This window comes from Lontra canadensis, unplaced genomic scaffold, assembly GCF_010015895.1.
Source record: "Lontra canadensis isolate GAN:19392208 unplaced genomic scaffold, GSC_riverotter_1.0 scaffold96, whole genome shotgun sequence".
In the NCBI taxonomy this organism is placed as follows: domain Eukaryota; kingdom Metazoa; phylum Chordata; class Mammalia; order Carnivora; family Mustelidae; genus Lontra; species Lontra canadensis.
This window is the reverse complement of record NW_022631090.1, coordinates 7,474,280-7,618,458: the sequence shown is the minus strand read 5'-3', so window position 1 is coordinate 7,618,458 and position 144,179 is coordinate 7,474,280. Positions and strand designations below refer to the sequence as shown.

The window sequence follows — 144,179 nt, the reverse complement described above, 5'->3', positions numbered from 1 at the left end:
GCGGAGCAGACTCCCTGCTGAGCAGAAAGCCCGATGTGGGCCTCAATCCCCGGACCCTGGGATCATGACCTGAGCCGAAAACAGAGGCTTAACCCACTGAGCCACCCAGGTGCCCTGATGCCCTTTTTAACACTAGATGATAACTCCTTGAACAGAGTGTAATTTATTGTCTGGTAGGTAATTAGTTGATCCTTGAGTAACTGAATGTATGTTCCAGAAATATTTAAGGCAAACTTAATTTTCTTCTTTTTAAAAAAATGAAGTTTAAAAATTATTCATTTAGGGGCTTCTGGCTGGCTTGTTTGGTAGAACATGAGACTCTTGATCTCAGCGTTGTGAGTTCAAGCCCCATGTTAGGTGTAGAGATTACTTAAAAATGTAAAATCTTTGGGGGTACCTGGGTGGCTCAGTGGGTTGAGGCCTCTGCCTTCAGCTCAGGTCTTGATCCCAGGGTTCTAGGATCAAGCCCCCCATCGGGCTCTCTGCTCAGCAGGGAGCCTTCTTCCTCCTCTCTTTCTGCCTACTTCTCTGCCTACTTGTGATCTTCATCTGTCAAATAAATAAATACAAATCTTTAAAAAAATAAAATCTTTTTAAAATTTATTCATTTAAATTAGCAGTTTCTTTCATATATTTGTACACAATTTAGAAAACACAAAAAGGAAAGAAAAAGGAAATCAAAGAAAATAACCAAATGTTCAAAAATCAATCTAAACATTTTGTATATTTCCTTTGAGCTGTATTTTCTGCATAATAATTTTTATGTAGTTAGAAGTTACATGGTTAAAAATATACATACATAATACATACATACATATGTGGGGTGTATGTGTGTGTGTGTGTATGTGTAGTGTAGGCCTCCCAAAATGGGCTACTTTGGCATGAAGATTATTTTGAATTATAAAAGCAATCAAAACCCAGCAGATTCAGGAAAAGCTCCTTGCAACCCCCTCAACTACCTAAATTTCCATTGAAAAGGAGAGCCTGAACCAGGAAGAGAACTATTAAAAGATAGTCCTTTTTACCCAAGACACTTATTTGCATAAAAGAGTACCCTTTGTTTTCCAAACATCTTTTGTCACTTTCCTACTAAAGTCTTCTTCCTCTTTGTATCTCCAGACTCCTAACCCTCATCTCAGCTCCAGATGTCATATAAATCTCATATTACCTGACTGTCTTTGGAACTTCATGTTTGTATGGATTCCCTGTACATACAAAACAAAATTTGATTTTCTCCTGTTAATCTGTCTCAAGTCAATTTAATTCTTACTCCAGCTACAAGCATCTCAAAGGGCAGAGAAACATTTTTCCCCCTGAAAATAGTTATATCTCTCTCTATTATATATATATATAGCATATGATTATTATATATAGCTATATATAATTATATACAAGTTTGTTATATATAGCTATATGTAAAATTATTATACATATATTTATTATATTTTATCATGTATATATATTTCAAATGAAAGATTTCTGAGAAGACCTTCTTTTTAAAAATTATTGTTTGTTTATTTATTTATTTATTTATTTATTTATTTTAAGTCAGCTCTATGCCCAGCGTGGGGCTTGAACTCACAATCCTGATATCAAAAATTGCGTGCTCTACCAACTGAGCAAGCCAGGTGCTCCTCTGAGAATTTTGTTAAAGATTAATATTTCTTTTTTTTTTTTAATATTTTATTTATTTATTTATTTGTCACAAAGCGAGTTCCTGCACAAGCAGGCAGAGTGGCAGGCAGAGGCAGAGAAAGAAGCAGGCTCCCCACTGAGCAAGGGGCCAGATGTGGGACTCAGTCCCAGGACCACAGGATCATGACCTGAGCCAAAGGCAGCGGCTTAACCCACTGAGCCACTCAGGCATCCCAAAGGTTAATATTTCTAACATGATTACTAATTATATTGTTAGAATATTTTAAAAACACTTTCTTTAAAGTACTCTTTTTCTGTGTATTAGGTAGCCAAATACATTTCCAGATATTTAGCGGTATGAGTATACAATCATATAAAGAGTGGATTAATTAACTTTCAAAGAAAATAAAAAAAATTTTCCAGTAATCTCTGAACTTTTTATTGAAGCTTGTGTTCACATTTTTCAAAATTGCTCCATGAGTATTTTCCTAGAAAGTAAATAATCTATTATTTCCTGCTATGTTGCGATGCTAGGTTACAAACCAGGTTAATAGGAGATAGCAAATAGAATAGAAATAATTGAGGAAAACATTTAGTACCTCATAATTTGTTTGTTTTTCTACCAGTTTCTTGCTTTCTTCTAACATCCTACTAAGGGCATTAATGCTGTGGAAATTTAAATTCTAAAATATAAGAAAGAGGGGCTCCTGGGTGGCTCAGTCCTTAAGTGTCTGCCTTTGGCTCAGGTCATGATCCCAGGGTCCTAGGATGGAGCTCCGCATCGGGCTCCCTGCTTGGCAGGAAGCCTGCTTCTCCCTCTCCCACTCCCCTGGCTTGTGTTCCCTCTCTCGCTGTGTGGCTTTCTGTCAAATAAATAAATAAACTCTTAAAAAAATATATACAAGAAAGAGACACCTGGTAGCTCAGTCAGTTAAGCAACTGCCTTTGACTCAGGTCATGCATGATCCCAGAGTCCGGGATCCAGTCCTAAATCTGACTCCCTGCTCAGCAGGAAACGTGCTTCTCCCTCTGCCTGCTGCTCAGTCCTGCTTGTGCTCTTTCTCTCTTTCTCTGATAAATAAATAAATAAAATCGGGACTCCTGGGTGGCTCAGTGGGTTAAGCCTTTGCCTTCAGCTCAGGTCATGATCCCAGGGTCCTGGCTGGGATCGAGCCCCACATTAGGATCTCTGCTCAGCAGGGAGTCTGCTTCCCCCTCTCTCTCTGCCTGCCACTCTGCCTACTTGTGCTCTCTGTCTGTCAAATAAATAAATAAAATATTCAAATAAATAAATAAAATCTTTTTAAAAATAAAAATAATGAATTAATAAAATAATATACAAAAGAAAGGAAATAATTTATATAAAAGTGTTGTAAGGGGGCACCTGGATGGCTCAGTGGGCTAAAGCCTCTGCCTTCAGCTCAGGTCATGATCCCAGGGTTCTGGCATCGAGCCCCACATCGGGCTCTCTGCTCAGCAGGGAGCCCTGCTTTGCCCTCTCTCTCTCTGCCTACTTGTGATCTCTGTCTGTCAAATAAATAAATAAAATCTTTTAAAAAAATAAATAAAAGTGTAAGTATATACAAGTAAAATTTACAAAGGTACTGAACTCAACCTTTGCATCTATCCTAATTTTCTCACAATTAACTTGAATATAATATATACTGAAATTTACAAAGGAAATTGGGAAGGGGAATTTTACCCAAATTCGGCTTGACATTTTCAAACATCGCCTTTGAGAATATTGTGTATCACTCTCTCGAACTCAAAATATAAAGCATGGCAGGAAGCTCTTTGAGGCTAATTATAACGCAAGGGATTCATTCATTCATTTATTTAACATTTACTGACTACTATTGTGTCCCTGTACTTGATTTGATTCTATAATGCAAAGATTACTGAGATACAGTAGGGAGAGAGACAGGTACAAATATAAAAATAACAGTGAATTGTGAAAAACTATAGAACAGCCTAATAAACAATGAGCTGTGTAGTCACAGAGGATAGAATAATTCTCTCTTATGGTATGAAAGTATAAAGAAACAATTAGAAACACATATGCATGTAACAACAGAGTCCCCAAATATGTGAAACAAAACCTGACAAAACTGAAGTGAGAAATAGACTATTCAACAATAATAGTTGGAGACCAATACCACACTTTCAATTATCAATATAATGTGCACTTTATTTTTTTTTATTTTTTTAAGATTTTATTTATTTATTTGACAGGCAGAGATCACAAGTAGGCAGAGAGGCAGGCAGAGGCAGAGAGAGAGAAGCAGGCTCCCCGCTGAGAAAGGAACCCAATTCGGGACTCGATCCCAGGGCCCTGAGATCATGACCTGAGCCAAAGGCAGCTGCTTAACCAACTGAACCACCCAAGCGTCCCTAATGTGCACTTTAAATGAATGAATTGTATAGTATATGAATTAGATCTTCACGTATCTGTTTTATTTTTTTAAGATATAGAAGGACTTTGGTAATAAAGACTTCATAGGGCAAATGGACATCTAAAAATAACTCAGTTTTTCTGATTTCCTAAAGGAATATTACCACACACATTTTTTTTAAGATTTTATTTATTTATTTGACAGACAGAGATCTCAAGTAGGCAGAGAGGCAGGCAGAGAGAGAGAGAGGGCGAAGCAGGCTCCCTGCTGAGCAGAAAGCCCGATTCGGGGCTCGATCCCAGGACCCTGAGATCATGACCTGAGCCAAAGGCAGAGGCTTAACCTACTGAGCCACCCAGGCGCCCCATCACACACATTTTAACAATTACAAAGTTAGTATATATTTATATGAGGGAAGTGTATTACAGTTTTTAAAAACCATCCTTTCCACCACCCGATGATACCAAATATTTTTAGCATTTGCTAACATTTAACATTCTTTTTTTTTTCAATGGACATATTATATTTTTGTTTTAAAATATATAATGCTGGGGTGCCTGGGTGGCTCTGTCAGTTAAGTGTCTGCCTTCAATTCATGTCATGATCTCAGGGTTCTGGGGTTGAACTAAGCATCAGGCTCTATACTCAGTGGGGAACCTCCTTCTTCCTCTCCTTCTGCCCCTCCCCCTACTTCTGGTCCTGCTCTCTCTGTCAAATAAATAAATAAAGGGGTGCTAGGGTCCGAGGGTCAGGCTTGAGCCCCGTGTTGGGCTTCCTTCTCGCTGGGGAGCCTGCTTCTCCCTCTCCCTCTGCTGGTCCCCCTACTTGTGCTCTCTCTTTCGCTCTCAAATAAAGTCTTTTAAAACATAAATTAATTTAAAAAATAATGTTTTAAAGTAGCATTAAATATATAATTCACATCCTTTCTAAATCTTTTTTTTTTAAGATTTTATTTATTTATTTGACACAGAGAGAGAGACCCTGAGACCATGACCTGAGCGAAAGGCAGAGGCTCACCCACTGAGCCACCCAGGTGCCCCACATCCTTTCTAAATCTAAACATCTTGATAATTTCTTAAGCTATTAAATATTCTTTTAAAGCTGTATAGCATTTCATTGTATATCATAACTTATTTAGTAATTCCTTTTTTATGGGTCATTTAGGTTCATTCCAATTTTATTTTACACGAGATGTAATGCTGTGATGAATACAGGTATGCCAAAAATTTTTTGCACTTCTAAATATTGGGACAACTAGCTCAAAAGGTATACAATATTGTCCAGGTCTTTGGAATACTTTTACCAAGATATATTTAGTGTAAGAATAAAAAATAATATTTATTTTAGAGAGATTATAAGAGTGAACATGAGTAGGGGGAGGGGCAGAGGGAGAGGGAGAAAGAATCTGAAGCAGACACCCCTCTTCCCTCCAAGCTAAGCAAGAGCATGGGCTAAACGTGGGACTCACTCTCACAATCCTGAGATCATGACCTGAGCTGAAATCGAGTCAGCCACTTAACTGAGCCACGCAGGCATCCCAAGAGTAAGAATTTTACAACAAATTTCTGTCAACAAGACAGATAAGCTGAAATAATATTTGCAAGATAATATTTTATTTTGGGGGCACCTGGCTTGCTCATTCAGTAATGCATGGGACTCGATCTGAGGGCTGTAAGTTTGAGCCTCACATTGGGTGTGGGGTCTACTTATAAAAAAGAGGAAAAAAATCATTTAATTTTTAAATTGCTATTGAGGCTGATTTTCTAGTTCATGTCTACTGGTTATTTGCTACTTCTCCTTTGCAAAGTACACTTCGTGTGCCATGCTTGTTTTTCAATGAGGTTATTTGTAACATTTGACTGAGGAGCTCTCTAAATTTATGGATATTGACATTTGGTCTATCATGTTACTGGAGTCCTTTTACATTCATGTAATTGTCTCTAAAACGCTGGAAACTAATATATTATGTTTGCTATTGTTTGTCCACTTCTTTTAGTATCCCCATCTTACATAGACACCAGTTATCTGTAAAGTAGTAAAAAGATGAATAATCTGTGATTTTTCTGATACACATTAGAAATTATTTGAGTTTGAACTAATCTTTATCCTTATTGCATAGACTTTATATAATACCCAAATTGAATATCACAAACATTCTCCTACCAGATCATCAGATCTTTATCAATTTCACCTTGTTTACCTTCTATTTTTTTTTAAAGATTTTATTTATTTGACACAGAGAGAGAGAGATCACAAGTAGGCAGAGAGGCAGGCAGAGAGAGAGGGGGAAGCAGGTTCCCTGCTGAGCAGAGAGCTCAGTGCAGGGCTCCATCCCAGGACCCTGAGATCATGACCTGAGCCAAAGGCAGAGGCTTAAACCACTGAGTCTCCCAGGAGCCCCTCTTTTTTTTTTTTTTTTTTTTTAAAGATTTTATTTATTTCATAGAGAGAGCACAAGCTGGGGGAGTGGCATGCAGAAGGAGAGGGAGAAGCAGGCCCCCCACAGAGCATGGGAAGCCCCATGTGGGACTCAATCCCAGAACCCTGGGATCATGACCTGAACTGAAAACAGTTGCTTAACCAACTGAGCCACCTAGGTGCACTCTTTACCTTCTAAAAAGGCAACATTATTGTGTTTATATGTTTTCAGGGAAATATACTCATCAATTTAAATGTGTGATGCTTTTCTTTGTCGGTAGAATAATTGTTTAAAGATTTACATAATGGCATATTCTTTACACGGAAAAACAATAATGTTTTAGAGATCACCTTCTATTTCATTTTTTTAATAAGAGAAGTTGTAAAAACATTAATTGACTTAGAAATGTAAACGATCTACCTAGTAAAAACGTTTAACATAAAATTTACCATCTTGATCATTTTTTTAAATGATTTTTAAATTTATTTTCAGCATAACAGTATTCATTGTTTTTGCACCACACCCAGTGCTCCATGCAATCAGTGCCCTTTCTAATACCCACCACCTGGTTCCCCCAACCTCCCACCCCCCGCCCCTTCAAACCCCTCAGATTGTTTTTCAGAGTCCATAGTCTCTCATGGTTCACCTCCCCTTCCAATTTCCCCCAATCTTGATCATTTTTAAGTACACAGTTCAGTAGTGGTAAATATATTCAGATTGTTGTGCAAAAAATCCTCCATATTTGTGAGTTTTTCATCTTGGAAATCTGAAACACTATGGGTGGCTCAGTGGGTTAAAGCCTCTGCCTTTGGCTCAGGTCATGATCCCGGGGTCCTGGGATTGAGCCCTGCATCAGGCTCCTTGCTCAGCAGGTAGCCTGTTTCTCCTTCTCCCACTCCCTCTGCTTGTGTTCCCTCTCTTACTGTCTCTCTACCTGTCATATAAATAAATAAAATCTTTCAAAAAAAAAAATCTTTTTAAAAAGGTACAGCATAGAAAATGTAATTAATAATATTGTATTAATGTTGTATAGTGACAGTGACTATACTTATGGTAAGCACTGAGTAATGTATAGGGTTGTATAATGAATATGTTGTACACCTGAGACTAATATAACATCATATGTCAATTATACTTCAATAAAAAAATTGAAATATACATGTTCACATAGACAAATACACAGATATTTCAGGAACTTTAAAGAAACCTTTGTTTTGTTTTTGTTTTTTTTGGTTGCATGGTAGGGAAACTGTAAACAAGTAAAACATTTGTTAACCGGCAAGTGCTTAAAGAAATATATGATACAGGGGCGCCTGGGTGGCTCAGTGGGTTAAGCCTCTCTGCCTTTGGTTCAGGTCATGATCTCAGGGTCCTGGGATTGAGCCCTGCATCGGGCTTTCTGCTCGTCAGGCAGTCTGCTTCTCTCTCTCTCTCTTTCTCTGCCTGCTTCTCTGCCTACTTGTGATCTCTGTCTGTCAAATAAATAAATTAAATCTTAAAAAAAAAAATAAGGACTCCTCTTAAAAAAAAAATAAATAAAGACTCCTCTTTTCCCTCTCCCCCTCCATGTTTATCACCATTCCACTTTCTATCTCTATGAATTTGACTCATATAAGTGGAATCATATGTATTTGTCTTTTTGTGATTGGTTTATTTCTCTTAGTATAATGTCCTTAGGTTTCATCCATGTTGTAGCATGTGGTTGGATTTCCTTTCTATTTAAGACAATGATATTCCATTGCATGTACATACTACATTTTTAAAATCCATTTATCCATTGACTGAGATTTGGGTTGCTTTCACCTCTTGGCTCTTATTGCTGCTAGGAACATGGTTGTGCAAATATTTCTTCATTTTTAAAAAAAAATTTTTTTAAAGATTTTATTTATTTATTTGACAGACGGAGATCACAGAGAAGCAGGCAGAGAGAGAGGAGGAAGCAGGCTCCCTGCTGAGCAGAGAGCCCGATGCAGGGCTCTATCCCAGGACCCTGGGATCATGACCTGAGCCGAAGGCAGAGGCTTTAACCCACTGAGCCACCCAGGCGCCCCTATTTCTTCATTTTTAATTCTTTTGGATATATACCCAGAAGTAGGATCGCTAGATCATACGGTCATTCTATTTTTAATTTTGGGGGGAAACTCGATATTGTTTTCCACAGCTTTGCACCATATTTCCTGCCAATGGTGCATAAAGTTTCTAATTTCTCCACAACCTTACCAGCACCTGTCATTTTTTTTTTTAATATTAGCAATCCTAATGGGTATGAGATAATATCTCATTGTGGTTTTGCTTTGCGTTTCTATGAGGATTAGTGATGTTGGGTATCTCCTGTGCTTCTTGGCCATTTGTTAATCTGTCCCTTTATTATTTTTTTAAGATTTTATTTATTTATGTATTTGTTAGAGAGAGAGAGAGAGAGCGCACAAGCAGGGGAAGTGGCAGAAGGAGAAGCAGGGGAAGTGGCAGAAGGAGAAGCAGGCTCCCCGTTGAGCAAGAAACCAGATGCAGGACTCCATCCCAGAACGCTGAGATCATGACCTGAGCCAGAAGGTAGAAGTTTAACCAGACCGAGCCACCTAGGCATCCCTATTTTTTTATTTTATTTTATTTTTCTTAAAGATTTTATTTATTTATTTGACAGAGAGAGATCACAAGTAGGCAGAGAGGCAGGCAGAGAGAGGAAGGGAAGCAGGCTCCCTTCGGAGCAGAGAGCCCAATGCAGGGCTCGATTCCAGGACCCCGGGATCATGACCTGAGCCAAAGGCAGAGGCTTTAACCCACTGAGCCACCCAGGCGCCCCTTTTTTAATTTTTTTTTTAAGATTTTATTTATTTATTTGACAGACAGAGATCACAAGTAGGTAGAGAGAGAGGAGGAAGCAGGCTCCCCGCCGAGCAGAGAGCCCGATGCGGGGCTCGATCCGAGGATCCTGGGATCATGACCCGAGCCGAAGGCAGAGGCCCCAACCCACTGAGCCACCCAGGCGCCCCGCTTTTTAAATTTTTTTTAAAAAAGATTTTATTCATGGGGCGCCTGGGTGGTTCAGTGGTTAAAGCCTCTGCCTTCGGCTCGGGTCATGATCTCGGGGTCCTGGAATCGAGTCCCGCATCGGGATCTCTGCTTGGCGGGGAGCCTGCCTCCTCTTCCTCTCTCTCTCTGCCTACTTGTGATCTGTCTGTCAAATAAATAAAAAAAAATCTTAAAAAAAAAAAAGATTTTATTCATTTATCTGAGAGAGAGAGAGAGAGCACGCGCAAGCAGGTGTGGGGTGGGGGAGGGGCAGAAGGATAGAGGGAAAAGGGAGAGGGACAAGCAAACTCCCAATGGTCACTGATTTGGCAACCCAAGGGGGATTTGATTCCAGGACTCTGGGATCATGACCTGAGCCGAAGTCAGACACTTAACTAACGGCGCCACCCAGGTGCTCCTCAGCCCCTTTATTTTTAACTCACCATTTTCCAATCCTATAGAATTATTTATATTTTTTTAAGATTTTATTTATTTATTTGACAAAGAGAAAGAGCACAAACAGGGGAGTAGCAGTCAATGGAAGAAGGAAAAGCAGGCTCCCCACTGAGCAGGGAGCCAAATGCGGGACTCAATCCAGCACCCCAGGACGAAGGCAGATGCCCAACCAACTGAGCCACCTAGGCACCATAAAATTATTTTAAATTAATGTCTTTGGCAAAACAACTATTAATGACATTTTTTTTTTACACTGGTATGCAATGGAACTGCAAGTTTCTTTAGTGGTATACAGCTTTCAGTAGTTCATTTAAAGATGGAATATGTTTTGCATATCTAGTTTTAAAATTTATTTTGTTTAACTGTAAAAATTGTATTATCGGATATAAACCCTTTATAAGTAAACCATGTTTCACACTAGAAAATACATATAAAATATATGGCACACTCTCTAGCATATAAAAGAAATGCAATAAAAATTATTTCCTGGGGTGCCTGGGTGGTTCAGTCAGTTGAGCGTCTGCCTTCAGCTCTGGTCGTGATCCTAGGATCCTGGGATGGAGCCCCATATTGGGTTCCCTGCTCAGCAGAGAGTCCGCTTCTCCCTCTCCCTCTGCCCCCACCTCACCCCACCCTGCTGTGGCCCCTGCTTGTGCTCTCTCAAGCTCTCTAACTCAAATAAATAAATTAAAATTATTTCCTAATAATTAGTATTTAAACATTTCTATTATTCTTAGAGGGATATTTTTTACAAGGTTGTATTTGTTTATTTGAGAGAGAGAAAAAGCATGAGCTGGGGAGTGGGAGAGGATCTCTGCTGAGCAGGGAGCCTGATGTGGGCTCCATCCCAGGACTCTGGGATCATGACCTGAGCCGAAGGCAGACGCTTAACCGACTGAGCCACCCAGGTGCCCCTTAAAGGATGCTTAAAAATACACTTTGCCAATGACTATTTTCCGTGGCTGAAAACTTAAAAGTTAGAAAAAGAGTCTTTTTTTCCCCCATATTCACCACAGCTTTACTGACTAAAGGAGGCGTTCAGCACCTACTCTGTGTCAGGCATTCTCCACTCATGATATTTAAACACTGAGAATCTCTAGAAAGAACACAGCCTCACTTTTTTTTTTAAATCTTTTTGAAATTTGCCTCTGGAGATTTTTTTTTGAAGATTTTATTTATTTGACAGACAGTTCACAAGCAGGCAGAGCAACAGGCAGATGGAGAGGGAGAAACACCTTCCCTGCTGAGCAAGGAGCCCGATATGGGGCTCAATCCCAGGACGCTGGGATTATGACCTGAGCCGAAGGCAGAGGCCCAACCCACTGAGCAACCCAGGTGCCCCACTTTCTTTTCTTTATAAAGACTTATTTATTTATTTGAGCGAGAGAGAGAGAAAGAGAGAGAGAGAGGCAGCACAGGCATGCATACATGCACACATATGTGGGGGAGGGGCAGAGGGAACAGCAGAGAATCTTAAGCAGACTGCTCTGAGCTTGGAGCCTGACTCAGGGCTGGATCTCATGACCCTGAGATCAGGACCTGGGCCAAAATCAAGAGTCTGACGCTTAACCCACTGCACCACCCAGGTGCCCCAAGAATATGAAACTTTCTTAGCATGTGACTTAAAAAATCCCCCTTTGCTAGTGTAACTGTACTAATGTTGACTTCCCTCCTTGAGTCACACATACAGAAATTATACCAGGTGGGTTGTAGCACAAAGGAGACTTTACTTGCAGCAAATAAGGAGATCACAGGGAATGACTGCCAAAGCTGTCACTTCCTAAGCAAGGGTGGATAGGTTCTTTTTATTTAGGGTTAGGATGAAATTTTTTTAAGATTTTGTTTCTTTGAGACAAAGAGAAAGAGAGAAAATGAGCAGGAGGAAGAGGCAGAGACAGAGGGAGAAGGTGACTACTCATGGAAGAGGGACCCCGACGTGGGGCTCAATCCCAGGATCCTGAGATCATGACCTGAGCCAAAGGCAGATGTTTAACTGACTGAGCCACCCCAGGTGCCCCAGAATGAATATTTTTAAAAAGGGATCCTTGGGGAGCACCTGGCTAGCTCAGTTGGTAGAGCATGCAACTCTTTTTTTTTTTTTTTTTAAAGATTTTATTTATTCATTAGACACAGAGAGAGAGCAACGACAAGTAGGCAGAGAGGCGGAGGGCCAGGGTTTGGGTGGGAAGCAGGCTCCCTGCTGAGCAGAGCGCCCAATGCGGGCCTTGATCCCAGGATCCTGAGATCATGACCTGAGCAGAAGGCAGAGGCTTAACCCAATGAGCCACCCAGGTGCCCGAGCATGCAACTCTTGATCTTGGGGTCCTAAATTCAAGCCCCACATTGGGTGTAGAGATTATCTGACAAAAAGGGACCCTCATCATCACAGGTAGAGGTGGGTATAAGGTCATGCATGTACCTTAAGGAAACATGGCTACACATACATTGTATGTTATGTAAATGAAGCTTGTGCTCCTCCTTGGATGGAGATTTTAGTATTATAATGATGTAAAGGTAATTGTCAGTCATTCTGGAAGTCACTCCATGGTCCACCTGTACAGGTGCAAGTCATGGTGGTTGGGGGTTTTATGTTCCTACTGGACCGGACAGGGTGGAGTTCTTATCGGGGCAGTTGCTATGTTTGAGGTGGGGTTTCAATTTTCATTTGTCTGAGTTAAGAGATAAGCTGCTAGAAAGAACTTAAGGAAAAAATGTGGGACAAATGTCAGTGAATCTAAGCAGGTAGGCAGTAAAGTTTAGGTCTTGGGATCTAGCTGGTGAGACCGGGAACATGGAAAAACAATTGTGCCTCAAATGTTGCTTCTGATAACCATCACATTTGCCATCTAAGTGTTTGTTTGTTTTTTTTTTTTTTTTTAACAGTATTTCGTGCTTATAAAATAAGTGCCCTTTTGGTAGAAAAAAATTCATCTTCCTCAAAACGGAGGCATTCTGAATTTTATTAATTCCATTACGAAATAATATAGTCATACGCTACAAAATGAAGGGAAGTTCAAGAAATTATGTCTTTTGTGTGTATTTGATAATACAAGTCTAAATATTTTTTTTCTGGCCTGAACTGTTTATTTTAACTTCTTTTCTTCTAGATCTCTCTTTTGTTCTATACTAAGCAGGCCCAGCTCAAAAATAGAAATAGTAATTCTTAAAAGGAACAGAATTTTACAATGGAACAAGAACCCTTAATATGGTTCAGTCCAAACCTGTTATTTACAGATAAAGACACCTAGCTCCAGTGAGTTTAGCTTTTTGTCTCACAACACATAGCTAGGAGTTGGCAGAGGAAAAGAAGAGAATTAGTTTTCTGAGTCACGTTACATCGTCTATCAGGGAAACGATGGCAGAAGAAGGTGGTGGGGTATTAATATTTTTATTTTTTAATTGTCAAGACACACCTAGACCATCTTAAAATTTAGAAACAGAGTTAAGAAGTTTAAATTGCAGATAATTCTGCTACCATTTTGAAGTACCTACCCTCAAATAAATGGGAGGTGAAAAGAAATGTATCCAAAAAATGAAATTGGGCAAACAATCAGCTAAGCTTGTTGTTTTTCTTATCCCTTGTATTTTATTCTGTGACATTGAAAATAGACTTCTCATAATTATATTTGCTAGATCAACTCACAAATTCCTGATAAGGTTTTCCACAAGCAACATGCTTCGCATGTTCTCATCTATTTAAAGCCCTTATTGTCTTTTCTTCTTTTCTCTTTCCACTACGTTGGACACATTGCCTCTCCTCCCCCACCCCCAGTCTTTTTTTCTCATTAGGATTGCAGGTTCGTGAGTTCCATTATTTAAGCTCAGATAGAGAGAAGAGATGTATGTAATTGAGGTCCTTCCTAGAGTAGAGTCCATAGAAATATGCGAATATGCGTTTCCTTTTATTTTTTGGACCCTCATCTTTCCCATACAATGAATAGGAATAGTTTGTTGCAGACCCCCTTGTGCTCACACACTCTGATACACAGCTGGTGAATTGTTTAGGGGTCCACATGTAGCCTGACCTGCACCAACAACTAGAGCTTCATAGCTTCTGTCAGAGGGGCATGCAGAAAATGCACAAAGCTGAGTTTGGAAAGTGAGAAAAAGGATAAAAATGTTAAAGTATGAAATATTCTAACTCTTTTAGGTCAATCCACTTTATATGTGGAAAATCTGACATTCTCTTTATCTACTTAAGGACAGCTTCCAGTGAAATAATCAGGGTATTTTGTTGTCTTCCACTTGGAATAAAAAAATGAAACATCGCAATAAACCTGTTAGCAAAGATTTTTTTTTAAAAATTATTTATTTATTTGACAGAGAGGGAGAGAACACAAGTAGGCAGAGAGAGAGGGGGAAGCAGGCTCCCTGCTGAGCAGAGACCCCGATGTAGGCCTTGATCCCAGGACCCTGAGATCATGACCTGAGCTGAAGGCAGAGGTTAACCCACTGAGCCACCGAGGTGCCCCAAGATTTTTTTATTTCTATTTGTTAACAATGCAGGTAAAGGGGCCCCTGGGTGGCTCAGTGGTTAAGCCTCTGTCTTCGACTCAGGTCATGATCTCAGGGTCCTGGGATCTAGCCCTGCATGTGGCTTTCTTCTCAGCAGGGATCCTGCTTCTCTCTCTCTCTCTCTCTTCCTGCCTCTCTGCCTACTTGTGATCTCTGTCTGTCAAATAAATAAATACATAATCTTTAAAAAGAAAACAACAATGCAGGTAAACACACAAATTCATCTTCTAGACCTAGACTGTTGGGGAGCCATCGTTGTTCAAAATGATGATCCAAAAATGTACCGCATGTTCAAGCATGGAAAAAGCACTGTTTGTTTTTGATTAATCTAATTCAACTGAATTTGGTTTTACTAATTCAACAAAAAGGAGCAATTTTTTTTCTTTTTTTTTTTAATTTTATTTATTTATTTGACAGACAGAGATCACAAGTAAGCAGAGAAGCAGGCAGAGAGAGAGGGGGAAGCAGGAGAGAGAAAGGGAAGCATGCTCCATGCTGAGCAGAGAGCCCTATGCAGGACTTGATCCCAGGATCCTGGGATCATGACCAGAGCCCAGTGCAGAGGCTTTAACCCACTGAGTCACCCAGGCGCCCCAGGAGCAATGTTCTTCAGGATATTTTTATTCAGCGGAAACTTGAACAAAAATAAATTTAGCTGCATTTTTATCAGAAAATTGACTTGGTCTAGACATGATATTTCCTGAGCATTTTGGTTCAGGCTTCATAATTTAGTATCCCTGAAGCTACCTTTGAGACATGGTATTTCAAAAATTTCTTTCCCCCCAAATTCAAAGAAACAAATTTTTTTTTAAAGATTTTATTTATTTATTTGACAGACAGGGATCACAAGTAGGCAGAGAAGCAGGCAGAGAGAGAGGAAGGGAAGCAGGCTCCCCGCCGAGCAGAGAGCCCGATGTGGGGCTCCATCCTAGGATCCCGGGATCATGACCTGAGCCAAAGGAAGAGGCTTTAACCCACTGAGCCACCCAGGTGCCCCTGAAACCAATTTTTTTAAATAGGGAAAACATTTTTCAATTCTGCCATGTTTCGGACTGTGATATCAAATACCTTATGTTTTTTGGGTAAAATAATGCATTCTGTAAGATATCTACACCCCTCATTAATGACTGCTTCATTTTCTGGCCTAAATCCTGTTCGTTGCTCCCCTGCATTCAGATATTCAGATAAATTACCTACTTTCACTGAAGCATTACCAGCTATATACTTAGGCATAATTAAAACTCTGAAATTTTCTTAGGAATACACGTGCTCTTTGTTTGTTAAGAACCTTCTGCAAATGAATAGAAGGGAACATTTTGTATTCTCTCTACTATTATACAAAATACCACAGAATAATAATCCACAATTATCTTCTTTCTCTCATTAAACATTCCACTGAAAAATCTATTCATGTTCAAGTACTTTTGTTAAGTAACATTCACCATTTGTCCTCATTTTTAATACAAACAGGGTTTGCCATAATTGCAGCCTTGGGTCCCAAACTCGTGTTTTTATTTATTTATTTATTTTTCAAACTTCTGTTTTTTAAAAAGATGCAGCATCTTCTGGTTTTCATATGTCAGAACACAGAAACAAGCAAAACACAAAGGAACCGCAGTGCCTTTAAAAAATATCAAATGAGGGGCGCCTGAGTGGCTCCGTGGGTTGGGCCTCTGCCTTTGGCTCAGGTCATGGTCTCAGGGTCCTGGGATAGAGCCCCGCATCCGGCTCTCTGCTCAGCGGGGAGTCTGCTTCCCCCTCCCCCTCTGCCTGCCTCTCTGCCTCCTTGTGATCTCTCTCTCTGTCAAATAAATAAACAAAAGCTTTAAATAAATAAATAAATTAATTAATTAATTAAAAATAAAAAATAAAAAATATCAAATGAACACCCTCACCTCCAGGTTTGAACTTAGCTTTAAGGTCCTTTGGACTTATTCTTTGGTTTTGATAATAGCCAATGCTTGCTTTTCAGATGTAGCTATTGCTTAACTTTCATGACTCATTGTTCTGCGGGCACATGTTTAGTGCTATTTGTGCACGTACTCTGATAACAGTACTTCCTAGCTGGTAAATGAGGATATTGTCATTAGAACATGGCAAAATATTAGCAACTCATCTCACCTGCTAAGACTTCCAAAAGGCTTCACCTTTTCCCTAAAAACTGGTGGATTATTTACAACTACTGTAGGGAGAGGAAGAATAATTTTCCCTTCACCCTTCTAGGTTCTTGGTAGAAATCTCCTATAATAAAATAAATAATAAATAATGAAATAAAAACAGAACTTTATCAACATGGGTGCTTCGTGCAGACACAGAGATACCAAGAAAAACTGAATAACTCCTTAAAATGGCTCAAGTCACCACCTTAAATACCCTTGTCAGCTAAAGACAAAAGAAAGATGTCTGGGTGGGAGGGAGACCAGTTATGAGAGGTTACTCCAGAAAAAAATCCCAGTAAACAAAGGATTATGCAGATTTAAGTGAGAGCCTTCTCCAGGACTAGATTCTCTTGTGATTTAGTAATTCTTTACTTCCTGGTATAGAGAAGAAGACACCTTTGCAAATGGAGATTTTCTGTATAAATGTAAATTTCTCTTACAAAAGGGTAATCTCTACTCTGTTTTTAGAGCTTCTGCAGTCTGCTCTTTCTCCAAATAATCAGGTCAAAATAATTGCCATGTCAAAAAGAGGCATATTTTGGGGTGGTACATATATTCTGCTAGGTGTCACTACCCTAGTTCATTCCGTTTGTGTGGGAGAATGTGGAATGGTAAGTGGGAGATTGTGTATGGATGTGAAGGAGGCATCATAAAATTTTTGTTTTGTTTATGTGACTAAGATGGGAAACGAGTTGTAGAGTTTTGAGTAGAAGAGTAAGGTGGGGATTTCACTCTGGCTGCTGTGTTGAGAAAAGATTGTAGGGGGGAAGAATGGAGGCAGAAAATAGGGAGATCAGTGGCGTGCTTTTGCTATAATCCAGGTGAGAGATGGTGATAATTTGGGACAAGATAGTGCAAAGTGGTTGGATTTGTAATAATTGAAGCAGACCCTGAACTGAGCATGGAGCCTGACACGGTGCTCACTTCCAGGACCTTAAGATCATGACCTGAGCCAAAAACCAAGAGCTGGACGCTCAGCTGACTGAGCCACCCAGGTGTCCCTCATTTCCTTTGGATAGTAACCCAGATGAAGGATTGCTGGATCATATGGTCATTCTATTTTTTTAGTTTTTGAGGAACTTCCTTACTGCCTTCATAATGGCTCTACCTGTATAGGGTACTTGTAATTTCTTCAGTGCTTTTTGAAAATAAGGAATTTTTTTTCTTTTCTTAAGATTCTATTTATTTATTTGACAGAGATCACAAGTAGGCAGAGAGGCAGGCGGAGAGAGAGAGGGGAAGCAGGCTCACCACGGAGTAGAGAGCCCGAAGGGGGGCTCGATCCCAGAACCCTGGGATCATGACCTGAGACTTAGGCAGAGGCTTTAACCCACTGAGCCACCCAGGCGCCCCAGGAATATTTTTCTCGAGTGGGGTTAACATAAGTCTATTCTCAGCAGCAGAGCATCAATTCAAGCGTATCCATGTTTTACGTAAGATGACACAGCAAAAGTCTAGCTGGCTGCTTAGGCTGTGTCTTACCAATGTGGGGATCGAGCACAGCATCGGGCTTTCTGCTCAGCAGGGAGCCTGCTTCCCCCTCTCTCTCTGCCTGCCTCTGCCTACTTGTGATCTCTCTCTCTGTCAAATAAATAAATAAAATCTAATAAAAATTTAAAAACAAAACAAAACACAACAACAACAAAAAAGATTTTATTTATTCGTTTGACAGAGACACAGTGAGAGAGGGAACACAAACAGGGGGAGTGGAAGAAAGAGAAGCCAGCTTCCCGCCGAGTGAGCGGGGAGCCCAATGCAAGGCTCAATCTCAGGACCCTGGGATCATGACCTGAGCCTAAGGTGCCCCTAGTTTTGATTCTTTTAATTTTTCTATTCAAACCATAACATTCCTGACCTCATCTAAAAATTCTGGAGGTATATTGTATCTGGAGCCTATAGTTTTGTTGACTGAGTACAATTCACATGAAGAGCTTTATTTAGAAAACAAACAAATATATATATATATATATATATATATATATATATATATAATATATTTCAAACCACTAAAAGGTTAACATTTTTACATTCTTAATTTCAGCTGAACACATCCCACGTTTCTGCCAAGTCTTTCACCCACACTAAGGTACAGTAAAAAGCTGTTCCTCTGGGATTAGTCACATCTCACTGACTTCACTCACTGATTAACAGACCGAGTAAAGTTCAGTTGCTTTCAAGCAGGCCAATGAAGTATTTACACATATTTAACCAATTTCTCAAATTGTAATATGAAACCTGTCAAGGAAGGATTATAGCAGGAACCAAGACAGATTTCTTTAGTTACCATGCACTACATTATTATTATTATTATTATTTTTTAAAGATTTATCCATTACTTGAGAGAGAGAGAGAGAGAACACAAGCAGGAAGGGGAGGAAGGGTTGAGGGAGAGGGAGAAGCAGCCCCCACACTGAGCAGGCAGCCTGATGCATGGCTGGACCCAAGGACCCTGTGATCCTGACCTGAGCCCAAGGCAGACACTTCACCAACTGAGCCACTCAGGTGCCCCTCAACCCACTACATTAAATTTTGCCTTACCTCAATTTGGTTAGCTTCTTAATGCTGAGAGGATAACCAAAAATGTTAGAAATTTCCAAGTCAAAAATACAGTCACTTTAGGGGTGACTGGCTGTTTCAGTTGGTAGAGCATACGACTGTTGATCTCCGGGTGATGAGTTCAAGCCCAACCTTGGGTGTAGAAATCACTTTATTTATTTATTTATTTATTTATTTATTTATAACAGTTTATTTATTCATTTGACAGAGGGAGACACAGTGAGAGAGGGAACACAAGCAGAGGGAGTGGGAGAGGGGGAAGCAGGCTTCCCATTTAGCAAGGACCCCAACGCAGGATTCGATCCAGGGACTCTGGGATCATGACCTGAGCCAAAGGCCGATGCTTAAGGACTGAGCCACCCAGATGCCCAGATCACTTTAAAAAAATAAAAAATTTTAGGGGCGCCTGTGTGGCTCCGTGGGTTAAAGCATCTGCCTTCGGCTCAGGTTATGATCTCAGGGTCCTGGGACAAAGCCCCGCATTGGGCTCTCTGCTCAGCAGGGAGCCTGCTTCCCTTCCTCTGTCTCTGCCAGCCTCTCTGCCTACTTGTGATCTCTGTCAAATGAATAAATAAAATCTTAGAAATAAATAAATGAATAAAAAATTTTCAAAGAATACAGCCAATTTATATTCCTCTAAGATAAAGAACACAAAAGAGAAAAGACAATTGAGGACATCAATAGAAGTTCTTGTATGCATTTATTAACATTTCTATGATTACAACTTATATATACTACTTATATTTTGTAAGACTACTTTAGATTTTCAAATACTCTCATGTTTTTACCCTTTCTATACTATAACCACAAGCTATATACTTTGTAATACTTGAAAAATCACACGGCTGTGGATCACAAAAATTGGCTAGTTTTTATAAGTGATTTCTCTGGTAATATATTCCTAAAGCTATAGAAGCGTTTAAACAGGTTTTGAAGTCGGACACTGAACATTGCCTAGGTACTGTTGCTGACCCATTATCTTTTAATGGACAAGCGTTTTAATGATGAATTTCCAAACCACTCTGTGGGAGTTACCATGGACACTAAGAGGCACTCCACTGCCAAATCAGACGGATAGGAAAACGGTTTTTTTAAATACATTTCAGGTATCTGTAGATTTCCAGAACTGGTTCTGTCACAAACAAATGGGCCTTTGCCTTAATTTATCAGAGATTTTCTGACAGCATCTCAGCTATACATTTTTGTTTCATTCTCTTCTGCCCTCTGTCTCAGTCTGTATTTTATCTTTATGAAAGGCCTTACAGTGAAGACACAAGATAATTTCCTAAATGTTATTTAGCTTTGACAATAAGGCCCATGTTCAGGGTTGGACCGGCAGATAAGAAAAGGAGAGATTTGCTTAGTGTTTCTCCTCTACAGGGACAACTACCAAATCGTGAGAAGACTTATTCCTGCCTATAACCTTTCATTTGGTAAGTGTAATTCTCCATGCATTTCTTGTTGTTGTAATTTTGTGATTGTTGCTATACATGCCCTAAAACAATAAATTTAAAATCCATTTACCTTCTTTGGAGGATATTCTTTGATAGGGATTTATTATGTAATCTAGCTGATAGACTTATGAAGCCTGTTCTACTAAGAAAGGTTTTGCTATATTGAGTGAATATCATTATGCTATTATTTTTACCATAACATGTGTTTTGCTTTCTAAAATCTCTTTTAATTAAATGTTGTAGAATGAGTTTGAGACAAAATAGGGTTGGCTCTCTCCTTCTTACACAATCATTAGACATTTTTATGTATCATCAAATATTTCTCAAATATTTAAATAAATTTATATTCATGTATTTTGTCTTCACTTCTCAATGAGTGTTCTAACACTCATCTGTGATGTTGAGCTAAGCAAGGTGCTGTGAAAACTTTATGTATTTTCCTCATTCTGGCCATTTAATTAAATTTAATTTAATTAAATAAATAAATAATTTAATTAAATAAATAAATTTAATTCAGACTAAATTTTTTTTCCAAATTTTTATTACTATTAGGCCTACACAAATTCAAATCCATTTCTGAAAACTGCTCTATGTCTCTTTTTAGAGATTAAGTCATTAAATATACATAATTCAGCAGAGTGTTATACAACATTATTCTTTGTCTTACCATGACAATTACCTTTATTTAGGCCACTTGTTCAGAATCTCACCTATATTGGCAAGGCTTTTGTTTTCATCTCTGCAGCAAATGCCCAACAGATACATTAGGAAAATAGGCAGACAGCTGGTAAACAGACCCATTCCCTGCCTCAGGGTTGACGAAGCAATTTGCCAAATCCATCTTCCCCTAGTTTGTTTCACATCATCACTATTTCCAAATTTTCTGCTTTTTGTTCTATAAGGATTTGAGCACTGTCTAGTATATACAAAGTAGCTGAAATCAAACTTGTACATCTCCAGTTCTGATAATAGGTGACAGGGTTTTTTTGTTTTGTTTTGTTTTACTAAATTCTGTAGTGTGCACTCTTGTTTTTGGTTGGTTTATCTTCCTTAAAATTTCTTTAATTATTTTAAATTTTATTTATTTATTTGAGACAGAGTGAGAGAGCCCAAGTGGGGAGAAGGCTCAGAGGGAGAGGGAGAAGCAGACAATCCTCCGAGCAGGGAAGCTGGAGTCAGGGCTCGATTCCAGGACCCCAGGCCCATGACCAGAGTGGAAGGCAGATGTTCAACTGACTGAGCAACCCAGGCGACCCAGTAAATAAATCTTTTAAAATTATGAAGATTATAAACAATGTATTTCCTAATGTGCTCCATCTTAAATTTTCAGCATTAATCTTAATACAATATTAGAATTTTTAAAATAAAAACTTTACTAATGTTTTTGGTTCAGAGGAAATCAATCACGGTTATGGGAATACAGAGAATGTTGAATTCCTTACCAAATGTTGAGGCTACTGGCAATCTCATGCAAAGGAGGAGAAAAGCTAGGGTCAGTGTTGTCCAGCCATGACCGTAGATTATATTAGACTAGGATGATAAGGTGATGATGCATAGTCAAGAACAACAAGGCATCGTGATAATAATGACAGCCACTATTCCTAGACTCTCGGTATGTTTCAGGCTTTATGCTTGTAACACAGTTATTCTTTTTAATACTAACAACAGTGGGGTAAGTATATGCCAAAATCCACATCTTATGGATTTGTTATTCAATCAACAAATACTGAGTATTTATAATGTCCTGGGCCCTAGGGATATCAAAGTAAACAAGACTCTGGTCCTCATGGAGTTTATGACCTAGTGGTCATAAGCTAGTTAACTGAGTCTTAGGTTGTATTAGTAGCTCAAGATCCGTCTGTGGGGCTCCACATCCACCTGCTTACCTTCTACTTCATGTTAATGATGGCTGTGAGATAGTAATCAGAAAGCAGGTAATAGTCACAGGAAACACTGTGCCAGAGAGCAAAGCCAGTTGGACACTAGGGAAGCAAGTAGGGTTCCAGAACATCGTTGATGAAAGTAGGAGCAAGAGACTGTTCTGTGTATTAAGGAAATGATCAGAAAACCAAGTAGTCAAATGGAACAGTGAATGCATTTTAATGTATACTATACCATAATTAGAGTTTGGTGGTTCACGATAGGATATATAAAACAGTAGAAAACCATGAATAAGAAACTCTGGACATTGTCAGTGTTCTTTGTAGGCTCTTCTTTCTCATCCCGTAGCATAATTGTTAGTTTTCCCAGGGATTTCTCTTAGATCTTCCTCTCACTTGATATACTCTCCCTGGGCGACCCTGTTACTTATGTAGTTACAAAAGCTGATGACTTTCAAACCCCATCTCTAGCTCAGCTCCTTCTCTTGCTACAACATATCCAACTGCCTATTATCTATCTTTATGTGGATAGCTCACAGGCTGCTAAAATTCACCATGTTCCAAGTTGACCTCACCATGTCCATCTTCTCTGCATAAAGCCCACAGTTCCTGTTTCCTTGTCTCCAGTCATAAACCTAAGAATTTTCCTTGATTCCTGCCCCTGCTTCACTCTCATCCCATTTATCACCAACTCCTATCAATGATAAATTATAATTATTTCTCAAGAAATTTATTTCTCTTCATCTTTAATACCCTTTCACTGGTCTAAGCAATGTTGTCTTTCTTCTGAACAACTGAAGCAAGCCTTTTGTAATTGGTCTCCAGGTCTTTAGTCCTGTCTCCTTTCTAATATTTTTCGTGCACCAAAAAATGTTTTTTTTGTGTACTGAAAATTTGACCATCCTATTTTCCTTCTTAAAACCCTTCAATGGTTCCACATTGCCTTCCAGATAAAATCCAAAGTCTTTATTACGATCTATGGCCCAGAGGGATTTGGACCCCATACACCCATTTCAGTATCACTTTGTGTCTCTTGGCACTTTTGTTCTAGCCATTTCCTTGAATGGGTATGCTATCTCTTGCCACCTGTCCTTTGCACAAGTGCCTCTCTGTCTCTTTGCTTTGTTAACTCCAGCCAATCATTGAGTTCTCAACTTAGATATTGTCGCCTCCAAAAAGCATTCCCTGACTCCCAAATACAGTTAGGTGCCCCTTTTTTATGTTCCCTTTACACCTTATCTTTCCTTCACTACAGTGCTTAGCATTCTATAACCACAGCTCTATCCTTTTCTCTCACCACACTATACATTCCATGAAGACAGGAACATTTTTGCCTATTGGCCGTTGTATCTCTACAAACTAACCCAGTATTCAGTACATACTAGTTGCTCACAAACAAATGTTAAATAAAGGAAAGAGCAAAGAAATCAGAATGACCAACTTTGGAGGCCATAGCATCATCTTACTAGTTTGAAGCTTTTTGCATAAACTTATCAAATGTATGAGCTAGAAGGGATTCAAGAAATCACTTTGTTCAACTTCCCACTCAGTGTAATAGCTCTACTCCATCATGCTTTAAAGACAGCCCTGTATCCTCTCTATATGAACACTTCCAGAGGTGGGGAATATGCTGATGTGTAAGAGAGTCACTCAGTGATGGGTATGTCTAATTGTTATTGTTGTAAGATTTTGTTTATTTATGTATTTTAGAGAGAGATAGAGAGCATGAGCTGGGGGGGGGGCAGCAGGAGAGGGACAGGACAGAGAGAATCCCAAACTGATGGCCCACCAAGCAAGGAGCCCAACTTGGGGTTGGATACCACAACCCCGAGATCATGATTTGAGCTGAAACCAAGAGTCAGATGCTTAAATGACTGAGACACCCAGGCGTCCCCATGTCTGATTGTTTTCTTAAAATCTTCCTCAGTCCTCATTTTGAACACTTTCCTATTATAGCTTTCACTCATAGTTTAATGCCTGCCTTCTTGAGCAGCACAAAACTAATCTTTACCTTTCTTGAGCAACTCAAAATTAATCTTTCCCTTTTTCCAAATGAGAACCCTTCCAGATAGCTGAAGGTCATTATTATGTGCTTTCTAAACCATTAGTTCTCAAGGTTTAATGTATAACAGAATGGCCTAGGGAGCATGTTAAAAATATAGATTTCCTTGTCCTATCCCCAGAGACTCTGATTCAATAAGTCTGGGACTGATCTCAGGAATCTAAAATTTTAACAAGCATCCCAGATAATTCTGATGTGGATAGTACATAGACTACATGTCAAGAAACACTGCCTAGGGAAATACAGGTTTTTTTTTAAAACATTTTTTTAAAGATTTTTATTTATTTATTTGACAGAGAGAGATCACAAGCAGGCAGAGAGAGAGGAAGGGAAACAGGCTCCCTGCTGAGCAGAGAGCCCCACGCGGGGCTCGATCCCAGGACCCCGGGATCATGACCTGAGCCGAAGGCAGAGGCTTAAACCACTGAGCCATCCAGGTGCCCCGGGAAATACAGTTTTAAAATTTCCCAAAAAATGATGTTTATAAGACTTGATCTTCAAAGTCACTAGATATTTGTGTCTATTCTCTTCAAGTATAACCCCAATGCTGGAACCAAATATTTGGGTATATTTGACTAATAAAAAGTAGAGTGAAGGGGGCACCTGGTTGGCTCAGTTGGTTAAGCATCTGCCTTTGTGGCAGGTCATGACCGAGGATCCTGGGATCAAGCCCCACACCATGCTCCCTGCTCAGCAGGGAGCCTGCTTCTCCCTCTCCCTCTGCTGCTTCCCCCTGCTTATGCTCGTTCTCTCTCTCTCTGTCGAGTAAATAAATAAAATCTTAAAAAAAAAAAAGTAGAGGACACCTGGTTGGCTCAGTTGGAGTTGGTCAAGCGGCTGCCTTCACCTCAGGTCATGATCCTAGGGTCCTGGGATCGAGCCCCACATCGGGCTCTCTGCTCAGCAGGGAGCCTGCTTCCCTTCTCTGTCTCTGCCTGCCTCTCTGCCTACTTGTGATCTCTCTCTGTCAAATAAACAAATAAAATCTTTTTAAAAAATAACATAAAAATAAATTTAAAAATGTAGAAGGAAGATATTTTTTCCTTTTTTAAAAAAATGATATCATTTATTTATTCATGAGAGACAGAGAGAGAGAGAGAGACCTAGAGGGAGAAGCAGGCTCCCTTGAAGCAGAGAGCCCGAAGCCAGGCTCAATCCCAGGGCCCTGGGATCATGTCCCGAGCTGAAGGCAGATGTCCACTGACTGAACCACCCAGGCACCCCGATATTATTTCCTTTAACCCGATTTACGTCCTTCTATTGAAACTGTACACAACTGTGTCACCAATTTTAGGAGATGTGTCACATTATTGACTGTGATTTTGTTTTTAACTAAAACCTGTTAGGGTAGGAATGACTTACAGGGAATGGATGACCCAAAGGTCAGATAAGAAGGAAAGAAGGAATAGGATGAGATGACAGTAGATAAAGGCATATCCCGAAGAGGGGTAGCGATATATATTGCTAGTATTTCCACTAAAGGTGGCACATGGACTTCTCAGTAACTCCAGTTCCCCTCTCTCATAGCCCCTAAGATTTTCCACTGCCAGCCATTTGCAAGAACTGTGGCTCCCTGTCACCTCCTGATCCTCTCTCTGGAGTCAGCAGATTAAAATCTGCTTTGCCTTTTATTAGAAAGGTGGTGGACCTGCTGTCCATCCTCTTAACCCACAATAAGAAAAAGCGTCTGTAATCAGTCCTGCCACATCAGAAGGAGTTGGAACCTTGGCACACTTCTTTGGAAACATTTTTGATCTCTAACAGACTACTGAGGGTACCTTGGCATATTTGTAAAAGATGATCTAAAACTCTGAAAATAGCTGTGAGCACCATTCTCCCACATGCGTACAATTTGAATAGGTCTGGCAAGATGCTTTTAAGCTCATAAAAGTGTCACAGAATGTTATGAATTGGCTTTGCATGCTTCAATACACCCGGTGTACAGATTAGCACTTTCTGTTATGACACCCAGGCTCTGTGCCCTCTACTCCAAACAGCAGGAAAAATTTATGAGCCAGAAAACCTTTCTTGGATTTGGCCTTAGGGGCAGTAAGCAGTGGAATTTAGTTGCTCACAAGGCCGCAGTCTGAGGCTCCCAGAAATCAGGGAGGAACAGTCACATTGAGTGAAATTAGTTGTTAGTATCTTCAGATGGGATGGTAAATCTGAAAGGGACTTAGGGTTGCAAGTAACAAAACTTTGAAACATAGCCACTTTGTGTTGAATGCAAAGATAGAGAGATGATCCCAGCTGTGATGTGGAGAGAGGCAAGTTTAGAATGTGAGTCTGGGGGAAAAAAAAAAAGGATCATTCTACAATCCTCACAGGCCTATATGTATACCACAAAAAGGGTTGGGATCAGACTCTTTTAAGTGGTATCCGAGAGCCCAGTGTAAGGTGTTGATCATGAAGTTTCTGTGATGGTCAACTTTGCATTCCTCTATTCATACAAAAAATACTTTTGAACATCAACTACGTGCCAGAACAGAAATATGGATTTGACATGGTCCCTGCCTTTTAGGAGTTCACATCTGAGGGGAAGGTAACAAGACAAAAAAATGATGATATATTGTAACAACTAATGTAATAGAAATAAGCCCAGAATGTTCTGAGAACCAAGTGAACTGGAAGGAAGCCAGGTGATGAGAAGTTAAAGAAAGGCTTTGATGAGAAGTTAAAGAAAAGCGATGCCTAAACTGAATCCTGAAAGATGAGTAGTAGGAAAGAGTTTGGGGAGTTCATTTCGGTCATGAGGAATAGCACGGTATGTGGCGGGAAATGTAAGTAATTTAGTATGACTAGACTAGAGCATAAAGAAAAACAAGTGAGGGATGAGAGATGAAACTGGAGAAATAGGCAGGAGCCAAATCAGGAAAGGCCCTGTATGCTATGCTAAGGCCACCGAACTTTCTTCTGTCAGCAATAGGGCTTCCCCTATTAAGTCTAAGAGTAAGTGACCATTTTGTTAAGTCACTCTGGCAACAATGTGGAGAATAGAAAGGACCAGAGAGAGGCAAGACCAGAAGGAGTGAGACTAGTTAGGAGGCTGCTGTAATAAGTCCAGGTGATGGGGGCGGGGTACCTGGGTGGCTCAGTCAGGTAGGCGCCTGCCTTTGGCTCAGGTCCGTGATCTCAGGGTCCTGTGATCCAGCCCCACGTGGGGATCCCTGCGCAGCTGGGAGCCTGTTCTCCCTCTCCTTTGCCTGCCACTCCCCTGCTTGTGCGCTCCCTCGCGCACTCTCTCTCTGTCTCTCTCTGTCAAAGAAATAAATAAAATCTTAAAGGAAAGCCCCAGGGGTGCCTGGGTGGCTCAGTGAGTTGAGCCTCTGCCTTCAGCTCAGGTCATGGTCTCAGGGTCCTGGGATCGAGGCCCACATTGAGCTCTCTGTTCAGTGGGGAATATGCTTCCCACTGCCCCCACCCCGTCTGCCTCTCTGCCTACTTGTGATTTCTCTCTCTGTCAAATAAATAAATAAAATTAAAAAAAAAATTTTTTGTCTATCCCTACCCAAAAAGTTAAAAAAAAAAAAAGAAAGAAAGAAAAGAAAAACCCCGCTAGATATCAATCAAATATCAAGGAAACAAAAGAATAGAACTAATAATGTGATAGAAATAAGTGTCTAATCTGTCTCCAAGTCTTGAGGAATCCTCTTATAAAATCTCTCGAATTTGTTTCCTAAACATTTCTAATACCACTGACCGTCTTCCATAACAGTGAATCTCCTCCACTCTAGTTTTTCCCTGCTTAAACTCATCAAGTATAACGATATATCCTCTTTGAGAGATCTGTCTCATGAATCCAATCAGACCTTTTATAATCCAGTTCCATCCTACCTGTGCAAGCTTGTCTTTCATTCCTTCCAACATGCCCCCTGTGCTCTGGTCGGGCCATGCTCCATACTGTCCCTAAAACACTACAAGTTCATTTCTGTCTCTGTCCCTTCCTGAGGTGTCATATTCTATCTCCTCTGTTGGCCCCATTGTCCTTCGAGGCTCAAATCAAATTGCAACCCTGCCATGAAGATTTCTCTAACTTTCTTAGTTCTTTGATTTCCCACTACAATTATAAATAGAAACATAGACCCTATAGATGATTTAACTGTGTATTACATGCAAGTCTTACTTCTTCAACTACCTTTTTAACTCTTCAAGGGGCTAGAATTCATTATTACCTCAATGATCCTAATTGGGTCTAGGCCATTTTTATTCTAACATTGTGACCCATTTTGATACAACATATATTTGAACTCTAAGAGCATGTTGATTTCTTTCTTTCTTTCTTTTTTTTTAAAGTAGGCTCCTTGCCCAACATGGGGCTTCAGCTCATGAACCTGAGATCAAGAGTTGCATGCTCCACTGAATGAGCCAGCCAGGTGCTCTGAAAATGTTGATTTCTTGCTTATGTGTGCAAACATACAATTCAGAATTACATTTCACTGACTCTTTTTGTTGAGAAAGCATATTAAGAGTGAGTTCAACTAACCCAATTTAATTCTTGGATCAATTTCCTATTCAATATTTTTTGTATTTTTATTTTATTCAACTTTTAATTTTAAACAATCTTTTCCATGTTCATTTTACAATGAATATTTACCAATTTTAACCTTTTGATAGAGGTATTATTGACATACAATGAACTACACATGTTGAAAGCATGTTTGGTAAGTTTGGACATATGGTATATACCCCATGCAACCTTCACCATGATTAGCATAGTGAATATAACAATCTCTTCTTCTGTGGTTTGCCTTTTCATTCCCTTAACAAGAATCGTTGTCTTTCGGGGCAAGTGGGTGGCTCAGTCGTTAGGTGTCTGCCTTCAGCTCTGGTCATGATCCCAGGGTCCTGGGATAGAGCACCGCATGGAGTCCCACATGGAGCCCTACATCAGGCTCCCTGATTGGTGGGAAGCCTGCTTCTCCCTCTCCCACTCCCCCTGCTTGTGTTCCCTCTCTCACTGTGTCTCTCTCTCTCTCTCTGTCAAATAAATAAATAAATTTTTTTTTAAAAAAAGAAACTTTGTCTTTCAAAGAGCAGAGATTTATAATTTTGATAAAGTCAAATCTGCCAGTTTTTTACAGATTGTGTTATTGGTGTCATATTTAAGAAATCTTTGCCTAAAACCAAGGCCACAAATATTTCCTCCTATGTTTTATTTTAGGTCTTAGGTTTTACATTTAAGTCTATGACGCATGGTTGGTTTGTGTTTGCATGTGATGTGAGGTATGGATCTATGTTTGCATTTTTGCATAGGAATATTTAATTGTGCTAGCAGCATTTGTTGAAACTATCTTTTTTCCACTTATTTGCCTTTATTTTTACTTTTTAAAAAAGATTTATTTATTTATTTTACACAGAGACATAGTGCGTGTGCGAGTGTGAGCAGGTAGGGCAGAGGAAGAGGGAGAGAGAAAGAATCTTGAGCAGACTCCCTGTTGAGTGTGGAGCCGGACGTGGGGCTCAGTCTCATGACCCTGATATCATGACCTGAGCTGAAATAGAGTCAGATGCTTAAACGACGGAGCAACGCAGGTGCCCCTATTGCTGTCTTTTTAAACCAGTACCTCACTGTTTTGAATAGTGTATCTTTGTCTTGAATTTTGGTATTCTTAGTCCTCCAACTTTGTCCTTCTTTTTCCAAATTGTGTTCACTATTCTAGATCCTTTGCATTTTTATGTGAATTTGGGAATTAGCTTGCCATTTTCTAAAAAATGAGGCTTTGGGGGGAACTGACATCATACAAATATTGTCTTCTTACCCTTGAAGATGATATCTATCACCTATCTCCATTTATGACTTATTTAATCTTTTTTAGCAGTGGTTTGTAGTTTTTAGTGTCTTTCTATTCTGCAACTGTGTCAAACTCATTTTATCTGTTCTTATAGCTCTTTTGTAGAGTCCATTGGATTTTCTGCATAGATGATCATATCATCCGTGAATGAAGACTCCTTTCCAATCTGGATGCTTGCCTGCCTCAAACTCTTCCTCTTACCCTTTGCCTCCCTTTCTCCCTCCTTTCTTCCCTCTCCCCATGTCCCTTACCCTCTTACCTTCATGCCCCCTTTTATCCCTCCCTCTCTCTCTCTCTTTCTTTCTCTCTCCCTTTCTTTCTTCTTCTTTCTTTCTTTCTTTCTTTCTTTCTTTCTTTCTTTCTTTCTTTCTTTCTTTCCTTCTTTCCTTCTTTTTTTCTCTTCTAACTCTGCCTGGAAACTTCAGTACAATGTTCAATGAGTTGGTGGGAGTGAACCTCCTTGTCTTCTTCCTGATCTTAGAGAGAAAGCAGTCTTTCACCATCAAGTTTATTAGTTGTAGGTGTTTCATAGATCTTCTTTATTCCAGTTGAGGAAGTTTCTGGAAATTCTCTCAGAGCAATAAAATTGAACATTTGCAGGTCTCACTTCATTTGTGTCTCATACCTCATGGATTACTGTTTTTGTTGACTGATATTAAATGTCTTGAAAACCATAGTTTCATATACTTTTTCCAAATTTTTGGTTATTTCAGGTAGGACAATAAGTCTGGTCCCTTTAGGCTTTGTTGGCCTAAAGTAGAACTACACACTCTCTCTGTCTCTTTTTGCCATATATATTAAAGATATTTAAAAACTGAACATTCCCAGTACTGGGGAAATACTCTTACTTATGTTGCTATTGACAATTTAAATAGGTTTAAACATTTGGGAAACAAATTAGCAATATTTATTTCTTTATTATTTATTTGATAGACAGGGATCACAAGCAGGCAGAGAGGCAGGCAGAGAGAGGAAGGGAAGCAGGCTCCTCGCTGAGCAGAGAGCCCGATGTGGGGCTTGATCCCAGGACCCTGGGATCATGACCTGAGCCGAAGGCAGAGGCTTTAACCCACTGAGCCACCCAGGCGCCCCACAAATTGGCAATATTTATTAAGAGACTGAAAATATTTCTACCCTACGATTAAGCAGCTGAGTTTCTTGAAATTTAGTGTCAGGAAACAATAAATAAGAGAAGTGCTTTATTAATAATAATCTTAAATGCAAGGTTATATATAATACGGGATTATTGGTAAGAACCTAAATATGCAATAATAGTTGTAAAGATCAAGTGATATATGGTTATATAATATAGAAGAATATATAATATGCAGTATATAGTTATAATATCTGTAAAGAGGATCAGTCTCTGGCTGGATTAGTCAGAAGAGCAAGGAGCTCTTGATCTCAGGGTTGTGAGTTTGAGCCCCACACTGGGTGTAGAAATTGCTTAAATAAATAAATAAGGAAATTTTAAAAATAATAAATGTAATAATAAAGAAAAATGCTTATATGAATATATAAAATAAAGTATTATAGATATTGGTATATATAATAACTAATAAAAAAAATTATGCCACAGGAAAACCTGGAAACACATATATAAAAATCTTATTACCAAATATACACCTTCGATTATCTTTGTGAACTATACTATGGGTAAATTTTCACAATAAAAAAAATAATAAAACCTTTAAAAAGGTCAACGTGATAATTTGGTGTTTATATTTCAAAAAAGAAAAAGTCAATATAAGTCCACATAAGAAAGTAGATTGATTTTAAACACGATAGAAGTTATTAATGTATAAACTTAATGATTTAATGTAAGTTAACCAGGCGGTACTTAGCAACTAGTAATCACAGTTATATGGTGATAACTTGGAAGGAGTTAAGCAGCCAAGATATTTTTAGATTGAGAAAGGAAGGACACTAATGCGCATATATTACCTGACAGAAGTTACAGTGACTAAAAGCCTGGGGTTAGGGGTCAACCACGCTTCTGTTCAAATTTTTACTTTGCCACTTTTCAGCTGAGACCTTGGACAAGTTCCTGAATTTCTCTGAACCAGTTTCCTCTGGCACTCTATGTATGTGTCCTGGAGAAAAAGACTTTAATCTAGGTAGAGGTATTGAAGGTGAAGATTTTATTAAGGAGTGTATAAGAAGTACAAAATGGAAGAAGTCGATTAAGTCATCAAGGAAAACCTGGTTGTTTAGTAATTAGTACCTTAGAATTATCTACTCCATTAATGAATAACTATGTTTAGCTATTTCAGTAAAGAGACTTCTAAAACCACAAAAGAATGGGAAAGCATGTTAGTTTCCTACATTAACTGCACGTGTTAAAGCCAGGAAGTGTAAAACATGAGGTCATCGCAAGTAATATATTTTCTCTTACTTTGTGGAATCATATCATAATTGTAGACAAAGTACTTAAGCAGAAATAAATAGGTCTTAAGGGCTAGCATGGCCCAACCTAAACCTATAAGATAAGTGAAAAGTGAAATTTCTGACCCCCTCACCAAAACAAAACACATCTAAAATATCCTGGAATATTTGATCACACAGTCCTTGTTTATGGAACACAGCTTTGACCCTTCTTTCTGACAACCTACACATAGGCTAACTGGGGTCATGATTCTGACTGTAGTCAAGAAGAAATTGTTTTGTTGCCACATGGAGAGGAAAAACTAGATTTTAGGGTCATGTGTGACCCAGTTATCACCTTAGAGCTTTAGGTTTATAAGACTTCTATTTTTCTTCAAGTAATCTGTATACTCAATGTGGGGTCGAACTCACAGTCCTGTCAAGTGTCACATGCTCTGCCAACCAAACCAGCAAGGGACCCCTGGAGCTTTAGGTTTATAAATACCGACTTTAAAAGGACTTTCATCATCAAACCAAAACCAAACAAACAAACAAAAAAACCCCAAAACAAAACAAAACAAAATGCTCATAATTTGGGTATACTGCCACCAGGTGAAACCTCAGTCACACTCCCAGGAGATTTTTGTCATACATTTATTTTATTGGGAGAAGCAAAAAACATAAACCTGTAAACCAGGCATACTTCACATGAAATAAATGCTACATATAATAACGATGATTTGAACCAAATTTTAAGGTGAATACATGTAATTAAACCTTGGTGGATGTCCAAATTGATTCTTCATCATTTCGTTGCAACCTTCCATTTTTTTTTAAGTAATCTCCATGCCCAATGTGAGGCTTGAACTCATGACCCTAAGATCAAGAGTCACGTGCTAGAATGATAGAGCGAGCCAGGCACCCCATAACCTTCATTTTATACACAGATTTGGGGCCACACATTTCTATATCATTCTATTTAATTAAATAAAGAATCTAAACCTTTTTGGAATTTATATTTTCTCCTGAGGTTTTAATCTAGCCTGATATCATAATTCTTTTTTTTTTTTAAGATTTTATTTTTATTTATTTGACAGACAGAGATCACAAGTAGACAGAGAGGCAGGCAGAGAGAGAGGGGGGAAACAGGTTCCCTGCTGAGCAGAGAGCCTGATGTGGGGCTCGATCCCAGGACCCCGGGATCATAATCTGAGCCAAAGGCAGAGGCTTTAACCCAGTGAGCCACCCAGGTGCCCCATGATATCATAATTCTTGTAATATGTTTTACTGAAATGTCACTAATGTCTGTTTTTCTCTATTACAGGCATAGCCTGCTTCTGGGAAGTATGATTGTTACCTAGGCTTTCCTATTAGGAATTTGGATTTGGCTTAAAAAGGCCCAACTTCATCATTCTCTCTCACATACTGCAAGAAGAGGAAAATAATTTTACAAGACAAGATTGCCTAAAAGGCATTTGGCATGTTTCCATGTTTATATATAAAAAGGAGACTATCTAATGTAATGTTAAAGAAGAATAAAAAAAAAACCCCTTCAATTTTATGTTTTCTAATTGGACAATACAGTTTTAATAACCTTTTTTAAAAAAGATCTTATTTATTTATTTGAGAGAGAGACAGAGATAGTGAGAGAGAGCAGGAGTAAGGAGGAGAGGGAGAAGCAGGCTCCCCACTGAACAGAGAGCTCAATACGGGCTCAATCTCAGGACCCTGGGATCATGACCTGAGCCAAAGGCAGACACTTAATTGACTGAGCCACCCGATGCCCCTACAGTTCTAATAATCTAATGTGATGTTTTATTTACTTTCTTTTGGCCAAGCTAAACTAGCAAAATTCTATGTTCTGTATCTTTTACGTGCTTCTCTAATAAGAAAGTTCTTCAGGATGTTTAGCAGACTTATGTCACTTACATGAAACAAAATATTTAATACACACACACACACACACACGCTTATTTTTTGTTTTGTTTTTAAGTAAACTCTATTCCCAATGTGGGGCTTAAACTCAGGACCCCAAGATCAAGATCAAGAGTCACATGCTCTACTCACTGAGCCAGCCCGGTGTCCCATTTTGAGATACATTTTTATGGAGGATTTGGATCAGATTTTTTTTTATATTTAATTTTTTTAAGGTTTTTTATTTATTTCACACACAGAGAGCGATCATAAGTAGGCAGAGAGGCAGGCAGAGAGAGAGAGAGGAGGAAGCATGCTCCCCGCTGAGCAGAGAGCCCGGTTCGGGACTCAATCCCAGGATCCTGGGATCCTGACCTGAGCGGAAGGCAGAGGCTTCAACCCACTGAGCCACCCAGGCGCCCCCTGGATCACATATTTAAATAGATTTCATGATATCAGGTTAATATACTAGAAACACAGAGGTCAAAATCTGGAATTGCATTAGAGACATTAAACAGGAATTGGAATCAGGTTATGGGATCATAGTGATAACACCAAAGTTAGGAGAGGTGGAAGTTTAGGGTGAATGAACAAGGTTGTAACCTCCACAGCAGCACAAAGGAAAATGTTTGTTAGCGCTGGTGGCACAATAGTACAAAAGAATTTAAGAAGTACCATGCTGGGGTGGCTGGGTGGCTCAGTGGGTTAAAGCCTCTGCCTTGGGCTCAGGTCATGATCCCAGGGTCTTGGGATCGAGCCCCGCATTGGGCTCTCTGCTCAGCAGGGAGCCTGCTTCCCCCTCTCTTTCTTCCAGGCATTTTGCCTACTTGTGATCTCTGTCTGTCAAATAAATAAATAAAATCTTAAAAAAAAAAAAAAAAAGAAGTGCCATGCTGATAATTCATGGTTCACTAGGTCAGTGTTCTAGTGACAAAGTGAACCTAGAAAAAAGATAATAATAACCTCTATAATATGGTAGGTGTTTAAGTAATTATCTCATGTAATCCTCATATAATCCTATGCAATAGCTAATAGTGTTATGATTTCTGGTCTATAGATGAGGAATCGAAACTTTGAGAGGTAAGACTTGTCTACCTCACATCTTGTAAGTGTCATAGCAGGGATTCTTAACAAGATAGAATATAATAGTGCTTGCTGATGTCAGCACTGAAAACTAGGTACGTAATAGCTCCTTTTAAGTAATAGTGATCGTTGATACATTTGCCCAAATCTCTTTCGAGTTAATAAATATTATCTTTGGGATTAATGAGTTTGTTAAGACTCGTTAAAGCAGTGCAAAGGGTTTATCTGTATGGGTAGAAACAAAGACAGACAGGCAAAGGAGGATCAGGGATGTTGTAAATAGTGTGCTATAAATTATGTTAAAATAAGTTAATCTATAGTCGTCTGAAGGTCCCCTACCAGAAGAGGGATTTGGGAAGGGACTGAAGATCAAGTTACTAGAGAGAGGAGGGCCAAGTGAGTTTCCCCGTTTCCCATTTCTCTAATCATTTTAGGTGTACTTCTCAGGGCTTTCTCTAATTCAGGAGTTGTACTAAGATTGGAGTGAGCAGAACTGCATATCTCATTCTAGCTGCAGCTGTGAAATGGTTTAGCATGGGGTATATTAATAGCTTTTGCAGGGACGCCTGGCTGGCTTAGTCAGTAAAACACATGACTCTTCATCTTGGGGCTATAAGTTCAAGCCTCATCTTGGGTGTAGAGATTACTTAAAATCTTTAAAAATATATATATATATCCTTGTTGATTTAAAAAAAATAGTTTTTTGGGGCACCTGGGTGGCTCAGTGGGTTAAGCCTCTGCCTTCAGCTCAGATCATGATCTCAGGGTCCTGGGATTGAGCCCCACGTGGGCTTTCTGCTCAGTGGGGAGCCTGCTTCCTCCCACACTCTGCCTGCCTCTCTGCCTACTTGTGATCTCTGTCTGTCAAATAAATAAATACAATCTTTAAAAAAATATTTTTTAGGGTTTCTGATATATATCTTGATGATACTCACCATTTCTTATTTTTCCCCCTGAATTAAAAAAAAAAAAAGATTTTATTTATCCATTTGAGTGAGAGAGAGCACAAGCCGAGGGGGGAGAGATGCAGAGGGAGAAGCAGACTCTCCACTGAGCAGGAAGCCTGATGCGGGGCTCGATCCCAGGACCCTGGGATCATGATCTAAGCTGAAAGTAGACACCCAACCGACTGAGCTATCTAGGCACTCCCTGCCCCCACCTGAATTTATTTATTTATTTTAAGTAAGCTCTATGTCCAACATGGCCTTGAACTAATGACCCTGAGATCAAGAGTATCATGCTCTACCGACTAAACCAGCGAGCCATCCACCCCCCTCTCTGAATTTAGTATTTAACTGAGCTGATAGTTTCAGGGAAAAAACTGCAGAGACTCCCATGGCTCTCTCCTGGATCCTAACCAGGATGGAAAACAAAAATTCATACTATAATTTGATCTATTTAATCCCAGGATCATTAACTTGCTCTAGAGCATGAGGTGAAACATATCTCACTTTTGATTTACAGACTGGTAAGAACATCCTACAGTCTATCCCAATAATCTTGCTCTCTAACAGAAGAATTTGGAAATTTGGACTGTGCTTTTCCTCCTCTATATTATTTAGAGATGTTGGGTACCTAACCGTTTGCTTGGAATAGCAGTAACTATAAACTGGCCTGGAATTTCAGAAGTCCCCTTTAGAGTTCTTTTGAGTAAAAGTCACCTGTGTCATTTGCCAGCACTTTATTTAATAGAGGCGGCATGTTTTGTTCAAAACCCCTTGTTTTCCTTCTGTAATCTTTGATATATATCATTTAGTCCTGTTGATTTATCAACATTTGTTTTCTAAGTTTGGCTTGGATAATGCTGAGTATTGACTGTAATTTAACCAATTACCAACATCCAGATCAAAAATAACATTGAAGTGGTAACCACTGTAAAATATTCTGCGCTATAGACTTGAAGCAAAAAAATTTATGCAATATGTCAAATATCCTTTTGTGCACAATTATCAAGAAATTAACTGATTTTCCTCTTGACTTCTTCTATTTGTATGTTTCTTATTATTTAGTTTTCTTTTAAGAAAGCATCAAGGGTATAAAAAGAGATTAATATTTATTGAGTACCTAATGCTATACTATTCCTTGCAGAGAATAGTTTCTTGGCATAGAGTAGTAACTCATAGGTGATCTTATTTATTCTTAGAACAGTCTTATGTGAACTATATAGTATTTTCCTCATCTGTAAAATGGAAGAATAATAATACTTATTTTACAGGGTTGTTATGAAGATTGAATTGAATTGAATTTTATAGGGTTGTTATGAAGATTGAATGACAGTATATGCAAAGCAATTTTGGCAAACAGTAAGCATTATTTTATTTTTTATTAAGTACTATTTTAAATGTTCTTCTTCGTGTTATTTTCTAGTGTTACTTACAAGGAAACTGACATATAGAGATTTTTAAGATACTTTTCTGAGTATTACACGGTCAGTTAGGTGGCTGGAACAAATTTCCAAATTTCATACTTTTCTAAACCTGTTAACGAAACAAGGGGGAACATTAGACTGAGGTGGTTCTATTGCTAAGGTGACTTACTTAAGCATACCAAAATCTAAACCTATAAATGCCTCAAGGTTATGAAATCAAAATGCTAAGGACAACCAATCTCAAACACCCAACTAGCTTTAAGTTATAGCCAATCAGACAATTTCCTTTCTTCGCTTTCCCATTTTTGTACATGTTTTTCCCTTGGTTCCTGTTGGCAGAGTACTCCTAGCCACTTCTGGTTTGGCATTGTCTAAACTTAAATTGATAAATGCTCAAACCAACTTTTAAATTTTTAAAATATGTCTCAGTTTATATTTTAATACTCCTTATGGCCTTGGTGTTTTTGTGAAAGAGCTCTAGAATGTGTTATTTTGTCTGATTTTCATGTATACCTAACCTACTTTGCAGGCTTCCTGCTTTTTACTTAGACTATCTTTTAATTTTATGAAAGATTACTTTACTTCTTAAATTTGTTTTTTACACTGGTTTTACACCTTTTACACTTGACAGGTATAAGGGGATATTTTTCCTGGAGTCCAATACATCCTTTTAAATAATGTCACAATTCTAATTGGCTAATTATTATTAAAATCATTCCTTTTCTAGTCTTTTCTCTAAGTAATAAATTTAGTTTCTCCCCTCCGCTTCTAGATTCTGGAAGTTCTCAATCAATACTTGATTTGATTTGTGATATAAAGATGAGATATAAGGTACAACATTTCTTTCTGACGCCAGTGGGTTTAAATAGCTAGCTAATTCATTGTAGAGTCTGATTCTCAGTTCTGTTCCTTCTGTGGGTCATGCATATGGTAAATGTAATTTCTTGCAACATACTCATTTTAAGTAACCTGTATGGATGGCCACAAATTTTTTTCTTGCATTTCTCCCCAAAGTAGAGCCAATGGCAGATAAACTTTTGTGATTTCTAAGAAAAGAAGATTGTTGGCAGATTGCTCAAATTGAAATGGTTCTAAGAGATGCATTGGATATTCAAATTGATGATGATTGAATATGCCCAAATATTCGGATAGTTTTCTTGGGGGGAGGGGTCTCTTTACTATCATTGAAAAAGTTTTGAGTAATCTGAGTGGGTAGAGAAGGGTTAACAGTGGCCTGAATTGTTGGGTTCAGGTTCTAAAAATGACCTCCTAAAATCGAAGATTGATTGGCTTATTATTCCCAGTGTTAAACCTACAGAATTCCATTTAAAACCAAAACTTTAATTTCGAAAGTAAACTTTAAGGTTGCTTAATGATCGAAGAGTTTTCCATGAGCCATACTGACATGATGAGAAGAAACCTGAGATATTTTGGAGATCTTGGCACAACTTCAAAGAGTGATAGAACAGAATGCAGAGAACTTTTCCAAGTTTTGGAAGGCAGCACTTTGGCTGAGACCCACATATACTGAAACGAGAGGCTTCCTTGAAAACATTTAAAAAGTCTTTTCCTATTTTGGAATTCTAAATTATGGTAAAATTCGTATATGCTTAAAACTCGGTTCTCCACCGGTTTCCCTCCCCAAATGACCCTCCACCGTTTCTCTCCCTGTCAACACTGGTAAACAATTCCTGAGGCATTTGCGATAAACGTTTCAATAAGATGGCTTATAGTCCTTCTAAAAGCGGTTTCAATATATTCTGAAACGGATCCCTTTCACCCCTATCTATTTGCCTTTGTTTTGCAGAGCGAGAAAGGTGAAGCAATTTAGAGATCTGGGGACAGACCGCTAAATGACCTGTGGTTAAGCTGGTGTCGCTTCGCAAGATCTTGGTACCCAAAGCAGCGGAACCGAGATTTAGCATCCTTCCTCTGATCACACATTTCTTAAAGCGAGCGTTCTGCACGTTGGAACACCGTCTCTTCTCTACCCAACACCTCCTCCCAGTCCGCCCCCTGGTTCCTTCCCACCCTCTACCTCTCCCCCCGTCTGCCCCCCCCAGTCTGCGCATGCGTCCTAAGAAGCCCCTACACTCGCGGCACAAGCTGAGAGTATTGTCGGGGGCTATTCTCTCTCCCAGGAACATGGCGGCGAGTCAGGGAGGTGGTGTTAACAGTGGGGGCGGCGGTTGTGGTGGAGGTGGAAGTAGCGGTGGCGGTAGCGCAGCCGGAGGGGGAGGTGGCGGAGCTGGAGGGGGAGGCGGCGGCGGCGGCGGGACCCTGGTGGTGCCCATCCCGGTACCGACTCTTTTCGGTCAGCCGTTCCCCAACGGGCCGCAGTGGAACCCGGGGAGCCTGCAGCCTCAACACACCGTGAGGAGCCTGGACCGGGCCCTGGAGGAGGCGGGCAACTCCGGCATCCTGAGCCTCAGTGGTAGGAAACTCCGAGACTTCCCGGGCAGCGGCTACGACCTGACGGACACCACCCAAGCAGGTGACAGGACGGGGTGCGGGGGAGGGGAAGCTGGGCTCCGAAGGAGGAGGTGGGGGGTGTGGGTGGCTGCGTGGCTGCGTTGTTGGACTCTGCTGGTCTGGGCGGGTTCGCGGGGGCGGCGAGACTGACAAAGTCGGAGCAGCCTGTTCTCGTGAATGTGAGGGAGAGAGAAGGGAATGGTGGTGGTCGTGGAGGGGGAGGGGGTTGGCGACTGAAGGATGTATGGAAATCCGGCGCGTTGTGAGGGGTGAAAGAGCATTATTGTTAAAGCGAGTTTCCCCAGTAAGGAGTAGGGAGGGAGGTATTGACACCTTCCTTAATGCACTTCTTTCAACTCTCTCGGATCTTCTTTCTCATCTTTCTGGGGCGGGGGGACAATACAAAAAATCACAAGCTACACATATTCTTTAAAGGCATATGTGTCTGGAAGAATGGCATATTCCTTTTCTTCGTACAGCAGAAGCATTGCCACGGGTTTTACGTGATATTTTGTGTGTGTATTTTAATCATTTTAGTATATTCTTGCCTTCTGGTCACGTATGCCTTTCATTTTCCTGGTGTTGAGAAGGTAGTGGTGGTTAAATTAGTATTTGTTGCAATGGCAAATGAAATAATCAATCACTAACATGTCTGGTTACTAGGGGAAAGGATCCTTGTTTTGAGTTATGTTAGAGTCTTAATTTTTATAGCAGAAATAGCCAAAAAATTTGAGGGCATTTCTGAGAAACAAAATTAACTCTATTCTTTAGGGAGTTGTGGGCTAATGGCCTATCGTTTTGGTTGAGAAATTGGCTATTGTAGCGTTCTTCATATACTCTCTGGTACTCTTTGTTGTGGATGGCAATTTTTGTTATGAACATACTCTTTCCTCTCTGCCTTATAAACCAATGCTGATTATTTTAAATACGTTTTGGTTTGATGAAAGGGTTTCTTGCTTTTTATAATCTTTGCATTTGTTATCTTTTATATTTGCTTTGCTCAAAGAAATCATGGACAAAATTATTTTGATAGGTGTAGTAATTTTGAAACAGTACAGTAAGTAAATTCACCTATAATGATTAGTAATAAAAGGCCTCTTATTTTCAGAATAACACTATTTCAGTGTATTCAGTTTCTGGATATGAAATTTAGGTATGTGTTTGGAGGAGGTTCGGGAGAGGAGCAAAGCCTAAAATGAAGCTTTCTACCCAATTACTCTTTTAGGAATTACTAAGAACTGTGAATGCGTAATCGATCACTGATTTTGTATTTTGGAAAACATGTTTGAGTATTTACTCCTTCACTCTGAACAGATTTCCTAAACAATATGTTCACATATTTATGAATATATTGGCAAAATATTATATGACTTGGTATGTTCTTAAAAGGCTTCAGGAAAAATGGTTTCAGACTGCATCATTAAGGAGATATATTGTTTTGCTTATCGTGCTTTATAACCTGTAAAGGATGTGTCTGTAGGACTAAGTTTGAGTTTGGCTTGGCATTCAGGGCTTTCACTGTCCAGCTCCAATTTATTATTGCAACCTTGTTGCCCCAAACACTCCTACACAGAACCCTCTGTTCCAACGAGGTCAGCTCCCTGTCCCTCAAATATATTTAATGAATTTCTGTCTCATCTTTGTAGAAGGTCACCCACAGGCTTGGGATTTTTGTCTTTACTCCATCTATTTAATTTTGTTCAAGCCCCCAGCTTTTCCAGGAAGCTGTCTCTAACTGCCTTAGTCCACAGCAGTCTCCGGTTTTTGAGTTCTTACGGTACTTAACCATCTTTGCCACTTACTTGCTAGGGCTGGCTTTATTTTCTTTTTTATGTTTGTGTCATGCTGTCCCTGAGAAGCTGGAGAGCTCCTTAAGGGCAGGGAGTAAGTCATAAACTTGTTTAGTCTTCTCGTTATTTATTGCTTAGATTGTACTTGAAAATATTTTTCATAAACTTGAATATCATCTTCTGTGGATATGACCTTTGGCTTTTAAGCCTTCAGTTGGTTTTCTGAGGCAAGCGTTAACACAAAGCAGAGCCATATTTGTTCTTGGTAAGGATTCATTCGTCATAAACTTTATCAGTGTCTACGGTAACATTGGATTTTTGAGACGATTCCACCTCATTTTATTTATTTTTTTCAGTTGAATGTGTGTTCCTTGTGGGAACACTTCAAATTTTAAATGAGAAATTTGTGAGTGATTCATTTGCCATTCATTTTTTTTTTTATAATTTTATTTTTTTATAAACATATATATATATATATATATTTTTTCCCCCCCAGGGGTACAGGTCTGTGAATCTCCACGTTTACAAACTTCACAGCACTCACCATAGCACATACCCTACCCAATGTCCATAACCCCCCCCCCTCCCAACCCCCCTCTGCCCAGCAACCCTCAGTTTGTTTTGTGAGATTCAGAGTCACTTATGGTTTGTCTCCCTCCCAATCCCAACTTGTTTCATTTACTCTTCTCCGACCACATTAACCCCCCATGTTGCATCTCCTCTCCCTCATATCAGGGAGATCATATGATAGTTGTCTTTCTCTGATTGACTTATTTCGCTAAGCATGATACCCTCTAGTTCCATCCACGTCGTTGCAAATGGCAAGACTTCATTTCTTTTGATGGCTGCATAGTATTCCATTGTATATATATACCACATCTTCTTTATCCATTCGTCTGTTGATGGACATCTAGGTTCTTTCCATAGTTTGGCTATTGTTGACATTGCTGCTATAAACATTCGGGTGCACGTGCCCCTTCGGATCACTACGTTTGTATCTTTAGGGTAAATACCCAGCAGTGCAATTGCTGGGTCATAGGGTAGTTCTATTTTCAACATTTTGAGGAACCTCCATGCTGTTTTCCAGAGTGGTTGCACCAGCTTGCATTCCCACCAACAGTGTAGGAGGGTTCCCCTTTCTCCGCATCCTCGCCAGCATCTGTCATTTCCGGACTTGTTCATTTTAGCCATTCTGACTGGTGTGAGGTGGTATCTCATTGTGGTTTTGATTTGTATTTCCCTGATGCCGAGTGATATGGAGCACTTTTTCATGTGTCTGTTGGCCATCTGGATGTCTTCTTTGCAGAAATGTCTGTTCATGTCTTCTGCCCATTTCTTGATTGGATTATTAGTTCTTTGGGTGTTGAGTTTGCTAAGTTCTTTATAGATTTTGGACACTAGCCCTTTATCTGATATGTCGTTTGCAAATATCTTCTCCCATTCTGTCAGTTGTCTTTTGGTTTTGTTAACTGTTTCCTTTGCTGTGCAAAAGCTTTTGATCTTGATAAAATCCCAATAGTTCATTTTTGCCCTTGCTTCCCTTGCCTTTGGCGATGTTCCTAGGAAGATGTTGCTGCGGCTGAGGTCAAAGAGGTTGCTGCCTGTGTTCTCAAGGATGTTGATGGATTCCTTTCTCACATTGAGGTCCTTCATTTGCCATTCATTTTTGACAAAATTCAGTCATGAACTATTTAGGGGCAATATTTTTGTATGTGAAGAGACTAGTAGTATTCATTATGTATAAATGAAAGTGGGTACACTGGAACTGAAGAAAAATAGAGCATGTTTGAGATCATATATACATGTACACACGCATACATACACATCTGTATACATACAGTATCCTCTGATGAAAACAGTTTTCTTTGTTGGTATTGTTATACTTAAAAATGACTCTCAGTGGGATAATGTTTCAGAACCAAACTGATTAGTTAGGCAAGCATATAATGGTTTACTGGGTTGGGAGGAGACTGGTGGAAGGGAAAATAGGAAGGTATTCTGTTAATCTAGGTGTGAGGTGGTAAGAATCTGGGGTAAAACTAAATTGGATAAGAAGGGAAAATTGATAAATTTGAAAGGAAGCAGGAGGGTTTTTTGCATTATTTTGCTGTTCCTCACATATACATAAGACAAAATAGACCTGGGCTGCAGGTTAAAATCCCAAGGGAGTGTTTTTTAAAAACCTATGCCTGGGCCCTACCTCAGACCAATTAAATCATAATCTCAGGGGCCAAGAGAATCTTTTTAAAAAAAAAGTCTTCCCAGGTGATTCTAGTGTGCAGGCAGTGCTGAGAAACTCTAAAATAACTCATTTTTTAGGTACTCAAGTAGTACTGTTTAGGTGAATGCAAATATTGATAAACATTTAGTGACTAAAGTCACGTGTCAAGAGGGTCAAAGCCAAAACTAGGAACTATGTATTCAGGATCTAATTCAGTATTCTTTTTAATAGGCTAGATGAAGCAGAGACTCTTTTTTTTCTTTTTTTTCATTATATCATGTCTATAGTGAACAGAAAATTGCCAGGAAGCTTTAGTTTCTTCAGTTATCATTCATAACCCTGGTTTACGTTGAATACTGTTGGATAACTTGGCATTAAGAAAATAGTGCCTCCAAAACATGTAGCAGCAAAATCTTGTTTATTAATAGGCTTGCCCTGAGGGAAGATGGATAATTGGTAGCTGTTGGTGAAGTTTAGTTTGTCTTTGGTGTCTTTTTACCTTTTTTTGCATTTCTGGTGTGTGATCTTCAGCTGCCTGTGCCCTCCTGCTCTCCTCGTTTCTTTTCGCCTCTTCGGCTCACTCCCCTTCTCTTGCTGGGATGTAGCTTGAAGTTTATTATGGCAGCCTTTTAAGGAATTAATATTTAAAAGGGAGAGTTTGCTTATTTATTTGAATCTTCAGTTGGTGGTTTGTGCTCATGACCTTTTTGGATCTGCCTTCTAGGTCCTTGATTAAAGTCCTCGTCTATATTAAGACATAACAACAGATGAGAAAGTTTGTAATCCATTTCAGGAAAGTGACTCTTGTAATGTCTTGTCTTAGATGGTCTATAGGTAAACTTGGCAGGGCAAAGGGAAATTGCCTAGAACATTTTAATCTGTCTGGATGCCGTGATAATTTGTTGACCTTAAGAAGAGAGCTTGAAAATGATTCTGATAGCTACTCAAACAAATCCTGAAACTTTCATATTTGACTTTGTCACCAATGCTACAAGTAAGTCTCAGCCTACTTGCAGCTTCTCCTTCTGCTTCTTCATACCTCTTTATAAACAATAGGTCTGCGAAACAGATTTAGGAATTCTTACATGCATCAGATGGTGTTGTGTCCTGGGTTAATCACATGTTTTCCTGTAAACCTGGAGTCAACTCTAGTATTTCCTACATGTGCTGGTTCACCCCTTCAACTGTGGGGCATGGTGCATTGTATCAGGTTGTAAAATGGAGCCAGATAAACTTAGCAGCATCTGATTATGTCGTGAGGTGAAGGCCCTCTTAGAGCATTCAGTGAAATGAACTTGTGGTTTTGTGGACTGATTCAATATCTACTTTGCTTTGTGTAATAAATGTCTCCCTAAAAAATTGAATGTGAAGCACATTTTTGACAGTTGACTCATATTTTAATTGCTCTAGATTGAATTTGAGTTGCTGGCCCTTGCAGTGATTTATTTTATTTAGTGATGAATTCTTCTACAGCATAAATAGTTGTCCCTTAATTTCTTTCTTTTATAAGTTCATATTTTAAAATAAAATGTTATCTTAAATTGGAGGGTATGTTCATCATTAAAAGATTACCATTTATATAGCTCCTTATAAATTTCTAAGCACTTTCATGTATATTATGCTACTGTATCCTAATAAAACCTGTGAGTTTGGCACAGTACATAGTAATTACTCATTGTTGTGAGAGGTTAAATGATTTGTCCAAAGTTAAATGGATAGCGTATGGCAGAGTGTGGGTCAGTGCTTGGGTTTTCTGACTCAAGCCCTCACTATTCCAGTGTTATTTCCATTGTAACACATTCTTTCTATATAATAAAACTATTATTAAACTGCACACTATGCTAATTTAATTTCATACGTTAATATAGTTAATATACTTTTTGCTTTGTGTGCACTGTTTTTTATGGTGTGTATGGCAGTTGCATAGCTTGTCTTTGTGCCTCTTTCTGATGGTTTTAGAATAGATTTATTAAGCAAGGGTTTATTGAACTCCAACTTTGGAAACATGATTATAGCCAATAGAAAAGAAAGAGACATGGTTATTGTCCTTGAACAGTTTATAAAATAATTGAATATGTACAGGAATATGTGTAACAATTAGAAAAGAATTATAGGGGTAACTGGCAGGCTCATCTGGAAAGAACATGTGATTTTTTTTTTTTTAAAGCTTTTATTTATTTGACAGAGATCACAAGTAGGCAGAGAGGCAGGTAGAGAGAGAGAGGAGGAAGCAGGTTCCCTTCTGAGCAGAGAGCCTGATGCAGGGCTCATTCCCAGGACCCTGGGATCATGACCTGAGCCAAGGCAGAGGCTTTAACCCACTGAGCCACCCAGGCGCCCCAGAACATGTGATTTAAAAAAAAAAAAGATTTATTTATTTATGTATTTTTAAAAGATTTTATTAATTTATTTGACAGAGAGAGAGAGACCATAGGAGAGGGAACACAAGCATGGGGAGTGGGAGAGGGAGAAGCAGGCTTCCCGCTGAGCAGGGAGCCTGATGTGGGGCTCAATCCCAGGACTCCAGGATCATGACCTGAACCGAAGGCAGATGCTTAATGACTGAGCCACCCAGGATCCCCTATTTATTTATTTTAGAGATAGAGAGTGAGAGGGAGAAAGCGAGAGCATGATTGAGTGAGTGGTGGGAGGGGGCAGAGGGAGAGGGAGAGAGAGAATCTCAAGCAGACTCCTCCCAGAGCATGGAGCCTGATGGAAGGCTAGATCCCACCATCCTGAGATCATGACCTGTGCCAAATCAAGAGTCGGATGCTTAATGGACTGAGTCACCCAGGTACCCCAAGAGCATGTGACTCTTGATCTCAAGGTCATGAGTTTGAGCCCCACATTGGGTGTAAATAAATACACTTTAAAAAATTAATAAAACAATTCATAAAAAAAATAATTATGTAATACTATTCAAAATTGTGTAAGTGATGTGAAACTATGGCATAAGGCTTAATTTTATTGGGGGTTAAGTTTGAGAAAGTCCTTTAAAGTTAGGTATTTGCTGAATCTTGAGGTAAACGATCAGTATGATTAGGCAGGAGGGACAGTTGCAGAATTTCAGGAGAGAAATTGTGTGAATAAGAGTTAGGAATGATATTGTGTGTTAAGGACAGATGTTAACTGGTTTACTCTATATTTTCACAAAAATCCTGAGAGGCTGAGAGGAGGGAACAGGTGGAGAGCTCAGAGTTCAAATGTAAGAGGAGTAGAGAGGACCTTCATTTGAAGGCAAGGGAAGCAAGAACAGGGTGGGGAGCTGTTAGCCATGGAAGGGAGAAGTAACCTGACTTTTACTAAGGTAAAAGTGAAGGTAGATGTTTGGGGACATTAATGTCTTAATTTTTTTTTCCTTTTTTTTTTTTTAAATAAACATATAATGTATTTTTTTAAAAAGATTTTATTTATTTATTTGACAGAGAGAGTGATCACAAATAGGCAGAGAGGCAGGCAGAGAGAGAGGGGGAAGCAGGCTCCCCGCCAAGCAGAGAGCCCGATTCGGGGCTTGATCTCAGGACCCTGAGATCATGACCTGAGCCGAAGGCAGAGGCTTAACCCACTGAGCCACCCAGGAGCCCCCATATAATGTATTTTTATCCCCAGGGGTACAGGTCTGTGAATCGCCAGATTTACATATTTCACAGTACTCATCATAGCACATACCCTCCCCAATGTCCATATCCCCACCACCCTCTCCCGTCCCCACTCCCCGCAGCAACCCTCAGTCTGTTTTTTGAGATTGAGTCTTTTATGGTTTGTCTCCTTCCCGATCCCATCTTCTTTCATTTTTTCTTTTCCTACCCTGCAAACCCCCCACATTGCATCTCCACTTCCTCATATCATATGGGAGATCATATGATAGTTGTCTTTCTCTGATTGACTTATTTCGCTAAGCATAATACCCTCTAGTTCCATCCACGTCGTCGCAAATGGCAAGATTTCATTTCTTTTGATGGCTGCATAGTAATCCATTGTATATATATACCACATCTTCTTTATCCATTCATCTGCTGATGGACATCTAGGTTCTTTCCATAGTTTGGCTATTGTGGACATTGCTGCTATAAACATTCGGGTGCGCGTGCCCCTTTGGAGCACCACGTTTGTATCTTTAGGATATATACCCAGTAGTGCAATCGCTGGGTCATAGGGTAGCTCTATTTTCAGGTTTTTGAGGAACCTCCACACTGTTTTCCAGAGTGGTTGCACCAGCTTGCATTCCCACCAACAGTGTAGGAGGGTTCCCCTCTCTCCACATCCTCACCAGCATCTGTCATTACTTGTAATGTCTTAAATTTTAATCTTAAAGAAATGAAGCAGTGTCATCAGGGAAAAGGTTGATGAGAGTAGAAAAGGTACTCAATAGAGCATAATGCTTTAAGGAATCAATTTGGGGAATAAGCCACAGTTCAGAATTAGGACTGTGTGGTAAGCAGTTAAATTAGTAACTTTTGGAAAACATGAGCATATCATCTTTTATGAAAATAATTATATATATGACATGACAGGTAAAAGAACAGAAGTGGCTGATTAGGATATTTTAGAATTGGGCTTATAGGGACACTTTGCTTGAAGTTTAAAATTTGATATCTTGATTTAGATTATTTGTAATACAAACTCTGAAGCACTTATTTGTCATCAAAAGCATGAAGTTGGACAAGATCCAGAACGTTGTTGACAAAATAAGAGATGATGCTAGGAACCCTTTCCACAAATAAAAATATTTTTCATGAATATAAATAATTGAAGACTTAAACAGCTTATTGATTCCTTGGAAGTGGGTATTTGTTTAAAATTTCCAAGGCACTCTGTGAAACTTTGCAAAAGGGCATGCCATTCTCTTGACCCACCCCAGCAGCCCACTCTAAGGCATGCTTAAACTCTGTGATGCCCACCCTCATTCTACAGAGCTTTGCATAATGACCTAGAGGGGAAATCTTGGTTTTCTCTTTTTTGTTGTTGTACTTTGGGTTTATCGAGGGTACCTCTTCTTCTTTTTTTTTTTTTTTAAACGGATTCTTTTTTTTTTTCTTTTTTAAGATTTTATTTATTTGACAACAGAGATCACAAGTAGGCAGAGAAGCAGGCAGAGAGAGAGGAAGAAGCAGGCTCCCTGCTGAGCAGAGAGCCCAATGCGGGGCTCGAGCCCAGGACCCTGAGATCATGACCTGAGCCAAAGGCAGAGGCTTTAACCCACTGAGCCACCGAGGTGCCGCTTGAGGGTACTTCTTGAAGCACTGTAATACTCTGAAAAGTTTTGGAAAGTTTTGTCTGGGATGCCTGGGTGGCTCACTTGGTTAAGTGTCTGCCTTTGGTTTAGGTCATGATCTCAGGGGTCCTGGGATCAGGTTCTCCATCGGGCTCCTTGTTTAGTGGGGAGCTTGCTTCTCCCTCTGCCTGCCATTCTCCTTGTTGATGGGCACTCTCTTCTCTCTCCCTTTGACAAACAAATAAACAAATCTTTTTAAAAAAAGTTTTCTCTACTTCCCTTCTATAGAAGGGAACACCTTCCACTCCAGGAACCCGTTTCAGTGTAATAAGAGGAAACTGGACAGGTCAGGTTTTTGTTTTGTTTTGTTTTGTTTTTTTGAAGATTTTATTTATTCATTTGACAGACAGAGATCACAAGTAGGCAGAGAGGCAGGCAGAGAGAGAAGGGGAAGGAGGCTCCCCGCAAGCAGAAAACAGCCATTGTTTAATCATCCATTACAGTACATTGACTGATATTCTGTAAGTAAAATGCTATCAATTTATAATTTATTTGAAACAGGAGAAATATAAAGATTAAAATTTAAAACATGACCTTTAGTAGACTTGAGTGCAATAGTTTTAAGTGAGACTAAACATAAACTTAAATTATTGTTATAAAACTGACCTGTCGAGGGGCACCTGGGTGGCTCAGTGGGTTAAAGCTTCTGCCTTCGGCTAGGGTCATGATCCCAGGGTCCTGGGATCGAGCCCCATATCGGGCTCTCTGCTCAGCGGGGAGCCTGCTTCCTCCTCTCTCTCTACCTACTTGTGATCTCTGTCAAATAAATAAATAAAATCTTTAAAAAAAAAACAAAAACTGACCTGTCGAGGGGCACCCGGGTGGCTCAGTTGGTTAACCCTCTGCCTTCGGCTCAGATCATGGTCTTGGGGTCCTGGGATCGAGCCCCGCATCGGGCTATCTGCTCAGCAGGGAGCCTGCTTCTTCCTCTCTCTCTGCCTGCCTCTCTGCCTACTTGTGATCTCTGTCCGTAAAATAAATAAATAAAATCTTAAAAAAAAAAGTAATTACGATATGTAAATCCTTAATACTCTGAGGTAATTGGTTGGGGATGTCTGTCAGTGGGAAATCAAGTACTTTTAGAAAGATATATATAGGGGCACCTGGGTGGCTCAGTGGTTAAGCCTCTGCCTTCAGCTCAGGTCATGATCTCAGGGTTCTGGGATCGAGTCCCACATTGGGCTCTCTGCTCTGCAGGGAGCCTGCTTCCTCCTCTCTCTCTCTGCCTACCTGCGATCTTGCTCTGTCAAATAAATAAATAAAATCTTAAAAAAAAAATAAGTACTCATTTATCTGTACCCACTTATCTGTTATATAGGCTAGGTCAGTTGTTCTCAATGAGGGAAGATTTGCCCCAGGGGTATTTGGTAATGTTTGGAGATGTTTTGATTATGACATCTAGTGGGTAAGAGGGGCCTGGGATGCTGCAAAGCATCCCACAGTGCAGAGCAAGGACTGCCACACACAACAAAGACTTATCTGTTCCAAAATGTCAGGAGTGCTAAGACTGAGAATCACTGGTCTAGAGTAAGATAAATGTCATAAGTGAAAACAAAGTACATTGCAGGTTCAAAGAGGGAGAGATGACTTCTGACTGCCTTGGTAGTGTTGGGTCCATGGTCAAAGGAATGAGACGGATACAAAGCGAAGGTCAAGCAAAACTTTATTTTGCGCCAAGCATCGAGAATCAAACCGACGGGTCGGGGTCGCCTCTTACAGAGAGGGCGACCCCTTCCTGCCTTGCCGACTAACTTTTGTAGAGCAAAGGCCATGTGGTTGAGCCTGGCCACACATAGGTGGCCAATGAGATTGTAACACAGAGAGAAAGCTGCACAGTCATGCTAGGTCACACATGGGTGGCCAGTTGAATTACAATTCACCCCATAGTAGCTATTTGAACTAGCCTATACCTTGGTCAGGATTGGCGCCCAAAAGGCGGGGCCCACACTCCTTGGTAGCTAGGGAGATAGTATGTGCGCCCCACTGATTGGATGTCTCCACCTGGCCCGACTCATCCCTGCATTCGGGCTCTCTTACCTCCATCTGACCTGACCCGCCCTTTTATTTGGGCTCTGTTATCAGGGACCGGTAGACCATATTCTACTGGTTTCCCGGACTTGCTTTTAAGTAAGTTCTCCTGGCGCGGGAGGGCAGGGTCAGTTTAAGTTTTACTGCATGAACAACAAAATCACTGTTTAACCGGATGGAATCGCTCTGGCTAAATAGGCCCTTACACTAGGACAGCAGAGAGGGCTTTGTAAAGGAGAGTGGAGGTAAGGGAAAGGATCGGATTTTATAGTTACTCACGAAGGGAGGAAACCATATGCATATTGACATCGGAGAGTCTCTTCAAATTCAGAATAGATTAAAAAAATCAGCCTTTATTTTGATCCTAGACCCCCTGGTCACTCAGATCAGAAACTTAGGAAAGATTTTCCACTCTTCCCCTCCCTTTCCTTTTAGAACTAGTTAGAAACTAAGGCCTGTTGGTCATAACTCTTTGAATAGCTTTCGGATCTCTTTCCCTCCTGTCTGTTCTCACTGCTATTGTTATTGTTCAGGTCCTCCTCTCCTTACCTTTAACTGGACTTATCAGCAGTTTTCCTGAATAATTACGCTGCCTCATATTTGGTTCAAGTTGGGTTAGCTTTTTACATGGTAGCCAGAGCATTCTTTGTAATATGCAGATCTGATTGTCACTTGTAGCTACTAAAACACCTTGGAGCCAGTAAGCCAGCTCCATAACAATACATTGCTTATTCCTTCTTTTGAATATTTAAAAATATGTAAAAAGAGCTGATGCAGGGGTGCCTGGGTGGCTCAGTGGGCTAAGTCTCTGCTTTCAGCTCAGGTCATGATCTCAGGGTCCTGGGATCGAGCCCAAGCCCCACATCGCCCTGCATCGGGCTCTCTGCTCAGCATGGAGCCTGCTTCCCCCTCTCTCTCTGCCTGCCTCTGCCTACTTGTGATCTCTGTCTGTCAAATAAATAAATAAAATCTTAAAAAAAAAAAGCTGTTGCATACACTATGCTTTATATGACTGGTAATTTTTGTATTACTTAATATTAAATTGCTAGGATTCATCCAAAATGTGTGAAGCTGTAGTTCATTCTCTTTGATGGCTGCATTATCTTTCATTGTGTGACTATACTATACTTTATCCACTTTCTCACTGATGGCAGTTTGGGTTGTTTCCACAGTTGTGCTCTTGCAAACAGTGTTGCTGTAAGCATTATTATGTCTCCTGGTGTACATGTTCAAGAATTTCTCCTGTGCATATACTTGGTAGTGGAATTTCCAGGCTATTTTGTGTGACAGTGTTCAACTTGAGATAATGCCAAACTGGTTTAAAATGTACATTTCCTTCAATATGTATAAGAGATCTTAAGAATCCATATGTCCAACACATAGTGTTGTCAGATCTATGGATTTTGGACAAATGAGTATAAAATGGTATTTCAATGAAGTGTTTCTTAATTTACATTTTTCTCATCACTAGTGATATTGACACATCTTTGAATGTCTGTTGGCCATAGGTGTTTCCTGTACTGTGAAATAACTTTTCATATATTTTGCCCAATTTCTATTGGTGGCTTGTCCTTTCCTTACAGACGTCTATGGGTTTAAAACATATTCCTTACAGTACTCATTTGTCAGGTTTGTATACTGTGAATATTTTCTCCTAGATTTTAATTTGCCTTTTTGTTTTTTAAGAAGTCTTTGAATGAACAAATGTTCAAAATTTTAATACAGTCAGATTTGCCAGTGCTTTATAGTCACTGCTTTTTGTGTCTTGTTTAAGAATGTGCAAAATACATTCACCTACATTTTTTTTTTTAAGATTTTATTTATTTATTTGAGGGAAAGTGAGTTAGAGAAAGGGCATGGACTAGGGGTCAGGGGCAGTAGGAGAGGGAGACACAGACTCCCCACTGAGCCGGGACCCTGACTTGGGGCTCTATCCCCGGACTCCAGGATCATCACCTCAGCTGAAGAGAAACACTTAACTGATTGAGCCACCTAGGTGCCCCCATTCACCTGCATTTTTTGCTTAGAGTTTTAAAGGTCTGTTTTGAGTGTTTAAGTTCCTAATCAATATGGAATTAATTTTTATACAATAGTGTGAGATTCAGTTTCATATTTTAGAAACAGATCATCTTTTTCCAGATCTATACCTGCCTACTCTTTTTTAATATTTTGTTGAGATTATAATTCACTACCAAAAATTCACCCATTTAGAGTGTATAGTTTATTGGTTGTTAGTTCTGTATCCATCACTACAATGTAATTTTGGAATTACACCAAAAAGCCCCATACTTATTGGCAGTCCTTCCCCATTCCTCCCACACTCCCAGCTTCCCCACCCCCACCTAGTTTGAACTTAGGTAATCGCTCATTTGTTTTCCCTCTCTATAGAATTTGCCTATTCTGGACATTTCATCTGGCCTTTTGTAACAGGTTTCTTTTATTTACCATAAGGTTTTCAAAGTTCATTTATAATGTAGCATGTATCAGTACTTCATTCCTTTTTATATCTGAACAAGATTCCTTTGTACATTTTGTTTATCCATTCATCAGTTGATGGACAATTGGGTTGTTTCCTGTCTGGCTATGTATTATAAATAATACTGCTATGATCACTGATGTACAAGTTTTTGTGTAGGTGTATGTTTTCGTTTGTCTTGTGTATAACATGTAGGAATGGAATTGCTGAATCATATGGTAATTCTATGTTTAACAATTTGAGGAAATATTAATTTATTTCCAAAGTGGTTGTACCATTTTACGTTCTCATTAGTGATGTATGAGGAGTGGAATTTCTTCATATCCGAGACAACAATTGTTATTATCTATATTTTTTTAATAGTCATCTTAGCATGTGAAGTATAATCTCATTATGGTTTTGATGTCATTTCACTTATAACTAATGATGTTAAGCATCTTCCTAATTGAAATTCTATTCAACTCTTTGTCCATTTTCTAATTGGGTTGTCTTTTCATTACTGAGTTATAAGAGTTTTTATTTTTTAATTCTGTACATAAAACCTTATCAGATAGATGGTTTCCAAATATTTATTTTGTATTCTGTGGGTTCTTTACTTTAAAAAACAATTTTGAAATTTTGATGAAGCCAATCTTACAAATTTTTTCTTATGTTATCTGTGGTTTTGGTGCCATATCTAAGAAACCGTTGCCTAACCCAAGGTTATGAAGATTCACCCTTATGTTTTGTTTTGAATTTTATAGTTTTAGCTTTTATATTTAGGTGTACTGTCCATTTAGTTTTTGGTGTATGATGTGAGATCAGGGTCCAACTTTATCCTTTTGCATGCGGATATTCAGCTGTCTCAGCGCCATTTCTTTCTTTCTTTCTTTCTTTTTTTTTTTTTAAAGATTTTTATTTATTTATTTGACAGAAAGACAGATCACAAGTAGGCAGAGAGGCAGGCAGAGAGAGAGGGGGAAGCTGGCTCCCCACTGAGCAGAGAGCCCGTTGTGGAGCTTGATCCTGGGACCCTGAGGGCATGACCTGAGCCACCCAGGTGCCCCTCAACACCATTTATTGAAAATATTTATTTCCTCATCCACTTATCTTACCACCCTTGTCAAAAATCAGTTGACCATAAATGTAAATATAAATGTTTATTTCTGGACTCTCAATTCTATTCCATTGATCTATATTTCTCTTCATATGTGTGTGTGTGTGTGTGTGTATGTGTGTGTTTATTTCTATTCTTCTCCTAGTACCATACTCTTGACTTCTGTAGCTGATCAGTAAGCTGTGTATAAAGTTTTATAGCTAGGAGGAGTGAATCTTCCAATATTGTTCTTCTTTTTTTTTTTTTTTTAAGATTTTTATTTATTTTTTTGACAGAGATCACAAGTAGGCAGAGGCAGGCAGAGGGGGAGGGGGAAGCAGGTCCCCTGCTGAGCAGAGAGCCGGATGTGGGGGCTCGATCCTAGGACCCTGGGATCATGACCTGAGCTAAAAGCAGAGGCTTAACCTACTGAGCCACCCAGGCACCCTCCAATATCGTTCTTTTTAAAGATTGCTTTGGCTATTCTGAGACCCTTGCATTCTTGTATGAATTTTAGGATCAGCCTGTCAGTTTCTTCAGCAAATGCAAGTTGGGATTTTGTTGAATTTGTAGATCTATTTGGGGGAGTTTTACCGTCTTAACAATATTAAGTTGTCTAACCTATGAATAATGAATGTCTTTTGATTTATTTATAGCTTTAATTTCTTTCAACATTTTGTAGTTTTACTAAATTACTTTTTTGATACTATTGTAAGTAAAAAATTTTTTAAAATATACTTGACATTGCCTGCCTCTCTGCCTTCCTCTCTGCCTACTCGTGATCTCTCTCTGTCAAATAAATAAATACAATCTTTAAAAATACATATACTTGACATAAAAAGTTATTTTTATTTAAATTCAATTAGCCAACATTAGTTTCTGATGTAGTACTCAGTGATTCATCAGTTGTGTTTAACAGCCAATGCTCATCACGTCATTTGTTCTCCTTAATGCCCATCACCCAGTTACTCCGTCCCCCCACCAACTTCCCCTTCTGCAGCCCTCAGGTTGTTTTCCAGAGTCCAGAGTCTCTCATAGTTTGTCTCCCTCTCTGATTTCTTCTCATTCAGTTTTCCACCCTTTCCCTATGATCCTCTGCACTATTTCTTGTATTCCACCTATGAGTGAAACAATAGGATAATTATTTTTCTCTGATTAACTTATTTCGCTTAGCATAATACCCTCCAGTTTCATCCACGTTGATGTAAGACGTACAATTTTAGTTTCAGTTGTAGAATGTACTGATTTGAAATCATATACATTACAGAATGATTACCATGATGTCTAGTTATTTGTCACCATACAAAGTTATTGCAGTAATATTAACTGTATTCCCTATGCTATACTTTACAACCCTGTGACTTACTTATTTTATAACTGCAGGTTTGTGCCTCTTAATTCCCTCTACCTATTTTGCCCATCCCTCCCCCAACCACCGATTTGTTCTCTGTATTTATGAGTCTGTTTCTGTTTGTTTTCTTTGTTCATTTGTTTTTTAGATTCCAAATATAAGTGAAATCACAAGGTATTTGTCTTCTTCTGTCTGATTTACTTAGCCTAATACCCTCTAGGTATTAGGTCCATCCATGTTGTCTCAAATGGCAAGATTTTTTTTTTTTTAATGGCTGAGTATTATGGAAATTTTTTCTTAATTTCATTTTGGGGATGTTCATTGCCAGTGTATAGAAATATAATTGGTTTTTATATATTGATCTTTTATCTTGCAACCTTGCCGAACTAGTTTCTTCGTTCTAATAGTTTTTTAATGGTTCATTAGGATTTTCTCTATACAAGATCATGTCATCTGCAAATAGAGATGCTTTACTTCTTCCTTTTGCATCTGGATGTCTTTCATTTCTATTTCTTACTTAATTATCCTGGCTAGAACTTCTAGTACAATGTTGAGTAGATGTGGTGAGAGTGGAGATTCTTGCTTGTTCCCGAATTTAGAATTAGGATTGTTAACATTAAAGTTAAATGTACATTGTAAAATCAAAGAAATATGGTATTTGTTTACCTTTTCTCTTTTTACTGATTTTGGGAGTTACTTGAATGTAGTTACTTTGTTGCCATTCCAGCAGTTAGTAAAGAGTGGTAGGTGTTTAACACATTTGTTCAGTTAAGGCTGCTCCTTACCCTGGGTGCCTTTTCAGGCCTCTGCACAATTTGCCTCTTTCCTTTTCCACTATATTTACCACTGCTTATGTATGTACCCTGTTCTCCAGCCAGACTGGACTTCTCATTGTCTTCCTGATTTTGTCTTCTTTGCTTTATTTTTATTTAAAAAAAGGAAAAAAACTATTAGAACAAAGAAGTCTATTATTGCTTCATAAGCAGAGAGATGATTATTAAACTTGAACTGTTGCAGATTAGCTATAGTTTTTTAAAAATTTTATTTATTTATTTTTTAAGTAATCTTTATACCCAGTATGGGGCATGAATTCACAACCCTGTGATCAAGAGTCATGTACTTTTGACTGAATCAGGCAGGCAACCCCCCCTTTTTTAGTTTATTTATTTTAGCTATAGTTTTTGTATATTGTTATATTGTACTATTGATATGTTTTTATTTTAGAATAGCCGACTGCTTTTATTTACTTATTTATTATTATTATCTTTTTAGTAGGCTCTGTGCCCACCATGGGGCTTGAACTCATAATCCTGAGAACGAGGAGTTGTATATTCCACCAAGTCAGTCAACCAGTGCTCTGCAGAATAGTTGACAGCTTTTAAATATTTAGGTTAACTAATAGAATTGATTTTTGAGTAATGTTTATAACATTAAATAATATGTTTTACATTGAAAATATTACATTATAAAATGTTTTTAGGATTAATATGTTGGTTTAGCAAATTCTGTTTTGAAAATTATATTTGTAGATGAAGTCCAGAAAAATTGGGAGATGAATGCACATTTTTTGGTTAGGTTTAGCAGTTTTCTTGGTAACATAGCCCTAAATTATTTAAAATTGTATTCTAGTTTTCTCTTATTACATTAGTCTGCTGTCTTCCATTTGCCTTAAGCAGAGCTAAGATCTACTACTTCTGAGTTGCAAAGTTTATCATCTTCAGTAGGATCAGAGCTTAAAGGTCCTCATAAACAACTCTTTATATGTTTACTGCCTCTCTTGTAAAAAGCCTCATCACCTCGTGACTGAATTTTCTCAACATTTATCTATTTAATGTTGCCATAAAAGTCTTCACATTATAGTCTATTGTATAGTTTTCTTCCAAATTTTTCTACCTGAGTCTTTCTTATGCCACTGTTCCACTGAAGAAAAATATTTTATGACGTGATTTTTTAAGGATTGCCTAATAGTCTATTGTATGAGTGTACCATATTTTATTAAACCATTTTTCTTTTGTTAAATGTTTAAGTTACTATTTAATACAGCCAGGTGCAATTGTATTCTTGGCTTTAAATTGCTTCCACCAGGGTGCCTGGGTGGATCAGTCAATTAAGCCTCCAGCTCTTGGTTTCAGCTTGGGTCATGATCTCGAGGTTGGGAGATCAAGCCCCACATTGGGCTTTGCACTAGGCTTGGAGCCTGCTTCAGTTTCTGTTTATTCCCTTCGTCCCCATAAGCACACTCTTTCCTTTTCTCTCTCTCAATACATACATACATACATAAGTTGCTTCCCTCAAGAGGAATTTAAACTCTTTGAGGGCAGATACAGAAATTCCCTATAGTGTTTGGTTCAGTGTTGTGCCTCTCTGCAATGGTTGATAGTGAATGCTTATCAAATTTCTGAACTTAAAATTATGGGAAGGAACATGACATGGTATATTCTTTTATACACTGACTTGTTCTATTTGACTATAAACTAATGGAATGGCTCTGCCATGGTACCTTGGTGATCTTGCACACTTCTGCATAGTCTGCATAGACCAGGCTCAACCACAATCTGGCCCAGATCTTGCGGGAAGACTCTATGATCTTCCCTGGTACACAGCAAAATAGATAGATGACATGAGGTCATTTCTTATCTGCCTTCCTCTTGTGGGAGGCTGCTGCAAGATAGTTTATTATTTTCATCTCTCATACTGGGAAGATAGGGGACATTTGGCTATAGCTGTGAGTATAAAATTGCAAAGCTGCAATCTAGAGTTGAGTCCTCAAAAATGAGCAACCCACCATGCATGTTGTCTGTCATTTGGTCCCTCCCTCCAGTTTGGTTTTCTCCTGTAGGCCTGAAGACACAGGGAACTGATCCCATACTGATCATACTTTCTCTGTTGGTAATAAACTGTCTGAATGCATTTGGTCTTTCTGATAGCTGCCAATATGCTGCTCTGTAGGGGCTGCTTAACCACTTAGCACAAATTCATGGAGTCTTCTTTGGCCTGGTTTGTGGAATTTGCCATTACTTTGTAATTAGTTTACTATAACTTGCTTTTAATTTCAGCATCCAGTATTTAGTGCTTTGTTGTTAAACAGCTCAAGTAAGGATGATTCTTGCTCTCTAAATACAGTATTTTTTTTAATTTAAAGATTTTATTTATTTATTTGACAGAGATCACAATTAGTCAAAGAGTCAGGCAGAGAGAGAGAGAGAGGGGGGAAGCAGGCTCCCTGCTGAGCAGAGAGCCTGCTGTGGGGCTCATCCCAAGACTCTGGGATCATGACCTGAGCCGAAGGCAGAGGCTTTAACCCACTGAGCCACCCAGGTGCCCCTAAATAGAGTGTTTTTTTAAGGAGCACAGTATACTACCTGTAAAATTCATCATAGTCTAGATTCATCAGAGATAAAGCAGTTAGTTTTATTTAGCGTGGTAGCTTTCTCTCAGGGTTTTTTGTTTTGTTTTGTTTTTTTAAACTTTCCTTAAGGACTACTTTTTTTTTTTTTTTTTTTTAAAGATTTTATTTATTCATTTGACAGAGAGAGACACAGCAAGAGAGGGAACACAAGCAGGGGAAGTGGGAGAGGGAGAAGCAGGCTTCCCACCGAGCAGGGAACCCAATGTGGGGCTCCATCCCTGGACTCTAGGATCATGACCTGAGCCAAAGGCAGATAGATGCCTAACGACTGAGCCACCCAGGCGCCCCCTGGGCTACTTTTTTTTTAAAGTAAGCCGTACCTGCTATGTGGTACCCCTTATATGGAGCTCAAAAACAAGACCCCCAAGATCAGGAGTTGCATGCTCTACCAACTGAGCCAGCCAGGCGACCGCCTTCCCCCCACTCCCACCGCTGCTTTTTTAAGGACTACTTTTGTTTTAGAGCCCACAGCCTACTAGAGTTATCCTGGCGGGGAGTCAGTTTCATGCAGACTGTTCTCATACTACATTAGATTTTCTTTCCTCATGCAGTAGGAAGCTACTAAGGTGTCTTAATTAAGGCAAATAAATAGTATATTGTATAAAAAGAAAGTATACTGTATAAACAGTTCCACTTGATTTTCAGTGGCTGGTTGATCTTGACCTAGGCAGGAGGAGCATGAATGTCATATTAATTATGCAGCAATTCATATGTCTCAGAAATGGTGAAGATGGTAATGTTTTGCCATTACTTACTTCACTAACCAGACTTCTTATAACAATTCAGATTTTACAGTTTTGGGGTTTTGCTTTAAGAAAATAATTTACATGGAAGCATGATTTTGACATTTGAAGTTTCATACTTTCCTGGTAATTCGCATCTTAAAAATTATGACATATGGTGGAGTGTCAATATAACATGACTCAGCATGGTGATAGATGTTTGGTAGCAGGTTTTGGTAGAAGGACCGAGTTGTGCCCCATGAAAAAGAAAATGATTATATCTAATACCACCTTATGAAGCCTGTAACTGTCTGCACATACCATTTTTTTTTTAAAGATTTTATTTATTTATTTGACAGACAGAGATCACAAGTAGGCAGAGAGGCAGGCAGAGAGAGAGAGAGAGAGAGGGAAACAGGCTCCCCGCTGAGCAGAGAGCCCGATGCGGGGCTCAATCCCAGGACCCTGAGATCATGACCTGAGCTGAAGGCAGAGGCTTTAACCCACTGAGCCACCCAGGCGCCCTGCACATACCATTTTTATGAGTGGAAGGTGTATAGTTAGAATTCAGTTTACCTTGTGAAATATAATACCTTTAAAATAGCATAATATTGTGTTTTCCTTATAACAGAAGCAATGCTTGCTTATTGTAAAAAACTTGGAAAATAAAAGCATACAGAAGAAAATACAAAATACTCCTCATCCCACCAACCTTGAATAGATATTAACATTTTGGTGTATTTCCTTCATTATCCTACACTCATCACCTTTATGTGTGCATGAATGAATGTATAAAGTGTGCTTTCTAAAAAAGTTTTATTTATTTATTTGTTCTTGAGATTTTATTCCTTTGATAGAGAGTGCACACACACGCAGGGGCAGAGGGAGAAGCAGGCTCCCTGCTTTGCTGGGAGCCAGCCATGGTCTCCATCCCATGGAGATCATGACCTGAGCTGAAGGCAGATGCTTAGCCATCTGAGCCATCCAGGCGCCCCTCTAAAAATGTACATTATTATTTTTTAAAGATTTTATTTATTCATTTGACAGAGAGAGAGAAATAGGCAGGCAGAGCAGAAGGAGAAGCAGACTCCCCACTAAGCAGGGAGCCCAATGCCGGACTCCGTCCTAGGACCCTGGATTCATGACTTGAACTGAAGGCAGATGCTTAATCGACTGAGCCACCCAGGTGCCCTAAAAATGGTTCATGCTGTGTATATAGTTTGGTATTTAAAATATTCTAGTTAAGAGACAGACACCTGGATGGCTCAGGCAGCAAAGTGTCTGGCTCTTGATTTCAGCTCAAGTCTTGACTTCAGGGCGCCTGGGTGGCTCAGTGGGTTAAAGTCTCTGTCTTCGGCTCAGGTCATGATCCCAGGGTTCTGGGATCGAGCCCCGCATCGGGCTCTCTGCTCAGCAGGGAGCCTGCTTCCTCCTCTCTCTCTCTGCCTGCCTCTCTGCCTACTTGTGATCTCTGTCTGTCAAATAAATAAATAAAATCTTTAAAAAAAAAAAGTTAAAAAAAAAAAAAAGTCTTGACTTCAGGGTCGTGAGGTCAAGCCCTGTGGTGGACTCTGTGCTGGGCATGGAACCTACTTAAAAAAAAAAAAAAATTCTAGTTATTATCCTGTGAGCATTCTTTTTTTTTTTTTTTTAAAGATTTTATTTATTCATTTGACAGAGAGATCACAAGTAGGCAGGGAGGCAGGCAGAGAGAGAGGAGGAAGCAGGCCCTCCGAGGAGCCGAGAGGCCGATGCGGGGCTCGATCCCAGGACCCTGGGATCATGACCCGAGCCGAAGGCAGAGGCTTTAACCCACTGAGCCACCCAGGCGCCCCTCCTGTGAGCATTCTTATATTCATTTTAAGGAATCAGATCTATAATAGTGTTTTTAAAGGCGGCAAGATACTCCATTTTAAGGATATACTATATTTTATCTAGCCTTTACCTATTATTGGGCATTTAAGTTGTTTCTAATTTTCTACTGTTTTAGATAATCCTTAAAAGTACATAATTTCTTATGTTTATTTGGTTTCAGAAATTGCTAGAGATTGATTTCTTGGATCAGTGTCTATGAACATTTTTCAGGAGCTTGATTCATGTCGTCAAATTGCTTTCTAGACGGGTTACCTCATTTTGAAATCCCATCAGTGGTGTGTGGAAGTGTCTTGCCAACAGCGAACAATACCTTTAAAAACCTTTAAATTTGATGAGCGAGTTATGATATCTTATTCTTTGCATTTCTTTTGATTGACGATGAGGTTGAACATATTTTCGTGTTCATCTTGGTCTGGTAATTTTCATTTTTGAATCTGTTTATGTCGTTGATGCAAGGTTTTACCTACGAGCTGTTGGTATCATTTTGCTTTTTGACAGACTGTAGTTTTCTTTTATGTCTCTAAATCTAGAAATCTTTTCATTTATGAATTATTCCCTTATTGAAGGCCTTGAAAGTCCTTCCCCATTTTAATATTAAGTGGATATTCACAAAATGTTTTTCTGGTTTTTTATGGTTCATTTTTGTTTATCATTTTCTTCCATCTGGAATTTATTTTAGTAAAAGTTATGTGATGAGGCTATACCATTTGTCTTTTGAAAATAAAAGTTTTCCAGGAACCATTTAATAAATAATACTGCATGAATTCATAATGCCAAATTTACAGTGTAATAAGTCTTACAAGGGTTGTAGTGTCACTTTTAAGCATTACTTTGATGTTTGAATGTCATTGCACAGTTAATTGTCATTATTTCTTGGCGAAACTAAAACACTTAGCAGAATTTCCTACCCATAACTGCATAGAGCAGCCCCCTCCTTTTTTTTTTTTTTTAAATTAAGTCCTATCCTTCCACGTGGCTTAATAGTTGTATGACTCACAGTTCTTTTCTCACTGAGCATGCATGTAATCTGCCCTCTGGTTAGCAGCTGTGGTTTCTTTCTCTTTGCAGCATCTGTTTTTGTTTGCACCCTTGCTTCTCAAAGTGCCTGTGCTCAAAAAGAGCTTTTCAGTATTGGTTGTTGTAGGCCGGTGAGGTCTGCTTGTTATTGTTTCTCATAATAGTTGGCTTTAAAGCATTTTCCTTCATTTTTTTTTTTTTTTCCAATATCTACTGACCCTTTTTCTCTCTCCGTTGTACTTATGGTTAATGTTTTAACTCACTACAGAGTAGCTCAGAAATTCTTTTACCCATAGGTCTTACTCATGCAACAGGGCTTCAGAGTTATAGATGGACTTTCCATTATCTTGTCCTGAATGACACAGCACAACACCCTTCCAGGGAATACTGAATCAAGAAATCACCTGTCTTTGCGAGGGCATCTGTTCAAAGCAGATGCCAGATCCGTAGGGTTGTCATTTCCCATCAGGCTCCAACATCAGAGTCTCTAATACTTCAAAGACACTCTCCATTCTTGCATCGACAGACAGCTGTGGGGCCTCCTGTTTTCTTGTTGCTTTTGTTTCTAGTCCTGACATTTCTTTTAGATGGAAAAATAGATAAGGAAGCATTAATATTTGAGAGCATATTAATGATATTTTACATACTGTAAATGTTTACATTTGAGTAATATCAATTACTAAAGAGAACAGAAAATTTAATTCTTAAAAATTTTTATATGAGGAGGGGCACCTGGGTGGTTCAGTGTGTTGAAACCTCTGCCTTCGGCTCAGGTCGTGATCCCAGGGTCCTGGGATGGAGCCCCACATCCGGCTCCCTGCTGAGTAGGGAGCCTGCCTCCCTCTCTCTCTCTGCCTGCCTCTGCCTACGTGTGTTCTTTGTCAAATAAATAAATAAAATCTTTAAAAAAATTTTTTTTTATATGAGGAAATACGCTTTTGAGTTGGTTGATTTTATCCACTCTCTAAAGACATAATTCTGGTATATATTTTCCTTGTTGTAAGAACGGAATATATAATCAACTTCTCTCATTTTATTTTATGCATTTGTGAAAAAAAATATATATAGTTATGTGCAAGTTGATAATTTTCCCCCTCATTTCTGTTGCTTACTTCTAGGGATTTTAGGTTGTTATAGAATATTTACTCATTTCTAATAGCTCTGAGATAGGGAGGAATAGTAATTGATTCTGGCAGTGTTTCATAGGTAGTAATAAGTAGAATCAGAATACAGTTCAGATCCAGTTTACTGCTCATCTGTTAAAGAAGTTACCCTTGCTTTTTCATTCCATCAGTCTTTGTGTGAACCTCATGATGTACCCCAAGGATGATGCAGTATCGGTCCCACCACAACAGCTTTGTGAAAATTTAAATTTTACTAGAACTAAGTGGGAGTGATTCTTTTTGCATAGTTTCTTTCACTGAATGTTATTATCTAAGCAGATTGTAATTGGTGCTGGAGTGAAACAGTAATTGGGATTGCTTAGGTTTGGTGTCTGAGTGGGCTTTTTACCTACCTTAACAACTACTAGGGCTTAATAGAATTTTGTTTGGCTAAATGAGTCCAGTCAGAACGCTGCCCAGGAAATAAGGAGAATGGGGCCTGGAAGGCAAAGATCAGGATTTGCCTGCCTCTATGACGGACAGTAAGTACAGGACTACAGAGAATGTGACCATTAAGGTAATTATTTTACCTTGTATACTCTCTGTAGTGAGGCTGCAACTTCCAATCCCGCTTGATAAGGAATGTACATGGTACTATTGGGAGATAATTTTCCATGGGCTTCATGTTTCTGCATATCTTGCAAATGCGGCACTAACTGCTCTTTGCTCAGGACTGACTTTTGGAAGAATGAGAGTTTCTCTCTGCAAAGCAAAGGACAATCATGATTACTGTCTGGTAAACTAAAGATAATGTCTCCCTTTGAACAAAGTGTGTGCTGGCTTATTGTCTATTATAAAGATTTGGGTTCCCCTAGCTTAGAGTTTGTCTCCTGTTATGTGTTCTAGTATGTGGGTCAGCATTCATCTATACCCATCTATGTTACCCCTGTGGGATTTGGAAGGCAAGGAGAACTGATAAAAATTTGCTGCTTATGCCACTTGCTATGCTATGAGTAATAAAGTCCTTTGTCTCACATAGGAATCTCATGCCTTCTGCCCGCACCTATACAACCGTCTTAGGCTAACTTGTTGGCTTACAAGTAGGGTAAAGTCTCAGATATTTCAGAGTTTTTTGGCAGGTCCTCAGGACAGTGGTTTTGCCTGTAAGATGTTACTTCTTTTCTGGAGAAACTTGTTTAATGTTCTTTAATCCTTGTTTATTGAATTGGTTAAAAATTCTGAAAAATTAATAAGGGTCTACTCTTTAAGGAGCTAAGAACAGTTCTGAATTGGTAAATTACAAACAGCTGAGAGCTTTAAGTGGTGTTCATTAATTTTTAATTAAAAATTGGACTTGAAGTCAAGTTTGTGTTCTTTCTGTTGCAAGAAGCAACCTAAGATACGAATGCGGCAAGGAGACTAAGAATCTCTCTGACCCTGCATTGTGATTCTAGTGGAACAGAATATTTGAAATTTGGGACACGAAATCACAAAAGTATGTTGGAGGAGTGGAAAAGCACACATAGAACATGGGCTTTGAAGTAACACCTCAGTTTGGAACCCTGATGTTGTCAGTTAATACTAGTTTTTAGCACTGGGCATTCAATCTGTCTTTGATTCATATATATAATGTGGAATAATAGCTACCTCATAAGGGTGTTAAGAGGATTAGACATAATTATGCAAAGCCTGTAGCATTGTGATCTTGGATATGTGGTGTGTGTTGGGGGGACAGAGAGAGACAGAAATAGAAATAATCACCCCAGTTCCACTTAAGTTATTGTTGTGAATTTAGAGTTCTCATTTCAAATTATTTCTCCACTTAACTAGCATGTTTCTTTAAAAAAATTTTTTTTTATTACGTAAGCTCTACTCCCAGTGTGGAGTTTGAACTCACAACTCTGAGATGAAGAGTCGTATGCTCTACTGACTGAATCAGCCAAGTTCCTGCCCCTCATGTTTCCTTAAGCAAAAAAAATTTCTTAAAAAAGATTTTATTTACTCATTTGAGAGAGAGAGAGAGAGAGCGCGAGTGAGCACATAAGCAGCGGGAGAGGCAGAGGAAGGAGAAGCAGAGTCCCTGCTGAGCTGGGAGCCTAATGTTGGGCTTGATCCCAGGACTCCAGGATCATGACCTGAGTTGAAGGCAGACACCTAACCATCTGAGTGACCCAGATGCCCCAAGCAGAAAATTCTATGACATTATCTCTATTACTGATGAGAATGTGTTCCAGCAACACACTTCCATTAGTAGAAATTTTTCCAGAAGTAGAAATGTGTCAGATTTTCAAACATTTTCTACAGTTTTTTTTTAATAAGAGGGACTATAGCAATCTATATCATTAAATATCTCCTAAAGAAGACTCATGCATTTTTGTTTAAGTTACAACAATTTGTGACAAAAACTGTACATTCTTTTGTACATGGAATAAAATAAAACTATAATTAGTATAATTAATATAGTTTAATAATATAATTTCTGAAAGTCATTTTCTATACCTACCTTGGCTGAAATGCTAGCCTGTGGGCCAAGAATTGTACTGGGTGGCATATGGACCCGTCTGTGGCTGCTGTGGCTGCAGGTTGGGAGGCATCAAACAGATTTCCATTCCATCTGACTCCTCTCCTTCCTTTCCCTAGCTTCATTTGACATCTGATGCTCAAGAGTGATACAGAATGTAATTTAGATGAGATTATTTAAAATGATCTCTTAATATTTTTAAAAGCCTCCTAGCAGTTTCACAAGGAGAGTTTTGAAGGAAGGCAGGAGCGGCACAGCATTCTGTCTGCTGTTGAGCTGTTGCCAATACTGCTTGATATGATTTATAATTGAACCAGGACAAAAGAAAAATGATTCAATGGTTATAAAGGTGCTTATCGACAAGGATACTAATTAATTGAGATATAAACTTACTACTTAAGAGACAAAAATACACAGCTATTTAATTTAAAAAACTTTGCAGACATTCTCTTATTGATTCTGATAAATTGATTTTATGAGAAGTGTGTTAGTTTCCTAGGAAACTAGTAGGAGTAGGAGTTTCCTAGTTTCCTAAGAAACTAGTAGGAGTAGCAGTAGGAAATTACCACAAACTTGGTGGTTTAAAATAACAGAAGTTTAGGGATGCCTGGGTGGCTCAGTTGGTTAAGCATCTACCTTTGGCTCAGATCATGATCCCAGGGCCCTGGAATCAAGTCCTGCATTGGGCTCCTTGCTCAGCAGGGAGCCTGCTTCTCCCTCTGCCTGCTGCTTCCCCTTCTTATGCTCTCTCTCCCTCTCTTGACAAATAAATAAATAAAAATCTTTAAAAAATTAAAATAAAACAACAGAGGTTTACTTATTATTCTTTTTACAGTTCTGGAGACCAGAATATGAAATGAGTCTTACAGGGTTAAAATCAAGTTTTGGCAGTGCTGTTTGCCCTCCAGAGGCTCCACGGGAGAATTCTTTCCTTGCTTCTTGCAGCATTTGTCAACTGCTGGCATTCTTGGCTGCATCACATTCCAGTGTCTCCTCCAACTTTACCATGGCTTTCTCCTCAGTGTGTCTGTCTAGTCTCCCTCTGCCCTCCTCTTGTAAGGATTTGTGTGTTAGCAGTTAGGACCCACTTGGGTCATTCAGGATAATCTCAATGCAAGATTCTGAATTATATCTGCACAATTTTACCGTATAAGCCAGTATTCACAGGAATTAGGACCTGATATCTTTGAGGGCCACCATTCAACTCACTTCAGGAAAATAAGCAACAAATTTTCGTTTTCTCTTTTTGTGTGTGTGGGAAAGGTGAAACGTCTTTATAATGGTCTTTTCCCAAGTCCTACTTGTCTCCAAAGAAGGCAGGCATTAAGGCTGTTGTGAAATGAGTGTTTCCATAAAGAATAAATTAAGTTTGTTTTTTCATCTTTAGATGGCACCATATTATATACTATTAATACCGATTTTGCATGTTTTCTTGAGTATAATATGTTACTAGTCCTATAATTCAGTTGCCCTAGTGTACCTGTTAATTAAATGATTTTTTATGTAAAAATTCCTTTTTGGTTTAATTGTACATCACAAGATAAAAAAATTTAAAAGTTTAAATTTTATCTGTTATATCTATATAGAAGTTAATTTTCACTTTTTTGAAGGAAAATATGAGATGCTGTTAGTGTGAGATATTTAAAGAAATTAAGATACAGAATGTTTTGTATTATTCCCTATCTTTCTTTCCGTGTTTGTATTTTTCTTTTGGCACTGTTATTCTGTTTACCTAGTTCTTAGAAAGGATGTTTATACAGATTTAAAATCTGAAAAATCGTAGAACAAGATTTCCTTAATTAAGGGCTTTATAATAGCTTGAGTTTTAATTTTGAGTTTATTATGCTTTATTTGATTTCACCCAGTTAAGTTAGAATAATAATTAATTGTAATTTTAAGTGGTGTTTACTAAGTAAATATATTAGTTCATCCAGAAAATAGTTTATATTGCAAATTTAATTAGATTCCCTAAGGGAATTCATAATATTACTTGGTAATTTAACTAAATAATCTTTTTTTTAGAGGGGAAAGAACATAAAGCCTCACACAATATGTAAATTATTAAAATAGTGTTCATAGTATTTAAATTATTTTATTAAAATCACTGTTATTAATACTGATATTTTGTCTTTTTTATATTGTCAAATAAATTGTACACTCATTTTATTTCTGTTTGGGGTTACAGTTATGCATCACACCAACAATTAGTTTGTCTGCTGATAAAACAAATCAAGAATAGGATTATGATTGGGGTGCCTGAGTGGCTCAGTTGGTCGAGTGTCTGCCTTCTGCTCAGGTCATGATCCAGGAATCCTGGGATCGAGTCCCGCATCGGACTCCCTGCTTGTCAGGGAGTCTGCTTCTCCCTCTGCCTACCGCTCTCCTCTCCGTGCTTGTGCTCTCTCTCATTCGATCTCAAATAAATAAATAAAATCTTTAAAAAAAAAAAAAAGAATAGGATTATGACTGCTTTTATCTTATAGCTGAACAAATAGTACTTTTGATTTTTTTCCCGTCAGTGCTTTAAACACTCTTTATATGGTTATTGTGCTTTCTTTTGACCATTATATTCAGTCTTCTCTGCTTGCTTTTTTCCCCTCGACTCAGCTTGTAGATACTGGCTGTCCCGATGGCCCATTCTTGAACTCTTTCCAACTCAGTACTATGATGTTAGGTGATGTCTTCCATTTCTGTGATTTTATAGTACTAACCATATTCCCAGAACTTTAAATTTTATATATTCATCCCAGACCTCATGTCAGAGATCTATAATCATCTGACTAACACCTCGATTGACTCTCTTTCAGATATCTCACATTATACAAATAGATGATTGAATCTTTGATTCTAACTTCTGCTTCAAAAAACAAAATGAAACTCTCACCAGCACAGCAACAAAAACAAAAATCTTGTTCAACCCCCATCTCTTTTATTAAATAGCCTCTTATTTATCCCACATAGACAGTCACTTGCCCAATGTTTAAGTACTAATACAAAAATATATTTCAAAATCTATCTAATTTTCTTAGACTCATTCTTGTGATCTTAATTTAAACTACCATAATCTCTCTCTAGGACCACTTTATTATTTATGGGTCTATAATGCTAGCTATTATACAGAATAATGAACTGGGCATAATTTTGATTTTAGGATTTCAGATTAATTGTAAACAGTAATTTTTTAACTCCTAGGATTCTGAAGTTACAAGAGTAAGAGGTAAAACCCCACATGTAAAAGAAACATCCTAAACTTAAAAAAATAATGATTTAATTTTTCCTCCTCAGTAGAACTGCCTGATGCGTGGGTGTCCAGAGGAGGTAAGCCAGGATATTGAGAAACTTCTGTTTCAAGTTCAGATTTTGGTTTCTAGTAATTCTGTCTGTCCTTTTATTTAGTCATTTAGAATCTTATGGTGGTAGGAAGATGAATCCAAATTAATTCTCAAATAATCATAACTAATTTTTTTTGCCTATTATAAAATTTTATATTAGGTGAGTGTGTGTTTGCACTCACATAAACATATATTAATACATTTATATTAGTATTATGAATAGGGAATTTACTATATTGCTAAGTAAATAGGTCTCATCCCTTAGGGTAAGGAAGTTAGAAATTGGTAGGAGGCTCTTCTTATGAGGGCAGAACACAAGTTGAATGATGTATGGTGGGTTAATGTACACCATAGATGTTCTTCCTGACAGAGGTAAATAATATTCTTATTTTTTAACCAAATAGTATAATGAATTAATGTAAGCAAAATATATATCTATGATGAGGTAGCAGTGGTTCTCAACAAGTTGTAGGGGCATTTGAACCCCAGGGGACATTTTTCGGCTGTCATGATTAGAGGGTTTTAATGGCATCTGGTGGGTAAGTGCTGGGGATGCTGCTAAATATCCTACAATACCCAGGATAGCGCTACGCAACAAATCGTCATGGAGCCTAAAATGACAATAGTGCTTCAGTTAAGAAACTCTTTTAGGATATTTTTTCAACCTGCCACATACTTGTTGTCTTAAGTATTTTTCACAATTTCATTTAACTAACCTTTAAAATAGGTGTAAATAGTTATAATAATTCCAGGATTTTATTTTTGAGAAAACTGAAATGATTGGAAGTATATTTGTGTGTACTTGGAATAATAAGGAATCGAGAATGAATACCAGGTTTCTGGCTTGCACAATTGAACAGGAGGATGTTGGTGACATTATCTGAGATAAGAGAAACAGATGTGTGGAAGAAGATTTTCAGTTCAGATTTTGCAGAATTTGTACAGACTTTGTACAATTTTAGGTGTCTGAGAGATATCAAGAGAAATTGTGAAGATCAGAACATAAGTGTTCAGACATAGCTTTAATTTGAAATCTGTTGATATATAAATATAATTTGACCCTGGGATTGGATGAAATCACCCAGTAAAGTGTACATCTTAAGAAGGAAAGGGTACCTTGTCACAGCTCTTAGGAGCATCGACATTCACAGTACAGGGGAAAATCCAGCAAGAGACTAAGAAGTAGCCAGAGAGATAATAAGTGATGCAGGAAGTATAGTCTCCCAAGCCAAGAGAAAGGAAATTCTTCCAGTTAGATGAGTCGTTATTTATACAGAGGCTGTTGTGACCTAGGTGGGCAGGAAGTGATTAGAAACCCAGTTACAGTGGGTTGAGAAATCCATGGTAAGTAAGAAATTTAGTTGTGTTGTAGGTTTATGTAAGTTTGGCTGTGAAGGAGGAAGAGGTAGAGGCGGACGTGGGATCTGGGGAGGACTTTTTGTGTTTTTGAAAAGATCAGAGAGAATTCCTCATTGATATATTTTTTTTTAATTAAAACTTTTTTTTTTTAAAGACTTTTATTTATTTATTTGACAGACAGATCACAAGTAGGCAGAGAGGCAGGCAGAGAGAAAGAGGAGGAAGCAGGCTCCCCACTGAGCAGAGAGCCCGATGCGGGGCTCGATCCCAGGACCCTGGGATCATGACCTGAGCCCAAGGCAGAGGCTTTAACCCACTGAGCCACCCAGGTGTCCCTCCTCATCGGTATTTTAAAAGATAAATTCTAAAGATATCAAAGCATATGAAGTACAATTTGTTAATAAACAAGCTTTTAATGAGGATATATATATTTAAGATTTTGTTTATTTACTTGAGAGTGTGAGCGAGAGGGAGCACAAGCTGGGGAAGGGACAGAGGGAGGTGGAGGAGCAGACTCCCCACTGAACAGGGAGCCTGATGTGGGACTCTAGCCCAGGATCCTAGGATTATGACCTGAGCGGAAGGCAGATGCTTAACTAACTAAACCATGCAGGTGCCCTAAATGAGTATATTTCTATATGACTTTTTTGCCTTCGTGGTCATGATGGATGATATTTTATAGTATGTATTTGCAAAAGATTTTATTTATTAGAGAAATAGAGAAAGAGAGAGAGCAGGGGAGGAGCAGAAAGAGAAGGATAAGCTGACTCTGGCTTGATCTCAGGACCCTAAGATCACGACCTGAGCTGAAATCAAGAGTTGGACGCTTAACTGACTGGGCCACCCAGGTGCCCCAATATTTTATAATACTTTATGTACGTATGTGTGTACGTATGTAAACTCTATGACCAATGTGGGGCTTGAACTCAACAATACTGAGATCAAGAATCACACGCTCTACCAACTGAGCCTGCCAGGTGCCTCATATTTTATTATATTTTAAATAGTTGCTTAGATGCTAAGTGATTCAGCAAGTATGAAAATAGTTCTGTTAATTATAATAGATACTGTATATTTTTGGCACTCAAATATTACTTTTCTTTTTCAGATCTTTCAAGAAATCGCTTTACAGAAATTCCTTCCGATGTCTGGTTATTTGCACCTCTTGAGACGTTAAATTTATATCATAATTGCATCAAAACCATTCCTGAAGCCATTAAAAACCTGCAGATGTTAACATACCTTAACATTAGGTAAGGAAACATTTTTTGGGGTAGATTTTGTTTTTTATTACAGTTCTAATCCTTTTTAGTAACAAAGGAATGTGTTTGGTTTGACTGTGTAACCTATATTTATCTCAACAGTACCTTATTTGTATTTGTTATACCTTCACATTACTTTATAGGTGTTTGGTCTTGTTCTTGAGAGCAGTGCTTCTCATCCCAGCCTTTAATTGGCCCAGGAGTCACGTGGGGATTAAAACATCTGATTGCATAGCTCTGCAGTGGGGCCTGCATTTCTAACAAGCCCCCTGGTAATGCCAGGCTTTATTTAGATCAGAAATATTTTACTGAAATCATAGCACCACGATGCAGATTTATTTATATGCATTTTCAGTTAAAGTGAAACATTATAAAGAAACAGTTCTTGAGCTATAGTGTTCACTCTTGTGAGTTCTCCTTGCTACTTTAAGGATGGATAGGTTGTGTTGGGAGTGTTGGAATTTTAGGAAGTAGATGAAGGTGTTAATACTTAATAGATGCTTACTATGTGCCAGACAATGTTACAAATACCTTACCCATATTACCTCATCTCCTCTTCACAACAGCATTTTGAAAGAGGTACTATTTATTTATTTATTTATTTATTTTTTTAAAGACTTTACTTATTTGAGGGGCGCCTGGGTGGCTCAGTTGTTAAGCTTCTGCCTTTGGCTCAGGTCATGATCCCAGGGTCTTGTGATCGAGCGCCCTGCCCAGTGGGGAACCTGCTGCTTCTCCCTTTCCCTCTGCCTGCCCTCTGCCTGCTGCTACTCCTGCTTATGCACTCTGCACTCTCTCTCTCTTTCTCTTTGTCAAATAAATAAAGTCTTTTCTTTTTTTTAAAGGACCACTTTCTTGTTTTTTTTGTTTTGTTTTGTTTTTCTTTAATTGTAAGTGTTAATTTCTTCCCTCTCCTTAACAAAGTTACAATGTCTGAATTCCCATACAGGAAGGTGGTAAATATAATTAATGTATATAAATAATAATGGTCCTTTCTCACTGTGATACATTAATCCTTCTATTTGTCTCCTCCAGTGGTGTCACCTGGCAGTACATACTCTTTTTTAACTGAACCTTTATACCTTAAAATGTGTGAATTCCTTTCATAGACAGTAGTCATTTGGGTTGCTCTTTTCTTTAATTCTCTAATCTGCTTGGCCTGGCTTGGGAGAGGTTTTGAGGCAAGTGAGGTACTTTTAATTTTTGTCTTTATTTTTGTTTCACTTTGTTCTCTTATGGAAAAAAGTGATTTGTCAAAAATTGAATTATATTTCTATACTAATAGAAATGTATGGTTATCTTAAAATAGTTCTACTAAAACTTTCTCTGATTCCTGTTTTGATCTTTATTTATGTATTTTTAAAAAGATTTTACATATTTATTTTTATGAGAGAGAGAGAGCGCATATGCGAGAGCAGGGGGGTGGGGTAGAGGGAGAAGCAGACTTTCCCCTGAGCAGGGAGCCCAATGCTAGATTTGAACGCAGGACCCTGGGATCATGACTTGAGCAGAAGGCAGATGCTTAACCTACTGAGCCACCAGGCGCCCCATTTTGATCTTTAAAAGTTGTCTCCTGATACTTGTTTATAGTCACAAACGTTTTTGAACAAACTTTATTGAAATAACATTAGTCTTCATTTCGACTTCCTTTGTCTCTAAAACATGGCAAAAAAGTGAAAATTGATGACTTATTAGCTGTGTATAAACAAATTCAATTCTGGAGAAAGCTGACTGCTAACTCAATGAACCTGCTTCTTAAAGTAAGAAAATAGGCCAATTTTTTAAAAAGTAAACTCTAGGCCCAACCTGGTGCTTGTACTCATGACCCCGCAGATCAAAGGTCACACGTTCTACCGACTAAGCCAGCCATGTGCCCCCCAAAATAGGCCAATTTTTAATCTTTTTTTGGTCCGAAGGAGATTAGAATGAATTTGTATGTGTCATTAGTTTTCCCACTTTATTTTTTATTTTGTTTTTTATTTTGGTGAAAATATCTTGAGAAACTTCTAAGATGGTTTTTCAGCTCTCTCTTTCTGTATAATACTCCCTTGTGTGCTCTACATTGGCTACTTTCCCAAGGATCCTGTTTGATCCTGAAAATGTCAAGAGTTGTAACAAGCACCTGACATTCTAGCAGCCTGGCCACGATTGTGGTTTAGGGCCATTGTCTTTTTTTTTTTTTAAAACCTGTGCCTTGTGATTAAAGCCAGTCTAGTGTTTCTGAATGTCCTCAGGTCTTGATGTTCTTCCCTGGGGTAACACTAGGTTTTTTTTTTGCTGTGTATATTACATAAAATGCTGGGGACAGGTCTATAAGTGCCACTTTGAGGGGCACCTGGGCAGCTCAGTTGGTTAACCGTCTGCCTTCTGCTCAGGTCATGATCCCAGGGTCCTGGGATCGAGCCCCACATCAGGCTCCCTGCTCAGCAAGAAGCCTGATTCTCTCTCTCCCTTTGCCTGTCGCTCCCCTTGCTTGTGCTCTCTCTGTCAAATAAATAAATAAAATCTTTAAAAAGAAAGAAAGAAAGAAGGAAAGAAAGAAAGATTTTATTTATTTATTTGACAGAGATCACAGGTAGGCAGAGAGGCAGGCAGAGAGATAGGGGGAAGCAGGCTCCCCACTGAGCAGAGAGCCCAATGCAGGGCTTGATCCCAGGACCCTGAGATCATGACCTGAGCCAAAGGCAGAGGCTTAACCCACTGAGCCACCCAGGCACCCCAAATAAAATCCTAAAAAAAAAAATACCACTTTGAAAAGCAGGAAAAATAACTTATTTTTATGAATACTTAATACTATGTAAATGTAATGGTATACTTTATATTTTTTGGTGGGGCGATTATCTTAGTCTGTTTGGGCTGCTATGATAATACCATGTATTGGGTGCCTTGCTCCCGAAGCAATCTACACATTTAATGCAATCCCTATCAAAATACTCCCAGCATTTTTCACAGAGCTAGACCAAACAATCCTAAAATTTGTTCAGGACTACAAAAAATTCTTTTTTTTTTTTTTAAGATTTTATTTATTTATTTGATAGACAGAGATCACAAGCAGGCAGAGAGACAGGCAGAGAGAGAGGAGGAAGCAGGCTCTCCGCCGAGCAGAGAGCCTGATGTGGGGCTCGATCCCAGAACCCTGGGATCATGACCTGAGCCAAAGGCAGAGGCTTTAACCCACTGAGCCACCCAGACGCCCCAGGACTACAAAAAATTCTAAATAGCCAAAGCAATCCTGAAAAAGAAAAGCAAAGCTAGAGGCATCATGATTCTAGACTTTAAGCTCTATAACAAAGCTTCAGTCATCAAGACAGCATGGTATTGGCAGAAACACACGTAGATCAATGGAACAATAGAAAACCCAGAAATGGACCCACAGTTGTATGTTGAACTAATCTTCAACAAAGTGGGAAAGAACATCCAATGGAAAACAGTCTCTTCAACAAATAGTGTTGGGAAAACTGGACAGCAACATGCAGAATGAAACTGGGCCACTTTCTTATACCATACACAAAAATAAATTCAAAATGGATGAAAGACATAAGATAGGAAACTACCAAAATCCTAGAGGAGAACACAGGCAGAAACCTCTTTGACCTTAGCCATTGCAACTTCTTACCATGTATTGGGTGCCTTATAAACAACAGAAGCTTATTTTTCACATTTCTGGAAGCTGAGACATCCAAGATCAAGTCACCAGCAGATTCAGTGTCTCATTGAGGACCTGCTTCCTGGTTCACAGGCAGCCATCTCCTAGCTGTCCTCACTTGGTAGAGGGAGCAAGGGAGCTCTCTGAGGTATTTTTACACTTAATTTTAGCCAAACGGCCAAGAAGTGGTCTCTGAGGTATTTTTTACAAGAGCACTAAACCTGTTCATGAAGGCTCTACCATTATGACCTAATCACCCCCCAAAGGCCCCACTTACAAATATCATCACATTGGGATTAGGTTTCAACATTATAAATTTGTGGGGGACACAAACATTGAGTCTACAGCAGGGGTCATTTGGTCACTCTGTATTGGTGTATAATTTGACCCACAGTAGGTTGAGGGTAAGGACCTCAGAGCCATATTGCCCAGATTAGAATCCTGGCTCTCTTATTTACAAGCTGTGTGACTTTGAGCAGTTTGCTTAATCTCTCTCTCTTTTTTTTTTCCATTTTATTTATTTTTTATTTTTTAAATTATTTTTATTTTTATTTATTAACATATAATGTATTATTAGCCCCAGGGGTACAGGTCTGTGAATCGCCAGGTTTACACACGTCACAGCACTCACCATAGCACATACCCTCCCCAATGTCCATAACCCAACCACCCTCTCCTTACCCCCTGCCCCCGGCAACCCTCAGTGCTTAATCTCTTTTTGACTGATTCTTCCTCTGTAAAATGGGCATCGTGATATGCTCTGTTTTCCTAAAGTTGGTTGTTGTGACATTAGTGGAGTTAATTCATGTGAGGTGCTCTGAACATGGCTTGACACATAGTAAACAATACATGTTAGTTCTTTTATTTAAGTGTATCCATAGAGATAGGAATGTTTTATCAACTTGGAACTGAGGTAACGGTGTTAGTGGGCTGTTATACTGTAAACCCATAAGAGAAGAGAGTGGGGGCACCTGGGTGGTTCAGTGGTTGGCGTCTGCCTTTGGCTCCGGTCATGATCCCAGGGTCCTGGGATCTAGGCTCACATCAGGCTCCCTGCTTGGCGGGAAGTCTGTTTCTCCCTCTCCCACTCCCCCTGCTTGTGTTCCCTCTCTGTGTCTCTCTCTGTCAAATAAATAAATAAATAATCTTAAAAAAATAAAGAAAAAGGAAAGGGAGTGGATTAGGGTTTTATATGTCTTTGAAGATGTAGTTCTATTAAATTCTTTCATAGATTTGAACTTAGTGCATGCAAACTTATCCTTAGAACCTTTCCTTTGTTAGAGGCAGGGAGGTATTGAATGCAGTGAAATGATACCAGAGAACAAGGTTCTGACATTTTCTAACTCAGAAGAATGATTTTGCATTTTAAGAACTGATGGTATGTAAAATAATATCATAGGTAACAACACAAGCTTTGCAAACTTTTGTGACTGGGCAAGTCCCTTAGCTAGATTTACCCTTTGTTTTCTTATGTGTATAATAGAGATAATTAGTACTGCCTGTCTTATGGGGTTACTGTGAGTATTAAATGAGATAGTGCATTTAAGGATTTTAGTGTGATACAGAGTAAGCGCTCTTTAAATGATAGTCATTGTCTGGTGAAAGCTTTTTCTCTTTTGAGGTGATTTGTTCACCTCAACATAATGTGAGAGATTTCAGACATATCCCATAATGAGACTTTCTTATTCTTTTCAGTCGAAATCTTTTATCAACATTGCCAAAATACCTATTTGATCTTCCCCTTAAAGTTTTGGTCATCAGTAATAATAAACTGGTATCCATTCCAGAAGAAATTGGCAAGTTAAAAGACTTAATGGAATTGGTGAGTAAAATAATTGCATTGATTTTGTATCTATAACACATGCCTTTATATTTTGGAAGATTGCTCTTTATGGAATTTCAGTGTAATTTTATTTTTAAAGAATAACTTTGTATACACTTATGTTCACCTTAGTAAAATTTTGAGATGCCATTGCTTATGTCTGATTTTAGCTCACAGCCACAATAAAAGCCTGGTTATTTTTAGTCCGAGTGAGTCGAAAGATTGGCTTTTAAGTGTTAAGAAATGCTTTTCAAACCAATAAGCATTTGTCTATTCATTTTGGGGATAATAAAGGTCTTAGACCAGGAAAAGATATCTTTTTTTAAAGGTTTTACAGGGCTACTATGAAATCCTTAGAGAAGGGATAAAGGAAGAAAGTACAATGCCTGCAAACAATAGAATGAACAAAATAACTCTTCCTCTTCTATATTCTCATGTGATTTTATAACACTTTGGGAACCAAGATAAATGAAGAGAGGCCATTAATTACAATTAATTGTAGAAATATAGGAATAATTTAATTACCTTGAACAGAACATTTAAGGTATTAAAGGATATTGAACTTTGAGAGAAACATATCCTCAAAGCATTCACCTTTTCTCATCTTTCTGTTACTTTTGTAGGGGGATGAGGGCAGGTCACCCCAAGATGGGCTACTTTGGCATGATTATTTTGAGTTGAAAGCAATTAAACCAGCAGATTTAGGAAAAGCTCTTTACCCACCCCCAGTGGCGCACAACTGCCTAAATTTACATTGTAAATGAGAGCCTGTACTAGGAAAGGCCCTGTTAACGGAGATTCCTTTTACCTATTTAACTTTACCTAAATTATTTGAATAACTGAGCACTGGTTTATTTTCCAAACATCACCTCTTTCCTTCCTGCTAATAATGGTCTTCCTTCCCTTTGTTTTCCCAGATTCCTACCCATCTCCTTAGCTCAGGATGTCACATAAGCCCCTTGTTGCCTGTCTTTGGAATTTCATGTTTGTATGGATTCTCCGTACTCCGTACTTTGTATGGATTCTCTGTTTAAAAATTTCTGGTTCCTGCTCACATATCTCTTGAGTAAAAGCCTAAGTTATACCCCTCCCCCCCGCTTAGCTTAGTCCCCCCCCCCCCCCCCCCACCCCCGACTTCCTTCTGGTTACACTGGATTTCTTGCTGTTCTTTAGTACATATCAGGCATATTTTGCCTAAGAGTCCTTTAATATTTATTGTTCCTTATATTCCTTTCTTATATATTGGCATGGCTCATACTCTTAGCTCTGACAATACTGCTCAAATAACAGCTTCTTCATGAGACAATCTGAATTGCTAATATCCCTCCCCATTACTGTTTGCTCTGCCATTTTCCTTTACCCTTTTTTTTTTCACAGCCTTTATCAACTGTCATATTATATAATCTACTCTCCTTGCTAGAATGTAATAAGCTCCATAAAGAGCTATGAGGGCAGGAATTTTTGTTGGCTTTACTTCCAATTGTGCCCCTAGCAAATAGTTGGTATTGGATAAATGTTTGTCATTGAATGAAGATGCCTTAGATATAGTTTGAAAGAAGTATGTAGGATACATTTTTTCTAATCATCTTAGCTCTATTGGGTTTTTCCTTACATGGCTTTAATATTCTTCTGAATTTACCCTCCTGCCTTTTTTATTTTTGATAGAACTGAGTATATGTGCCACTCTTCTCCCTCCAAGCTAATATCATTTCCAGTGAAAGTTGGAAATTGGGGGCAGTTGCAGTAGCATGTGAATTTCATTTGCAGTGTGTCTGGAGTGACTGCTGTGTGAGATCTTTTTGCAGATTTTTCTTAAAGAGGAGGAAGAGGAGAGCACAGTTAAGCTGTCTTTTAATATGGAAAAGTGATATCCTTTATCTTTAAATCAGGATTTGCATTTTAATTTAACGTTGAGACACTTCCGATTCAGATCTCCTAGAAAGTCTTTGGGTTATGATGTGGGCCAAAGAATTTTGAGCTTGTAACCCCTCATATTTTGAATCCTTTTGAGAAAGAGGTTTAAATTGATTTCTGACCATAGTTTTTGGTTCTCCAGCTCATGTCTGTAAATCCTTGACTCTCTCAGCTTTTGCCTAACAGAGTAACTCAAAACTACTATAATTGACAGATTATCACAGTGATTGATAGTCGTTTTTGATTTTACCTCTGAATGAAGAGCACTTGGATGATCCTTATAGTTCTAGTTTTGATTGGCAAGAGTGGTCTTTAGTTGAGATTTTCAAAAGGCTGAATTATGTAGTACTAAGTTCTAATTTCACAGTATTGCACAGAAAAATTTGTTAACTGTGCTAAATTGACTTCATGATGTAATATAAATAGAAATCTGCCAGATAATCCATTTTTAGAGAAACAACATTTCAGGTAACTTTTGCTAGTTCCATTAGCCATGTGCTTTACTTTTAAAATGAAAATAGGTATTTCTCAGTTAGTTTGTTATAATTTTATTTTTTTATTTTCCTTAGGATATCAGCTGCAATGAGATTCAGGTCCTTCCCCAACAAATGGGGAAATTACATTCACTTAGAGAGCTAAATATAAGAAGAAATAATCTTCATGTGTTGCCAGATGGTAAGATGCTCATTATTTTTACTGAAATGAATAAGAGAGTAACTGTGTCAAATTTAATTTAATTATATTTCATTTCTGAACAGAATTAGGAGATCTTCCCTTAGTCAAGCTGGATTTCTCTTGTAATAAAGTGACCGAAATCCCAGTTTGTTACAGGAAGCTGCATCATTTACAAGTAATGATTTTGGATAACAATCCATTGCAAGTACCACCAGCGCAGGTTTGTAAGAAAAAAAATACTTGTTTCTTCTCCTTTTATTCATAATTATGCATCAAATTGATAAATCAAAAAGCATCAGAATTAGAAGTGAGTTTATTGTTGAGGCTTTATTGTCTAAGGGAGATTTTCTGAGAAGTGACTCTTGCACTTTGGTAGGAGTTTTAGCTTAGCTTCTAGAGAAGAGGGTTTTGAAAACCCAGATCTGGGGCGCCTGGGTTGTTCAGTGGTTTAAAGCCTCTGGGATCAAGCCCTGCATTGGGCTTTCTGCTCAGCAGGGAGCCTGCTTCCTCCTCTCTCTCTGCCTCCCTCTCTGCCTACTTGTGATCTCTGTCAAATAAATAAATAAAATCTTTAAAAAAAAAAAGTTAAAAAAAAAAAGAAAGAAAACCCAGATGCATAATTCTGTCAGTGTTCTTTTAAAAACAGACTGTGTAGTCTCTCTATCTCTGCCCAACTCAGGTATATGTCTATTTGATATTTGTTATACATTTGATTGTAACACATACTTAGCATTCATCGATGGAATCCTAACAGAAAGAAGATATGAGTGGAAAAGTATTAATTCAGCCTTTGAGTTGGAGGATTAAATCCACGTGAAGTCTACTGAAATGATAGTAGAAGAATATACTAAGCTACAAACCCATAAGGCCAAGGAATGAGAGAGAAGAGGGCTGCAGGGGAGAGATGGCAACAGAATTTTGGAAAATGGAAGACAGATGAAATAGCAGAAATTAGGGTCTTACACTCCCACAAGAGAATCTGGCCAAGGAAGCACATGACAGTGAAATGCCAACCCCTTCTCTACTTCCAAGCTATGTTCCCTCAGTCAGGGTTTGCATCCAGAAGAAGGGTTGCCTTTTTCTTTCTACAAAGGTACATTCCACTCATTCCAAAGGAGTTGCTTTTTCTAATTCAAATAAAGGCTGGCTGGGGTGCTGGTAGTAGCTGGCTGAGCAGGACAAGGAAAACTGAAGCTTGGATCTGCTGTGGGAGAAGGCAAGAAGAAGTTTGATTTACTTGTTCAACCTGGGAATGGCTTGCATGTTGGAGGAAAACATATAACTGAATAGAAAGAAGAAAGACTGAAAATATGAAGGTCTGTAGAATGTCCAAGGCAGTGCTATCCAGCAGAACTTCCTGAATTATAGGAAATTCTATAATTTGTGCTGTCTGATACCATTGGTTCTTGCCACGTGGCTTTTGAGTTCTTGAAATATGGCTTATGCGACTAAGGAACCAAAATTTAAATGTAATCTTATTTTGATTAATTTAAAATTAAGTAGCTTTGTGGCACCTGAGTGGCTCAGTGGGTTAAGCCTCTGACTTCGGTTCAGGTCATGATCTCAGGGTCCTAGGATTGAGCCCTGCATCGGGCTCTCTGCTCAGCAGGGATCCTGTTTCCCCCTCTCACTCTGCCTGACTCTCTGCCTACTTGTGATCTCTCTCTGTCAAATAAATAAATAAAATCTTTAAAAAATAAAATAAAATAAAATAAAGTAGGTTCACATGACTAGTGGCTACCATATTGGACACGACAAGTCTAAGATTTACACCCTCAGATTGTTGCCCTTAGCTCTGCAGTGACGTAACTAGCCCTCACTTGCCTTAGCAGAAGCCTGGGTTTATTTGGTAGTAGAATAGTCAGGTAGAGTCTCTCAGATTCTCTCCCTTGGCTCAGCAGCCAAAGGACTATTGTTTCTTGCCTCAGCAGATTATTTTATTGGTCATAATACGGTAAATACTACATTTTGATTTAATGAGAAACTGTGACATAGTTAAAATAATAGCAAAGATACATCTAGTGCTTACTGTGTTTCAGGTGCCATTGAAATGCTTTACATGCATTAATTTAATTCTAACAGTAACCCTATAAAAGGTACTATCATTAGTCCTCATTTTATTTATTTATTTATTTATTTATTTAAAAAGATTTTATTTATTTATTTGACAGAGATCACAAGTAGGCAGAGAGGCAGGCAGAGAGAGAGAGAAAGAGAGAGAAGGAAGCAGGCTCCCCGCTGAGCAGAGCACCTGATGCGGGGCTCCATCCCAGGACCCTGAGATCATGACCTGAGCCAAAGGCAGAGGCTTAACCCACTGAGCCACCCAGGCACCCCATTCCTCATTTTATATATGAGGAAACAGGCATCAAAGTTAAGGGACTTATTTAGTGCCACATAGCTAGCATGTGGTACGGCTGGTTGCAAACCAAGGCAGTCTGATTCAAGTCCACGCTCTAACAACTATGCTATGCTTCTGAAGGAGGAAGCGAGTTGATAGGGATTGAAAATGGGATGATGGTATGGTGTTGATGATACATGATTAGTGGTGGTAGTGGTAATGTAAGAAATCTAAGTCTTCATTTTCCTTAGACCTTAATAAATAAGATCCATAACTAAATTAAACAGTAGAACCATGTTACTGGTACATATAAAGGTAAGTATCAGGAAACCAACTAAAAGTTGATGTGTGGGGACTAGGTCTTGGAGATTGAAAGGGGTGGATTAATTTTTTGTTACCAATTTTAGAATTCTCTTTGAGTTTAAAACTGCATACATGAATTACTACAATAAGAAATTTATGAAAGGGGGCACCTGAGTGGCTCAGTCAGTTAAGAATGTGACTTCAGCTCAGGTCATATCTCAGGGTCCTGAGATTGAGCCGTGCATAGGGTTCCCTGCTCAGTTAGGAGTCTGCTTGTCCCTCTCCCCCTCCCTCTGCTTTTGCGCGTGCCCGCGTGCACACTCTCTCTCTCTCTCAAATAAATTTTTAAAAAATTTACAAAAGAAATGAATTCACCAGTATTTAATTTGACAATGAACGATGATTATTTTTTGGTTTATACAGATAATGGGATATATTTTAATTCATAATATTTTTATATTCTAATAGCTCAGAAGTTTTTCCTTTTAAATGAAATTTTTCAGTGGTCAGGTCAGATTTGGTATCTATTATAATTATCTAAGAAACATTCTTCCTTTATACCAGGAATGATAATTACCTTTAAATTTACTTTTCTTAAGACTGTTTTGTTTCTTACTGTTTTCTTTTCTTTTTTTTTTAAAGATTTTTTTTTATTTGACAGAGAGATGTAGCGAGAGAGGGAACACAAGCAGGGGGAGTGGGAGAAGGAGAAGCAGGCCTCCCGCTGAGCAGGGAGCCCAATGCGGGGCTCCATCCCAGGACCCTGGGATCATGACCCAAGCCGAAGGCAGACATCTAATGACTGAGCCACCCAGGCGCCCCTCTTACTGTTTTCTTTGTTGATTATTTTTGCATATATATACAGGTTATGTAGGCCCATAAAACTAAACATTTTTGATTGTAGTTTTCTTTTTTTTTTTAAGATTTTATTTATTTGAAAGAGAGAGAGTTAGAGAGGGAGCACAAGCATGGGGAGTGAGAGAGGGAGAAGCAGGCTTTCTGAGTGGGGAGCCTGATGTGGGGCTTGATCCTAGGGCCCTAGTATCATGACCAGAGCCAAAGGCAGATGCTTAACAGCTGAGTCACCCAGGTGCCCCATCTTCCAGTGTTTAGACCAAACAACTTAGTGGTTCTGAAAGATTACTTTTTTTTTTTAAGATTTTTTTTTTAATTTACTTCAGAGAGAGCATGAGAGAGAGCAAGGGGCAGGGGGAGGGGCAGAGGGAGATGGAGAAGCAGACTCCCCACTGAGCAGGGAGCCTGAGGATGCCAAAGATGCCAAAGATGCCAAGGATTCCTGGCTCTAGGCTCTATCCACGACACGATGATCCAGGACCCGCCGTCACAGCACCAGCTGAAGGCGGATGCTTAACTGACTGAGCCACCCCGGTCCCCCTGATAAGACTACTTTAAGGAATTACACGTTTTTTTTTTTTTTTTCTTGTTCTCATCAGTACAATGAATATATTTCTTCTCACTTTTTTCTAATAAAAGCTACTTTTATGAGTTATAGATTTTATATTATTTGGTGGTTTGTATATTGTACTTTTAACAAGAAAACTTTAGTGATACACAGAAAAATTAGCTTATTTTTTTCTGGTAAGAATAGAAACAGTGAAAGAATTTTAGTTGGTATCATTGTCAAATGTTTTCATTAAGTATCAGCCGTAGAAATTATTCAAATATGTGAAGTGTCTATTATGATTGTGATGTCTCAGCATAATTTCAGGTTATTAAAATATATAAATAAGTTGGTAGGTAAAACTTATATTTGGACCTATATAATTAAATCTACTTTCTCAATTATTTATTGACAGATATGTTTAAAGGGTAAAGTTCACATATTTAAATACTTAAATATCCAAGCATGTTGCAGAATGGATAAGAAACCAGATTCTCTGGACCTTCCATCATTAAGTAAAAGAATGCCCTCCCAGCCTCTCACAGACAGGTAATGTAATATTCTTACAATCTCTTTTCATGGTTAGTGTCTTCTCTGTATGTAAAAGATATTTATTAACCTTGAGTGCACTGAATATATTTAGGTTCATTGGCCCAGTGTTAAAATCAATAATTGACTGATGTGAACTCTCACCATCATAGAATGAACCTCTGTGATACTAGAATAAATTTGGGATTTTCTCAAAATATTAATTAGTACTAATATTTTAGTAGGAAAATGTAAATGTTTGACATTATAGTACAGAGACACTAATTTTTCAGGACTCGACAACTGTTAATTTACTACTATTATCACTTTATTGTACCAACCAGTATTGTAATAACTAGCAGAATTTGACTTTGAACTGCGGTTAGTGGAAGAGCAAGACATTTTGGGGTACCTTTCTTCTTCATATTCTTTATTCTTTATGTCTAGATCAAAGGTGATTTATCATTGATATTCTGTATGATATGAAAATTTCCTCCTGAGATTTTGAAATGGTAGATTTGATTATCTGTTTTTAATTATCTTTTGGGGATGTAGGTTGGTCTGAAAGATTTCGTGGAAACATAATTCTGTCCATTAGTAAGGGAAATAATTTGGAATGGAGTGAGACTACAGAAAGGAAGACTGTACTCTTCCCTAAAATGTTTAAATACTTGTTATTTTATTTGTGCCAAAATTTAGACTAATTAGAATGGCAGTATTTTAAGTACTATTCTTGATTTCCCGAATAGGACATTTTCTTGAATGTTTCTGTTGCCTAAGTAGAATTAAATATCTTAACATTATATTTAATTCCTGAAGATTAATTTGTTTAATATTATGAATATAATAGATCAAACAATTCTACAAAAACTAGACTTTATTCACAGTCTAATCTATTAGTTTGCTTTATATTTATTTAAAGATGAATTTACTTTAGTAATGGCATTCATTGTACTAGTCATTTATTTATTTTACAAATAACAGTTGGGAAAAAAAAACAGTATCAGACGATTGCCTACTGGTAGGTTCAGGGTATGTTTTGTTAAATGATATACACCTTGATGTTGGCCCTCATGGAGTCCACAGTATAGTGGAGGAGTCAGTCAGCAAAGCAAATAAATCAAATAGTTATACACACTTAAATTTCAAATTGTGTCAAGTGCTGTGAAGGAAAGGAACATATTTCAGGAGGGTGGTCAGGGAATGTTGCTTTGGGAAGGTGAGGTTTTAAGTCAAGACCTGAAAGGAGAAAAGCTAGCTGTGTAAAGATGAAGGAGAAGAGCATTTCAGGCAAAAGAATGACATGTGCTAAGGCCTTAAGTTAGGAAGAAACTTGGTGTGTTAAAGAAACGGAAAGGCCAGTATGATTGGAGCAGAATGGCTGAAGGGTACGGATATACAAGTTGATTTTGGAGAAATAGTCAGGGCTCAAGTCATGTGGGTGCTCTGGAACTGTGGTAAGGAGTTTGAATTTTACTTGTAGTACAACAATAAGTCGGTGGACAGTTATAGGCAGGGGAATGATCCGATTTATGTTTTTAAAAGGAGGTATTTTGGCTCTTGTAAGGAGAATAGATTGGAAATAAACAAAAGCAGAAGCACAGGGACTAGTTGAGTTTTGAAGTACTTCCAAGAGATCAAGGGGTCTTAAACAGGGTGACTGTAGTAGTGATGAAAAGGAGTGGACAGGACTGAGACATATTTTGGAGATAGTCTCTAGCAATGATATCCAATAGAAATGTAATATAAGCTACATATGTAGTTTTGCATTTTCTTATAATCCATTAAAAAAAGTAAAAATGAAACAGATGACATTAATTTTAATAGTATGTTATTTAGGGATGCCTGGGTGGCTCAGTCAGTTAAGCATTTGCTTTCAGGTCATTTCATGAATCCAAGGTCCTGGGATTGAGTCCCACATCCCGCATTGGGCTCCGTGCTTAGGGGGAGCCTGCTTCTCCTTCTCTCTCTGCCTGCTGCTCTCCCTGCTTGCGCTCCCTCTCTGACAAATAAATAAATAAGATCCTTAAAAAAGTAATGTTATTTAACCCAGTATATCCAAAATATCATTACAACTTACATTTCTTATAAAATGTTAGTAAGGTACTTCATGTTCTTTTTCTATTACATCATTTAAATCTGGTGTGTATTTTTCGTTTATAGCACATTTCAATTTAGACTAGCCACATTTCAAGTGCTCAGTAACTATATATGTTGGCTAGTGGCTACTATATAGAATAGTACAGGATAATAGAGCCTTCCATACCTTGACTATTTTGTAAATTCTTATTCTACATAGGTAAGCATTATAGTAGTTAAGCATATCAACTTTGGAGTTAGACATAAATGCCCGTGAAGTCCTTCTCCAGCTCTTGGTAACTTTATGTCCTCGTGTCATAATGTCTTTAGTCCTTAGTTTTCTTATGTGTAAAAGGGAAAATAATCATATGGATGCTGCCAGGATTAAATTAAATAATGTATATAGAGTACTTAACACAATGCCTTACCAAAACAATTCCTCAACAAATAGCTTATTACTATCATTGTCAACTATTACAAATACACATATATTTTAGTATAGTACATGGATATATTATTGTGCAGTGGCGTCAGATGGATTTTGCTTCTAATCGTGGTTTAACCTCTTAAATCCATTGTAGACTGTGTAAATTATTTAATCTTTTTTTTAAAATTATTTAATCTTTCTGAGCCTGTTTATTTAAAGTGTTAACAATACCCACTTCATAAGCTTGTTGTGAGAATTAAATGTGTGTGTGGCAACTAGTTCAAGAAATGATATTCAGTAAATGTTACATTTTTTCAGGGCACTTGGGTGGCTCAGTCGGTTGAGCATCTGCCTTTGGCTCAGGGTCATGATCACAGAGTCCTGGGATGAGCCCTGCATTGGGCTCCCTGATCAGCAGGAAGCCTGCTTCTCCATTTCCCGCTCCCCCACTTTTCTCCCCATAAAGTTAAGCTTCATTATCCTCACTCGTAAAAAGAAATAATGCATAAATTGTAGAGTGTAAGGATTATAAGTAAGATATGATGTGTACCTGGCACATTAGCTAATACAGTGTAGACACTCAATAAATGCTAGCAAGTATTGCCTCTCTTTATCCTTCAAGACTAAGCTCAAATGCCACATTCTTGGGTGAGGCCTTTCCTAAACTTAGCAAGAATTTATTCTCTTTTCTCATAGTACTTTATATTTGCCTTTGTCTTAGTCTTCAAAATATATATACACACTTCCTCTCTGGGCTGAGAGCCCTTTGAGGTCAAACATTTTTTAATTCATCTCATTTCATTTCAAGCATTCAGCATAGTGCCTGACACTTACTTGGTAGTTGCTTACCTGAGTTTATCGATATACTCCTGGAATGTGTGCATATCAGTATTTGGGGAAGAAATATAGCATAGTGATTAAGATCAGGGACTTTAGTGTTAGATTCTTGGGATCAAATTTAAAAAGCCATTCGTAAATTGCGGGTCATTGGGTAACTTGTTCAATCCGTCCTGGCCTGTTTCTTCACCTGCAAAAAGAAAACACCAACCTGCTAGAATTTAAACAAGGCATATATGAGGTATCACCTTTAAAGCACTTAGCCTAATTCCTGGCACATAAAAAATGGTCTGTATAGAGTGTATGCAAGTTTACATGTATGTAAATTGCAAAGTAAAGTGAAAAATACTTTGCAGCCTGGGTGGCGTACTGTTGTGTAATTCGGAAATTTGCAAGGATAGCTCTATCCTCATACCAAAAGAATTGTTCATTCAATTCTTTGCTGACTTTCTTTTTCTCTCTCTTTTTTTTTTTTTTGCATTTTCCTCTTAATTTTCAGATAGGCATTATTTATAAAGCTAAAGCTTATTTTTAGAGCTAATGAAGAAACTATGAATTGTAGTTAAAAAATATTTCAACGTTCTGTGGTGAAATGTGTAAAACCAGAAAAATAGAAAGCTCTTTCATTAAGGTTATTTTCTAGCAGGACTCTGTTTTTCGGATTCTCTCAGGAGAAGTAATAGTTATTCTTAACAGTCGACACTTTACGGATTTTATTTATTTATTTTTTTAGAGAGAAAGGGCATGTTCATGCTGGTTGGGGGAAGGAGCAGAGGTGGAGGGAGAGAGAGGGGGAAAGAATCTCAAGCAGACTCCCTGCTGAGCGTGGAACCTGATGTAGGGCTGGATCCCACAAGCCCGAGATCCTGACCTGAGCTAAAACCAAGAGTCAGACACTTAACAGACACTATGCTGACTGAGACACCCATATGCCCCAACAATTGACACTTTACAACAGAGCACATGCAGGGAAAATATTACACGAGGTATATAAGTAAAATATTTTATAGGAAGATTTCTGATATTTTCCCTTAAGGATCTTAGACATCAAGAGAGTATATTCTATATTACCTAGGGAAATTTTAGGTCAAGTCTGTATTTATTTAAGAAGAAAACCCTAATTGCCCTTAGAATTTCTGTTTCCATAGTATGGAGGACTTTTATCCAAATAAAAATCATGGCCCTGACTCTGGAATTGGAAGTGATAATGGAGAGAAACGATTATCTACAACGGAAGTGAGTCTTTTCTATTGCTGATCTATTTTATTTTAAAAATTTGTTAGAGTTTTGAAATATGTAGACACTTGTACGTACTTGATTTACTTTGCTTAAGAAATATCATTATTACATTTTATGACTTCAGATGAAAAAAGGACATGTACATTTTTAGAAGCAGAGCATTATTATTACCATAATATTTTTTGGTTTGAGAACTGGAGATGTAAAGCAGATATTCTATTATGTGGAATTAAGACAACTTAATCCTCTTCTATGTTTAAAATGCCTCATTTGTACTTTGTGCTTATTCCTTTCAGCCATCAGATGATGACACAATAAGCCTTCACTCTCAAGTCTCAGAGTCAAATAGAGAGCAGACGTCAAGAAATGACAGTCACTCAATAGGAAGTAAACCTGATTCTCAGAAAGGTAATTCATATGGTACCTGCTAATTTTATTTCATGTATATTGCTCTTATTAAAAATGCATTTTGAAAAATTTTAGAATCTTCAGCCAGTTCTTTTATTGAAAAAATAGACTATTATTCTAAACAATACAGTATGAAAGTACACTGTTTACTATTTATATTTTCTAACAAATATTAATCTGTAATTAGACCAAGAGGTGTATGATTTTATTGACCCCAACACAGAAGATGTAGCAGTTCCTGAACAAGGAGATGCACATATTGGATCATATGTCTCTTTCCTTAAGGTAAAGAAAATTTTGAACAAATACTAATAGCATACTTTCCTTGATCTTGTGAAAGTATACCACATAGATTTAAAATTATAACTTTCTTTTATATAAGGGGAAAGAAAAGGGTCCTGAGAAATCTCAGAAAAATGAAGAATTGGGAGATGAAAAAAGGTAAGCATATAGGAATTCTCAAATTGAAATGTTACTTATACATGAAATATTTGTTAGGTATTCCTACTTGAGAGTACTTTGGAAAAATGTAATTTTTGGTTCATTTACCTGTTCAGATAGTTAATTTATAACTACTTCATTTGTCTGCATTCCTCAATTAAACTGAAAATTATAGTAAGCAATTAAGCTGAGTGTAGTATATACATTTCCCCTGCCTCCCAGAAGTGTAATTCTCCTATTATTATTACCGAGGAGGACTGTATTTTCACATACATTGCTTCATTTGAGCTCTTTAGCAACTCTTTAAAATAGGTGATTTTTTTTTTTTTTTTTTTTTTTTTGCATCATTTAGTCAATAAGGAAACAGACCTGCAGTTTCAAGTGTCTGGCGCTCAGGTCTTCCAACTCTTGGTCTAATAAACTTTCCATTTCATCAGGCTGGTTATAGTAATTTTATGGGTATTTATCTCTGTATTTTATTAAAATCATTCCACTTTGGATCTTTTCTGTATCATTTATCTTATGAAATGCTGGAATATGACTTGCCATATTTAGTCACTCCTTAAAGTTGCTTCGTAGCTGTAGGAAGGAAAGAAGGATCATTTGTTGAATACCTGCCATGTACCAGGATCTGTGCTATGTGCTTTCCCATGTTTCTTATTTATTTTTATTAAAAAAAATTTTTTTTTACAGTTTAAAAAAATTTTTTAGCAGTCTGTACACCCAATATGGGGCTGGAACTCATGACCCTGAGATCAAGAGTAGCATGCTTTTCCAACTGAGCCAGCCAGATGCCCCTAAGATTTTTTTTTTTTAAGTTCTATTTATTTAATTTCTCTACCCAACATGGGGCTCGACCTCATGACCCCACGATCAAGAGTCATATGCTCTTCCAACTGAGCCAGCCGGATGCCCTTCATGTTTCTTATTTAATCTTTACTAAATCCTACAGGGTTGATATTGTTTCTATTTTTACAGATAAGGAAGGGGGAAGCTTGGAGCCTCTAAAGTTTCTTGCCTAGAACCACTTAGATAGTGTCCACTAGAACCTAGGGTGTGAATGTAACTCTCTCTGATCCCTAAGCTTTTCTCTTTTCTCTACATTGTGCTTCCTCCAAGTGACCTCACTGGTAACTTTTTAATCAGTTATGAATCAGTCATCTCTGTACCCCATAAGGTGGTACATTGCTTTGTCTTGTACTCTTTATATTTCATTTTTCTCTTACTTTCTCATCTTACCTCATGAAGACAGTTGTATTAACTTGAGTGTCACAGTGGCATATAAGATATGGTCAAGATACAAAGTCTTAGGATTTGATACTTTGTTTTAAGTGAAATACTTTTGGGATAAAATTACTAGAGTTTAGAGAACAACTTACTTAAAAATTCCTTTGTTCTTTATGAATGATTAAAAATTATGTATTTTAATGAGCATTTTCCTGCAAATTTGCCAGTCTTACTTGTACCTGTTTTGCATTTCTTCTACTCAAACATTTTACATGGAGAATTTTAACATTATGATGAATAAACTGATAAAAGTAGGGTGGTTTAGTAAAATTTTCATAGCATTTGATATTTATAAAGACAGGCATATTAGAGCTTTGCAGTTCTTATTACACTCAAGACTGGGGAGTATGCATTGTTAAATTATAAGAAATTACAAAATGGTAATACAGTTTACTTTGTTAGCCATTAATTATATTAATATCACCAGTATGGTACATTTCCTATTGAATAGAAGTTAGATATGTTTTCATATTCCTTAAATATTCCTTATTCCTTATTTTAATGTTTTAAATACAAGGACATTAGGATTTTAGCTTTTTACATGACATTAGAAATGAAAAAGTGGTTTCTGTTTCTGGAAGCTGGCATAAAATATCGTCTGCCTTACATTTTGGATAACCATGTTTGTGTCACCTTTCAGACTTGGGAAAGAACAGTTACTTGCAGAGGAAGAGGATGATGATTTGAAGGAAGTAACTGATTTGAGAAAAATAGCCGCTCAGTTATTGCAGCAAGAGCAGAAGAACAGGTATTTTTTCAGTAATGAGATTTAAATAGGCAGACTTTATAATCATTAAGTGATTATTCAAAGACTATCAAATGAAGTTTCCAGTAAACAATAGGACCATCTTAAGATCTATGTCTAGGGACTAACTACTAAAAGACAATAAGGAATAATTAGGCGAGAAGTGTAAAGTTAATGTACACAATTGACATATACTTTATATTCACAGTCATTTTATTTAATTATTGTGTAGGTATCTCTTTTATTCTTGTGTGCTAAATAATAATAACTGATTTATTTGTTGATAATCCTGTTAGCTCACAATAACAGATACATTATAAGTGTTACCCCCTAAGTACATGTCATGTGTATGTAGTGCACTTTTTATCAGATTCCAGATTACTTGGGATATGTGTAAACTCCTTAAAATTGAATGGAATTTTATAATGGTTGATTAAATCAGCATGATGATTTGGAGGTCACAGGTTCACTTTGGTGTGTTCCTTGGTCAATGACGATTTTTCCCTTTGGCTAGGCTTTCCTTACATGCCATTGGCAATAAGGAAGATGTATGAATGACGATAGAATCGGTGCAAGTTCATTTTTAATACAGAAGTTCTCTGTGCTGCTGAGGGTCAGCTATTAGGCCATCTTCACGTACTGAGAGTACTATATTTATAGTTCTGAAATAATAAAGGAGATTTGAGCGTTTTTTTTTTGTTTTGAGAAAATTAGAAGAATAATTTTGTTAAATTTATCATGGGTAGCTAATAAGTACTTTACTTCTCTTAACCAAAACAATAAATGTTTGTGGGTCACATGACCATGTTTTGGAACGTTAAAAATTTAAGTACACTGGCATTTGCTTTTAGATATGCTTTGAAAAATAATTACTGTTGAAACTTATCAAATTGCAAATGTCTGTTTTTAAGGGCCACTATATTTTTTAATAATTACTGATTATTCTGTTTTGTGCAACTACTACATTTATAGAATTAAATCCAACTAGAAAATGTCACTCTTCTTTATTCTTTCTATATCTAATGTATCCTCATTCTCAGTTCACGTTTTTCTTCTACCATAACTTTCTGTCACCCTTTTCTCTGAAATTCATTTTCTGATCTTTTCCTATCATTCATTTCTAATGGGCCTTTTTTTATATTGGCTACTTGTGAGGTTATGTATGTTTTTCTCCCTCCAGTATAATCAAAGTATTGGTTGTCCCCATGGTTTAAGAGGTTTATGAAGCAAGCCACCACCTGCTCTATGTGGCTTAAAAAATAGTTAAGTTTCTGTCTCTTCTACCCAATAGTTGAAATGATTGTATTTATCATTATGAGCAGAGAATACTGATTTTAAAAGAACCCACAGCAATATTTATTTCTCCGATTACGTTAAAAATAGTATTGGAGGGCATAATTTTAGATTTTAACAATGTCATATATATCATTTCTATATTTTTCAGTTTTCTACTATATTTCTTGTCTTCCTATAACTTGAATTATTCTTTTTGGTTTAGAAACAATATCAAGTGATGTTTTGTAGGTTTTATTGTGATAGTTTTGTAATCTGTAAAAAATAACATCTAGCACTGTGCCTTGTACATGGTAGGTACTCAGTAGTACTGTTATTAGTCAATTGATTGCTTGAAGATGAGACTAACAATTTAAAGCTAAGAGGAACCATTAATTTAGTTATGTTCATTCTGAATAACTTGTTATTTTTTTAGGTGTATGCAAAAGTAATTTCTCTATATCTGCTCTTTCTCTTCATCAGCCATTTTAAACGTTAGCACACATGGATATAGATCTTTTGATTCAGTGACACTAATGTAATAATTATGTCTTATTTTGGAAGGCCTTAAAATATTTATGAGATCTGGTCATAATGTAAAGAGCACATTTTACTTTTAAAAAACCTGTAATTTATAGACAATTTAAATTAGATCCTTGGCCAGTCCTCTTCTGTTAATGGCTGAACTTAAACTGATCTCAGAAGTTTTGTATGCTGATTTTCTCCACTAAATATTTTCTTCTCTTCTTCTAAAATATGTTGCTGTTGCTCATATCTCTTAGATGCAGATAATTAAAATTTTTGTTTGCTATTACAGTACTTGATTTGAGTGAGTCCAAAAAAATCAAAAGTAATCTTCTATAAAGATATATCCATCCCTTAGAGGATTTGATGTTAATTGTACCTTCTCTGGTTATAGATTTTCTCTTTCACACCATATTGTGCTTTTGATTCCAATTTTATTAATGAAAAATCTGAAATGCTATTTAAAATTACAAGTCAGGGATGCTTGTGTGGCTCAGTCGGCTAAGTGCACATCTCTTGATTTTGGCTCAGGTCGTGATCTCAGGGTCGTGAGATCAAGCCCTGCATCAGCCTCCATGCTCAGAGTGGAGTCTGCTTGAAATTCTTTCTCCCTCTCCCTTTGCCCTGCCCCCTGTTTATATGGGTTTTTCTCTCTCTAAGTAATAAATCAATAAAATCTTAAAACAAAATAAGATTAAATTCTAAATCAGGAGTTATAACATTTCACTTAAGGTTTTAAAGTCATTATAATGTTTTTGTTTATTGTCTTGATTTAAAAGGATTTATGTGGAATAAAATTACCCTCGCATATCAGAAAGTACCACCTAGAACTCCTCCTCTGACTCTATGCTCCTTAACTATTCTTTAGCTACTAGTTGAAGGTAAATGTAGTGTTAGCTATCAGCTGAAAGAAGCCATGCATGTACTCCCAAATTAAAGGCAATTAAAAAACTGCTTAGAATGAAATCAGTGATGGGGCGCCTGGGTGGCTCAGTGGGTTAAGCCTCTGCCTTTGGCTCAGGTCATGATCCCAGGGTCCTGGGATCGAGCTCCACATTGGGCTCTCTGCTCAGTGGGGAGCTTGCTTCCCCCTCTCTCTCTCTGCCTGCCTCTCTGCCTACTTGTGATCTCTGTCAAATAAACAAATAAAATCTTAAAAAAAAAAAGAATGAAATCAGTGATCATTTTCTTTCTTTTTTTTTTTAACATTTTATTTATTTGACAGAGATCACAAGTAGGAGAGGTGTAGGCAGAGAGAGAGAGAGGAGGAAGCAGGCTCCCTACCGAAGTAGAGAGCCCGATGCGGGGCTCCGTCCCAGGACCCCGGGATCATGACCCGAGCTGAAAGCAGAGGCTTTAACCCACTGAGCCACCCAGCACCCCCAATGATAATTTTCTTAAAGAAACTTTGCCAATTGTTTAGTTCATACTATTCTTAAAGGTGTCTTTTATTCTTTAAGCAAATTTGTACTAGTACTTGGAGGATAAAACTACCCTAGGAAAATAACAAGAGGGTATTGCACAGAATAATAGTGAAAAAGGGTGGGAAAGGAGATGAAATAAGCTATCAAGTAGATAACTCACAAGTGTTCGAAGTCTGAAGGCCGGTTTTTAGAAGACTGCTCCCTCTTTGAGATGCATAGATTAAGCTACTTTGTTTTGACAGTTTATTGTTGAATATTTAGAAGCTAATCTTTACCCCCTTGTTAAAGTACTGGATTATTTCTACTTGTATTTGGGTGTATTGAAGTCCCTCTGAATCAGTGAAGCTCCCTATATTAAAAATAGCTATTCTGCAAGTTTTTAATCTTCACTGTAATTTGGGAAATTAAAAAAAAAACTATCATCTTAAAAAATTATCTTAACTGTTTTATTCTAAATTATTTAGCTAATTTTTCAAATGTCCACCAACACTCTTATCTAATTATTAGAGAAATAGCTACTGTTCTTTTTTTTTTTAAAGATTTTATTTATTTATTTGACAAACAGAGATCACAAGTAGGCAGAGAGAGAGGAGAGAAGAGGAAGCAGGCTCCCTACTGAGCAGAAAATCTGATGGGATCATGTCTTGAGCAGAGGCTTTAACCCACTGAGCCACCCAGGCACCCCTTCTTTTTTTTTTTTTTAAGAATTTATTTATTTTGGGGGGAGGGGCAGAGGGAGAGGAAGGGAGAGAGTCTCAAGCAGGCTCTGCACTGAGCATGGAGCCCAACTTGGGGCTTTATCTCATGGCCCTGAGATCAAGACCTGATCTGAAATCAAGAGTTGGACACTTAACTGACTGAGCCACCCAGGTGCCCCCTGTTCATTTTCTTTCTTTCTTTCTTTTATTTTAAGATTTTATTTATTTATTTGACAGAGATAGACAGCAAGAGAGGGAACACAAGCAGGGGGAGCAGGAGAGGGAGAAGCAGGCTTCCTGCTGATCAGAGAGCCCGATGTGGGCCTCTATCCCAGGACCCTGGGATCATGACCTGAGCTAAAGGCAGCTGCTTAACGACTGAGCCACCCAGGCACCCCCCCACCATTAATTTTCTTATACAGATATTCTTATGTGGCTGAATAAGTTGATGTTTATCTGGCTTCTTAAAATTTGTGTGGTTATCATCATAAAGAGAGGATTACAATATCTATGGGCTTTTGCAATGAATAACTTCAGTTGACTGGTTCCCATTGCATTTTCATTCCTGCTAACTTGTATAGTATTTTCTATTATGTCTTTCTTTTTAATAATGATTTTATTTGCTGTTAAGTGTGTCCTTAGAGTTTTCACTTATTGTGGAAAGATGTACTTCTTAGTACTCTGTAATATGGCTAAATAAAAAAGTAATTCTGAAAAGTTATATTGAAGTATAATTAAGGATCATGAAAAGGAAAATCACATTTTGAGAAGTTTATTATTTTGGTTTAGAATGATAGGAATTATATACATACCCTATTTCATGTGATTTTTTTTTTCTTACCATATATATGAATGTTTCAGTTTGAGGGGCATCATGTTAACCTCTAGCTTGTTATAACTAATTAGGTCGTTCTCTCAACCCTTAAAATCTATCCATTCTTTCTTTTCTGCTTGCTTTACTAATGGCTTCCCTGTCCTCTCCCAAAACATCTTACTTCTCCCATCTTTTGATTTGGTTGATGTACGGGAAATGTGAATACAGATGGAGGCCTTTGTGTTATAGAGCATCATTCAGTGAAAAATTCTTCCAGAGGACCAGAAGCGCAGGACATGCATCAAGGTATCTAGAGTTTATGGAAGCCTTAAGTATTAAGGGGCCAGGTTGGTGCAGCTTAATTTTATAGTCATTTACTTAAAATACAGTACAAGTAACGGGGTTAGGGAAATGTGTTAATAATCTAGAATAGATATTTAGATAATGTAGGTGTTTATTTTGACTTTGAGTATCACGAATAAAACATTAAATATCCATGTACAAACAAATGTTTACATAGGGGAATTCTCAAGTGTATAAAATACATTTTATAGGTAAATGGATCCCAACTTTGTTTTTCTGCTCCAATATGATTTATACACATCAGTAATCACAATGCTAATAAGTGTTGCTTGAGGAGAATTTAGAATTTACCATACTGAGGGCATTGTAGTTTGATCCCTCACCTCCCCCTGTCAATAATTCTGACATCCACCCTTCAGGACAGTTCTTACTATTACATCTCCTTTTTAAAAACCACTCTTTAAGTATGTATTTCTTCCTAATAGTCCTAGATATTTTTTTACCTTAGTTCTTTTGCATTTCGGGATTAAGTGCAATTTTAATATATGTTTATAGTAAGAAGAATAAAGGTGTTGTCAATCCAAAATTGTTGGTACAAAGCTACACTGCTTTGCCTGTGATACTTGCCCTTGGCTCCTCACTGTGATTTCCTCCTAGGGAGGCTTTAATCCATCCAAACTAGTGAAGAAACCGGGCTAATGGAAATTGGTTTCTTTAGGTTAACCATCTTTCTGAAATTACGAACTTTAGTTTACAATATCTTTTAGTAGTAAATATGTAGTTTTAATTTTAAATTATTTTCTCCTCTGTATTTTGATAGTTGACATCTAAAGTTTTTTGAATAAGACATGTTTTATTCCTTATAAGACTAAACTTTAAAATTGAGAAGTTATATTTCAATCTAGAGTAAATAAATATTAAGAACTCTTAAATATTTTAATGAGTTATGCGAAAGAAAGTTGACTTTCAGATTAATACTTAGAATTCTATAAAAATATGGACAAGAGTTCTCTCATGATGGTTTATCATTCTTTTTCTTTTTGTTTTCTCCAAATAGCATTTCATTTGGGTATTAAAAGTTTGATAAACTTTTTAAAAAACTGAACTTTAACATGGCTTTACGTTTAGAAGGCAGACTTGTTATTTGGCTTTTGGCAAAATGGTCATCTGTTCCATCAACATAACTCATGTCACTTGCTGTGCTGGGAAAATGAAATCAGTCATGATGGCACCTAAACAATCTGCATCTCTTTATCTTCTGTGTCAGCCAAAAGTTAGATGGACAGAGGGCAATAGTATGGTTAGAAGATATCCAGGCCTCGAGAAAAGGTTTATAAAAGAAGATGTGTGGAGGAGTTGGTGAGCTTCATTCCTTCATAATAGCCATGGACATTAGATCTAAATAATATATAAACATTGTTTTCTAGCGGAGAGCTTCATGGACCAGATGCAGTTTATTATGGAGATCTTTTATATCATGTGTAAATACTTTTCTCTTTAATGTATTTTGGAATTAATGTATTGATTTACTTCTAGGATTCTTAATCATTCAACTTCTGTCCCAAGAAACAAGCCAAAACAAACTATGGAATGCGAAAAGAGGTATAAAAATATCTTAGTCCTTATATTTAGTAGTTTTTAATGAGACTTGATTCTCTAATAGTGATGTTCCCATATGTGGGCTTTAATTGAGTAAGTGATACAGATTTAATATAACTAACTAGATAATTTAATGGCAAACTGTGTCCTAGCCACCAGTTCAATTTACTTTTGATATAAACAAATTAAAAAATGCTGATTTGATATCTTTTTCTACTCATACCTGCATTTCGTTGTAATGATAGAAGCATTTATTTACTAACTCATTATTGCTGGGAATAATGTGTTTCTTCATCATTGTGTTTGTTCTCTGTTATTGTTCACTTTTTTATTTAATTTCAATTGGGTTTTACTAAATTCTTCCTTATGAATTCAGGATCCGAGTTAATATATGTGAATTCCAGAGAACCCGAAGACCTTGAAAGTTTCTATTTATTTTGTTGGCAGTTTGAAAGTTTGTATTAGGTTCAATTCCTGGGTCATTCCTGTAGAAGGGTTAAGGTCCAAGGCTGGGTGTAGGGTTCGTATAGAAGTATACACAGAGAGAAGTAACATTTCTTGAATGCTTGTTGAATGCAAACTGTTCTGAGTGGGTTAGATGTCTTATCTCATTTAATCCTCATAATAACTCTATGAAGTTGTTACTCTTGTTACCTCATTTTGTAAGGGAGATAACTGAGGCTCAGAAATTACCATAATTTGCTCAAGGTCACACAGCTAGTAAGTGCCACAGTGAAGATTCAAGCCCAGGTTGTCTGGTTGCAGAACCTCAAGTCTTAACATATGGTAACAGGAACATTTTGCTTTCTTGAGATTCACACATCCCACTGATATCTTTTCCTGGATACCTCATAGTCTAAACTGAACTTATTTTTTCCCGAATTTATTTCTTCTGTATAGTTTGCCTGAGTGTGAATGTACCATTACTCAGTCACCAAAGTCAGCAACTTTGAAATTATTGAAAACTTCTCGTGTACCCCTCCCAATTCAGTCAATCACAGAGAATTATAGCTTCTTTTCTATTTTTTATTTTTTTTTCAATTTTTTGAAGATTTTATTTATTTGAGAGAGCATGCACAGAGGGAGGGTGAGAGGGAGAAGAAGACTTCCTGCTGAGCAGAGAGTCCAGATGTGAGGCCCCGTCCCAGGAGCCTGAGATCATGACCTGAGCTGAAGGCAGACGCTTAACCGACTAATCCACCTGGGTGCCCTGAAAATTATAGCTTCTTAACATTACTTCCATCTCTCCCAACTTCTTCATTCCTAGCACTGCCATGTTGGTTTAGGCTCTATCCTTTTCCTCCTGGATTACCACAACAGTCCCCAGACATATCTCCATTCTTCACTTTTGCCTACGTTTAAGTTTGTCTTCTGCATCGATGTAAGTGTTGGCTCCAAAACCATCTGTGACTGTCATTTATTATCTTCTACTGGTTATCACTTTCAGGGTAAAGCTGAAAATGCCTAAGTGAACCTGTAAGATTGAAGTGAGTTTCTGCTTACCTTAAACCTTATCATGCACTCTTCCACTGGCACGTTTTGCTGTTAGGAACAGTAATTTTTCTCTTTATCTATCATGATTTCATATCTGTTCTATATCCTGGTTTCTCTACTGGAATTGCCCTTTCTTTTTTTCACTTAGGCTTTCAGAATTCAGTTCAAACATAAAGATGACTTTTTATACTCAAGTCTAGAAACGTTCCTCTACTCAAATTTCATTAATTGGATTTAACCCACTCCCTCCCTTTTTGAGTACTGATTCTGTTATCTTATATATTTGCTCTCCTTAAAGTTTGTGTTATTACTTTGCTCCTCACTTCTTTTCATTCCCATCTTAAGCTTCCTCCCCAGATTCCTGATATTCTCTTGAGAAGGACCCAATTGCCCAAACCTCAAAAGTGTGATACCTAATCCTGACCTCTCTTTCATATAACTATTAGTTCTACTTTTCTCATTTTCAAAACAATCACTCAATTTTTTCTTTAAAAACAAAATTAAAAAAAAAGTTTTCTGGTAAGAATTAATGTAGCTTTGGTGTGCCTGGGTACCTCATTGGGTTAAGCCTCTGCCTTCGTCTTGGGGCATGATCTCAGGGTCCTGGGATGGAGCCCTGCATTGGGGGTCTCTGCTCAGTGGGGAGCCTGCTAACCCCACTCACTCTCTGCCTGCTTCTCTGCCTACTTGTGCCCCCTCTCTGTCAAATAAATAAATAAAATCTCTTTAAAAAAAAGAATTAATGGAGCTTTATTGTTGCAAAATTACAAAACTTGGCAAACACAAATAAATAAATAAATATCACCTATTTTCCCACTCTCCAGAGATGACAAGTCATAGTATTTTGGTGTTTTCCCCTTTAGAGCCTTTTTCTATCTGTGTGCATAAATATTTGCACATGCATGTGTGTATGTATATACATATACCAAAGAGTTGTATAACCTGTTGCCTACTCAACACCTCTACTTGGATGTATAATAGGCATATGAAACTTTTTATTTTATTTTATTTTTTTATTAACATGTAATGTGTTATTAGCCCCAGGAGGCATACGAAACTTAACTTTTCAAATCCACACTCTTAATTCCTCTTTGCACCTTTTGAATTTGTTTTTCCTTAATTTTTTCCCATTTCAAAACATGTCAACTCATCCTTATATTTTTTTTAAATTTTTTTTTTAAAGATTTTATTTATTTATCTGAGAGAGAGAGACAGTGAGAGAGAGCATGAGCGAGGAGAAGGTCAGAGAGAGAAGCAGACACCCCGTGGAGCTGGGAGCCCGATGCAGGACTCGATCCCGGGACTCCGGGATCATGACCTGAGCTGAAGGCAGTCCTCCAACCAACTGAGCCACCCAGGCGTCCCTCAACTCATCCTTATAGTTGCTCAGCTCAAAAACCTCAGAGTCAACCATAACATGTCATTTTCTTTCACATGTCATATCTAATCCATTAACAAATAATGGATTTGCTATTATTTGCTATTGTTTGACTCTGCCTTCAAAATATACCCCAAATCTAATCACATCTTACTACCTCCACATCTACCACCCTAGCCCTCACCATGTCTTCTAAAAATTTTTTTAATTTAATTTTTATTATTTATTTATATTAGTTTTACTTTTTTTTCCCTCTGTGTTCTTGTTTAAATTCAAGTTACTTAACATTTAGTGTAATATTGGTTTCAGGAGTAGAATTTATGGGTTCATCACTTACATACAACGCCTAGTGCTTCAACAAGTGCCCTCCTTAATACCCATCACCCTACTAGCCCATCTCCCACCCACCTCCCCTCCAGCAACCCTCAGTTTGAGGTCTCTGTAGTTAACAGTTTCTTATGGTTTGCCTCCCTATCTGTTTTCCTCCTATTTTACTTTTTCTTCCCTTCCCCTGTGTTCAACTGTTTTGTTTATTAAATTCCACATACGAGTGAAATCACATATTTGTCCTTCTCTGACTGACTTATTTTGGCTCTAGCCATCTCTTAACTTCAGTTATTAAAAAAACCCTCCTAACAGGTTTCATGCCCTTGCTTTCCTTTAGTCTGTTTTTCAAAAAAGCATCAGATTTTTATCTTTTGAAATGTAAGTTAGATCATGTCACTCTTCATAATTCTCTAATGACTTCCCATCTCGTTCAAGATAAAAACTAGAGTCCTTTAAGGACTTAGAAACCTCTACGTTATTTGGCTCCCTCCTATCTTCTTTCTTGCCTGGATCTTCCTGGTTAGTTAGTTGCTCTCTAGCTATACTGGCCTCCTTGTTGCATCTCCATACACTAGGCATTTCCTGCTCCCTCAAGGCTTTTGCCTTTGCCTGAAATGATTTCCCCCTAGATAGCCTTATGGCTTGTTCCCTTGGCTTCAGGTTTCTGCTCAAATTTCACTTCATTAGCAAGGAGTTCCCTGGACAACTTAAATAAAAGAGGATGCCTCCCCACTTCTTTGTCCTTTTTTGATACCCTAACCCTGTTTTATTTTTGTCCAAGAACGTAATACCCTCTGACATTCCAAATTTATACATTTTTTCCATCTGGCATTATGAATATATACTACTTTGTTTACTGTTTTTCTTCACCACCACACCACTCCCTTGGCACACTACAATGTCAGTTTTATCAGTTATTGAGAGAAGACTATTAAAATCTCCAGGACTAATTGGGAATTTGGCTTTGATGTTCTGTCATTTTCCCTTCATATAGTCGTATACTCTGTGTTAGATACATAAATATTTAGGACTGTAGTGTCCTCTTAGTAAACTTATGCCTTTGTCATTTTGAAATGACATTTTTTATATTTCTGATAGTTTTCTTTGAAGTCTACTTTTCTGATATTGTATAGTCATCTCAGCTTTCTTTTGATTAGTGTTAACATGATAGATATATCTTTCTCCATCCTTTTATTTTTAACCTACCTGTGTTTTTGTGGAGAAAGTTGATTTCTTGTATTTAGCATATGGTAGTACCTTCCTTTTGTATTTAATTTGAGAATCTTAATGGCAGTGTTCATATTGTTTATATCTAATGGAATTATTGATATTAATGGATTTAAATCTACCATCTTTTGTGCTTTTGTCTTATCTATTCATTATACCCATCTTTCCTCTTTTTAATTTTATTTTAAAATTCCCATTTATCTCCTTCATGGCCTTATTAGCTATAATTTTTTGTTATCGTACATTAGTGATTATTTTAGGATTTAACGTATAGTGTTTAACTGGGATGCCTGGGTGGCTCAGTCGTTTAAGCATCTTCCTTTGGCTCAGGTCGTGATCCCAGTGTCCTGGGATCGAGTCTCTTCTCCCTCTGCTTGTGTGCGCTCGCGCTCTCTCTCTCTTTCTGACCCCCCCCCCCCAAAAAAGAATAGTGTTTAACTTATCACAGTCTACATTCAAGTGCTATTATGCCATTTCATACGTTGCATAACTTTACAACAGTATACTTCTGTTTCTTCCTTTTTGGCCTCTGTGGTGGCGTTACTGTATATTTTACTTATATATGTTATAAACCCCATAATACATTGTCATTATTTTTGCTTTAAAGAGTCAATTATTTCCTTAAAGAGATTTAAGTAATCAGAATAATGTCTTTTATCTTTCCTCCCTTAACTCTCTCTAGTAGCTCTGTATTTCCATGTATAGTTTTCTTTCTACCTGAAAGAGAAGCTTTAAGACTACTTTTATTACTGGTCCACTTTTGTTGAATCCTTTCAGCTTCTGTATGAGAAAGTCTTGGTTTTGCCTTCATTTTTGAAAGCTATCTTTGCTGTTACAAAATTCTAGGTTGACATTTTTGTTTTCTTTCAGCACCTTAAAGAATTTTCTCCTCTGTCCTCTGGATTAGATCGTTTCTTATGAAAATTCTCTTGTCAATGTTTGTTTCATAGAATCTAATGTGTCTTTTTTCTCTGGCTGCTACTTACAATTTTTTTTTTTATCATTTGTTTTTAAGTAATTTGATTATGAGGTATCTTGGTGTAGTTTTCTTCATTTTTCTTTTGCTTGGAGTTCTTTGAGCTTCTGAAATTTGCGGGTTTATTGTTTTCATGAAATTTGTAAATTTGGGGCCCTTATTTCTTCGAAGATCTTTTCTGTCACCTGACCTATTCTTCTGGAACCCCAATTATATTTATATTAGGCTACTTAAAGTCTCCCACCAGTCGCTGAGGTTCTGTTCAGTCCTCTTCAATATTTTTCTTTCTGTCTTTGATTTTTCTTTTTAACTTTTTTAAAGCTTTTATTTATTTATTTGACAGAGAGAGAGTGAGAGAGCACAAGCAGAGGAAGCAGGAGAGAGAGAAGTAGGACCCCAGGATCATGACCTGAGCTGAAGGCAGGCACTTAACTGGCTAAGCCACCTAGGCACCCTCTGCATTTGATTTTTGATAGTTCTTTTACTAAGCCTTTTACTAAGTCTAATCAATTCTTTTTTTTTTTAAAGATTCTATTTTTTTTTTTTAATTTATTTGACAGATCACAAGTAGGCAGAGGCAGGCAGAGAGAGACAGGAGGAGGAGGCAGGCTCCCTGCTGAGCAGAGAGCCCGATGCGGGACTCGATCCCAGGACCCTGAGATCATGACCTGAGCCGAAGGCAGAGGCTTTAACCACTGAGCCACCCAGGCGCCCCTAAAGATTCTATTTTTAAGTAATCTCCATACCTAATGTGGGGCTCAAACTTATAACCCCAAGATCAAGAGTCTCATGCTGTACCTACTGAGCCAGCCAGGCACACCTCTTAAATGTCCAATCTACAGTTAATCCCATCCAGTTTATTTTTATTTTATTTTTATTTTTTTGTAATTTTATTTTATTTTTCAGTGTTCCAGGATTCATTGTTTATGTACCACACCCAGTGCTCCATGCAATATGTGCCCTCCTTAATACCTATCACCAGGCTTACCCAGCCCCCCACTATCCAGTTTATTTTTAATTTCAGATGTTGTACTTTTCATCTCTTGAATTTTGATTTTTATCTATTTTATGTCTATTGTGTTTGTACTTAACATATTTAGTCTTTTCTTCTTGCTTCTGAATATTACCTGATTAAATTTTTGATTGAATGCTGGACATTGTGAACTTCACCTTCTTGGGTGCTGGATTTTACAGTATCATTATAAATATTCTTGAACGTTGTTCTAGGATGTGGTTAAATTAATTGGCAACAATTTGATATTTGGGGGATTTGGTTTTATAACTTGTTATATGGAATCAGTGTGGCATTTAGCCTAGGACTAGATTTGGCCCCCTACTGGAGGAAGGCTTTTCTTAGTACTATAGCTGATGCCCCATGAACTGCATGCTTTTCCAGTCTGGCTGGTGGGAATTGGTATTAATTTATTCATAGTCCTCTCTAAGTCTGAGAATTATTCTGTCTTTCTGGCTCTTCGTTCTTTTGCCTAGTGTAGTTTTCTCAGGCATATGATCAGGGCTCAGTACTCGGTTGAAAATATTAAGAATGCTTCTGTAGAACTTTTAAGTTCTTTTTCTGTGCTTTGCTTTTTTTCTCTCTCACTTTGTCCTGTTAATGCCATCCATCTTTTTCACCCTGGCTCCCAGCTTCGTCTCCTCAATTCAGGGAGCTCCCTGGACCTTACTTTGTTTCCTCCTCTCTGGGTTAGAAGCTTGGAAACTTTTTTCCTGCAGCAACCTGATGCAGTTATGGGGGTTTCACCTTGTTTGTTACCCATCTGTAAGGGATAAAATGTCTTTTTTTTTTTTTCTTGCCTGATACTCAGTGTTCTGGAAAGCAGAATTCTATATATTTTGTCTGCTCTTTTAGTGTTTTCTGTCAGGGTATAAATCTGATCACTGTTATTCTATCTTGGCCAGACGCAAAGTCTAATTCTTACATTTTGTTATGTTTTGTCAATGTTTAGTTTGTTTCTTTCATATAACTCCCTGCCCCAACATTTAAAAACTTACTGCCCATATTTTTCATATACATATGTGATTTCATCTTTATTCATACTTAAATCTTTTAGTCATTAACTTTGGTATTTGATATGAGGTAAGGTAGTTGGTTTTTTCTTCCTCTTTTACACCCTCTCTCTTTCTTTTTCTTACTCCCTACCCTCCTCACCCTCTGTTTTTCTTTCTTTCTGTGTGTGTTTTATAATTGGCTAATCAGTTATTGCAACACTATTTGCTACATAACCTATCATTTCTATGACAATTGTGAATTTCATTTTTTAAATCATAGGTTGTTATATTTGTGGTCCTGTACTTGTCTTCCACTGGAAAATCTATAAATTCTGGATGTCATAATATTTAATTACTTTAATAGAATATATGCAGTTTCCTGGTAGGGAAGTCCCCTTTATTATCTAACTTTTCTCTATCATTTATTCTTCCAAATTAACTTTGAAATTCTTTTATCAAGTCTCTTAATACAAGTCCAGAAATACTTTCTATCTTTTTATTATATTTTATTTCAGCTGCCAAATAATTTGAAATGGTTATATCCATAAAATTTAGTCTTTCTTTTATTTTAAAGATTTTATTTATTTATTTGACAGAGAGAGACAGCGAGGGAGGGAACACAAGTAGGGGTAGTGGAAGAAGGAGAAGCAGGCCTTCGGCTGAGCAGGGAGCCGGACACACAGGGCTCCATCCCAGGACCATGGGACCATAACCTCAGCTGAAGGCAGATGCATAGCAACTGAGCCACCCATGTGCCCAATATTTAGACTTTCTAAGAACTTTATACTTATTCCGTTTCCTTTCTAGACACACTGGTAGTTTTTGTTTTGTTTTGTTTTGTTTTGAGAGAGAGAAAGAGAGCACAAACGGGAAACAGGGAACAGGGTTGGTGGCAGAGGGAGAGAGAGAATCCCAAGCAGGCTCCATGCTCAATGCTGAGACTTGATTTCAACCATGAGATCATGACCTGAGCTGAAATTAAGAGTTGGATGCTTAACTGGTTGAGCCACTCAAGTGCCCCAACATGGGTAGTTTTTTTTCTTGTAGGTCTAATGCATGTCTAAGTTAAGTTTGCTCCTACTATTTTTGCTTTTCCTTCCTTTTATGAATGAATTTTTTTCCTAATATATTTTATAGCTTATTATAATTGATATATGAGAAAGCTATTAACTTTTGTATATTTTTTATAACTGGTAAATTTCTTTTAATAATAATAGGATTTTTTCCCCCTTGGATAATCATATTTTCCATAAATTTTGAAAATTTGTTTCTTTCTAATTTTTAAATGTTCTTTCTTACTGTACAACAGAGAAGTTCTACAACAGTGTTTAATAATAGCTCTAGTGGGCATTTTGTCTGTGTATTTTTTTCAAAGGAACTTCTTGCCTAATAACAAGATGTGCAGTTTACTTTTCCTGACAAAAATAGATGAGAAGAATTTCAACCATAGCCCCTGTGTGTCAGAATGAAGGGTTAGAGGTTCATAATCTGTAATTCAATAGTCAAAAAGGCATTACTCCCCTAATCTCTTTGGTATTTAAACAAAATAAATTTGTATAAAATTATTAGATTTTTATTTGTTTTTTTGTGATTTAATGTAATAAACATTCTGTTTTTTCACTGTATGTCTAGGTATTACATTTCTTTTGGCCTCTAAAAAGTCCTTAGAGTAGTCTTTTGCATGGGATGATATTAAATAAATGAATTTTGAGTTTTTTAAATGAATAGAAGTGATTGGGAACTTAAATATGTTTTTCTGGACTTTAAGTTTTATGTTATTAGTTCAAACTATAGACATGGGTAAATTCTTTAGATTTCTGGTAAAAAGAAAAAAAAAGAGAGAGAGTGAGAGGGAGAGACAACTCTTTATTGTTCATAATAAATTCCTAAGGGTAAGTCTAAATTTTTTACCATATTAAGGCATCTTTAATTTTGTAGTGTCTCAGCAGATGAAGTTAATTCACCGTTATCACCCCTCACATGGCAGGTAAGAGGAAAATGAATTCCTGTTGTATCTAATATTTTGTTCTCATTTATTTAGTTAAAAGAAATTGTCTCATTACAGCCCTTAGAAAATCAGAAGGATCAAATAGATGAACAGCAGTGGCCAGAATCTCAACCTATAATCTGGCAGAGTGAAGAAAGGAGGCGGAGCAAACAGATTAGAAAAGAATATTTCAAGGTACTTTTTATTAAATTGCAAAATTTACTTTGTAATTATTAGCTTTGGTTTTATAAGTTTTGAATTAATAAGGTAGCCTATAACTCTAGTTACATGTAGTAAATGTGCTATTTTATCTTGGTTTCCCACATGCATAGATATATATAATATGATCCAGTTAAATATATGAAATTTCAGTAATTCAGAATAATTAAGAATGACTCTGTAGATCAATGTGATTTGTGATTTACCAGATACTTGACATGAAAGTTGAATGTTTGCTCTACTGCTAGTTGTAGCAATATGTAGTTATGTTTTAAAAGAACTGGCTAGAAAAGTCTTTAGTAGATTTGTTTCACTATATAGTTCACATGTATTTGCAATTAGCAATTAACTGTTTCTGTCTAAATAAATGCTACTTACGTGGCTCTAAAAATGCTTGGAAGTGTTTCTCCCCCATTTTTTCTTCTTGCTACCTTAGTAGATTTCTCAAGATGATCTTTTATCTTAGGTAAATTAAAAGTTTAGATTATTTGAATCATCCCAAATTTCTAGTTAACGGGGTTTTAATGAAATTTTACTGTGTATACCCTTATAAATATTGTAATATTATTCATTTGTGGTTAAAGTCTGCTATGTTTATAGAAACCAGTGGAATTAGCATAATCTTCAGTACTAGTCAGAATCCATTACTGGAATTCCTGACTCAGATGAACAGTACGGGAAAGCTTCCTGCCCCATGAATACCAAATTCTGTTTTTGTGCACCTGTTCCCCAAGCCTAATTTTTATTCAATAATAATAATTTTATGTAAATATGTAGTTTTATGCTAAATTATAGGTAGTTTGAGGTTTATATCATTAACGGATAGGATTATATTTCATGTTTTTCTCTGTTTGGTAAAAGCGGTTATATGTACACATTGATCGGTTTACTTATATGGGAATATAACATATTTTGAAGTAGTATCATATGACCAAAACAAGAATGTTATGTGTCGTAGCAAGCCTGTGATAAGTTTCATACTTCTATGGTAATTAATTACTGAATCCTTTTATTGATCCTATTACCTGGTCCATATGAGAGATCGTGAAGAAATAAGAGATAGGGAAAAAAACAAGGTCATTCTAAGCAGAACCCTGGTCAGTAGTGGTCAAAGTCTATTTATCCCAGATCTTTACAGATCTGCAGTTATATTTACATTCTGACACTTATTTCAGAATCTCCTCTTTCAGTTTATAGGACCTTGAACAAAGGCACTCAGTAAAATTTGTTAGTAGATAAAACCTGACGAATGAGTGATGATGTGGAGGAAATTTTAATTTTTCTGACTAATGGAATAGATTTTGGTATTTATTTGATCTACTAGTAAAGTAAAAGCACCTAAATTCTGACTGTTTATCAAAACACTTGCATAGCACTTACTAAGTGCCAGGCACTGTTCTAAGTACTTTACAAGTATCAATTAATTTAATATTCATAACAGCCCTATGAAGTAAGTACAATTACCATTCTTATTTTACAGATAGGGAAATTAAGGCACAGAGAGGCTAAGTAATATGCTTTGCCTCACTTAGCTAATAAGCAGTTGAGCCAAGATTTGAACCCAGAGCTTATGCTACATTGCCTGTTTAACTACTGTGGAAAGCCTAATATCAAATGAAAACTTTCAGATCAATACAGTTTTATTGTTTTTAAAAATACAGTAACCCAAGTGAACTTCTCAATAAAGTCTTAACAGAAGCCTCAGTGAGCCTTTAAAAAAATAGTTGTTTGATTTAATAGCATCATTTGTTAAATATTTTATTTTTAAGACTTAAACATACCTCCTATAATATTTCTATTTTATAAGCGCTAAAAGATCGAATGAGGTAGTGTTTGAAATATCCATTACATTATCTGCATTCAACAAATGTTAATTGCTTCCATGCTTTTAGTAAAGTGGGTGCAAAGTTAAGCTTTAGTCATTGGGAAATATTTTAAGGAGATATGTAGTTCTCCTCAGTAGTCAGAAGATGTCAGTGTTAGGACACTGAAAAAGATGGAATGTCAACAGTTTTTTCCTAAGCTGTAAAAAAAGATATAAACCTGAGATACTACTGTCTAAGTCAAAACCATTATTCAGAATTGCCAGTATTTTCTTGTTTAAGACATCGTTGATACCTATGAAGTGTCTTTATTTTAAAAATAAAATTTCTCTTAATCACCCATCTCCCAAGAATCAGAAGGGTTATTCATAGGATATATTACTGAACTTAGTCTGGATTTATAGTTGATTAAACACGAAAATATACTACTTTAGAGATTTATATCCAAATAATACCAAGCTCACTCAGTGAGAGCCCCTTTAGCTTTGTGCTGTTAAGAAACATACAGAGATTTTGTGCAACTTTATCCCAGCACATGTAAATGACTGAGCCACAAGATTTCTTTGTGTTCCATGGTAAATTATTAATGGCATTGTTGTTATTCAGTATATTTATTGAAAGTGTTTATGTGTATGTTTGTGTGCATGGGTCTCTTTATATATTATTTCTCAGTTGCCAAGACTGATCTTGGATAGTAACGTTTTTCAGGTAAAAACTTACTGAAACTAAGTAAAAAAGGTTTCAACATATTGGCCAGATTATGTGAGCAAGAAGATAAATTGGGTCAGATTATATGAGTAAAAAAAAAATCATTGTAGGAGAGTTACACTAACTCTTCTAGACTCCCAGACCACTCTTGTGTAGGTTACTACTCTACTAAATAAAATAATGTCCTCATTGTCAAAATAAAGTCACTGCATTTTTAAAGTAAACATATTTCAGGAAATACATTATTAAAAATCTCTTAAAGAAGGGCAAATGTAGTTTACATTTTACAGAGGTGTATTAATACTTTTAATAAGACACACAACAAAATATGAACATCTAATTTTTTGATAAATTATGTTTAATGTAAATTAGTAGCTTTAATTTCTTCTAAAAATAATAATACATAGATTTCTAAATCACTTGGTTGATTTCTAAACAAGAAAGTTAAAAAGCAATAACATAACTATACCATATTAGTTTTAAAGATTATTTGATTTATTGAAATGCCATATGTATTTGTCTACAAATGTATCTTATTGCTGTTATGATAAAATATTATAATGACCCTTAAATAAATATCTGATTTCATAAATACAGTATATCTGCATTTACAAGCTAATGCCAAGGAAAATATTTTTATGTATTTTCTCTGATCATGACTAATTTTATCCTAGAATAGGGAAGCTAACTGGGTTTGTGAAATAACCTGATTTGTTTTGTTCTGAGTCAATGGAGTTTGCACAAGTTAATGGCTCTTCTGTGAAATTAACATAAGCTTCAGAAGTGAACTGACCTTTTTTGTTTCTCTGGTTTGTAAATAGGTCTTTACTAAGTTATTTCAATTTAGATATAATAAACTTTAGTTATTCAGACTAATACTAATTGAGGACAGTTGAATTGATTCAGTAAAAGTTGGACTTATAGAATATTCTCAAATCTATGCATATATTAGGTTTTGGGTGTTAAGACCTTTAAATCTGTGCAGTAGTGCAAACTAAGGAGTGCCTTCCTAAGTTGTCATATATCATGGATATTTTTAATTAGAAGTGTAGTTGAGTTATAGTACTACAAGTCTCATTATCTATGTTCTTGACCTCATTACACTCTGTTTCTTTCCTTTATCAGTTATTCACTCACTCTTCTATATTCTTTCCATGTCTTTACTTTCCATCGGATACATGAGCTCAGACCTCTGCAGTTATCCCCAAGTCCCCTTGGAGCTGTTGCCTTGTCTCTTTCCTTTTAGGGCCAGACTTACCATTTCTATATCTCCAGGTTCTGATCACTTCTTAACCCACCACAGTTTGGATTCTGCTTCCATTTCTCCATTGAAATAACCTCTTACCTAGAGCTTAACATGTACCTAAGAATTTTTTTTTAAAGATTTTATTTATTTATTAGACAGAGAGAGAGCACAAGCAAGGGGAGCAGCAGGGAGAGGGAGAGGGAGAAGCAGACTCTCTGCTTTGAGCAGGGAGCCTGATTTGGGACTTGATCCCAGGACCCTGAGATCGTGACCTGAGCTGAAGGCAGAGGCTTAACCAACTGAGTCACTCAGGCACCCCTGTACCTAAGAATATGACAGTGATTACTACCACATCTCTCTTCTTGAAACTTCTTTCTTGTTTTCTATTTCATTTTTCTTCCTTGGTTTTTTTGTTTTCTTTTGGATGTTCTTGTTTATCTTCTGACTTTGCTTCTGCTTGCTTTTAGGGGCTCATCTTCTTTTCATTACCCTAAAAATGCTCTCTGAAGCTTTTATGACTCCAGATGTCTCATATTCTGGGGGGGGGTCTAAATTTACATACCACAGCTTTTTTCCTGGTCTCCAGACCTGTGTTTTAATTGTCTGGATGCTTTACATGTATTTCATATTTGATACGTCTCTCCCTCCTGCCCGTCTCCTGCATAGAAGTTGCTCTTCCTCTCTTTTCTTTATTCGAGTTAATAGTAGCAATGTCTATCCAGTTGTCTGTGCTCTATACCTCTGTCCTCCTGGATCTTTCCTTCTCTTATTCCTCTCACCTAATTGATCACCAGGATGTTAATTATATGTCCTTTCTCCAATTCATCATTTCTTCTCCATCTCTACTGCCCTTGCTTTTTTTTTTTTTTTTTAAAGATTTTATTTATTTATTTTGACAGACAGAGATCACAAGTAGGCAGAGAGAGAGGAAGGGAAGCAGGCTCCTGGCTGAGCAGATAGCCCGATTCGGGGCTCGATCCCAGGACCCTGGGATCATGACCTGAGCTGAAGGCAGAGGCTTTAACCCACTGAGCCACCCAGGTGCCCCCTACTGCCCTTGCTTTTGTTGGAACCCTCATTCTTTCTTGTCTAGGCAAATGTAATAACTCCTTAAATGGCCTCCCTATCTGTAGTTTCACAGTCCTTAGAGAAATCCCCTGACTTAAATTTTTTTCTTGGATCTCTATTATCAGTAACACAAAGTTTGGGCTTTTACGAAACTTCAGACACTGTGTTCATCTACTCCTCTAAATTTTATTACCTGCTACAATTCACTCTCCTCGCTAGCCATACTGCTGTTATTTTTAAAAGAATTATTTCTTTATTTAATTTTAGTGTGAGAGAGAGCATGGGTGGGGAAGCGCAGAGGGAGAGGGAGAGAGAAGTCTCAAGTAGACTCCCCGCTGAGTGTGGAGCCTGCCCAGTAGGGGCCTCGATCTACAACCTTGAGATCATGACCTGAGCCAAAACCAAGAGTTTGACGCTTAACTGACTGTGCCACCCAGGCGCCCCACCATACCTCTACTCTTTGTTTTCTACATAGGCTAAGCTTTTTTATTCCTTTGTGCTTTCCTTCTGAGGATGCCCACTAGCTCTTTTTATTCCTGGCAAACTTCTACTAATCTTTCAGGATTTAGAGATGGTAGTATAGCATAGTGGCTTAGAGCCTTGACTTCTAGGATCAAGATGCTTTGGTTCCAGTTTTTAACTTGGATATTCACTAACTGTGTGACTTTGACAAATCACCTGACCTTGCTGAGCTTAATTTTTTTCTATCCTCGAATGACTCTGATAGTATCTTCTTTTACAGGATTCTATAACTACTGAATTACTTGATAATGTGAAGTAGTTATGAGAATAGCACTTGCCACAAAGTATACATTTAATAAATATTAGCTTATTATTCACTCCAATGTCATTCTTTTTTTTTTGTTTTGTTTTGTTTTTGTACCAGTCTTCTTGTATCAGGTATTAATTCTCAGTTAAAATAGGAAAGGATTCAACAAATATCAGTCATGCCTGACAGAGAAGGTCATGGTCAGGAATGCAGACTGCGCCCTCCTGGGCCCTCTTCAGTGGTACATATGTAGCTGTTGATGTTTGAGTTCCTTGAATGAAAGGCAGTAGTTGAAAAGCATGTAAGATGCCAACAACATAGAAACCCCCATGATGGTCCCTTTCTTCACATTGTCGTACTTGTAATACTGGTAGTAACCTCTTCGCAAAACCCCAACAGTGCCTTTAGGAGTGAAATCCTACAACAGTATTCAACTTAGCAGCTCCTCTGTTTAGACGTCCATGAATTTCTTCTCCTTTACTGTTATGACGGATGCCATCTTCAGGTCCTAGCGTCTGCTGTGCAAATGTCACTTTTTTTTTTTTTTTAAGATTTTATTTATTTGACAGAGATCACAAGTAGGCAGAGAGGTAGGCAGAGAGAGAGAGGGAGGGGAAGTGGGCTCCCTGCTGAGTAGAAAGCCCGACGTGGGGCTCGATATCAGGACCCTGGGACCATGACCTGAGCCGAAGGCAGAGGCTTTAACCCACTGAGCCACCCAGGCACCCCGTCCCTCTTTTGTTGAAGTAGAATAGAACCAAGAACACAAATTGTCTGCAAGCATCATGCCTAAGGATGGCAAGTAGGTTTTTTCACACATGCCACAACTCCATTCAGTGGCTATCTGGAACATTGGGTGTAAACATATTGAGATTATGTCTGGAATCAGCTGGAGAGAGCACCCTAGTAGATTAGTGATAGCTGTCATAAATCACTGGAGAGACAGTGAAGGAATTTAGGTTTGATATTTGTAATTCCTAATACTGCTTGCCTCCCAATCTGTGGTTGAGCTCTCAGGTAGATTATCTAGTTTTCCAAGAGTTAGGGAATATAAAGCTGCATAAGTAAAGAGGGACATTAAGTAGAACTTTGAATGCCAGGTAAAGAAATCTGAACATAATTTGAAAGTAGGTTTTTCAGTAAGGGAGTCATGAGTTGCAAGTAGTGTTTTGAGTGTTTTAATCTGGCACTGATTTGCAGGATTATTTGTGGTGAGGAGGATTTAGAAATAATAACCCTAGAGGACTTTGAAACAAGAACTATAGTGGTTGTCACTGTATTTCTTTAATTCTTGATTCTAAAAACAAGCACTTTTTCACACACTAGCATTTTTTATTTTAAGCATATGACCTTGTGCCTCAGTATAAAATGCAGATAATAGTATTCACTTGAGCATTGTTAGGACGATTAAATGGTTGATACATGTAACACACTTTTGACAGGGCCTGGTGTATAGTAAACGCTTCTATAAGTATTAGCTATTATCACTATTACTGTTATTGTATGATCAGTATATATACCTAACATAATGGTTTTTGTTTTTTTTTACCTGAAATCAGTAGGTTTCTTAACAATAGATGGCATTTTTGAATGGTGAGATTACCCACTAGGTGTGAGGTAATGGGGGCCTAGGATAAGTTGGTAGTTGTTTGAATTTGGAAGTAAGCCTGAGAGACATTACAGAAAAAATTGACAATGATGTTTTAGATATAGTGAACTAAGAAAAACAGAGAGTTTAAGACAACTTTCAGATAGAAAACTTGAATGAATGGGAAGTGGATTGGCTCAGGAAGGAAATGTTAATAGATATATAGAATGATGCCATGAAAGCACTGTTTGTGTTAGCTATTAGTAACTGGTAGGACTGTTTAAATTGGTTATATAATTAAAGTTAGTATCAGATAATTTAATAAAAGTACCAAAATATGAATAAACCTTACATATAATTTACTGATAGAGAACTCATGTGTTCAAAGAAAAATAAAGTGTATGTTTTAAATATTTTTCAGTATAAATCATCAAGGAAGAGTTCAAGTGGCAATGAAAAGGATGAGGTGAGAAAAGGGGGGGTAGTAGCAATTATTTTAAAATGTTTACTTTTTATATGTAGTTGGCTCATTCAGAGTAAAATGTAATACCTCTGTCAGTTTCTTGGTTAGTGATTTAATGCATGGGTTTTTTTTTCCAATAATAAAAACTGAGCATCATCTTGCAATTGTTAATTTAATCATCTAATTTCCATATATCCTTTATTTTGAACAGAATTTCTAATAGTTCAGTTTTAGAATTATATTAATAACATTTGTCTTTTACATTTTCTCATCTATTGTTTTCCTAAATCAACATTGTGATCATTTGAGATTCTTTTGGAATTTATTAATCTTTTTTTTTTATAAATTTTGTGTACTCTTTTAACATTTAAAATTAAGTTGCTACAGCTTGTGCATTACTATAAATTTTTCTATCTCACCATTTTTAAATTATAGAGCAGCCTAGCATTTTTGAAATGATATAGTGTCATCACCATAAATACTTAAGCTTTGTGCATTTTTCATTAGAGGGATTAGTAGGTAATTTGATGTTGAGTACTAGGCAGGGCTTCTGAAAACTTTAAGAAATGGAATCACAGAAAATGTTTGCTGAACCCTGAGCTAGAGGTACAGCTTGGCATTGTTCCTGTCCCTTTGTATTTAAAAAAATTTTTTTTAAATTAATATATAATGTATTATTTGTTTCAGTCATTCATCAGTCTTACACAATTCACAGCACTCACTTAGTACATACCCTCCCCCATGTCCATCACCCAGCCACCCATACCTCACTCCCCTCTCCCCTCCAGCAACCTTCAGTTTGTTTCCTGAGATTAAGAGTCTTTTATGGTTTGTTTCCCTCTCTGGCTTCATCTTTTTTCATTTTTCCCTCCCTTCCCCTATGATCCTCTGTCTTGTTTCTCAAATTCCTCATATCAGTGAGATCATATGATAATTGTCTTTCTCTGCTTGACTTATTTCACTTAACATAATACCTTCTAGTTCCATCCACATTGTTGCAAATGGCAAGAATTCATTTTTTGATGGCTGCATAATATTCCAGTGTAGATATATACCACATCTTCTTTATCCATTAATCAGTTGATGGACATCATGTCCCTTTGTATTTTATATCCACTTTGGTCCTGCCTGCCTTAATATCTAATCAGTTACCAAATACCTACTTTTTCTTAGTGATACTGAAATATTTTGAATACATTCCCCACATGCATTTCTGCTTTTTCTGCCCTGGCACAGGCGCTTAGCATTTTTTTTGCCTGTACCACATGCAATATCATCCTTCCTCTTTTCCCTTTCTACAGCCCATTTCTCTCCTTGCAGCCACAATGATTGCTCCAAAGAACACAAAAATGAGCTCAGGCTATCCCTTTGATTAGAAAGCTTCATTGTGTCCCTGTCACTTAGAAGGTAAATTCTTGGTTCTTCCTGAGCAGGCCCCTGCTTAGCACATCAACCTCAGCTCATAATCTGTCCTGCTTTCTCTTTCTTTCACTGTACTCTCCCAATATGGACTGCTCAAAAATTTTCTTTCGTTTTTGCTTCTGTGCCTTTGTCCTTTTAGACATCTTGGAATGTTGTTCATTCCTTCTCTTTCTGGTAAACACCTACTCAATTTTTCACTTTCTCAGGAGATTTGCCTTTCTCTACCACACCTTCCAATTCCCCAAATGCCCCTTACCCGTGCCTCATAATATGCATGCATAGCTTTGTCATTGTACTGAGAAGGTTGTATTACCTGTACAAATGAATATCATTTCCCCCTAGACTAAGAGATCCTTGAGTGGATGATATTTTACTAAATGTTAATATCCCCACTGTCTAGTACCATGTCTTACATATAATAATAGGCAGTCTATAATCTGTTGAATGATGAATAAACGTCTTATGTGGTATGCATATTCAAGGTTAAATGTGAAGATTTTTGTATTTGGTTGGTAGTAGTCATTCAAAATCATGGACCATTTAATATTATTTTATGCAGTTAAGTTCTTTATATTTACTTCTAAGCCAATATTAGATACACATAATTTTCCATGTAAAATGTTCGTACTTGGGGTGATAGAATTTTTGTATGCCTCCATATACCTCTTTCAGATTGTAGCATCTTGTTGGCATGTCCCATCAATAATTAATCCTAAATATGGATCTCTTCTAAAAAATACAGAAAGATTTTTTTTTCATTTTTGTTATTTAAGGGAAATAGATTTTTTAGGAATATTTGATGTGAATTGATAGTGCTTCTCATACCTTAAAGTGCTTATGAATCAATCACCTGGGGATCTTATTGAAATACAGAGTCTGGTTCAGCAGGTCTAGGGCTGGCCTGAGATTCTGCATTTTTCACAAGCTCCAAGAGGGTGCAGATGCTGTTGGTTCACAGACCACATATTGAGTGGCAAGGTGGTTGATAGTATTTTCCAGATTCTTCCTTTAGCAGTTAATCAAAACAGTTTTCAATTTTTCTTTTATATGTCTAAATCATCATTTGTATTTTAATTTCATCTTTCATATTTTTATTTTTATATTTTAGCAAGACAGTGATAATGCTAATATGTCACCACAATCTCCAGTATCATCTGAGGTACAAGTTCTGTTTTTATATGTGTTTACTTAGGTTTCTTCCTTGTTTCTTCTCTTTAATCTCATCATTCTTTTTCTTTTAAACAATATAATTTATTCACCCATATTAAGAAATCTACAGTAGTTTAATTTGTGCAAACCTAGCCTATAAAAAATTCTAAGAACACCATCTTTTGTACAAATATTTATAGTAATAGTATTACCTGAATTACTTTTATTGGAAAATGCCTATAGAGCATAGACTTCACTTTATAAAATTCTTATGTTTTATAATTCATCTATATTTTCAAATAAATGTTAAGAACAACTTCACAATTTTATATTTGAAAGAAGTACTTCAGCATTGTGCAATGGCCTTTGGTTTTTCTCATAACCAATTAGGTCTGAAAGCAATGCAAGAGAAAGTTCCTTTTTCCACGAGAAACTTCCCTGTGGTGGGTTGTTCCTATCGACAGGAGGGTACACCTTTCTTGTCATATTAGACCTAAGGGGGAGCATGGGGAGAAGGGTGGATGAAAGTCAAGATTTGTGAGATCTCACCCATACTCTGGTGGCTTGAATGACCAATTCTTCTAATTTAGTTAAGCCCATTACTTTACAACAGGAGATAAATTTAAAATATTCGAAATAGTATCTTTTCTACTTCAGATTATTTAGTGTTCTAAAAGTGTGTTGGCATTAGTAAAGAAATGATTATGTATTCACTTGGTGAATTCAGAACTTCGTCTAAATATTTGGAACATCCATATTCATCATGTAACTTTGGTTAATGACGTAGATAGTATTTCATTTTATGTAAGTGGTATTAATTTTTTTTAAAAGCCAGGATCATTTAGCTTTTGTTTTGGGTGAGTTGCATTATAAAACTTTCTTTTTTTAAAGATATTGTTTATTTATTTGACAGACAGCGATCACAAGTAGGCAGAGAGGCTGGCAGAGAGAGAAGGAAGCAGGCTCCCTGCAGAGCAGAGAGCCTGATGCGGGGCTCGATCCCAAGACCCTGGGATCATGACCTGAGCTGAAGGCAGAGGCTTCAACCCACTGAGCCACCCAGGCGCCCCGCACTATAAAACTTTTAAATGTTTTTGGTATTAGCTTTATAAACATGTCTAAATTATGTATATGGCAAGTAAAATGGTTTGGATTCTTTTAAAAAGTAATTTAAATTAGGATATCCTAAAATTAGTCTTTGTCACATGATCTTATTAATCTTTTCTTTTACTTTCAGTTATAATAAATGTAAGCGTATCAGTTACTAGTTCCCTAGTTTCCTTATGATTTTATCATCTCTGCTCATGGGGAGAGTATTAGTGCCATTTTTCTCAAATAAATTATATTGCTTTTATAATACATTTTGCTTGCATTTGGATAAGTCATATTTTGGGGAATTCATAACACTTTAACCAAATAATGAAGATGAACTATGAGCTTGTAGATGAGTACGGTGATGAAAATGTGCTTTGGTGGCTCAACTAACATTCAACTTGAACTGCGTATAACATGTTAATCAACAGAAGATTTAGAGAATTAACAGAATTTTGATTACTTGCATTTCATCTGTGAAAGACAATGGTAAAAACAATTAGTATAGTACTATACTATTTTTTATTATTATTTTATTTATTATTATCTTTTTAAATTTCAAGTAGGCTCCATTCACAACATAGGGCTTAAACTTACATGCTCCACTGACTGAGCCACCCAGGCACCCCTATACTGTTTAGTCTTTTTTTTAAGTAGGCTCCATGCCCAGTGTAGAACACACTGCAGGGTCTGAACTCATAACCCTGACATCAAGACCTGAGCTTCAATCAAGAGTCAGACACTTAACTGACTGAGCCACCCAGGCATTCCTAGTACTATACTATTAACAAAGTGCTTGCCTATACACTTGAACCTGAAGTAGTCCCATGAGCTGGTATTATCCTCATGATTTTATAGCTGAAGAGATTGGTAACCTTTCCCAAAGACCCCAATCAATAAATGAGAGACAAGTGACTGAAACCCATACTCTAGCTGCTTCATAGTTATTGCAAGCATTAAATAAGATACGGCTGAAAATGTTTTCTTATCACTGTACAATTTCCAAAGTGCTTTCTTTTAGTTATCTGAGTTAATCTTCACAACAAACACTCCATCTTAAATATGGAGAAAGTCACAGAGAAATTAATTTTTTTTAAAGATTTTATTTATTTATTTGAGATAGATCACAAGCAGGGGTCAGAGGGAGAGGGAGAAGCAGAATCCCCACTGAGCAGGGAGCTTGATATAGGGCTTGATCCCAGGACCTGAAGATCATGATCTGAGCCCAAGGCAGATGCCAGACTGACAGAACCAGCCAGGTACCCTGAGAAATTGAATGTTTTGCTCAAAAGTTAGCCTAAGCTTTCTAACACCAAGCTTCGATTTTTTAAAATATACTATTTCTTTCCATAGCACACCACACCACTGTGTGAAAGTATTTTGAAACAATTTATTCAAATAGAAGAGATAATAATTTATCATGTTAGTGTCACCTATCACCCCCTATTAGTATGAATGTGCAGGTTTGCCTCATATTATCTACTAAATGTCAAGTCCATAGTAGATAACTGAGTGAATGTTGCTAAATCCACTTATTTTTTCACTGAAGCTTATTTGACTTTGTGGAGGCTTTGATCTCAATGTTCATTCAAAAAATAATACCTTTTTATTTATTTAGTTAAGATTTTATTTATTTATTGAGAGAAAGAACAAAGGAGAGTGAGAGAGAGCACAAGCAGGGGGAGGGGCAGAGGAAGAAGCAGGGTCCCTGCTGAGCAGGGAGCCCCATGTGGGGCTCCATCTCAGGATCCTGGGATCATGACCTGATCTGAAGGCAGATGCTTAACTGATTGAGCCACCCAGATACCCCAGTACCTATTTTGTATAATTCAATAATTTTCATTTTTCCTTATACTACGAGAGAGAAGTATTTAAGAGCTTATGTAGTCAGATTAATTAGCAAATATTTGTAGACCTTTTAAAAGAGAAAAGTGTAAGTTTGAATTGAAATGTAGTTTGCCTTTCTGTACGCCACTAATCATAGAAACAAATACTTCAAAGATTGGAATGGATATGAGTAACTACCTTGGTTATTTTGAAAGAAAATTGGTTTTCTTTTCTTTTCTTTCTTTTTTTTTTTTTTTTTTAGGAATATGATAGAACTGATGGTTTTTCGCATGGTCCTTTTGGCTTGAAGCCTAGATCAGGTAAGTATATATTCTGCAAATAAAATTTTTTGGTTATATATGAAACTAGAGTTTTCCAGCTTAAGTGGGATTGATTCCATAGTTTTAAGTACACATAGATTCTTTCCCCTCTCCTAAAAGTAATTTTCTCTTAACCTTATTTGTCTTTCCAATTCCCATTCCCCATTTCTTTCTTCCTCTTTACCTTCAAGCTCCTGAAACCTCAGCTTTTTGCCTTAGATATACTGCAGTCTTATTTCTACTCTACTGTGACTGCTATTAGAATGACCACTCTGCCAGCAGACCAAACACTGTTTGAAATTATAGCACTCCATTATATTGTGGTTTTAAAAAGGGATCTTTTCGCATTTGGCAAGCCCAAAAGAAAATGGATCCATGTTACTTGGCAAGGTATTGAATTATAGTTTTTATTCCTGAATAACTGTATTGACCTTCAAGAATAGTTTCCTTTTTCTTTAAAGATAATAAAGGCTGATTTATGTTCAATAATAATTTTAACCTGGAGCATAAGTTTCTAATAACATATGTTTAAATACGGACATATATAGGTGGTAGAAATCGTTACACTTGTCTTCCCTGTTGCTTTCAATTGTGCAGATAAGTAATTTCAATTATATTCTATAAAAATATTTAGAATGTATTAATAAGTAATACTGTTTTATGTAGTTTTGTACTGATTCTTTTTTATCATGCCTCTTTTCCCACCGCTGGTTGAGTCTTCCTATTAGCCTTGTAATAAGCTAGGAAATTTCTGTTTTTATAGCTTTTAGCCGCTCATCTCGCCAGGAGTATGGGGCAGCAGATCCAGGATTTACAATGAGAAGAAAGATGGAACATCTGCGGGAAGAACGAGAGCAAATACGACAACTTCGCAATGTAAGTGAGCTTGACCTTACAGATCTCTTTGTAGAAATGGGTTTAACTTGGGAAATTAGCAAGATACCTGAATTTTATTGCAAGGTTTTTAAAAATTTTGGATTATATAACGATTAGTAATATAATATGTAGCGTATGTATTTACATAGAGTATCTGTGATTTATACCCATTTCTTTACAGAATCTCGAGTCCAGGTTAAAAGTAATTTTGCCTGATGACATTGGAGCTGCACTGATGGATGGGGTTGTACTTTGCCATTTAGCCAATCACATAAGGCCACGCTCTGTAGCTAGTATTCACGTGCCATCACCAGCAGTGGTAAGTTTTATCTACAGTTTGTTAGCTCTCTAAGGGAAGTTAGAGCTTCTTGAGACTATCTTTAAATAATATACCTCAATAAATTTGATTTTTTTATTGATAAATTTCTGTATAAGTATGCTTGTAATATTTCTTCTTCCTCTTAACGTTGCAGCCTAAACTGAGCATGGCAAAATGTCGAAGAAATGTAGAAAATTTTCTTGATGCTTGTAAAAAGTTGGGTGTATCACAGGTAACTATTATTTTTCTAACAGAATTGTCATTTAAATGTTACTTTGTTGTGTGCATACTGGACTTTTTCTTCACAATCGGATGAATCATGCTTTCTGAACATGAAAATGTTCCCTTGGTACATTTTACTGAGCTCCAGCTTTGACCATAGCAGCTATCAAATGAATTGTTTAAGTTGCTTTTAAAGGCATTTATAAAACAGCTACATGTATGGAAAAGTTCTGTAATCGTACATATCACTGAGTAACCGTGACATAGTGGCTGTATTAAAACTTGATTATGATGTAATTGCTACTTTCATTTTTCCTGCTGAGAGACATTTGGACTCCTTTGTAAATCCATTGGTAGACTTTGATGGGAAGATCTGTAGGCAGTGTTAATTGCGTTTTATTTTATTTATTTATTTTTTAATTATAAAAAATATTTTATTTATTTATTTATTTGAGATAGAGCCAGAGAGAGAGCACAAGCAGGGCAGGAGGGCAGAGGGAGAGGAAGAAGCAGATTCTCCACTGAGTAGGGAGCCCAACGTGGGGCTCCATCCCACGACCCCAGGGTCATGACCTGACCCAATGGGAAGATGACCATCTGAGCCACCTAAGTGCCCTTGTTAACTGCATTTTAAACTTTATTTAAGACGTCAAATTGAAAATCTTAGTAACACATGATATCTCATGGGACAACCTTTGTCTGAAATTTGTAGGAACTGGCTTATGTTTCACATAATAGTTGCAGTATTATAAAATTAACAAAGCGATATTGTAAATGTATAATGAAAACTAATAGTTAAAATATTGCTTTTTTAGAAAACATTTTAGGCCTAACATCAAGATGATTGACTGTTGAGAGGACATGGTGTTGTTAACAGATCACAATATAGTTGTGTTTTTTTCCCCTTTTTTATTTTTAAAAATTTATTCTTATTGAGATATAATTGACATATAATGTTGTATAACTTTATTATACATTGTGTTGGTTTGATACTTTAATCTTGAGTTGTGCTGGGTTAGCTCTTTTTACCTGTGTCATCATAATCTGGTCTACAGATTCCACTTTGACTTCTTTCCTCAAGTGAATAAATATAATTTATTTAGAGAGAATCAGTTGAATTACAGTGTAATTTGGAAACTACACGCTGTTCTCCTCTAATTACATCTCTGTGCGTGACATGATATTTTAATATATTTTTTTTAAGATTTTATTTATTATTTATTTGAAAGAGCGAGAGCAAGAGAAAGAGTGAGCAAGGGGAGGAGCAGAGGGAGAGGGAGAAGCTGGCTCCCCACTGAGCAGGGAGCCTGATGCATCTTGATCCCAGGATACTGAGATCATCACCTGAGCTGAAGGTAGACGCCCAACCGACTGACACACTCAGGTGCCCCTGACATGATGTTTGAAAATTTAAATTCTTTTTATTGGAATTAAAAAAATTTTTTGAAGATTTTATATATTTGTCAGCGAAAGAGAGCACACACACACAGAGGGAGAAGCAGGCTCCCTTCTGAGCAGGGAGCTGGATGCTGGACTCGATCCCAGGTCTCTGGGATCATAACCTGAGCCGAAGGCAGATGCTTAACCAACTGAACCACCAGGCATCCCTAAAAAATTTAATTCTTAAATATTTTTATGTTAGCTCTTTCTTTTTAGTGCTCAATCTCTTGTTGAGAAAACAAAAATTAGAAAGGTTTGCTTTCTAGTTGCATTATATTCATTGCATTATATTCATTTTTCTGTTTTACCATTTTTACCTATGTGGGGCTTGATCCCAGGACTCTGAGACCATGACCTGAGCCGAAGGCAGAGGCTTAACCCACTGAGCCACTCAGGCGCCCCCAGATATATGCATTCTTTAATTTGGAGTAGATATCCAGGAGTGGAAAGACGGGAACGGATAGTAGGCGTGTACTTAACATTATAAGAAAGTACAAAACTATTTCCCAAAGTGGTTCTACCATTTTATATTCCTATCACCATTGTATGAGTTCTAGTTCCTCTACATTTTCAACCAGTATTTAATATAGTCAGTGTTGTTTTCTTTTTTAATTTTTGCTGTTCTAATAGGTATGTACTGGTTTGTCAGTGTGGTTTTAATTTGCATTTCCTTGGAGACTAATGATGTTGATCATCTTTTCAAGAGCTTATTTGCCATTTGTATGACTTCTTTTATGACGTGTTCTAATCTTTTGTCTGTTTTTTAATTGGGTTGTTTTCTTCTCATTGAGTTTGAGATTTCTCTACAAAGAAGGGACAAAGTCCTTTATCAGATGCATGAATTACAAATATTGTAGCATTAGTTTTGGCTTGTCTTTTCATTCTCATTATAATATCTTTCTTTTTAAAAAAGATTTTATTTATTTATTTGACAGATAGAGATACAGCAAGAGTAGGAACACAAGCAGGGGGAGTGGGAGAGGAAAAGCAGGCTTCCCGCCAAGCAGAGTGCCCGATGTGGGGCTCAATCCCAGGACCCTGGGATCACGACCTGAGCCAAAGGCAGAGGTTTAATGACTGAGCCACCCAGGTGCCCCTATAATATCTTTCAAACAGTGGAAGTTATATATTTTTTGAAGTAAAATATCATTTTTTAAAATTCTGCTTTTTGTTTCAAACCAAAAAAATCCTTGTATAACTCAGGGTCACAAAAATTTTCTCCTATGTTTATTTCTAGAAGTTTTATAATCTTTTTTTTAAAGATTTATTTATTTATTTGATAGAGAGAGTGAGAGAGAGCATGAAGGGGAGGGAGAGCAAGAAGTAGACTGCCTGCAAGTAGGGATCCTAATGTGGGGCTCGATCCCAAGACCCCCACATCATGACCTGAGCTGAAGGCAGATGTTTAACCAACTGATCCACCCAGTCGCCTCTAGAACTTTTATAATCTTAAGTTTTATATTTAGGTCTATGATCAAATTTTAGTTGTGTTTGTGTGATATGGATAGTAATCCTCTTTTTTTACACCTGAGGTTGGGCACACACTTGATTTTTTTTTTAACATTAATGTAATTAACATACTGTAAAATTCACTGATTTAAAGTATATAGTTCAGTGGTTTGTAGTATAGTCACAGAATTGGGCAAGAGTCACAACAATCTAAGTTTAGAATATTCTTTTTCTTCCAAGTTTTAATTTAAATTCCAATCAGTTAACATACAGTGTAATATTAGTTTCAGGTGTAGTATTTAGTGACTCATCACTTACATATAATACCAAGTGCTTATCACATGCCCTCCTTAATACCAGTCCCCCTGTCCACCTCCTCTCCAGCAGCCCTTAGTGTGTTCTTTATAGTTAAGAGTCAGTTTTATGTTTTGCCCCTCTCTTTTTCCCCTTTGTTCATCTGTTATGTGTCTTAAATTCCATATATGAGTGAAATCATATGGTATTTGTCTTTCTATGACTGACTTATTTTGTTTACTATGATACTCACTAGATCCATCTATGTCCTTGCAAATGGCAAGATTTCATTCTTTTTTATGATTAATATTCCATCGTGTATACCACTTTTTTATCCATTCATCAGTGGATGGATATTCAGACTCTGCCCATAATTTGGCTATTGTTGATAATTCTGTTATAAATATCAGGGTGCATGTATCCCTTCAAATCAGTATTTTTGTATCCTTTGGGTAATTATCTAGTAGTGCAGTTGGAGGATTGTAAGATAGTACTATTTTTAACTTTTTGTTTATTTTTAAAATTTTATTTTATTTTTTCAGTGTTCCAAGATTCATTGTTTATGCACCATGTAGCTCCATGCAATCTATGCTCGCCTTAATACCCACCACCAAGCTCACCCATACCTCTACCCGCCCCCTTCCAAAACCCTCAATTTGTTTCTCAGAGTCCATAGTCTCTCATGCTTCATCTCCCCCTCTAATTCTCCCTCTTCATTTTCTCCTTCCTTCTCCTAATGTCTTTCATGTTATTCCTTATGCCCCACAAGTAAGTGAAACCATATGGTAATTGACTTTCTCTGCTTGACTTATTTCACTCAGCATAATCTCCTCCAGTCCTATCCATGATGACACAAAAGTTGGGTATTCATTCTTTCTGATGGAGGCATAATATGGACCATATCTTCTTTATCCATTCATCTTTTGAAGGGCATCTTGGCTCTTTCCACAGTTTGGTGATTGTGGCCCTTGCTGCTCTAAACACTGGGGTACAGATGGCCCTTCTTTCACTACATCTGTATCTTTGGGGTAAATACCATAGTGCAATTGCAGGGTCATAGGGTAGCTCTATTTTTAATTTTTTTAAGGAATCTCCACACTGTTTTCCAAAATGGCTGCACCAACTTTCATTCCCACCAACAGTGTAAGAGGGTTCCCCTTTCTCCACATCCTCTCCAACACTTGTTGTTTACTGTCTTGTTGATTTGGGCCATTCTGACCGGTGTAAGGCGGTATCTCAATGTGGTTTTAATTTGAATCTCCCTGATGGCTAATGATGATGAACATTTTTCATGTGTCTGTTAGCCATTTGTGTGTATTCTTTGGAGAAGTGTCTGTTCATGTCTTCTGCCCATTTTTGTCTTGATTATCTTTTTTTTTTTAATTAATTTTACTTTTTTTAAACATATAATATATTTTTATCCCCAGGGGTACAGGTCTGTGAATCGCCAGGTTTACACATTTCACAGCACTCATCATAGCACATACCCTCCCCAATGCCCATAACCCCACCCCTCCAACCCCCCTCCCCCCCATCAACCCTCAGTTTGTTTTGTGAGATTAAGAGTAACTTATGGTTTGTCGCCCTCCCAATCCCATCTTGTTTCATTTACTCTTCTCCTAACCCTTTAACCCCCCATGTTACATCTCCTCTCCCTCTTATCAGGGAGATCATATAATAGTTGTCTTTCTGCATAGTATTCCATTGTGTATATATACCACATCTTCTTTATCTATTCATCTGTTGATGGACATCTAGGTTCTTTCCATAGTTTGGCTATTGTAGACATTGCTGCTATAAACGTTTGGGTGCACATGCCCCTTTGAATCACTACGTTTGTATCTTTAGGGTAAATACCCAGAGGTGCAATTGCTGGGTCATAGGGTAGCTCTATTTTCAACATTTTGAGGAACCTCCATGCTGTTTTCCAGAGTGGTTGCACCAGCTTGCATTCCCACCAAGAGTGTAGGAGGGTTCCCCTTTCTCCGCATTCTCGCCAGCATCTGTCATTTCCTGACTTGTTAATTTTAGCCCTTCTCACTGGTGTGAGGTGATATCTCATTGTGGTTTTGATTTGTATTTCCCTGATGCCGAGTGATGTGGAGCACTTTTTCATGTGTCTGTTGGCCATCTGGATGTCTTCTTTGCAGAAATGTCTATTCATGTCCTCTGCCCATTTCTTGATTGGATTATTTGTTCTTTGGGTGTTGAGTTTGCTAAGTTCTTTATAGATTTTGGACACTAGCCCTTTATCTGATATGTCGTTTGCAAATATCTTCTCCCATTCTGTCAGTTGTCTTTTGGTTTTGTGAACTGTTTCCTTTGCTGTGCAAAAGCTTTTGATCTTGATAAAATCCCAATAGTTCATTTTTGCCCTTGCTTCCCTTGCCTTTGGCGATGTTCCTAGGAAGATGTTGCTGCGGCTGAGGTCGAAGAGGTTGCTGCCTGTGTTCTCCTCAAGGATTTTGATGGATTCCTTTCTCACATTGAGGTCCTTCATCCACTTTGAGTCTATTTTCGTGTGTGGTGTAAGGAAATGATCCAATTTCATTTTTCTGCATGTGGCTGTCCAATTTTCCCAACACCATTTATTGAAGAGGCTGTCTTTTTTCCATTGGACATTCTTTCCTGCTTTGTCGAAGATTAGTTGACCATAGAGTTGAGGGTCTATTTCTGGGCTCTCTATTCTGTTCCATTGATCTCTGTGTCTGTTTTTGTGCCAGTACCATGCTGTCTTGATGATGACAGCTTTGTAATAGAGCTTGAAGTCCGGGATTGTGATGCCACCAACTTTGGCTTTCTTTTTCAATATTCCTTTGGCTATTCGAGGTCTTTTCTGGTTCCATATAAATTTTAGGATTGTTTGTTCAATTTCTTTGAAAAAAATGGATGGTACTTTGATAGGAATTGCATTAAATGTGTAGATTGCTTTAGGTAGCATAGACATTTTCACAATATTTATTCTTCCAATCCAGGAGCATGGAACATTTTTCCATTTCTTTGTGTCTTCCTCAATTTCTTTCCTGAGTACTTTATAGTTTTCTGAGTATAGATTCTTAGCCTATTTGGTTAGGTTTATTCCTAGGTATCTTATAGTTTTGGGTGCAATTGTAAATGGGATGGACTCCTTAATTTCTCTTTCTTCTGTCTTGTTGTTGGTGTAGAGAAATGCAACTGATTTCTGTGCATTGATTTTATATCCTGACACTTTACTGAATTCCTGTACAAGTTCTAGCAGTTTTGGAGTGGAGTTTTTTGGGTTTTCCACATATAGTATCATATCATCTGTGAAGAGTGATAGTTTGACTTCTTCTTTGCCGATATGGATGCCTTTAATTTCCTTTTGTTGTCTGATTGCTGAGGCTAGGACTTCTAGTACTATGTTGAATAGCAGTGGTGAAAATGGACATCCCTGCCGTGTTCCTGACCTTAGTGGAAAAGCTTTCCGTTTTTCTCCATTGAGAATGATATTTGCGGTGGGTTTTTCATAGATGGCTTTGATAATATTGAGGTATGTGCCCTCTATCCCTACACTTTGAAGAGTTTTGATCAGGAAGGGATGCTGTACTTTGTCAAATGCTTTTTCAGCATCTATGGAGAGTGTCATATGGTTCTTGTTCTTTCTTTTATTAATGTGTTGTATCACATTGATTGATTTGCGGAGGTTGAACCAACCTTGCAGCCCTGGGATAAATCCCACTTGGTCGTGGTGAATAATCCTTTTAATGTACTGTTGAATCCTATTGGCTAGTATTTTGGTGATAATTTTTGCATCTGTGTTCATCAAGGATATTGGTCTGTAGTTCTCTTTTTTGATGGGATCCTTGTCTGGTTTTGGGATCAAGGTGATGCTGGCCTCATAAAATGAGTTTGGAGGTTTTCCTTCCTTTTTTTTTGAACATTTTCAGGAGAATAGGAATTAGTTCTTTAAATGTTTGGTAGAATTCCGCAGGGAAGCCGTCTGGCCCTGGGCTTTTGTTTGTTTGGAGATTTTCAATGACTCTTTCAATCTCCTTACTGGTTATGGGTCTATGGGTCTGTTCAGGCTTTCTATTTCTTCCTGGTTCAGTTGTGGTAGTTTATATGTCTCTAGGAATGCATCCATTTCTTCCAGATTGTCAAATTTGTTGGCGTAGAGTTGCTCATACTATGTTCTTATAATTGTCTGTATTTCTTTGGTATTCGTTGTGATCTCTCCTCTTTCATTCATGATTTTATTTATTTGGGTCCTTTCTCTTTTCTTTTTGATAAGTCTGGCCAGGGGTTTATCAATCTTATTAATTCTTTCAAAGAACCAGCTCCTAGTTTCGTTGATTGTTCTATTGTTTTTTTGGTTTCTATTTCATTGATTTCTGCTCTGATCTTTATGATTTCTCTTCTCCTGCTGGGTTTAGGGTTTCTTTCTTGTTCTTTCTCCAGCTCCTTTAGGTGTAGGGTTAGGTTGTGTACCTGAGACCTTTCTTGTTTCTTGAGAAAGGCTTGTACCGCTATATATTTTCCTCTCAGGACTGCCTTTGTTGTGTCCCACAGATTTTGAACCGTTGTGTTTTCATTATCATTTGTTTCCATGAATTTTTTCAATTCTTCTTTAATTTCCTGGTTGACCCATTCATTCTTTAGAAGGATGCTGTTTAGTCTCCATGTACTTGGGTTCTTTCCAAATTTCCTCTTGTGATTGAGTTCTAGCTTCAGAGCATTGTGGTCTGTAAATATGCAGGGAATGATCCCAATCTTTTGATACCGGTTGAGACCTGATTTAGGACCGAGGATGTGATCTATTCTGGAGAATGTTCCATGTGCACTAGAGAAGAATGTGTATTCTGTTGCTTTGGGATGAAATGTTCTGAATATATCTGTGATGTCCATCTGGTCCAGTGTGTCATTTAAGGCCTTTATTTCCTTGTTGATCTTTTGCTTGGATGATCTGTCCATTTCAGTGAGGGGAGTGTTCAAGTCCCCTACTATTATTGTATTATTGTTGATGTGTTTCTTTGATTTTGTTATTAATTGGTTTATATAGTTGGCTGCTCCCACGTTAGGGGCATAGATATTTACAATTGTTAGATCTTCTTGTTGGACAGATCCTTTGAGTATGATATAGTGTCCTTCCTCATCTCTTATTATAGTCTTTGGCTTAAAATCTAATTGATCTAAGGATTGCCACTCCTGCTTTCTTCTGATGTCCATTAGCATGGTAAATTGTTTTCCACCCCCTCACTTTAAATCTGGAGGTGTCTTCGGGTTTAAAATGAGTTTCTTGTAGGCAACATATAGATGGGTTTTGTTTTTTTATCCATTCTGATACCCTGTGTCTTTTGATTGGGGCATTTAGCCCATTAACATTCAGAGTAACTATTGAGAGATATGAATTTAGTGCCATTGTATTGCCTGTAAGGTGACTGTTATTGTATATTGTCTCTGTCCCTTTCTGATCTCCTACTTTTAGGGTCTCTCTTTGCTTAGAGGACCCCTTTCAATATTTCCTGTGGAGCTGGTTTGGTGTTTGCAAATTCTTTCAGTTTTTGTTTGTCCTGGAAGCTTTTAATCTCTCCTCCTATTTTCAATGATAGCCTAGCTGGATATAGTATTCTTGGCTGCATGTTTTTCTCATTTAGTGCTCTGAATATATCATGCCAGCTCTTTCTGACCTGCCAGGTTTCTGTGGATAAGTCTGCTGCCAATCTAATATTTTTACCATTGTATGTTACAGACTTCTTTTCCCGGGCTGCTTTCAGGATTTTCTCTTTGTCACTAAGACTTGTAAATTTTACTATTAGGTGACGGGGTGTGGACCTATTCTTATTGATTTTGAGGGGGGTTCTCTGAACCTCCTGGTGATTATCTGTTTTTTGAGTGTTGAGTTTGAGGAGTTTTTTATAGATCTTGGGATATTAACCCTTTGTTTGTAGCATCCTTTCGGAATATCTTCTCTCATTACGTGCATTGCCTCTCCGTTTTGTTGACTTTCCTTTACTGTGCAGAAGCTTTTTATCTTGATGAAAAGATAACTTTTTGAGTGATCTCCATACTCTTTTCCAGAATGACTGCACCAGTTTGCATTCCCAGCAGCAGTATAAGAGGGTTCCTTTTTTTTACATCCTCTCCAACATCTGTTGTATCCTGTATTGTTAATTTTAACTATTTTGACAGGTGTGAAGTCATATCTCATTGTGGTTTTAATTTGCATTTTCTTAATGATGAGTGATTTTGAGCATCTTTTCGTGTGTTTGTTAGCCATCTATCTTGATATATTTGGAGAAATGTCTACTCATGTCTTCTGCCCATTTTTAACTGAATTACATTTTTGGGGGGTAAGTTTTGTAAGTTCTTTATAAATTTTGGATACCAGCCTCTTATCAGATATGTCACCTGAAAATATCTTCTCCCATTTTGAAGGCTGCCTTTTGCTTTTGTTGTTTGTTTCCTTCACTCTTCAGAAGCTTTTTATCTTGATAAAGTCCCAATAGTTTATTTTTTCCTTCTGTTTCCCTTGCCTCAGGACACGTGTATGGTAGGAATTTGCTACAGCCAATGTGAAAGAGGTTACTGACCGTGTTCTCTAGGGTTTTGATGGCTTCCTATCTCACATTTAGGTCTTTATTACATTTTGAATTTCTTTTTTCTGTTTGGGGTAAGAAAGTAGTCCTGTTTCATTCCTTTGCATGTTGCAGTCCAGTTTTCATCACACCATTTACTGAAGAGACTGTCTTTTTTCCGTTGGATATTCTTTCCTGTTTTTTTGAAGATTAGTTGACCATATAATTATAGGTCCTTTTCTGGGTTTTCTATTCTGTTCCATTGATCTATGTTTCTGTTTTTGAGTGAGTATCATATTGTTTTGATCACTACAGGTTTGTAATATAACTTTAAGTCTGGAATGGTGATGCCTCCAGCTTTGCTTTTCTTTTTCAGGATTGCTTTGGTTATTTGGGGTCTTTTCTGGTTCCATACAAATGTTAGGATTGTTTATTCTAGCTCTGAAAAATACTGGTGGTATTTTGATAGGGATTGCATTCAAGATGTAGATCGTTTTGGATGGTATGGACATTTTAACAGTATTTATTCTTCTAGTCCATCAGCATGGACTGCTTTTCCATTTCTCGTGTCATATTCAAGTTCTTTCATCAGTGTTTTATAGTTTACTTTGTCAAATATTTTTTCTACACCTATTGTCAGAATCATACAATTCTTATCCTTTCTTTTATGAATGTGGTATATCATGTTGATTAATTTGCTAATATTGAACCACTCTTGCAACCCAAGGATAAATCCCATTTGATCCTGGTGAATGATTCTTTTAATGTACTGTTGGATTGATTTGCTAGTATTTTGTTGAGAATTTTTCATCAGGAATATTGGCTTGTAGTTCTCTTTTTATGTGAGTCTCAGTCTGGTTTTAGAATCAAGGTAATGCTGGGTTTGTAGAATGATTTTGAAAGTTTTTTTAAAAAACTTTTTTGAAAGTTTTGAAAGAATAGGTATTAAGTCTTTAAATGTTTGTTAGTATTCTCCTGTGAGGTCAACTGGCCCAGGACTTTTATTTGTTGGGAGATTTTTGGTAACTGATTCAGTTTCTTTGGTGGGTAGTGGTTTGTTCAAGTGTTATAAATTTTCCTGTTTCAGTTTTGGTAGGTTTTGATATATTTGGTAGGTTTTGATATATTTCTAGGAATTTATCCATTTATTGCAGATTGCCCATTTTTTTGAATATTATTTTTATAATATTCTTTTATGATTGTTTGTATTTCTGTTGTGTTGGTTGTGATTTCTTCTCTTTCTCATTTTATTTGTGTCTTTTCTCCTTTTTTTTTTTGTTTTTGTTTTTGTTTTTAAGATTTTATTTGTCAGAGAGAGAGAACAAGCAGAGGGAGTGGCAGGCAGAGAGAGAAGCAGACTCCCACTGAGTAGGGAGTCCAATGTAGGGCTCCATCCTAGGACCCTAGGATCATGACCTGAGCTGAAGGCAGACACTTAAACCCACTCAGCCACCCAGGTGCCCTGATGTCAATCTTTTTATACTTGTTCAGGCCTGATTTGTTACCTAGTATATGATCTATTCTGGAGAATGTCCAGTGTGCACTTGAAAAGGATGTGTATTCTGCTGCTTTAGGATGAAATGTTCTGGATAAGTCCATCTGTTCCAGTGGGTCATTCAAAGGCATTTTCCCTTGTTGAGTTTCTGTTTAGATGATGTGTCTATTGCTGTAAGTGTGGTGTTAACGTTCCCTAGTATTATTGTATTATTACCAATGAATTCCTCTATGTTTGTTATTGTTTTGTTTTGCCCCCAAGGTGGAGGCATAAATATTTATAATTGTTGGATCTTGTTCGATAGACCCCTTTATTATGATATAGTGCCCTTCTTCATCTCATGTTACAGTCTTTGGTTTAAAAATCTAGTTTTTCTGATATAAGTATTGCTACTCCTGTTTTCTTTTTGCATCTATTAGCTTGGCCAGTGTGTCTCAATCCTCTCAATTTCAATCTGTAGGTGTCTTTAGGTTTAAAATAAGTCTCCTTTAGGCAGCATATAGGTGGGTGTTGTCTTTTATCCATTATGACACCCTCTGTCTTTTGATTGGAGCTTTTAGTCCATTTACATTTACAGTAACTATTGATAGATACGAATTTAGTGCCATTTTATTACTTGTTTTGTCATTGTTTCTGGAGATTTTCTCTGTTCCTTTCTTGTCTTTGTTGCATTTGTCTTTCTTTCCTAATCAGAGAGTCCCCTTTAATATTTCTTGAAGGGCTGATTTAGTGGTCACCTATTCCTGGTTTTTGTTTTTCTAGGAAACTCTATCTCTCCTTCAATTTTGATTGATATCCTTGCCGGATAGAGTATTCTTTGCTGCAGATTTTTCCCGTTCAACACTTTGAATATATCATGCCACTTTCTTCTGGCCTGCCAAGTTTCTGTGGAAAGATCTTCTGCTAATTTTGCCTTCCCTTATAAGTTAGGGACTCCATTTTTATTGCTGATTTTAGGATTTTTACTTTATCTTTATATTTCACAAATTTAACTATTGATTTGTCTTGGTGTTGGCTTGCTTTCATTGATTTTGTTAAAGGATTTTATTTATTTATCCTCCTGAGGGGTAGGTAGAAGGAGCAGAATAGAACCTCCAGCAGACTCCGCACTGAGCAAGGAGCCCAACGGGAGCTCATTCTCCTGACACTGAGATCATGATCTGAGCTGAGATCAAGAGTTGGATGCTTGAGCTACCCAGACTTTTAGAAGTAGAACAATGGGATATCATCTCACATCTGTTAGAATGACTGTCAAAAAGACAAAATGTTGGTGAGGATGTGGAGAAAAGAGAACTCTAATACCCTGTTGGTGGGAATGTAAATTGGTATAGTCACTATGGAAAACCCTATGCAGGTTCCTCAAAAAAATAAAAATAGAAATACCATAAGTTCCAGCAATTCTACTTCTGAAAGTTTATCCAAAGAAAACAAAAATACCAATTCAAAGAAATATATACACCCCGGCGATCATTGTGTTGTTATTTACAATAGCCAGGATATTGAAGCAACCCAAGTGTCCATCAACTGATTAATGGATACAGATGTGATACACACACACACACACACACAGGAATATTACTAAGCCATAAAAAGAATGAAGTCTTGCCATTTGTGACATGGTTGGACCTTGAGGAAACTATGATAAGCAAATTATGTCAGACAGAGAAAAACAAATCCTGTATGTTTTCACTTATATGTGGAGTCTAAAAAAAACAAATAAAAAACCAAAATGTACATTATACATACAGAGAATAGAATGGTGTTTGCTAGAGGAGAGTAAGTGAAATTAGGTGATGGAGGCTCAAGAGGTACAAACTTTCAGTCATAAAATAAATAAGTCATGGGAGTAATGTACCACTTAGTGACTATAGTCAGTTATATTGTAGAATAAGCTTTGAGTTGCCAAGAGAGTAAATCCTAAAAGTTAACTTTGTATGGTAATGGATGGTACTGGACTTATTGTGATGATCATTTTGCATTATACCATATACATATTTCAAATCATTCTGTTTTATGTTTGAAACCAATATAATATTATATGTGAATTACACCTCAATAAGACAATTGTAAAAATTAGAATTTAATTTAATTAGAATGGTGTACTTTTTACTTGATGTTTTACAGGAAACGTTTTAAAAATCTATTTCTGACTTGTTTAGGCTTTACTGCACTATTGAAAAACAAATGTTCTGATGTCATTTATTTTGTTTTTCAGGAAAGACTCTGTTTGCCTCATCACATTTTGGAAGAGAGAGGTCTTGTGAAAGTCGGTGTCACAGTTCAGGCTCTTCTTGAATTACCTACAACCAAGGCATCTCAGCTTTCTACTGCTTGATGTAACATTTCAAAATCATAAGTGTATAGTTGCATTTATTTGAAGTGATTTCGAATATCTCAAATTCATGATAAGAATCTCTAATCAAAAATAAATTAATTAGGTCAAGCCTTAGGTTTAAAAAAATCATGTTAAAACATAAAAATTAAATTTGAATTGCCCGAACTTCTTTTGGGGGAGACAGGATTAACTTAATATGAGTTTTTGATAAATTCAAATTCTCTTTTTACTAAGTCAGTTGATAACCTTGATTATTTTTCAAAAACCAGATTGATACTAAATTTAAAATGTGGTTTCAATTTAATCATTTAGGTTTAATTTTTTATATCATAGCATACTAGTAAACACCTGGATGAGGTAATCATTTTTTTACCGATTTAAAACTATTCTATATTTGAGTTATTTAATACACTTCTAATTCTAGTTTATACACAGTTTCTTCAATCTTTGGTCTTAGTTTTCTAGAAAAAAATGAGTAGAAAATGCAGAACTCTGGCTTTATATTAAATTCTTTTAGTATTATAGGTTGGTGCCAAAATATTTTCAGTTGTACTGTAGATTGTTTACATGTGAAGTGCCTGTGTAATTGATGACTCTTATATAGTCTTAAGCATTTTTGCAATTTCTTTTTATGTATTAATGGAATCAATGGAACTTTAAAATATTTTAGTAGATTTTGTAAGGTCAGTAATATGTGAGGATTTAAATGTGCCTCACATTGTGACATTTGTGGTTTTTTATTTAGTCCATTGCAGTTTTCCTTAAATTGGTTATGTCATGTTGTCAAAAAAAAAAAAAAAAAAAAAAACAATGTTAATATGCTTAATTTATGCTATTTAATTTTGCAAAACTTAATCATCTTTTAAAATGTATTATTTGAAGAGTATTTTATTTCTGTATTGAAAATGTTACACAAAGCAGTAAGGTTTTTGAGAAGTAGCAAAGTACTAATTATCAAGGACATTTTGATAAAACTGCCAAAGTTTGGGTTTATGTTCTGACTTTCAGTAACATTATGTGAGTATGCTGCCATTAATTTTATTCAGATTCAGAGAGCAGCAATTGAAGAATAGGTTTTTGTTTAAAATCTGGTCCTCTGTGGATCCTGTAAATCTTATGATCCTCAATTAATAAGATGTTGAGTTAAACACAGAACAGTCTATAAATATTTTCATAAGTATACTATGTTCCAAAGTCCTTGTTTAATTTGGAGATGGATGCATTTATGTTGGTAGTAGTGCAAGAATTTTTCAAAAACATTACTGTAATGAATAACTCAGTTTGCTGTAGAAGAACTTTAGTATAATTACTTTTGTAGTAGCCAAGCAAGTACCATATCTTAAATATGTGATTATTTGCACTTGTTACCTCTTAATATGGATGCAACTTATTAAAAGTGTTGGCCTGGGTATTTCAAAGGGCATATATAAAAGTTAAAAACTAGTGTGCCAAATGGTATAGTAAGGGTTGGTTTAGGAACAACTCAACTTTTTTAGATCAGTTGGCATGAAGCCATATAATTAAATTTTGGCATTAGAATATGGATGTGTTCTTTACATTCCCCAAGTGTGAAATTGGAGCTTTTAAAGAATTAAAGCTTCTTGTGACTATAAGGTTTAAAAATTAAATTATTAGTAATTTATTACTTTAAATATTTGAGCTAATTAGTTACTATTTTTCAGTTGGATCTTTAAAAAAAAAAAAAACAAAACTTCATTGACATAATCTCCCTAGTGAAAACTTGGGTTATAAAGGTAAGAAATGGCAAATAAATATCTTAAGTTGTTAGTTTTTGTTGTAGAAATTTGACAATGTTACAAATAAAGTGACTGGTAAAAGCTACAGCAATCATCCATATGCCTTTCTTAGTTATCATGTTGTAGAAGTCCTCTTATTAATCAACCTGGAAGTTATTTTACAGTTATTTTCCTGTTTCATATCATTGAAATATTAGTGAAATTATAGGCCACTTCCTTGTTGCATTTCATTTACTTGTCAGTTATTACCTTAAAGGGAAAATACACCAGAACCATACCGTAGCATTCTTTACTGCAAAGCAAAATTCCATTTAAGATGGGTCCATCTGAGGTCTATATCATGTTAGTTTATTTACTGTAGTGCCAGAAGGCAACACCGCCTCTAAGTCAGTTTCTCAGCCTAGTCCCCAAGGAAACATTTTACCAAGGCTCTAATGTATTTCTTTTATTAGTTTTTAAATAAGTGTAAATTTTATTCTAGATGGTCCTTATGGTTCTTTTATATTTACTTCATCAATTATTGAGTTAAGAATGATTATAATTATTTGAATTGGATTTGTGATTTGAAGAGGGTTAAATAATCAAACTGAAATATTTTATTAGGCCCTAAAAAATGTAGTAGATAGCTACATCTGCTAAATTTTATTACTATATGGCACAAGAAAGAAGTGATGTTGGATATGTTAGAATTGAAATAAGAAGTAAAAATGCATTACCATTTGTTTAATAATGATCTCTACAGAATGCTAGTTTATTGACTTTTCTAAGTGAATTTTTTGAAGAATTCAGAAATCTTTGTATTGGTCACAGATCTATCATAATTGATTTTCTGATGCATTTAAAAATAAATGGAACACTAAATGTATATTACCGATGCAAACTGTGGATAAAGTTGAATGAAAAAATTAAAGTCTGAGATTTCTTTTCTCCCTCTCTATTTCTTCTCTCAACATCACAGCATCCATCTTTTCTAGGTATTTGGTAGCTTGTGTCTATATTCTCTACTACGGAAAAATAGACCTCAAGAGGATATTCCACGTAAGTTGTTTAAGAGTCCAGATTCTCTTTACATCATGTTATTTTCAGTAGATAATGTTTTCTTTAAAACACAATAATTTCCTAAGATATCTTCACAAAATAAATCACATTTTCATAAGTTAAACTCTTTATATTATGTGTCAGATAAACCTTTACATAAAATAAAAGATAGGATAGGTCAAATCGTGATTATTTGTATTCTGTAATACAAATTAGTGTGAGGCATATGATTGAATTACTCTTAAATTTGATTAAAAAATAATCTTTCATTTTCAAGTAATCCTAGTTGTTAAAAATTCCACGTATTTTATTAAAATGACTATCATTTATTCATAATTGTTACTCATCCTAAAAGTGGAAAGTTTTCAGGTAAATATCATTAAAGATTATATTGCCCCCTGTTTTATAGTTACTCGCCCTAAAGTCTCAGATTTAGAGAAGTACTTAAGTAAGTAAATATTTGGCATAAGTTGTTTGAAGAGTACTCTAAGTTTATCATAGAATTTTGAATTGTCTGTATTCGTTTTAGTAAATTTTGATGTTGTACATGGAATGTACTTAGCTCATTCACTTCTAATGCAAAAAAATAAAAAACAATACTGTATAATTTATGAAGTAATAATTAAAATTATGCTATAGGACAGTGATTCTTATACTTTAATATGCATATGGATCACCTAGTGACCTTATTGACCAAATATCAATTGATTCAACAGTTCAAGGGTGGGTTCCAAGGTTCTCAGGAACCTATCTCAGCATCCAGAGTGCTCTGAGGGACTGGGATCCCTTTGATACATTGCTGTAGATTGAATTAATTTGGAAATGCCTATAGATATCTTCTGGTCCTTAAGGCATAATGTCTCCTGTTTCTGCATTTTAAAATGACAGAAATCCCTATGCTTATTCTGTTTAAATAGCTTGGAATTTCCACAGTGTGTGTTTGTGTTTTATGCAAGGCTCCAGCGATTTTAGCAAAGTAGAGTCCTACTACATTGGAAAATTAGAGTTTTTAGAAGTTATGAGAATTCTAACATCAGTAGTTTAGGATGGGAAGTTGCTGATTGAATCATTTTTAAAGTTATCATGATTTGTAAAAAGAAGATTCTTTAAAATCATCTTTTAAAAAATTTGAAGAAATTATTGTAAACTATTTTCTTTGATTCGCAAATATATAATTTTCATTACCCTGCCACTTTAGGATTAGAAAAAATTAATTCACTTTTACTGTATGCTATTAATATTCATCAAGTATCTATCTAAATAAGAGAAATTTATTAGGTGTGTACATATGCAAATGTATAAATAGAAATAGATTTTTCAGATAGCAAATTGAATTTTCTAGAACTTTGTTCAGGTAGCTCATTCACTTCTAATGCAATGAAATAAACAATACTGTATAATTTATGAATTAATAGTTAAAATTATGCTATAGGACAGTGATTCTTACACTTTAATATGCATATGGATCACCTAGTGACCTTATTGACAAAATACCAATTCATTCAACAGTTCAAGGATGGGCTTTGAGATTCTGCATTTCTAAGAAACTCCTAAGTGATGCTGATCCTACTGGTCAAATGGCCAGTTTTAGTAAAAAGGCTTTATGGTTGTTCAAGCTTTATATTACTATCAGTTTATTATACAATAGTAGTTTGATATTTTAAGTGATGCTTTAAGGTCCTTATAATTGTTACCAAATTAAACATTTTTTTAATAGGTCTCTCTTCTGAATTGTGTTCTACTTCATTAAGGACTTTGAGATTTTCTTTTATGGCTCTATTTATTTTTTAAGTTATTATTTTAATTCCAGTTAGTTAACATATGGGGTCATATTAGTTTCCGGTGTACAATATAGTGATTCAACAGTTCTATACATCACTTGGTGCTTATCATGAAAAGTGCACTCCTTAATTCCCATCACCTATTTGACCCATTTCCCCAACCACCCCCTTCTTTTATGGTTTTTAAAGATGAACTTTATGCTCTGATTAATATTACCTCATACTTTTATTTTCTTTTAAAAATCTATTTTAAACACACATGACCATGTAATTTTAAATTACATGAATAATAAGGCATGTATTCATAAAATCCAAACAAGTTAATATAATGTTAAATTAGCAAATATTAATGCATAACACTTCCCTTTTTTGGAATGCTTAGGAAACCACCTGTTTTTCATGGTGTTGATGTTAGTCCATTCTCGTCTTGCTAGGCAGCAACTCCCCTTTTCATTTTAAGCTCAAAGCATACTCATTCTTTCAGGCTACCATGGTGAATATAAAATTTGAGCCATATACAACACATTTAATTTTAAATATTTATGATTTTTTATCAGAGTTGACATTTTCAATTATGGATTTTATCCCCTCCAAATAGGTAAAGGTTTTTATTTATTTCATTCATTTTTTATGGTAAATTGTATTGACTTAAAACAATTTAAACATTTGGAATCATTTATTTTAATGCCTTCCAAAGCATGTCTTATTGTCCATCAGAAAACAAATTAAAACCCAAGTTAGCCTGAGTTACCAACAGCAGCTGAATGTCTTCTGTGGGAAGATGACTCATTTACTCTGAAGAAAATATGGGAAGGTTAATAATTAAATATAAAGAAGGGAGAGAGAGCAGAATCATGTGAAGCATTGAACTAGATGCTTTTTTATAACTGAGTTATAAATAATGCAATTTATATATTTTTACTTATGTTTATCTCTCATTCATAATCTTTAAAATTTAAGATTAGTATTAATAGAAATTAGTATAATGCTGTAACCCAAATTATAAAATTGCACTTAATTGTATATAATCATGCTGATTAGTGAAGAAACATGTATGAAATATACATTTTTAATAAAATGTACAAATATACCAAATGTACAAATGTACCAATATACAAAATACTGTTATAATTTCTTGTTGTTTTGTACCACCAAAATTTCCAGGTTTTTACTATATAAGGAATAGTTAATGTACAGTCTTGGATATAATCATAAAAGATTTATTGCCATAAAAGATTTTAGATTTTGTGTATTGGCGCTCTTCCATTCTTCCATAGGAAGGTGTGGCCTAGAATTATAGGATAGAGAGGCCAAAAATAAATCCATACCTGTATGGTCAATTAATCTGTGACAAAGAAGAAAGTACAAAGGGGAAAAGATAGTCTTTTCCATTAAAGAAAGCTCAAAATGGTTTAAAGACCTAAATGTGTGAGACATAAAACTATAAAACTCTGAAAAGGAAAAATAG

The 144,179-nt window shown here is 37.1% G+C and overlaps 1 protein-coding gene and 1 non-coding gene across 5 annotated transcripts; both read left to right on the top strand.

Annotated features, from left to right (window-relative positions):
- Nucleotides 1–40,168: 40,168 nt before the first annotated feature.
- On the top strand, nucleotides 40,169–138,943 carry LRCH2 (leucine rich repeats and calponin homology domain containing 2). Of its 4 annotated transcripts, XM_032837094.1 has the most exons (22): nucleotides 40,169–40,556; nucleotides 73,197–73,341; nucleotides 78,692–78,818; nucleotides 81,302–81,407; nucleotides 81,491–81,627; nucleotides 85,869–86,002; nucleotides 90,473–90,560; nucleotides 90,860–90,971; nucleotides 91,159–91,256; nucleotides 91,354–91,412; nucleotides 93,340–93,447; nucleotides 98,406–98,483; nucleotides 100,017–100,082; nucleotides 109,427–109,475; nucleotides 109,554–109,670; nucleotides 117,318–117,362; nucleotides 119,890–119,940; nucleotides 123,112–123,169; nucleotides 123,933–124,045; nucleotides 124,227–124,364; nucleotides 124,519–124,596; nucleotides 138,016–138,943. In XM_032837094.1, the coding sequence occupies exons 1-22, from the start codon at nucleotides 40,208–40,210 to the stop codon at nucleotides 138,133–138,135; spliced, it is 2,376 nt and encodes a 791-aa protein (XP_032692985.1). In that variant the 5' UTR covers nucleotides 40,169–40,207; the 3' UTR covers nucleotides 138,136–138,943. The 4 variants fall into 4 exon arrangements, with proteins under 4 accessions (XP_032692985.1, XP_032692988.1, XP_032692986.1 ...); XM_032837097.1 differs by lacking the exon at nucleotides 98,406–98,483; XM_032837095.1 differs by lacking the exon at nucleotides 119,890–119,940.
- LOC116854924 lies at nucleotides 120,278–120,406 on the top strand. Its single transcript, XR_004380249.1, has one exon. It is a non-coding gene; the product is annotated as a small nucleolar RNA SNORA35 (small nucleolar RNA).
- Nucleotides 138,944–144,179: the final 5,236 nt, after the last annotated feature.

What these genes read in the sequence shown, in the direction of transcription:
- LRCH2 (XM_032837094.1), top strand. Translation starts at nt 40,208, where the DNA reads ATGGCGGCGAGTCAGGGAGGTGGTGTTAACAGTGGGGGCGGCGGTTGT. An exon ending in TTAACATACCTTAACATTAG is followed by an intron (nt 73,342 to 78,691) that starts GTAAGGAAACAT and finishes TATTCTTTTCAG; the next exon opens with TCGAAATCTTTTATCAACAT. An exon ending in TTAGAAAAGAATATTTCAAG is followed by an intron (nt 109,671 to 117,317) that starts GTACTTTTTATT and finishes AATATTTTTCAG; the next exon opens with TATAAATCATCAAGGAAGAG.